The sequence below is a fragment of the Grampus griseus genome, assembly GCF_964374135.1.
Source record: "Grampus griseus genome assembly, chromosome: 14".
Lineage (NCBI taxonomy): Eukaryota > Metazoa > Chordata > Mammalia > Artiodactyla > Delphinidae > Grampus > Grampus griseus.
The window spans coordinates 77,567,698-77,711,876 of record NC_139008.1 but is presented as its reverse complement, the minus strand read 5'-3'; positions in this window follow the sequence as shown (position 1 = coordinate 77,711,876).

The window sequence follows — 144,179 nt, the reverse complement described above, 5'->3', positions numbered from 1 at the left end:
TGACAGGTATTAAGAATATTCATGTTCTTTGACCCTCACCAAATCCCTCTTCTGTAATTCTATACTAAGGAAATAAGCACAAATAGTGAAAATGCACAAAGATGTTCACAATCTAATTACTTAGAGTGGTGAGGAGTCAGAAACTACCTAAACGCCCAATGACCAGGGAATGGTTCAGTTAATTAGGTGAGGATTCCTAAAAGAAGGTTAGAGACGATCCCTCCGGCAAAAGATCAGTGTAATACTCAGGATTAGGTACCTCTTTGAGTGGCCGAAAAACCCAAAATAACAGGGGCTTACATGAAAGAGAAACTTGTTCCTCTCTTACATAAAAGAAGCGTGGAGGCGTTAGTCCAGGACTAGTAGGGTGGCTTTATACATTCGTCAGGGACAGGCGTTCCTATTCTCTTGTGGTTCCACAATGGCCCAAGATAACCACTCAGTTCTGGCTTCATACCTGCATCCGAGCCAGCAAGGAAGATGGGACAAAAGAGCAGGCAGACTCTCGCCAAGGGCACTACTCGGAAGTTATATCCCATTGGCCAGAGCTTGTCACATGGACACACCTAGCTGCAAGAGAGGCTGGGGAATGTAGTTTTTTTCTGGGTGGTCACATGCCCAGCTAAAATTTAGGATTTCTATTACTAAAAAAGAGGGAGAGGTCAGAGAATTGGAGAGAAGCAGGGGGGTCTGCCACAACAGCAACAATTAAAATAATGTCCGGGAGGATTTTGTAATAACATGAAAGAAACATTGTACAGTTTGGGAAAGCAAGATTTGAAATTGTGTGTCCAGTGTGATTACAACTGTGTAACAAAATTTCAAAACAGAGAAAGCTACTCGAAGGACAAAACTGCTAGAAAGTTAGCCTTTGTGGGGATAAGAAATGTCCTTTTTTCTTTTTATTCTGTATTTTCCAAATGTTGATAATTGAGCAAACTTTATTTCCCAAAAGAAAGAATCCCTGTGCAGATTATAGAGTCTACTTGAGCTATAATTCATGCCACACAAGCTCTTTCTTCGAATGTGCCAAGGCAGCCAGATGGGGAAAGAAGAAATGAAATGATCTCTAGTCACAGACAACATGATTATGAATGGAGAGAAATCCAAGGAACCCACAAAATGCAACTAGAAGAAGAGGGACCTGGGACTTATCACAGATTCAAGTCATAGCTGTGCTGAAATGCCAGCTCCGTGACCTTGGACAAACCACCAACCTCCCCGTTTCTGCATCTGGGCAGGGGAAGGAAGAACAGTATCTGCCTCTGGACGTGATGAGGGCTGAGAGGAAGTGGCTCCCGCAAAGCACAAGCAGCAGAGGGATCTGCACGGAGTAAGCTCTCCAGAGGTTCTCAGCAGTGATTCTGTCCCCCTGGGGGACATCTGGCAATGTCTGGAGACCTTTACAACTGGGGGAGGGAAGAAGCTACTGCTATCTAGTGGGTAGAGGCCAGGGATGCTGCTATCGTTCTACAATGCACAGGACAGACTCCCTCTGCAAAGAATACCCAGCCCCAAATGTCAATGGTTCTGAATGAGAAACCCTGCTCTCAACACGCATCAGCTGTTACCATCATCGAGCTTGTTTCCTGGCTTTTGCTGTCATGAACTGCACAGTAGTGGTCGGTGGGCTCACATGCCTGTGGACACGTGTGTTTCTGCAGGATGTGTCTCTGGGCATAGAGTCGCTACAGCAGCCCTGCTCTGCACTTTCATATACTGTAGCCTCCCGAATGCCCCTGAGAGGTCTTCTTCATCTTATCTCAGGCTCTAGACTAGGAGGTTGGAATGTGTCTGCACCCAGGGGAGCTGGGAGAAGGGGCAGGATGGCCGCCGGCCCCCAGGGCAGTGATGACGCAGCTGTGACTGCTGATACGGCACCACCCGCACGATATCTCCCCAGTGCTTCCTACCCCGTGGGCACTCTGCTTCGCTCATTCCATCCACCTGAAACCCCCCGAGGTAGGCGCTGCCATCAGCTCCACATCAGAGATGAGGAAACAAGCTGAGAGGCAGAACAGGAGGCAGATCAGCTGGCCCCAAAGCCGGCACGCTCTCCCTAGACCTTGCTGCTCTGGCCTAGGGGTCCTTGGCCTGATCGTACATCAGAATCACTTGGGGATTAAAAACCCCCAGATCCCCATGTGCCCCTGCTGGCCCGGTCAGGTCAAGCTTGGTTGTGGAATCAAACACATCTTAACTTGAATCTTGGCTGCCCCACTTGCTGGCTAGGTGACCTGGGGTCCGTGACTTTACCTCTCTGAGCCTCAGCTTTGTCCTCTGAAAAAAGGGTAGTGTTAGCTACTCCCTCAGAGGGTGGCCGTGAGGATTCAGTGAAATGTTCTATGTCACAGGCTGAGCATGGGGCTTGGTACACAGCAAGCACATGTTAAGTGTTAGTTTTTATTTTTGGAGCAGGGCTTAGGCACGTGTGTGTGTGTGTGTGTGTGTGTGTGTGTGTGTGTGTGTGTGTGTGTGTGTGTGTGTGTGTGTGTGTGTGTGTGTGTGTGTGTGTTTAAGCTCTTTAATTAATTCTGTTGTGCCTGGCTAGTTATCTATCCATTCATCCATCATCCATCCAATCATCTATCCGTCCATTTATTCAACACATTTATTTAACACAAACTGTGTGCCTGGCGGAACTTTTGTCCCTGAGGACACAGAAGTGATCAAGATAAAAAGCCTCCCCTCACAGAACTGACAATATCAGTGTTGGGAGAATAGACTAGGTAATAAATGAATAAATATGTAAAGTCATATGTAAACAGCATGGGATGGAGCTCCTCTTAAAGATGGACTGAGGGGCTTCCCTGGTGGCGCAGTGGCTGAGAGTCCGCCTGCCGATGCAGGGGACACGGGTTCGTGTCCCGGTCTGGGAAGATCCCACATGCCGTGGAGCAGCTGGGCCCGTGAGCCATGGCCGCTGAGCCTGCGCGTCCGGAGCCTGTGCTCCGCAATGGGAGAGGCCACAACAGTGAGAGGACCGCATACCGCAAAAAAAAAAAAAAAAAAAAAAAGATGGACTGAGAAGCTGACATCTTCTGCTTGTCCTTCCAGACCCCCTCTCTACCCTGCACTGTCTCAGGGCAGATCTGTGTGGACAGCACCAACCTTGGGAGCCCACGCCTCCCCAAGGCAGACACGAGAAAACTCACTTTCTTAGCCTCTCTTGCAGCTTGGGTGCGGGCATGACACCTGTGTTTGGGAAACAGCAAGGAGGTCTTGGAGGTAGATGTGGGAATTGAGGTTCAGAGAGGGCAAGGGGCTTGTCCGAAACCAAGCAGTGGGGGGGTGTGGGGAAGGCAGAATTTGAATCCAGGAATACTGGATCCCTCAACTTGAGCCCTTCACTGGTTTATGGCCCTCACTGCGGGAGGGTTGCATTGCATTGAAAGGAAGGTAAGGAAAAGTGTCCCACACTGAGGCCCACCTCAGTGTTTATCAATCACATACTGTAACCCAGGCCTGGGCTCTGCACTTTCATAAGCACGGGCTCACAAAAGCCCTACAAAGCAGGATGAGCAAATCTGGGTTCAGAGAGGTCAAGCAGCTTGCTTCAGGTCACACAGAAAAGGAATCGGGATACAAACCCACTGTTTATCTCCAAACCCTTTGCTCTTTGGATTACAACCCCCTTGCAAGAAGAAGTCCCATCGAAGATGTAGCACCTTGTGTCTGACTCTCTGCCCACACTCTGAGCACCCTGGGGTCAGGGTCCGCATCGAAAACTTCTTGCTACTTCCAGATGAAACCCAGGGCGCTATATATGGTAAGCCCTCAATAAATACCACGTCAACACCGCAAGAAAGCACAGCCAACTTACAGGGTTTTGCTTGAGAATTACAGAGGCTCAGAGGCCATTCCTCCTCACACTTTTTCCTCCTACATGTCCCTCCCATGAAAACTCTAGCTGACTCATTCTTTGACCTCATTTAGTTCTTCTAAAATGGTGGCTTTGCGAGGTGGGGGATGAAAAGCAATATTTCCCACATTCTCAGCCTGGACTGTAGTACTTAACTGTAGGGCCTTCCATCTATCCATTTACCGATCTGTCAACAGTCCACCCACACACACTTCCATCCACCTGGCCTATTCACTCTATCCAACCTTCCGTTTATTCCTCCACTGATCCATAAATTCAAGCATTACCCATCCATCCATCCTCTCACCCACCAATCCATCCACCCACACTTCTATCCACCTGCCCTATCCACTCTATCCAACCTTCCATTCACTTCTCCATTGACCCATGAATTCAAACATCATTCATCCGTCCATCCATCCATCCATCCAACCATCCATCTGTCCAACATATACATACCAAGTATCCCCTTGGTGCCAAGCCCTGCGCTAGACTCAGAGACAACTAAGACTTGGTACTTGTACAATGGCAGCGACAGATACGACGGATGGTATAGGAAGGGCTCGTTCATTCATTTTTTCCACATATGTTCTATGCTGCCTCTTAGGTGTCAAGCAGTGTTAGACCCTGGAGAACAAAGATAAAGGACACGAGGTCTTGGGCTCCCATCCTAGTGATAGAGACAGAAGTAAATATGAACCAAGGCAGGAAGTGCTCGTTCAATAGTCATTTTGTTCATTCAGCACGTGTTCGCTGATGCCTCCCACATGCCGGACCTGGGCTCTGGGGACACCAAGATATAAAAGACTTGGCTTTAACCACTTGGAATACAGTCCAATGGAGGAAACAGTCCAATAGGGAATTTCAGCAGAGTGATCAGCAGACATGAGTTGCAATCAGGGTGAGAGCAGGGGTCCATGGAGGCAAGGAAGGTGGCCAAGGGAGATTTCTGGAGGAGGTGGGGCTTGGTCTGAGCCCTAAGGATGGGAGGGGCTCTGCTCAGTCAGCCCCCCTCCCCAGGATCCCCACGGGGACCCCAGGGCACTCCTTCCCACCCAGGCAGCCCTTTTGAGGCTAGGACTCAAACCCTGTCTCAGGACAAGGCCCTGGGAAGCTGGCTGGCCGAACCTTGGAGACTGTCCCACAGTGACCAAGGTCTATTGGTGACATTGAGGTTGTTTGTACAAATGTGCTCCATTTTCTAAGCAGTCTCGCTCACAGAAAAAGCAAAACAATTCTGCCGGCATGGCGTATGGTGGGGTGTGGACGGGGTAGCTGAGAATGTCTACCACGTATGGTGCCCTGGGGAATGGTGACACGGGTGCCAGTGGGGGGGAGAGTGGGAAGGACAGAAGCAAGGCTGGAGATAGATGGTGGCTGGTGGCTTGCAGGCCTTAGGAAGGACTCAGGGTTTGATCTGAACGGTAATGGGGAGACGTTGAGCTGGATTCAAATGGACTAAAACATAAGATTCAAAACTTCCAGGTAGCTAGTGATTAAACCATTTGCATATTCATTCATTCCACCAATATTTGAGCACCTACTCTGTTCCAAGCACTGGAGAAACAAAGGTGAACATGACAAACCCAGACTCTGCCTTCCTGGGGCCAGAGGGGACACAGACCCTGAATCAAAAAATCACACAATGAAATAGCGATAAGCACCACCAGGGAAGGCTTCTCCAAGGTGAAGCAAAAGCAGCTGGTTTAGTACTGTTTTCGGCCAATATACATTGAGCACCTACTGTGTCAGACACTGTGCTGAGTGCAGGGGTGTGGGATGAGCAAGATAGACCGAGTTCCTGCCCGCAAGGAGCTGACATTCCAGTGGAGGAGACACACCAATAAATGGACAGCAACAGCATGGTGAGGTAAATGAAGCTGGGGTACGTAGAGGGAGCCGGGAGGGCTTCCTGGAGGAAGGGGGTGAGCCGGAGTTAGGTAGGGATTGTACACGGGGTGGGGGAGGGGCAGGTTGGGAGTCTCCAGTGACCTGCTGGGCTTAGGAGGCGGTGGGGTGTGGCGAGAGATGTGGTAGCCTTGGGAGAAGGTCAAGATCCATTGGAAGGAGACCTAAGGCTGTGGACGCAGGAAGGCAGAGGGTATCTGCGGGGCTCCCTCTGTCTCTCCATCTCTGTCTCTCTTTGTCTCCTTCTCTCTCTCTCTCTCTCTTTGTCTCTTCATCTCTGTCCGTACCTCCTCTTTGTCTCTCTCATGATCTGTCTCTGTCTTTATCTGTCGGTACCTGACAGTCTCTCTGATTCTCTCACTGTCTCTCTAGGCCTCTCAGCTTCTCTTTCTCTGACTCTCTCTTGTCTGCTCTGGTCATCTTCATGAGATGTCAGTAAGAGACAAGGATACTGGGAAAAAAACCCCGAAGGGTGGGCAGGAAGTGAGGCCAGGGGCACAAGGACAGCTGAGCACAGGGACGGGCGGTGACTGAATGTTCTGTTTTGGAAAGACTGCTCTGGTCAGGGGCGAAGGTGGCTGACCACGAAACTTGATAACCTGGCCAAACTCGGGTTCTAGCCAGCCCTGTGGCCAGCAGCCCCATGACCCCGTGGATGCCGCACAGAATTTTCCCAGAGGGAGGGAGAGACGGGGAAAATGGCCCACGGGCAGTTTCTCCTCTGGTGAGCGGGACCAACAGGGAGGGGTGGAAATAAGGGAACAGTGAATTCTCAAGCGAGATCTCAGTGTGGTCTAGAATAGGAAAGCCCTGCTTATTGCTATATCCTTTTCAAAGGTTTAACAATTTATTAAGCACTTACTGTGTTCCAGGCACTGTGCTAACCCTCTCAAGTGGAGCCTTGCGGTGTAAGACCAAGGACTGTGGAGCCAGACTGCCTGAGCTTGAATCCGGGCTTTACAAATCACTAGCTCTGTGACCTTGTGTAAATTACTTAAGCTCTTTCTTCGTGTGTAAAATGGGAAGAAAGCAGCACCTGTCTCATCCATCAGAGGTCAAGATTAATATTGTTTAATACTTGTAAAATGCTTGGAATAGTGCATGGCACATAATAAGTGCTCAAGAAAAATCTAAGCTGTTATGATTTCAGCCTTGCGATGGACAATGTAAAGCTAAGGGGGCAGAGTGAGTCATGTCTGAATCCCTGCTTCATCCCTTCCCAGCTCTGTGATCCTGGTTCAGTCTCATAACATAACTGGGTGTCAGTTTTCTTACCTGTTCAGGGAAGATGATCTTAGTACTCACCTCACCAGGGGGTGGAGAGCTTCTATGTGTGTGTAAAGTAGATGGAAAGCATTCACCTCACAGGTGAAGCAAGTGTCCAAAACATTTCCTTTTCTTTTTTTCCATATGTACAGTAGGTTCAGTGTCTCCCAGAATATCTCTGATATTCTGGGTCCTGTGCTCTTCCTGTCCAAAAGACAGTGGCAGTTGGTTAGAGTTGGAGCAAGGCCCCTTGGTGCCCAACATGAGTCCTGACAACAGCCTTCTGATGCAGGCATTATCAACCCATTTCACAGAGTTGGAAACTGAGGTCTGGAGAGGTAAACAGGCTGCCCAAGGCAAAAGGTTCACAAGCACCTGCTCCTCTGAGCTGCTCTTGATCTGAACTCCTGTGACAACCCCACCATTTCCTATGCCATCAGAGGCATAGGACCTTGACCTCTCTCATGCTCAGCACCATGGTCCTGCCTCAGTATCCCCTGAGCCTGGCCCAGCGCTGGCCTCAGAAATGTTGGTTGTATCAGACAGAATCCACAGGCCCAAAGAGCTGCACTGTCCCTGAATTACCTCTCCTCATCCTCAGCCTGCTTCCTCATCCTCTGCCAGCCAGCCGGAAGGAAATTCAACATGGCCACCACACCCCTAAATACTCCCCTTACTACCAGGGCAAGAAGCAGGTGACAAGCACAGGCAGTGCGAAGGAGGGGATAGAATGGGGTCTGGAGGCCCAGAGCCCTGAGTTCTCATGCCTTGGCTGTGTGACTTTGGACATGGCACTTCCTCTCCATGCTGAGCCTCAGTTTCCTCATCTATAGAATGGGCACAATCATCATACTATCCACCTCTTCCGTTGATGCGAAGAATAGAGGGAACATGGGTACAGTGCTAGGCATGGGGCAGACGCTCAGAAAATGACAACTGTCCCTGCTATGTGGGAGGGGCGGCTGAAGCCCTCTCCCCCCACTCCAGTCCTTCAAGCCCAGTTTGGCTCTTCATGGTCAATGGTGAGCGCCTCATGAGACAGTATGGTAGTTAAGAGCATGAGCCCTGGGGTCAGCTGCCTGGGCTCAAATCCTGCCTCTGCCACTTGTTAGCTGTGTGATCCCAGACTTAAGTGACTTAATCTCTCTGGGCCTTAGTTTCCTCATCCGTGAAGTAGATGTCATAATAGCCCCCACCCCTTTGAAGTGTTGTGACGATCAAATGAACTCACAAATGTAAAGGCTAGGGTCCTGCCAGGCACATGAAGAGCGCTCCCAGAAGTGTTTGCTGCTCTTCACGGATCGAGCGGGAGAGGGGACCTGGGCGCCTCTGCACAATTTACAAGAAACTCAGGGCCAGGGATGGAATGGGGAAGCTGGGGAAGAATCCCGATCGGAACTGGGGAGAATTTCAGAAAGCAAGGCGACCATATTGAGGAAAGGGCTTTGCACAGGCCCCACGTGGCCCCGGGAAAGGCTGCTGCACATCTGTCCTCTCCTGGGAGCCCCGCAGAGTGCTCGGGCGTCTCCATAACAGGGAAGCTTCATCCTTCCAGTCACTCGGCCTGAAAAATTGGAGTCATCCCTGATTTCTTGATTTCTGCCACATCTGGCCCAGCAGTGTGTCCTGTCCACCTTTAGAACAGATCTAGAATATGAGGCCATGGACTTCCCCCCACGTCCCCACCTCTGATGGCCGCCCCTGGGCCTGGTCACCATCATCTTTTGCCTGGACCATTGCAGTCTACTTCTCTCTGGTTGTCACCCTTCCCCCCAGGCCCTGCCAGTCCCTTCTCCACACATAGTCAGGGGGATTCTTTCAGAACCGAGGTCAGACGATGCTGACCTGCTCAGGACCCTCAGTGGCTCCCAGCTACCCCAGATAAAAGCCTGAGTCCTTCCTACAATGTGCAAGGCTCTGCACTATCTGCCCCCCCCCCACTGCCTCCCATGCTGCCCCGGCCACAGTGGCTTCCTCATCATCCTCACACATGCCAGGCACGATCCAGCCTCAGGGCCTTTGCACTCACTGTTTCCTCTGCCGGGAATGCTCTTCCTTCACATAGCCCCATTGCCCAATCCTTCATCTCTTTCAAGTCTGTCCTCAAATATTTGCTCAGCGAGGCCTCCTCCGGCCCTGCTCCCATGTTTAGATCTGTACCTCTCTGTGGTGCTCCGTCTCCCTTCCCTGGTTTATTTTTCTTCTTAGAACTTATTGCTAGGGAGACACATCTGAAATAAAATATATTTAATTTACCTACTAACGTGTATCCCCCTGTCCACCCCTACCCCCAAAATGTCAGCAGGGGGAGCAGGTTTGCCTGCTGAGGTCCGGACACTGTTCCAGGGACTCGGGACCCAGCAGAACGAAACACTGAGCCCCTGACTTCTTCTTCTTCCTTTTTTTCTTTTTAATAAATTTATTTATTTATTTTTGGCCGCATTGGATCTTCGTTGCTGTGCGCAGGCTTTCTCTAGTTGCGGTGAGCAGGGTCTACTCTTCGTTGTGGTACGTGGGCTTCTCCTTGCGGTACGTGGGCTTCTCATTGCGGTGGCTTCTCTTGTTGCGGAGCACAGGCTCTAGGCGCGCGGGTTTCCGTAGTTGTGGCACACAGAGCCCCTGACTTGTTGACACTTCAGCCTCATGGATCTGAATGCCAGCACTGCCATGAACTGAGCAGGAGACTTTGAACCAGTGAGTACACAGCTTCTCGGCTTCACTTTCCCCATCTGTGAATGGGACGACGATCCCTCCCTCCCAAGGCCATTGTGAGGCTCAGCGAGCAAATGTCTCGGAAGCGCCTGGCACCCAGTGGGCCCTCAATCAGAGCTCGGTTCTCCCCTGTCCAGCCCCCGGGCTGGCTGTCCCCCAGTGGACTGTGCTGGGAGCGTTATTTTTAACTGTGGTTCCAGCAGGCTAGGCAGCAGCTCTGAAGGCCGCGGGAAGACCACAGGGCTAGCAACATGCCGGCTCTTGACGCCAGGAGACCGCGGCGTGGAAACATCAGGGGAGGACGCCCTCTGTTCACAGTCTGCCCGGTAACCCTTTATGCGAAATTATGTCATGTCACCCGATGCTGTTTATAAACTTAGCGCTGACCTTTCCCAAGCAGGGTGCTGGGAGAAGGGGCTATATATCCCCATCTCCCCACTGTTCCACCTCCTCGAGGAGCTGTTGGCGGCCCCTCCCGTTCGCCCACATTTACACAGAGCAAAGTTGGGGGGCTGGCCTCTGGCCAGATTTTGCCCGTTTATTTCAACACCTCCGAGTGGTCACAGCTGACCAGCCCTGGATATTTTTAAACCCTGGCCTGGGCCAACCTCTTTGTCACATTATGGTCGGGGCTTGGACTGAGTGCGTGCCCAACAGGGGAGCTGAGGGTTTGGGATTCATTTGACAACAAACATAACCAAATTCCAGGACCTATGTGCCTACTGTGTGCCAGGCCCTGTAGCAGGAATGGAAGCCTCAGGGGGCCTAACTCACAGAGCCTGTCCTCCAGGTGGCCTCAGTCTTGCGGGGACACTGTGACAAGTGCTAGAATGGAGGGTAAGATAGAAATTACAACTCGACTATCTACAGGGCCAGCAGGTTGTGGAAATGAATGAAGCGGGCCTGGTGGGAGGTGACGGTGAGGGGTGGGGACTGCGGTGAGCTGGCAAGCTCCTGCCGGGTCTGAAGGGGGCGGCCGCCCCTCAGCTCTGACCTCTGTTGTCATGCGGGAATCAGGCCTGGGGCGCCCAGAGCTTCAGAATTTTCAAGGGAAGCTGCAAATCCACGTTTATGTGGAGTTTCATGCAAAAATCTCATGACTTTTAAAGGCTGGCAACGAATTAAAAAAAAAATGTTAAAAACATTCCGGGGGGGCTTCCCAGGTGGCTCAGTGGTTGAGAGTCCGCCTGCCGATGCAGGGTACATGGGTTCGTGCCCCGGTCTGGGAAGATCCCACATGCCGCGGAGCGGCTGGGCCCGTGAGCCATGGCTGCTGAGCCTGTGCGTCTGGAGCCTGTGCTCCGCAACGGGAGAGGCCACAACAGTGAGAGGACTGCATACCGCAAAGAAACAAAACAAAACAAAACAAAAAACATTCCGAGAGCCAAATGAAACCCATTTGTAGGCTGGACTCAGCCCACAGAGTCAAGTTGATCAAGGCAAACAGTTTGTGCTTTCTGATGCAAACAGATGCATTATAAAATGTTCACCACATACAGGCTGAGCCCTTCTACTATTCTAGACCCCAGGGAAAGAGCAGGAAACAAGATGCACAATGTCCCTGTCCTCATGTTGCTTATGTTCATTCAGTGGTGTGCTGGAGCTGCTGGCACTGCTGGCTGGCGAATTCTGCAAGCTGGTTTCTCCACAGCCATCACAAAAAATTTTAAATTATTTGAACTTACAATTAAATAAACTATAATACAAATAAAAGTAACAACTACTCAAAACTCATCACTTTCTAATTAATGCACTGTTTCATATTTCTTGAGGTTATTGACATCTATTGTATGAGATTGCATCATACACCACTCTGTGGTGGAAATAGTATCTGATGGCATGACACTGAATACGTCTTCTCAACTCCACGTTCAGTGAAGTCATGCTGGGAGCTTGAAATCAGCCACCATGGGAGTGTTTATGCCCCAGATATTGGCAAATGTAAACATCAGAGCTCCCCGCTCGCTGAGAGCCTGTCAAACATTCAGCAGCAAACTAGATTAAAACAAATATGCGGATAATACGTAATATGTCAGATAGCAACAACTACTATGAAGGAAAATAAAGTAGGTCGAGGGATAGGTGGTGATGGAGGGGAGTATTTTATATGGGCAGGTCATGGAAGTCTTCTCTGAGGAGATGATATTTGAGCAGAGACTGAATGGAGTGACAGAATGAAACAGACAGATATCTTTGGTTCGGGCAAAGGGAAGAGCAATTCTCTGCCTAGAGACAGGAACAAGCTTTCTAGTTCAGGAACAGGGAGAAGGCAAGTGCGGCAGGAACAGAGTGAGGGAGGGAAACGGGGTAGGGATGAGGTTGGGGAGGTAGGCAAAGGTCAGATCATACAAGGTCTTATAGGCCATGGTGACGGAAGGGATTTTTATTCTAAGAGGGAAGGGGCGTTTTAGAGGGTTTTGAGCAGGGGTGTGACCTGACTTAATTTATCTTTTGCAAAGGCACCTCCTACCGTGATGGAGTAAAGCTGGGAAGCCAGGAGACTAGGGAGGAGACCACTGTCCCAGTCCAAGCAGGTGAGGATGGTGGCCGCCAGCACCATGGTGGTGGCTACAAAGGTGGCACAAGAGTATGGATTCAGGATGTATTTGGCCGCTGAGTTGACAGGACTTCTGATGGATGGGATGTGTCGGGGCGAAGCAACAGGGTATCCAATATGGCTTCTAGGTATTGTCCTGAATATCTGGTTGAGAGGTGGCACCGTTTACTGAGAAGACTAGTGGGAAGGGCTGGGGTTTTAGGAGGGGAAATGGGAGATTCTGAGGTTCTTCTTTGTGACATTTGAGGGGTGTGTGTGAGACCCATGTGGAGGTATCCACTCGCCAGTTGGACATCAGAATCTTTCCAGTTGGAGTACAAGGTAGTTCCGGAAGCAGTGTCTCTCTGTTGCTGTGGCAACTCCCAGCCAGGGGGACAATACTGCTGGGGGGTTGGGACGGGGGTTTCTGGGAAGGCCTCACAGTGAAGGAGTTGTGAAGGATAGGGAGAAGCATCTGGCAGGTGGAGAATGGAGGACCCGCATCCCAGGGGGAGGGCACAGCAGGGGCAAAGGCCTGGAAGCAGGAAAAGCGTAGCCTTTTTGGAGGATGGTGTGGGAGGGGCCCAGGTGTGGGAGAGAGGCTAGAAAGGCAGAAGGGCAGATCTCTCAAAGGGCTGCTTCTTTCAGCCGAAGGAGGCTGGAGTGCACCCTCAGGGCACAGGGTGAAGCGTGTAAGCAGGTTCAGGCCACAAAGAGCACCTTAGGAAGGAAACACTGCACCCACTCTGGCCTGAGGTTGTACAGGTCAGGTGGAGGATCCCCTGCCCTGCCCTCCCCTCCCCACTGGGCCCCCCAGCACCCTGCCCTCAGCGTACACAGCAAAACGCCCCTCTAAGTCAGCCTGGAACATTTGCCAACCAGCCAGTTTCTTGGAGATATTTTGCCGACTAACCAGGAAAACAAAATAACCCTGAGGTGAGGGAGGAAGGTCAAAGGAATATTCTGGAACCTTTGGTTTCTGGATTCCCATCAGGTGGAAGAGCCAGGAGGTCACTTCCCCGGACTGAGGGATGACTGAAGTGAACATGGCACGGCAGGGACTTGGGTGTTTACAGGAACTTTTGTAACCAATCTCAGGTATAGGCGTGGGGGAAATGGGGGTCTGGGTTCAAAGGCAGGTTTTTCTGCCACATATTTGCAGTGTGATCTTAGCCAGGTCTTATCTTTCTGAGTCTCTGTTTCCTTATCTGTACAAAGGGATAATAGTGGCACCTGTAATAGTGTCACTCACCAGTCTCCTGGAATTGCTGGGGGATGAAATGAGATAAAACAGATCAATAATTTAGCCCAGTGCCTAGCTCATGCCAAACTCCCAGTCAATGTCAGCTGTCAATCATTATTTGCAAAGTTATTAGTTATTGAGCACTTTCTGTATGCCAGGCTTTGAGCGGTTCACACTACCTCATTTAAGCCTCATTCCCTCCCTGTGATTGAGGATTATTATCGACTCCGTATTACAGACAGGGAAACTAAGCCCCAGAGAGCTGACCCGGCTTTCCCAAGGTAAGTTGTCTTAGGGGACACAGCTGGGATTTGAACCTGCATCTGACCTCATAATCCATTGCTATATTCATTCTGTATTCATTCTGGGTTCTGCCTTCTGTGAATCGAATCAGGCTCCAGAATTCTGGTAAACAATATTCCACGTGACCCCCAGTATCCCTCCACTCCAGTAGGGACCCCTGCCTTTCCTGGAGCCAGCCAGCTCAGGCTGCACCCTGGGCCTGGGGTGTGGGCAGGACATGGATGATGGCTGCCCCACGGCAGTGCAGAGCATGCAGGAGCAGAGCCATCCTAGGCCAGCTGCAGCCTGAGTCCAGCTGGGCACCCATGTCCCATCAATAAACGTGCCCCAAAATAGCTCTCGGGGCCTGGCCAGGGCAAGAGGTCCAGGACGTCCTGTTCCCACCGGCTCTGGCCAGAGAGTGACTGTGTACTTGGCCTTCCCCATTTGGAGGCTGCTGGAAGGGAGGGCAGAGCTCATCCTGCCTGTGGACTCATGGGAATTAGCAGCCCCTGAGCACCAACACCCACAACTTGGGACACTGTGATGCTTCCCAAATGCACTGCTGGAGGAACAGCATCAGTGGCTTTTATCTTAGCAGACAGTCTCCCGGGGAGGTTAAGAACTTGGTTGCTGGAGTCTGACTGGTGTGGGTTCAAATTCTGACTTAGCCATTTCCTAGCTGTGTGACTTTGGGCAAGTGACTTCCCCTCCCTGAGCCTTGGTTTTCTCACCTGGAAACTGGGGATAACATTTCATAGGGTTGTTGCTGTGTTTCAGTGAGTTTGTGTGTACACGGAACGGGTTGTAGACTTGGCAGGTTTTATTTATTTCCTGTTCCTCTCCCTCCCTCGCCCCTGCAATGTGAGCTCCACCAGGCAGGAATCTTTATGGTTTACTGAGGAACTCCAAGGCCCATGGGAGGTGCTCACAGCTATTTGTTGAATAAATGGATGAATGAATGAATGAATGGGAACGCCAGGCACATAGCAAGTGCTCAGAAACACTTAGCAATTCTGTCTTAATGTGCCTTTGAAAAAGAGAAGCTCAAGGATCAACTGTGACTCTCGATCGGGATCGGTCAAGACGTGGAGAAAGTTAAAGTGAATCAAGGGGAAAAAGACAAATGTGACACACAAAAGGACCGGAGGGAACTGGAGGGGGCAAAGCCGGGCACGGGGGCTGAGACTGCCGGAAGCTGTGAACCATGGGGACGGTGGACGCTGGTCTGGAGTTCCAAGTCTGGGAGTCCAGGATGCTAGGAACACCGGCCTCTTGGTGTGATATCCTGGGGAGCAGCAGCTCCTCACTTGTCACCTCCTGGGTCACCCCCCACAAATGTGAATTGGGGGCCCTAGGGCTTCTACGTCTGAGAAGCTGAATGCAAGGGGAAGAAGTGAGGAGGTTGGGCCGCTCACGCGCCTAACCAGCCTATGGCAGCAACACCGATGCACGCTCCTGCAGCCTGCCTGATGCAGGCTTGCCAGGCTGAACGCTAGGGACAGCCCTAGGAGATGGGTACTACTGTATCATTACTCCTGTCTTACAGATGAGAACACTGAGGCCCAGAGAGGCGGTGTGGGCTGCCCAAGGTCACAAGGAGACTGAGTGGTCAAGCCCCTCCCTGCAGCACTTCGGCCACGTGTGACCACGCACGGTTCCCTGAGCACACGGGCTCCTCTTTCCAGGGCCCCTCCTGAGCTGTCCCTCATTGGAGCATTCTGCCCAGTCTTTTTGCTGGGCCTGCGTCACACTTCCCGGGTCCCTCCTTGGGGGCAGCCTCCCCTGACCTCCTCCCACCCCCAGCTCCTGCTGTCTCTTGCTGAGCTGTGACAGTTGTATATTCATCTGTCCTCAGGATCTTGGGGGCAGCTGCGGGCTCTGCATTTTCTCTGGGACACGGCACCCAGCACAGAGTGGGCACTGCTAGAAATTGTGGAATGAACACACCCTTGGGTATGGCTGTGAACCAGGAGCTGTGACCCTCAGAGCCCTGAGTCCAGGATTGCACCTGGGACAGGTGGCGGATGGAGGGGACACCGAGACCACCAAGTCTCGAGCCACACTCTGGGGCCTTTACTGCTACTCCCTGGTCTGTTCATATACATAGGCAGCCCTGTCCAGTGGTCAGCGCCTAGGCCCCAGGGCCCAACCGTGTAGGTTCAAGTACCGGTGTAGCTACCACCCTTCCAAGGGACCCTGGGCAAGTGATTAACCCCCTTGGCCTCAATTTCCCCACCTAAACAAATGGGGAAAATGATAGGGTTGTTGCGAGCATTAAATGAATTGAATATATGGTTAATGCTTAGAATCGTGTCTGGTACCTGCCAAATGCTTTACGAGTACTAGCGGTATTATTATTATCAGGCAAGGTGGGTTATGCTGGGCCATAAGTAAGAAGTTTGGACTTTATGTCTGAGGGATGGGTATCAGTGGGCAGATTTTTAAACCTGTTCTGAGCTGGTTTCGATGACACTGAGATGTGATGCTAGAAGATCTGGCATCAGGAGCTGCCGGGCTGTGCTCCGTGCTTCACCACGTGGTTGACCGAACTCTCACAAACACGCAAGAGGGAGCGCCCTTGTTACCCCTTTTCAGGTGGGGAAACCCCGACTCAGCAATATAAGTCACCTGCCCAAGGGCACACGGCCAATTAAGTAGCCAAACCAGGATTCAAACTCGGTTATAAGTTTCCTGTTGCTACTATAACAAAGGATGTCAAATTTAGTGGCTTAAAACAACATAAATTTGTTATCTTACGGTTCTGGAGGTCGGAAGTCCAAAACAGGTCTCCCAAGGCTAAAAATCAAACATAGGCTCGCATTCCTTCTGAGGCTCCAGTTCATGCCTTTTCCAGCTTCTAGATGCCACTCACATCCCTGGCTCACTTCACTCCGACCTCTGCTTCCATCAAAACCTCCCCTTCTCTGACTGATTGTCCTGCCTCCCTCTTATAAGGACCCTTGCAATTACGTTGAGCCTCCTGGATAACCCAGGTTCATCTTGAGATTCTTTATCACAACCACCAAGTCCCTTTTGTCATGTAAGGTGACATAATTACAGGTTCTGAGGATTAGGACATGGGCATCTTTGGGGGAGCCATCATTCTACCTGCCACAGACCCGGGATCCAAGCCCAACCCAGCCTCTCTGGCTTCCCCTGCGAGCACCCCAGGCCGCGGGACCAAGAATGAGAGGATGCCCAGCGTGGTGGCGGGGAGCGTGGGGAGCCCAGGTCTCTCGTGGCAAGTTTGGGGTCTTTATGTGAGGAAGCCCCAGGGAGGGAGGGCAGGCCCAGAGATGAGTGAGGTGGGCGGGGCTCGGACCCGGGGACCAGAGGGGCCCAGAACACTAAACCAGCTGACCAGAGGAGACGGGGGCCTGGGTGGCCCGAGCTGGCCATTTTCCAAAGGAAGTTGGAAATCCTGGTTTTTATGTGAAATCTCCAGTTTTTAAATGTTGGCAAATGATTCAAAATTATGAGAAAAAACCTGCTACACACACACACATGCCTGCACCTACACTGTGTGTGAAGTCACACAGAACACCTCTGAGGCCAGATGAGGCCCACAGGCTGTGAGTTCCTGACTGCCGGCCTGCCTGGGAGAGAGGGGAAAGCGAGTCCTTGCTGAGGGCAGCGGGGGCTGAAGCGTCCATGGAGGAGCCTGAAAGAGCCTGAAGAGCTTCCCCCGGCTCCGCCAGGTGGGGGAGGCCGGGCAGGGAGTGCTCAAGAAGGGGACAGTGGGCTTCGAGGCGGTCAAGAAGCAGAGCGAGGCCACAATGAGGCCAGATCAGTTCAATCCCAGTCCCAGCTGGGACTCCAGGTGGGCAGGCTGCTGTGCGGCCTTGGACAAGTTACCTGGCCTCTCTGTGCCTTCCTTTTCTCTTGTGGAGGTTGACTCCACTCCACAGGGTGTCCAGTTCCACACATTCCTTGAACAAATCCCTGATATGTGTCAGGCTCTGTTCTGGCCCTGGGGGCTCAGCACTGCACGAAGCAGGGCGAGCCCCTGCTTCCAAAGGCCATGGTCGAGCTGCTGGCGTGGGACTGGGCCTGGGCTTAATTACCAAGAACTCGAGAGCGGTCAGTTCCTCTTCCCCTGCCGACCTTTGCTTTTGCCACCTTATCCCTAACGTAGCTGTGGCTTGTGACTTCCACTTATTCACTGAGCACCAATTGAATATCATGTATTCTAGCCTCAACATCTGGAGACGGATGTTATTATGGCCCCTATTTTACAGGTGGAGAAACTGAGGTCAGGACACACAGGTTACATAGCTAGGAAGGGGCTGTCTTGGGAAGGAACCCCTGACCCCAGAGACTACTCTCTAGCCCCTCCGCCTTAACTTTTAGCTACTTTTCAGTCCCTAGGGAAGCTTAAAGCCATCAGCCAGGGCATCCTTGGAGGTAACATGGAGGAAATGTCCTCCCTTTGTGCTAAACTCTGTCCGGAATTACCTCTTCCCAACTTCAAACAGGCCCCAGTTCCTGACCTTGTTGACTGCATGGCCCTTGGCGCCTTGAGAGATTTCAAACAGCTGATCTTCTTTCATCTTTCTGGGCTCGAGGTCTGAGCATTTTTCCGTCTCTCTGCCTGAGGCTGCCCTGGGACTCCCTAAGCCATTTTACCATAAACGTCCAGTTATTGGACCTACTACGTGCCAGGTACTTGATAGGCATGACCTCATTTAACCCTTAACAATTTAATCCTTAACAATTTAACCCTTAACAAGGCAGTGCCAGGGCAGTTGCGGAAACCGAAGCTAGATGGGGTGAAGTCACTTGCCCCAAGTCACACAACCCTGAACGGGGACGGCTTCAAAGCCACACCGTGAAGCCCTGTGCCACGTGGCTGCTCTCCACAAACCGCTGAGTGGGAAGACTTTTCTGCTCTTCACCAAAACCTTCACCCTCCTTCCACCCAGGTCATTCTCAATGCCTGAAAGCTTCATTTCCCATTAGTCCCAATGGGAGGGCTCCTTCCTGGGATCAGGGGCTGGGTGGCTAATGTGTTGCAAGGCTCCCTTCCCAGCCCCTTCTCTCATCTCTTGTGTGGGGTTACCCGGTGGGGAAGTCTTCCCATCTTTCTCCCGCTAGAGTCTCCAGTTGCTGGGAAAAGCAAGAAGGGGATGAAAGGTGGATGCTGTGGGCAGGGTGCAGGGACAGGCTTTAGGGTTCCAGATTCCAAACGCCCAGGGAAAGTACGGTCAGAAGGGTGGAGCTGCCCAAATCAAAGTGGCTGGTTCTTACCAGCTCCAGAGCTCTTCGGGCAGCGTGGAATCAAGGGAGGCCAGGGCTATCTGTTTACTTTTTTTCCTCCTTTTTGGCTAAAGGAGATCAGAGCAAATCTGCTCTGCCCAGCTCCTCCTTCCTTTCTTTCTCTTTTCCTAGTCTCCCTTCTTCGAACCCTGAGAACTAAAATCCCTAAATTTGAGAGGGAGGGTTTGTTATCACCACCTCATTATCCCTGGTGTGACCCTGCGCTGAGCCCTAGGTCGAGCCCTTTATGGGAACAACGGCATAGATTCCCGCAAATGATGAGTGACAGCTCTTATTACTCCCCTGGCAGAGGAGGAAACTTAGGCACGGAGAGAGAAAGTCACTCTTCAGTGGTCACTCAAGATTCTGACTCCCCGGTTGAGGTTCTCAAGCCACATCCTTCCTCCAAATCTGTATTTCCACCAAGAAAAATGAGTATAAAGGGGGCCAGCAGCAGAAAACCAGCCTCAAATGTTCCCTGAGTCTCTCTGCTGGGCCCAGTCCTGAGTTCAGGGGTTACAAACTCCAGTGACTTCAGTGCCCAGGCAAGACACACAGATGATTGAAGGCAGCCGGGTGGGAGGCAGCAGGGAGTGGTGGAGACTGCGGTGAACTGGAAAGCCCCAGAGTTTCAACTCAGTACCAGCCCATGGCTGCCTTGGGAAAATAAGGCCCAGTATTGACAGGGTTTTCAGGCAAGCCAGAATTCTAGACATTTTATGTGAAATCTCTGTATTTTTCTTTGACATGGTGGAAGATGAGAGTCTATTTTTATTTTAGTGATAAATAGAATAAATTGATAGTGTGCTATGCCGGCATCCTGGATTCAATATTCCATTTTCTCAGTGAGTTGAAATACCACCTTTGTCATAGTCCTTCCCACTGTTCTTCCGTTCTTCTATTTCATACTTTTCCTTGTAAACTCCAAGATGATTTTATCCAATTAAAAAACATCCTGTGGGTCACTACTTGAAATTACATTAAATTTATATATGTTGGCAGAATTGTCATTTGAAGGGTGTGAAGTCTTCCCGCCTATTTATTCTCATCTTATTTCATGCCCTTTGGGAAGATATTTTAGTTTTCTTCCAAAGTCTCTTGATTTTTAAGTGATGGGGAAATTCCAAGATGTTGGAACTGCATGGGCTAAGTAACACCTCCCGTGGGCTGCATCTGGCCTGGGGCCCCCTGTTACCCCCTGAGATTCTGGGCGGCCTCACCCCGGGGGGTTGGGGGGCGCTGAACATGCTGTCATTCAAAGATAACCGTGTCCCAGGCAGAGAGATCTCCGGAGCCAGGGACCTCGGGGCAGGCTGGGCTGAGAAACTCTGGGATGTTCAGCGCTTGACCCACCCTGTGGAAAGGCAGGGCACCCACTTCCTTCACACTCAGCCAGAGAAGCCCGCAGAAGCGACCCTTTCCTGCCAGGGCTCCAGCCAGCTCATTTTTGACCAGCACTTAAAACAGCAATTAAAAGTAATCCACACAGTTGGTTTTTTTTAACAAAAGTTAAAAAAAAATAATAAGAAGAAAACGCAATCAGTTGTTCAAGGAATATCTGTTGAGGGCCACTAATGGGCACTGCTCAGAGAGCTGTGGCTGGGATTCCAGCTTCATGGATATTATGTTCTAGTGGGAAATACAGGCCATAAACCCAGAAACAGATGAAAAATCAAGGTACATTCCAGTGATGATCAGTGCATGAAGAGATGAAAGTGATGGGAGGCTGGAGGACTCCCATAGACAGAGGCTTGGCGAAAGCCTTATAGCGGAGGTGCCGATATACTAAGACCTGAGTGATGGAAAAGAGACAGCAATGGTGCCTCCTTGGTGATCCTGACACCCAGGAAAACCACTGTGACACTTGGGCATATGCCCTGCCAAACTTTTTTGCCTAATTCTATTTTTATATTGATGCGGTTTTTTAAAAATTTTAAATTTCTGTTGTACATGTTTGCATTTTCCAAAACCCAAAAGTGGCCACATAGTGTTTTAAAACCACCGTCTTTTCCTACTCGAAGTCTCAGTTTCCCCACCTGTGAACCAGAGTTGATCTTAGTAGCTACGCCACGTGAGGGTGAAACAGGCGGGTGTGAAGATTACCCAAGAAAATGGCCTATGGCATATGATTGATCCAAAGATCAGTCATTATTGGTATTTAAAAAAAAATTTTTTTTTTCTACTTTTTGGCTGTGCCTCACGGCATGCGGGATCTTATTTCCCTGACCAGGGATCGAACCCGTGCCCCCTGCAATGGAAGCACAGCGCCTCAACCACTGAACTGCCAGGGAAGTCCCCCATTCTTGGTATCTTTAAAAAATCACTTTGCAATATAGCAGCGCTGAGAGGTGGAGATTATCGTCTCCATATTGCAGGGGAGATTTCAAGGCTGAGATGGGAGCCAGCTAGGGAGAGGTCAGGACATCATTCCCCGGCCCCCAGCCTCTGCACCGTGAAACCTCAACCAGATAGCACCCTTTCCTCCCTGGAGAGGAAGTTAAGGCTGAAACCAGGGGCTTCTTTTCGGTTGTTTTTCTCCTCTCTGTGATGTTGTTCATTTTTGTGAACATTGCACTTATCTGATGTCACAGGTTTGGGGAACACAAACCGCAGACACAAATACGCCGTGTTATTCTTTGAAGGATTGTATGGCGAGATAAGGGAGCTTGGTGCTGGGGGGATACAGCGTGCAAGGAGGCACGGCTTGTTTTTGTAGAACTAGGAGCGTCAGGGTTTGTTCTTGGGTTCAGAGTCGTCAGCATGTTTGGTGGGAGCTCAGTCACTGGTCACTGTCTCCCAGGTCACACTGGGTGTGCTAAGACTCACCCTTCCCCAGTGCTGCCAGAACAGCCAGGCAACAGGCGTGGGGGAAACCCAGAGACATCACCAGCACCACAGCATCAGCATCTCCTGATGATGCTGCCGAAAAGGCTGGCGGCCCAGTGGTGCCTGAGGCTGAAGCATGCTGGGCCCTTCCATCTTCTGGTAGATTCTGAGTTAACCCGAAAATCCTGTTTGGTTTTCCTGTGCTTTTTGAGAATGTCACTCAAACAACTGAATTCCCTCTCTGACCTAAGTGTCATGAGGCCTGCAAAAACCCTGCTTCCTGCTTCTGCCCTGACCCCCATGCAGACTATTATCCACATGCAGTCGATGGGATCCTGTGAAAACCCAAGTCAGGTCACATCCCTCCTCTGCTCAGAATCCTCCTGTGGCTCCCACTTCACTCAGGGTCAAAGCCAAGTCCTTATTGTGGCCTGCAAGGTTCTGCCTGCCCAATCTTGCCCTCTCCTCCTCCACCCTCACTCCTTCATCTCTCCCACTCACTGCACTGGCCTCCACCATGCCCCTTTGGGCCTCAGGGCCTTTGCACTTACTGCTCCCTTACTTCCTTCACTACAATACATTCTTATCAGAGAGGCTGACCCCCACAAAAATGATGTCTCTTTCCCAAAATACCTATCCCTTACCCAGCTTTATTTTTCTTCCTAGCTCCTCGTCACTACCTGACATGTCAGATACTTATTCTTTTGTTTACTGTCAATTGGACCTAAGTTTCCGGGGACTTTTGTGTTTCTCTGGTACCTAGAAACTTCCTGACACATTGAGTAAGCTCAATTTCTTCTTTTGTGTAAATAAATGCAAGAATCTTGGGGTCAACTACTTCAGACCAAAGGGTTCAGGATAATAAGAATCATAAAGGATTTTAAAGCGGGGACTTCTGTGATCAATTGGTTTGGGAATGATCACTGAAGCTTCGAAAGAGGTCACATGCTCTAACTGTGGGGTGCGCACATCATGGGGGCTGCTGGATAGTGTTGTGTGGAATACAGACTATATCAGTGCCTCCCTCATCTCAGGGATTAAATCAGATGATATGTGTATGATGCTTAGCCCCATGCTTGGAATGTGGTGCTCAGCATTGGAAGTGCCAGCTATAGCAGAAGGGGAGCATGGAGACAGGATTAGCTGACATCCAGGTTCCTGGAGCGAGTGACTGCATGGATGGGCATGCACGAAACTGAAAATAAAGGAGGAAGTTTGGGGTATGGTTGAGGCCAAGGGTACCAGGGTCAGAGTGGGAAAAAGAGTTGAGGGTTTGTGAGATGTCTCAGTGAACATGTCCAGTTGACAGGTGGACTCAGGAGAGAGACCAAGCCTGGAGTTACAAATTTGGGAATTACCAGTGCAAAGATGGTAAGTGAAGACCCAAGGATGGCCCTAAGTCAGAGATCATGTACAGAGGAGTAAAGGTGTGGATGGAACCCTTAGGGACTCCCAGTGTCCCTCTTCTGCTCAGGGCTTTGTCCTGAGACCTGACTTAGCTCTTCAGGCTGGGGAGGGGTCCCCCTCCTTGAGTACATGGACTGATACCCCCTCAAATAAAAGTGAGTTCTCAGCCAGGCAGAAGAGTTGACAATGGCTATGGCTGGGCAATTGACAAGGTCCACCTCACCTCTACTGTCTAGAAATGTTTTATCCATCCTCTTCTCTCCTCAACTCACCACAATGTCATTACCACTCTCACTACATGTATTGGTCATCTACAGCTACAATAATGCTACGTAACAAACCACCCCAAACCTTTCACTCTCTTGAATGTGGAGGGAGAGAAGGAAGAGACAAGAAAACCATAGATGAGACTGAAAAAGAGAAGTCAATGAAGTAGGATAACCAGAAGATAGAGGTGATATCAGAGCCAAGGAATTCTTCACCATTCCCTGGAACCATGCCTCCTGATATGTGACCTCATGGTTCCTCTCACAAAAGGGGTGGAGCATATTTCCTCCCCCGTGACTTGAGTTCAGCCACTTCAGTGACTTGGTTTCACCAACAGCATGAGATGAAAGTGACAATGTGTCCGTTGGAGACTAGGCTTTAAGAGACCTTGCATGTTTCCACCTGGGTTTTATGCCTCTGTCATCACTGTAACCAGACACACCTGGTAAAGTCGATGGGTCCCAGAAGATGAGAGGCATGTGAGGCAGAGCAGAGTCACACCAGCCAGGACTGCCTAGCTCAGCTGACTTCCAGTTGAACAGCAGGCAGGTGGATGGGTCCAGCCAAGATCAGCAGAGCCATCCAGCCAAGCCCACACCAGGTCAGCTGACCTGCAACAACTCCATATTCAAGAGAATAAAAGGTTTGGGGGTGTTTGTTATGCAGAATTATCACAGCTGTAGATGACTGACACATGCTGTGAGAATGGAAGTGAGATTGCAGTGAGTTGAGGAGAGAAGAGGATGGGATTTTTAAAATTCTGGTTAATATAGATGTGGCAGACATTGTTGACTGTTCAACCACAGCCATTGTCAACACTTCTGGTTGGCTGAGAGAACCCTCTTTTGTTTGAGGGGGTATCGGCCTATGTACTCAAGGAAGGGGTCGTCCTCCCAGTCTCAGAAGATAAATCAAGTCTCAGGACAGAAGCCAATGGTAGAGCAGAAAAAGAGAAAACAACACTTGTCCTGTATAATGTCTTTGAGTCTTTGCATTAACATCCCTTGAACGACTTGTGCCAGATACTCCTCGGTGCCTGCCCAATACCCACTCTTCCTTTTATCCTTGTTTACAGAACCCTGATTTTATTGGGATGGCAATAGGCCAGCTGAAAGCACTCAGTCTCCTAAAGTCCCTGACAGCTAACAGTGGCCATGTGAACCAGGTATGAGCAATAAAAATTTAGCAAAGTTTGCCAAGTGGGGCCCCTGGGAAAGCTTTTTGAAAAGAGACAAATGTAGTGGGCATTCTGCTTGCCCCTACCCTCATCTTCCTGCCTATAATGTGGATTTAGTAACAGGAGACAATAGAAACTTGCCAGTGGTAAGGTTTTGTGTTACTTGCAGCTGAATGCATGACTGAGAGATCCACCCCAATGCCTCTGGATTTCTAAACACATGAGAAAATACATTTCCTTAATGATTAAGCCATTTTGCCTTGCGTTTTCTGTCCTTGTTGCTGAATGCATCCTAGAGAGTCCTGCATTTTGCAGCGAGTTGACTTCTGGTAAACTGAGATATGCCTGATCTTGGATTTGAGTGATATGGGGGTGGAGGGCAGGGGTCACTCTCACTCCTTCTGGAAAATCAGATGGTGAGAGAGAGGCATTCTGATTTCCTGTGCATCCTTCTGCCAGGACCAAAAGGTCTAAGGACTCAGGGTTTACTTCCACTTTAGATATCTGTGAAGAGTTCTTACTAGTTGAGTTGTTTATTTGCTTGTTTGTTTTTGAAGGAGGAAACCAAGGTTCAAATTTACCACCTAAGGCACTCAGCCAGAGCTAGGTCTGGCCTGGGATCATCTTTTTTTCTCCTTTCTGGGCCCCTGTCTTCTCATCAGCAGAATGAGATTACTCAAGGGCAAAGCTTTTCAAACATTTCATTTCAAAGTAGGCAAAACCGTTTATAACTGAACTCTTAACTTGTCCAACCTATAAAAAAGATAAAAGAGAAACTGCTCAGAGTGAGGAGGGTCAGGAGGCCTGCAGCCTCCTCCCCAGGCCCCATGGCCCACTGGCACCTCACTGCAACCCTGGGTTTGCGGGAGGCTTTTAGGAAACACCAGCCTAGATTATCCCAAGGCCTTTGGGAATATCTCTGAGACCAAGAGGGGAATCTCTGATCTTTCAAACTTTGCTAAAATGTTTCGCAGACGACAGGCACGCAGGCACGCACACAGCAAAACGAAACCAAAACCAAAAGCTCTCTAACAGTGCAAAAGGAGCAGAAAGTCACCTCCCTCTCGTCTCTGACTTGCCATTCTTCCTGGAAAATACAGGGCCTTGTCTCCCAGAGAGACGGTCTGTGCGTCTCGCAGTATATATATGTACACATATTGCCCCGTCTTACCTCGCAAAACACACACACACACACACATTGTAGCATCCTATAATCACTGTTTTGCATCTTGTTTTTCTCGGTTAATGTTACATCTTGGCAGTTTCTCCAAATCAGTACTCAGAGGTCTGCTTCATTCATTTCAGTGGCTACATGATATTGAAATACTATTTAATTTATTTGGCTAAAAAGGCCCTTTTTCTTGACTAAGAGGTACAAGCTACTATGTATAGAATAAATAAGATACACGGATAGATTGTACAGCCAGGGAATATAGCAAATATTCTACAATAACTTTAAATGGAGTATAATGTATAGAAATATTGAGTCACTATGTTGTACACCTGAAATAATATAATATTGTAAGTCAACTGTATTTTACTTTTTAAAAAACAAGAAAAGAAAAAAATAAAGAAAATGGGATACTAAAAACAACAAAAAGAAGGTTCCTATTCTTGGATACTCAGGTTGCTTCCAGTGTTTTACTGTGTCAAAGAATCCTGCAGTGAAGGTCTTTGGTTCTTTATGTATGCATCTTGGTACACATGTGCTAACTTAGATGCTTGATTTGTTCTCTCTCTTTTTGTCCCTGTCTCTGTTTTTGTCTCTCTCTCTTTCTGCTTTTTTGCTTTATTTATTTATTTTTTGCTTATTTGCATTTTTCAACTTTTACTCTATGAGCATGTCTCATTTGTGGAATAATTAAAAGGATATGTTTACAGGCCCAGGCCTCTAGCTTCAGCCAAGTTAGATAAACAACCCCTCGCACAAGCGCAATTGAGAAAGAAAAAAAAGAAAAATTCGGCCTCGGCTGCTGAGGCCTCTTTGGCTGGGAGGTTGTGTATCTGGAGAGCTGTGTACCAAGGCCCAGCCCTGCCTGCTGCAACACGTTCTGGAGTACAGGGTCTGGGTTCTGGTTTAGGCTGTGTCATTAACTTGCCCGGTGACTCCAGGTAAGTCACTAAGCCCGGCTGAGCCATCAGAAGAGCATTCACTATGTGCCAGGCTCTCAGCTAAGTGTGATATAGTGTCTGGGGAGGCTGGTATTATTATCCCAACATCTCAGATGAAGGAAAGAAACTCAGGGAGATGAAGCGCTTGCCAGTCTCCTCTAGATCAGTCAAGGAACCACCATCCACCCAGCCCAGGAGTCGGTCCTGATTCCTCCCCTCCTCCCCTGCAAATATCAGCTTACCTTCCAGTACCCTTGGCTCTACCTTAAAAATATGTGCCTGTCTCTCACTGAATCCTCACCACGCAGCCTTCCAGGCCCTCTGTCATCTACCTGCCACCCACCTTTCTAATTTCATCTCCCACCCCCACTTTTCCCCGTCTTTCTCTGCCCCATCACACCTGGCTCACTCCCAACCTCGGAGCCTTTGCACTTGCTCCTCTACCTGGAGTCTTTTCCTTCCCAGTAGCGCCAGGACTAGGTTGAGGCAAGCGAGGTGCCCAGGGCGAAAACATTAAGGAGGCAACCTCCTGATTTGCCAACCTGCCCCTGAATGAACCTGAGACTGAGCCCCGCTCACATTCTGAACCCTGGGTCACTCGCTTACCTCACCCTCACCTGGCACTGCTTCCCAGACTTGGTTCTTCTCATCATTTGGGTCTTGGCTTAAATGACTCCCTCCTCAGAGAGACGCCCCCAGACCATCTTAGTTAAGGGTGTTCCCATCACTATCTAGCCCACCCCATTGTCTCATTTTCATTTATTTTCATTGCTCTTATCGTACAATTATTTGTTTTGTGCCTATCTCTACCCACTAGGTTATAAGCTCTGTGAGGGAGGGGACTCATTCTCCGATACTACCTAGTATATTCTCTGCTATATCCCCAGCACCCAGCACACAGACAGCATTCAATTTATAACATACTCAGTAAATAACCGTGGGGCGAATGAATGAATGAATGCATGCATGAGCTGGTTAGAGGCAGAGTCACGATTCAACCCAGGTTTACCTGGCTCCAAAGTCAGTCCTCCCATCCACGACTGATAAACAAGGGCCAGGGCACACTTGACTGTGGCTTGTGTCACAGCCTGTCCTGATAGGAAGCCTGAGACCCAAGGACAGGCTGCCTGAGGAAAGTTCTAGGTGGGGAGGAGCTTGGCCACAATCACGGGGGCTGCTGTCAGCCTCAGGCCTTCGCGAGGCCAGCTGTGCCCCACCCCCCTCGTTCTAGTTTTTATTTTTAGAGGCAAGTTTTTGGGCACAGAGAAAGCTCCTTAGGAAAAGTCCAGCAAGAGGATGAGGGAGGAGGTTTTGAAACCCGGTGGGAAAGTAGGTCAGGCCGGGTTGCTGGCTGGCATCCAGACGATAAGGCCTCTGTGGAAGTTTAATAACGTGAGCGACCGTATCCATGACATAATTCATAACTGAGAGGAAATAGCGATTAAGGGGCAATTGTGCAATGTGGGACAAGCCTCCTTCACAGCTCATAAAAGCAGGAGCAGAGAGAGGTGACTCTGTCATTCTGGGGCCACTGGGGGCCGGGCAGGCAGCCCACGGAGACTGGGGGCTAAGTCTCTACATTGGGGGGTTTACACCCATCTTTCCTCTCACCCTCAGGCTGCAGGGAACTGGGAGAACATGGAAGGCAGAGACTCCCTTCAGCAAGCCCTACTATGTGCCTGGCTGGGCTCGGGGCTGGGGTGAGAGCCATACACATGGCATTTTGCCGCAGTTGAGATTTGGATGCAGCTGCACTGTTGTGATGCTGCCTTGTCAAAATGGAAAATTGCTTTGATTATCAAGTGAACTGTGCAACAGACACCCTGACACTTATTCCATCTCCCCCTCCCCCCACTCCAATTACTATCGATTTTCAGTTTCCCCTTTATTCATTCTCTATTGTTTGATCTTTCCAGGAGCGCTGTTTGCTTTTATAATCAGTTACACACACACACACACACACACTCATACACACACACACACACACACACACACATTAAATCCGCATCGTCACCTTTTCTCTTTCTTGAATAAGCCAAGCATGTGCTCACCCCAGGGCCTTTGCACTTGCTGTGCCCTCTGCCTGGAATGCTCCTCCCCTAGATAACCCCATAACTCACCCCTCACCTCCTTCAGGTCTTCACTCAAATGTTACCTTCCCTTTGAAGTCTTAGCTGACCAACCTTTTCAAAGCAGCAAACCCATCTGTTGTTCTCTATCTACCTCTCCTATTTTATTTTTATCTACAGCACCTATCACCAATTAACCCTCTCCATCTGCTGTTCATTTTTTTATTGCCTGCTTGGTCCCACTAGTATGTTAGTGCCACCGGCAAAGGGACTGTTGTCCATCTTGTTCTTGGCTGCATCTCCAGTGTCGGGAACTGCGCCTGGAACGCTGTAGTTGCTCAGGAAATATTGGGGTTGAATGAATGAGTAAATGTTTGCTACTATTATTGACTGATAAAAAGGCTGACCATTTGCTGGTTTGGTTTGGGGGCTGCCTCAGAATGCCCCCAGCTCAAGCCTTTCTTGGATGCTACTGTTGGGATCAGAAGTTGGCGTCATCAAGGCTGGTTCGGCTGGCCCGAATATTGGCAGCTGGCAGCTGCTCTGATTGGTCAGTGCTCAGTTTGAAGACCACACCTCCTCCTTCCTCCCTGGGAACTCCTTGGCTACTTTAAGATTCTAAATGCATCAACCCACTGACCCCACCCATTCATGAACATTCTCATGCAAGGGAGCCAAGCTCTGTATGCAAAAGTGGTTCCTTGCAAAACTTCACAATAGTGAAATAATGCGTGCACGCGTGCGCACACACACACACACATGCAACAGTCTCAGGGATACACACGCTCCCGCGCACAAACTCAGACACACACTGACCTCGAGATCCAGACCCAGGGACACACACACGCATACAATTAAACACACACACTCATTTTGTCATTCACACATCCAGACGCATGCTCACATGCCCAAACATGTTTGCACACTGAGCAACAAACACAGCTCCCCACCCGGCACCCTCACACACAGCACACAGATAACTACTCACTCACACCCCCACACACGCAGTCACACACATGTGCACACACATACGCACACACATTCACCTTCTTAAAGCCATGCATTCACTCGCTCACACACCCTTACACAGTCACCCACACACACCCACACACAGTGGATCCCCCCAGACATCCCCAGCCACGCCTCCCGGGACACACACCTCCCACCCTTCCCGCAGGCCAACGGCCCCAAGAGCCGGTCCTTGGCTGTGTTTAGAGGACTAGGGACAGACCACATGCCCTGACCCCAGCCCACCCTGGATCTCTCCACTCTGACCCTGGGCCACCCTGAAGCCGCTCAGCGGAAGCACACAGGGCCAGGGCCAGCTCCGTAAGCAGCGGGTGTGTGATGCCCACATCAGCCTGACTGCGCCGCCTCAGGGCACGTCTGCCCGGCTCATCTGTGCCCCGGGCACCCGCCCACTTCCTCCCCATCAGAGGGCAGGCCGGCCTGCTTACATCAGGCGGTTTCTGGGCCTGCGTGGCACCTAGAACAGAGGAAGGAAGTGATCTGTCCCAGCCGCGGGGGGCTGGCGGCTCCGTGACCCAGGTCCCCTGAGGCTGGGCTGCCCGTTCCTCCACCCGCAGGGCACCGTGACCCTGGTTGGGGTCACAATTCAGGGTACTGGGCTCTCTGAATTAGCCGCCGAGGTTGCAAGCACCTTTCTTCCCATCCCTGAAAATAAGGACAACAATGACTGATATTCACGGAGCACTTGCTGTGTGCCCAGCACTGTCCTAACTCACTGTGGACTATCTCTTTAAACCCTCAGAACACCAGCCCTATTGATAGGTGTTATCATCATCTTAGTTTTACAGATAAAGAAACTGAGGCACAGAGGAGTTAGGGGACTAGCCCAAGGAGCAGGAATTGCCCCCCACCGTGGTCTGGCTCCAGACCTCAGCCATCCCACCCTCTCCCAGCTTCTCTGTGCTGTTTGTTTGTTTTCGTGGGCCTCCACTATCCAAGGCCTCTGCACCTCACATCTCTGAATCCCAGCAACAATCTCAGGAGCAGGACACCAGTATTAGCCCCATTTAACAGAAAGGGAAACGGAGGTTTAAATGACCCGCCTGAGGCAGACAGCAAGGAAGAGGCAGGTTTGTACCTGGGTCCAAGGGCTCTTTCTGCAGTGCCAGGCCATCCCCTCATGCGCCAGAGGACTTTGACAGCACCAGGGGCAGGGAAAATGGGGGCTTTGGGGAGTCTTAGTGGCCATACAACAGAGAAACAATAATACGTTTATGACAATGACAACAAAATTTTTCTACCTTTTAAAATAAGTGGGAAATAATGAACACACAATAAAATACACAGATGTTTATGGTTTCCATTTGATGAGATCTGACAGATGCACTCAAGAATCACCCACCTAGGGAACGTGAATTGGTTCAGCCACTGTGGAGAACAGTACGGAGGTTCCTTAAAAATCTACAAATAGAACTACCACATGACCCAGCAATCCCACTACTGGGCATATACCCTGAGAAAACCATAATTCAAAAAGAGTCATGCACCAAAATGTTCATTGCAGCTCTATTTACAATAGCCCGGAGATGGAAACAACCCAAGTGTCCATCAACAGATGAATGGATAAAGAAGATGTTGCACATATATACAATGGAATATTACTCAGCCATAAAAAGAAACGAAATTGAGCTATGTGTAATGAGGTGGATGGACCTAGGGTCTGTCATACAGAGTGAAGTAAGTCAGAAAGAGAAAGACAAATACCGTATGCTAACACATATATATGGACTTTAAGGAAAAAAATGTCATGAAGAACCTAGGGGTAAGACAGGAATAAAGACACAGACCTACTAGAGAATGGACTTGAGGATATGGGGAAGGGAAAGTGGAAGCTGGGACAAAGTGAGAGAGAGGCATGGACATATATACGCTACCAAACTAGATTGCTAGTGGGAAGCAGCCACATAGCACAGGGAGATCAGCTCGGTGCTTTGTGACCACCTAGAGGAGTGGGATAGGGAGGCTGGGAGGGAGGGAGATGCAAGAGGGAAGAGATATGGGAACATATGTATATGTATAACTGATTCACTTTGTTATAAAGCAGAAACTAACACACCATTGTAAAGCAATTATACTCCAATAAAGATGTAAAAAAAAGAATCACCCACCTAAAACATGATACAAACATTTCTACGACCAAGTTCCCTCATGCTCCTTTGCAAACAAGCCTCCACTACTTCAGCCCCAGGTAACCACTGGTCTCTGCTTTGTCACCACAGGTCACCGTGTTTCACATCATAGGTTAGTCTTGTCTCACCTAGAGTTTCATATAGAGGGAATCACACAGTATGTGCTGTCTTGCCTCTGGCTTCTTACATTCAGCGTAACACCTGCATGATCCACTGTGCTTTTGCAAGCATCAGTAGTGGGTTCTTTTTACGGCTGAGAAGTGTTCCACTGTGAGAATGTTCCACAGCTTGTTTATCCAGCCTCCAGGGGATGGGGTCTGAGTTTCTGGCTGTTGTGAACGTCTGCACACACTGAGCACCGACTTTGAGCCAATCACAGTTCTAACCTAGTGTCCTGCGCAGGCACCACATCTGTTAATCCCCACCCCAGGTCGTTATCACTGTCCCCACTTCGGGGCAGGAGGAAATGCAGGCTCAGGGCGAGAAACCCAAAGACACAGAGCTCACACTGGCCGAGGCAGGCGAGCAGCACTGAGCAAGGGACAGATGGACACACGGTCATGGCGGGAGGCCCCGGCCCTGGGAGTGCACGCTTTCTTTTTTTTTTTTTCTTTTTTGCGGTACGCGGGCCTCTCACTGTTGTGGCCTCTCCCATTGCGGAGCACAGGCTCCGGACGCGCAGGCCCAGCGGCCATGGCTCACGGGCCCAGCCGCTCCGCGGCATGTGGGATCTTCCCGGACCGGGGCACGAACCCGCGTCCCCTGCAGCGGCAGGCGGACTCTCAACCACTGCGCCACCAGGGAAGCCCCGAAGTGCATGCTTAATGGAAACCGAGCTGGAGCCACAACAGTGATGACAGTGGCCTGCATTTATGAGGCACCTACTAAATTCCTGGGCCTGTTCTAAATACTTTGCATGAATTAACCCATTCAGTCTTCCCAACAATCTCTGTTATCCTCTTTCACAATTGGGGAAATAGGCACAAGGAGGATGCGTCCTATCTCCAGGGCCACACAGCTAGCGAGGAGTGGAGCTGAATTTGGACTCAGGTGGCCTAGTACTACGTGCTTCTCTTAACGACAAGTCTACACCATCTCGTCAGCCCTCCTCCTGCGAACCTGGGGCCTCTAGTCGGGCAGGCTCAGGTCCCGTCTTGCCTGGAGGCATTTCCACTCATGGTCATCTTCCTGCTCAACTGGGAACCTCCCCCAGTCTGGTCAGTTTAGGATCCAAGGGCCTGGTGCTGGGAATGCGGACAACAGGAGGGAAGGGTCAAGCGCAGGACTGTAAGGTCAGCCCTTGAATCCCGGCTATGCCGTTTGCTGGCTCAGTCACCTAACTTCTCTGAGCTTCCATTTCCGTATCTATAAAATCGCAGATGATGACGATGATAGTGACCTCATGAGGATTCAGTGAGATGGGTGTGGAATTACTAGCACAGACATTTACCTTCACTTTGCTACCTGCCCGGGGCCTCTCAATGCTTAAGCCAGGCTCACAGCAACCTTGCAAAGCAGATGTTCAATTCCCATTTTACAGACGAAGAAAGCCAGTCTCTAAATACCATCTCCACGCTAAACATCTCCAAACATACATCTCCTGCCAGCATCTTTCACCTGAACTCAGGCTTGAATACCCAGCTGCGACGGCACATGCCTGACTGAACTCAGCCTCCCGGCAGGAAACTGAACTTCTTCACCTCCCTGCGTGACCCCACCCCTCCTGTAGTCATCTTCACTTCAGAAAATGCCACCTCTGTCTTTCCAGGGACTCAGGCCCAAAACCTTAGTGTCCTCACCAGCTCCTCTCTTTCTCCAACCTCTGCTGCCCCACTTCGCAACCATCAGCCTTCAGAAGCCCTCTGGATCTGATCACTTCCCCCTGCTTCCACAGCCCCATCCCGGCGTGAGTCACCAAGCACTTGCTTGGATTATTGCAGCGTCCTCTGAACTATCTCCCCCATTCCGCCATTTCTCCCTACCCGATGGAAGTCAGATCACGTCTCTCCTATGCTCAACACCCTGCCGTGGCTCCCACGTTAACCAGAGTAAAAGACAAGGCCCTGGCAGTGGCCTATAGGCCCTGCTCAGTCGACCCCTGCCTTGCCTCTCTGACCACTCCCCTCCAGCCACACTGGCCTGCTCCCTGCTCGTGGAACACACCAAGCACTCTGCAGCCCTAGGGCCTTTGTACTTGCTGTTCCCTCTGCTTTGGACTCTCTTCCCAGAGATAACCATGCGGGTCCTTTCTCACCTCCTTCAGGTCTTTGCTCAGATGTCAATGTATTCAGGGCCTTCCTTGGCCACCCGTTTAAATGAACAAGCCCCCCTTCATCAGCACACCTTGGTCCCCTTCTGTCCATGGCACCCATCACCAACTGACAGGTGGAATTTTATTAACATTCTTATCATTATTAATTTAGAATATCTCTACCCACTGTGCCCCACAAGGGCAGGACTGTTTCTGGGGTGTCCACTGCAGCATCCTCGGCACCTCTGGGTCTGGTGTAGAGTGCTTGCTCAATAAATGTTTACTGAATGCACGAATGGGGGTCAGGAGTGGTTCTCTGACTTCCCCAGGCCACCAAGTTAGGACATGTTGGAGCTAGGATTTGAACCCAGGGGTCTGAGTCCCAAGCTGTGTCCTTAACCTCCCAGGGCCTGGTTCCAGGTCAGCACCCCAGAGATGGTGGCTGTCACTGTGATGACTTTTAAGGCAATATGCCCATCCTTCCCCACCCACAAGAGAAGGCTGGGGGTGGGGGTGGGCAAAAGGGAGAGGTCAGGTCGGCTGTGGCCTCCCACCAGTAGGAGGTGACTCATCAACCTCGTGATGACAGATGACATTCCATCCCTTCCCTGGGGATCTTTGGCCCCAGATAAAGGGAGCACCCTGCTTCTGGGAAGAGGAGGACAAACAAATGGGAGAGCTGGCCAGGCCACTGCCTAGGGGGTTGCATGTCTGAGCTAGAGGGCCACAGTGTTCAGCCGTGAAGGGGGGACAGCCCAGACTGACCCCTGAGCCTCCCTTCTGGGGTCAGAGACACAGCCTGAGTTCTCTTATCAGGAAAATGGAGCTTTCTCTGTGAAGTCAACACCCCAGCCACCCCCTCGGGCAGTCAGGGGAAAGCCTCTTGGTGTACCTCCATTTCCTCTTGGCATTTTTTCCTACTTCAGAAGAACTTGAGCCAGTTGGCAAACACATTTTGAAAAGGAACATCAAGGGGCCGCAGACTCTAGCCAGATGGGCAATATTTGATTTATATTTTAATTTTAAAAACTTCTAACTTAATAATACTTACAGATAGTTCTGTTGCAAAAGACTCAAGCCACACACTCCCTACGGTGAGTTAATGGTATCTCTAGGATTGGGTTTGGCTGCAAGTAACAAGTAACAGACTCCAGTGGCTTTGCCAGCTAGAGGTTCCATTTTTCTTGTGTAAAAAGAAGGCCAGAGGTGGACTCGTTCAGGGACGTCACCAATGACCAGCTTCCTTGAATCCCACTTTGGTAGGTGACTTTCAAACTCATGGCTCAAGAGGGCTGCTTCACTGCCTGGCATCTATGCTCAGCCCAGGAGAAGGGCAGAGAAGGGGCAAGACATGGGCCGAGTCCCCCTCTTAGAGCAAAAACATGGTGGCTTTCTCAGAGCCCTACCTGGTAGATTTGTATTTACATCTCACTGACCAGAATTGGGTCACGTGGCCACCCTACTGCAGCCGTGTGCCTGCAAGGTGGGCTGGGTATGTGATAACTTTGCGTTGGCCCATTGCTGTCCCATTCAAAATTGGGGTCTTATTAGTGAGAAGAAAGGGGTGATGGATGATGGATGCTGAATGATGGTCCCTGCCTCAGATTTGTTTTGTGTGATCTGAATAGAAACAGATTATAAATGTGATTTCTCGGCTTGCTTTTTTTTTGCCACCTAAAATTATGCATTTAGAGATTCACCTTATCATTATTTCAACCTGCTGCATAGAACTCCACGGGATGGATGTACCACAGATTACTTACCTCATCCCAGGTTCATGGATATTTAGCTTCCCCTAAAAATGTTCACTATTTGAAACAATGCCTCAGTGAACCTCCTCATGAAGCACACTCTCCATGCCCGCTGTGCACTTCTACAAAGTGTAACTGGAACTGCAGGTAGACGGTGCGTCCGTTTAAAATGTCAGGAAGTGTTTCCAAATCAACACGAGGGCTTTGCCAGTTTACATTCCCTCCCACCCTGTACGAGAGGAACGGTCTCACTCACAGTCACCAGACAGGATATTATCACTTAAATTTTTTTTCCCGTGTGATGGGGAAATAATTATTATTTATGTTATAATTTGCATTTCCTTGATTAGTATTGAGGTGAATCCCCTTATCATTTATGTATTGGCTATTTATATTTTCTGATGTGTTAATTTGCCTTTTTAAATTATTTGGCATTGTCTCTCACTGATTTGGTTTTGTTTTTTCCTTTCTGATTGGTATGAGTCCTTTTCCATTTGGGCTACAAATCTTTTTTTTTAATTTTCTTATTTTTTAATTAAAAAAATTTTTTTTAGCCGCACCGCGCAGCATGCGGGATCTTAGTTCCCTGACCAGGGATTGAACCTGCGCACCCTGCAGTGGAAGCGCAGTCTTAACCACTGGACCGCCAGAGAAGTCCCCAAATCTTTTTTTTTAAAAATCAACTTTATTGAGGTATAATTTATGTACCATAAACTGCATCCAATTAAGGCGAGGTTTTTCAATCCCGTTTCTATTGACATTTTGGGTCAGATAATTCTTTGTTTGGGGCCTTCCTGTGCATTGCAAGATGTTTAGCAGCACTCTTGGCCTCTACCTCTAGACGCCAGCTGCACATTTTCCCAGTCATGATAACCACAAAAGTGTCAGGACATTTCCAAATGTCTCCTGGGGGCAAAATGATCCCCAGTTGAGAGCCTCCAACTTAAAGTGTACAGTTGATGAGCTCTGATAGATGTGTACACCCAAGAACCTATTAATACCTTCAAGATTTTTGTGTTTAGGTTGTAAATATTTCCCCCAGTCTGAGGCTTGGCTTCAGATCCATCACCTGCCCCCTTCTATTGGAGTGACCTCAATAGACTCATTTCTTTACTCTGAAACTCAGTTTCCCCAACTGTGAAGTGGGGATAATAATTCTGACCTGGCAGTGATGTTATGAGTCTTGAAGGCAATAGTGAATGTGGTTGGCATGTAGTAGGTGCTCAATAAAAGTCCCACTGCCCTTCCTCACTTTGTATGTACTCATTTAGTCAACAAATACTTACTGAGCACCTCCTATGTGCCAGGTCCTGTGTTAGTCTCTGGACACAGTGGAGAACAAGACAGACAACGGTCCATGTGCTCAGCTGGAGGAGACAGAGAAGAAGCGAGCAAACGAATGAATGAACAAGAACAATGTGCCTACGATGATGCTGATCAGTGCTGGGAAGTCAATCAGATGGCGCAATGTGGTACACACCCGGGTGGGTGGTTGCTCTTTGGGAGAACAAGGAGGTGACATCTAAGTGGAGATGAAGCAGAAGGAGAAGCTGGGGCAGCAGAGAAGGGAGATCCAGGCAGAGGGAACAGCAAGTACGAAGGTGACGAAGCTGGAGCCAGTTGGATACCTCTGAGGAACAGCACGGAGCAAAAGTGGCTAGGACAGAGTGACCAGGGGAGGGACAGAGGTGAGACTCAAGGTCAGGGAGGTAAGGAGATGGGGGCGGACCACGCGGAGCCTTGGCCAACATGGACAGGAGTCCTACTGTAGTCTAACGTGCAGTGAGAAGTCAGTGGACAGGTTTTAGCTGGGGAGAGACAGGATTCCTCCACTCACCAAACATGGAGGTCTCACTCTGTACCGTACCCTGCAGATGGTACATTGGCTTATAGTTTGCCCACTTCTCCAGGCCTCTGCCTGCTGGTACCCTATAAATAACACTGATCTTAACAACACTAATAACCAACTTTTCTCTACAGGACCCAACGCCTCAAAGCCCCTTCACATCTCTTTCCCCACTTGAGTCTTATACCAACCCTGAGAAGCCAACATGGGCTGCGGATGTGCATTTCACAGATAGGGAAGCTGAGGTGCAACCGCACAGCTGGAAAGCATCAAGCTGGGACTCGAACCCAGCATTCTCTGAGCTAAGCCTGCTTCTCTCGATCCCAGGTCACAGCACTTAGGGTGGAGGGTCAGGGGAGCGTCTTCTCTCTTCCTTCCTAAGATACCCCTTGATTCTGGGACTCAAATCTGCAGTGTTCCTATCAGGCCTATCCCACAGCAAGGCTCCTGGGCTGCCCACGGGGAGGGGAGCCCCATCCCCAGCCCTCTCTCAGGAGAGTAGGGAAGGCAGGTGCTCAGGGCTGGGCCCAAGTCCAGATAAAGTTGGGGCAGGGCAGGAAGTACAGTGGGCCCAGGGCCAGGTGGGACTAGGATTCAGGGCCTGTCCCACCTGTGGGCACTCATGGGGCCTCCTCCCTCTGGCTGAGGACTCTGCCCTGTTTCTGGACCAGTCCCTGGGGCTCCTTAGCTCCCACATCAGGTGGGGGTCTTGCAGCTGCCGACCCAGTACTGGTCGGGATACTGCTGGGCCAGGCCAGCCTCACTGCCCCCAGCCACCTAAACCAGGCGGTGAGCCCCAGGATCTTCTGTGTAATAGGCACCCAGGAAACGTGTGTGAATCTGAACGAGGGCCTGCCTCAGTTTCTCCAGCTCGCACTTTAGCCTCTGCTGTTCATTCTCATTTGCCACGTGCCAGGCACACTGCTAGTTGCCGGGGATGCAACAGTGACGACCATACATGGTCCCTGTCCTCAAAGAGCTTACAGTCTGGCTGGGCCGATGGATGAGGAGCCAGATAACACTGTGCTCAGCGCTGAGGGTGAGGGTGGCAAGGACGACCAGTGTTGACCACCCTCCATCATCTTTTTCCTCATAATGAGAGAATTTGGGTGTGCTATCAGGGCACACACTGCCAAAAGAGTGATTACATTTCCCAGCCTCTTTTGCAGTTAGGTGTGATCATATGACCAAGTTTTGGCCAATGGGATGTGAGTAGAAACCACTTCTGGGTCATGCCCTCAAAAGGAATAACACTTTCTCTCTTCCTGCTGACTGGAATGTAGGTGTGATGAAGGAGCTAAAGCAGCCATTTTGGACTTCACTGGAAGCTGTGGAATGAAGATAGTAGAGCAACTAGACAGAAGGAACCAGGGTTTCTAGAATGAACTTGCAGAACTAAACCAGCTCACCAAACTTGGACCTTCCACCTCTGTGCTGGAATTTAAATTTTGTCCCATTGAGCCACTGTGGCTCTCTGTTATAGCAGCTCAGAGGTAGCCTGACTTATACAGAGGGGTAAACACATGTTGTTGGGGAAGCCTCAGAGGTGTTTAACCCAGCCTGACAGGGGTAGGTCTGGAGGGCTTACTGGAGGAGACAACTTTTAGATGGAGGCTTGACAATGAGAAGATGGATTTTTCTAGACAAAGTTTCCAGGGAGGTGCATAGCATATGGGTAAATCTGGAGGCAAGAGAGAACATGGAGCTTTCAGGACACGTAAAGGAGCTGAGGGTGGCTGCATCACAGGGAACGATGGGGACAGGTGAAAGTGGGGCTGGATGGGTGGCAGGATTTACTCGAAGGGCCTGGAAAAGCCATGTGAAGCCCTTTGAATTTTGCCCTGAGGGTAAAGGGGAGCCACTGGAGGCTTGAGGCAGGAGGGTGAGGTGATTAGATTTGCTTCTTAGAAAGATCTCTATGGCTACGGGGTGGGAAATGGATTTATTCATTTATTTTTTTAAAAAACACAGGTTGTGCTACGTGCCAGGCACTGAGGATTATCAGTGAACAAAACAGATTTGGTTCCTATCCTTATGGAATTTGCAACCTGGTGGGGTGAGACATGAGTCAAATAACCATGTAAATAAACACGAAGCGTGATAAGGCCAACGCAGGGAGGTATGCATGGCTGTGAGGGAATATAAAGTGGGGGAGTCAGAAGAGCTTCCCAGGGAAAGGTGCTGGAGGAACAGTGGTGGGAAAGGTTCCAGGCCAAGGGAACAGCACAGGCATATGAGCCCAGACGGCCGCAGGGAGAACAAGGAGGGTCAAACAAAGGTGTTGGTAAAGATGGAGAAATACAGGCATAGATGGTGAGGGAAAGCAGGGAATCTCCAGGGCCAGCCAGCTTCTGGCTTGAGCAAGGTGGGCAACAACAGAGAAGGAATGAGGATGGGGAGGGAATTGGAAGTGAAGACCCTGAGTTCAAATATGGTATGTAGGATGTGAGGTTCCTGTGAGCCTTCCAAGTGGAGATGGTGAGTGGGTGGTTGGATACAGGGGTCTGGTTGCAGAGGGGCTCCCTGGCCAATTGTAGCTGTGGTCGTCCCATGCATGGACTCCCAGGCCAGAGCTCACCAAATCCTGGCTTCGGGGGCACATATTGTATCTCAGGAACTACGCCCATGGTAGATGTGGTACTTTCCCACTCACGTCTTCTCAGCTAGCAGGGTCCAGTTTTGTTGGATGTACATCTACCCAGGTGCTCAGGGACAGTTGCCCTCCTCACCTCAGAGTGAGTTATTATGGGTCTAAACCAACGATGGTCATTGTCACTTCCCTTTTCAGTGACTCGTTTGAAATTGGGCATGTGATGCAATCTTGGTCAATGGGAAGTCTTCAGGGGGCTTCTGGGAACATCTGTCTCCCTCATAAAAGGGGACACATGGAAGAAGATGCCTTTCCTCTTCTTTACTTGATGTTATCATGTCTGTGTGTGATGCCTGGGGCTGCAGCAGCCATCTTGAAACCATGAGGAAAATCATCAATAAATTGCTGAGAATGGCAGAGCAGGAAGATGGAAAGGATGTGAGTTTTTATTTACATCTTCATGCCTTCAAATTAAACAACCATTATTAGATGAAATTATGAACTCCCCTTCCATTGTTTTGCCATCTTCATTTACCTTCTAGTCCTTGTGGCTGAACACAATCTAAGAAAGTGCTACATATGTATTGTTTTATTTAATCTTCTCAATTTTCCTCTGAGGTTGGTATTACTATCATAGCCATTTTATAAGTGAAGAAACAGGTTCATGGCAGGTAAGTGACTTTCCCAAGGTCACAAAGATAGTAAGTTATAGAGCTGGGATTTGAGTCAAGCCTGGTGTGATTCGAGAGTGCAACTGGGCTAAAGCCACACTCTCCATTTAAAAGTCTTTCTCTTAACACGTTTTTAGTAGGAAACCATAGCCCTGTTCTTATTTTTCCCTAGAAAACTGTTATTACGGTTGGTGGGAAATTCAGAGTGGGCTGCGTTTCTTTGCACACAGTTAATGTCTTTGATTATATGTTTCTGGCTTCTTCATTCTGAGAAAGGCTTCCATTGGTTGTACAATATAATCAAATCATTTCTTATGTAAACAGCCATCTGGCACAGAGTCAGCGACAGTTCCATCAGCGGGAAGGTGAAAATGAAACTGTGTTCCCAGCTCCGGAAAGCAATCTGCTGTTCAGCAGGAAAAGATCAAGGGTTAATGACACGGCGTTGGGCAAAGGCTGCCGCTGTGGCTCTGAGCATTATCAGGAGGTGGGAACAAAGAATGGTTGTTAAATGGGTTTGTTAGAAAAGTTATTTCCTAATGTAATTCATGAAACGCTTGTCAGAACATTAAGCACATCCTTCGAAAGCACAAGAGAACTTAAAAAAAAAAAAGAAGAAGAATATAGACAGAAAGAAAAGAGGCTTCTGAAGTCAATTATGGAACTCTTAGAAAGGGTTAATATCCTTAATATACAGAGTTCCTGCAAAACAATAGGAAAAGGAAGACACCTTATTATAAAATTGACTATTCACAAGTGAAGAATTACAAAAGACAGGTATATGTGTAAAGCAGGATCCACTCTGCCAGTAATCAAGGAAATGCAAATAAAAGCTACAATGATTTATCATTTTCCACCTATCAGATTGGCATAGCGTGGCAATGCACACCACAATGTTCAATGGGTAGGGATTTTAAAGTATTGCAGAAATCTAACTTTGGGGCACTTATCCTAAGGATGTAATAAGCCAAGCACTCTCTAGGGACAAGGGTGTTCACTGCAGCATTGTTTATCATAGTGAAAAATTGGGGGAAAACCCAGAAATGCCAAACTACAAAGGATTCATTAAGTAAACAATAAAATACTGTATTTAAATTAAATTGTATTAAATAATATTGAAAATTGTATTAAATACTAATTTAAAATGGCAATATAGAGAGATGCCATGACATATTGTAGAGAAAAAATTTTTCACACGCATGATCTAACTTGTACTAAGTTGTATGTGCACATGCACGAATATTAAAGAGTGTATGCTGGGCTTCCCTGGTGGCGCAGTGGTTGAGAGTCCGCCTGCTGATGCAGGGGACGCGGGTACGTGCCCCGGTCCGGGAGGATCCCACATGCCGCAGAGCGGCTGGGCCCGTGAGCCATGGCCGCTGAGCCTGCGCGTCTGGAGCCTGTGCTCCGCAACGGGAGAGGCCACAACAGTGAGAGGCCCGCGTACCGCAAATAAAAAAAAAAAAAAAAAAAAGAGTGGATGCTAAAGGATGTTTACCAAAATGGCGGCAGTGTTTATTTCTAGATGGTAAAATTTTCAGTAGTAATTTTTCCTTTCATTTAAGTCAGTTTCTCAATCTTGGCACTACTGACATATTGGGCCAGATAATTTTTTGTTTCCGGGGACTGTCCTGGGCATTGCAGGATGTTTAGCACCATCCCTGGCCTCTACCCACCAGATGCCAGTAGCACCCCTGACCCCCCGAGTCATAACAACCAAAAATGTATCCAGACATTGTCCCATGTCTCCTGGGGGACAAAACCGCAGTCGTTTGAGAAGCACTGTTTTAAATACTTTTCTGCATTATTAAAATATTTTAACAACAAGCATGTATTGTTATCATAATCAGAAAAAAAGAAACACATTAAAAAATATTTAGTAAAGTCATTTGCAGCTTTGTGAATTGGCTGGGGGTTCAGTCAATGGAATTCAATCAGAGAGCAGAAAAATCTGTTATCTTCTTGCCTTTGATACAGGGTTCTGGTGAAATATCTAGACATTTGGCAATGTTTTCCCTGGATTGGTCTTTGCTCAAAGAACAACTTTTTTCCTCCAGATCAGATGTTAATATAATTAAGTTCCGGAATGGATGTTTTGACTCTCTTGCCACCTCACTCTTCTCTTGGTGACTGCTCCAATTTGGGGGGCTACCACACTTCTCTATTATAGCCCTCCTTTTGAGGGGAGCTGACTGTCCTCCTGACTCCAATCCCAAGCTAATTTTCAGAATCTCACCCTCTGGTCATGGCCACTGGCTCAAGGACGGACATGTAACCACTTTGGTCCATTGAGTCTCTAGAGGTAACTCAACACTGTGGGCTACTGGAAAAGATGCATTCCAAGTACTCTTAGAAGCCACTCAAAGAGACCTTCTGAGTCTGAATAGGTTGAGGCCTGGAATGGCTGTACCCATTTTAACACCACGAAGAAAACCAGCTAGAGGAAAATGTCAGCACACAGAAGTGGCAGAACCAGGTGAAACACAGAGGAAAAGATTGGAGCCCTGATCAAACCAAGCCTGAAGCTCACACTTCTGCTAGGCTTTTTGTTCATGGGAGCCAATAAATCCCTTTACAGTTAATCTCCTAAATTTCTATTACCTACAGCCCCAAACTAACTGATACAACCCCCTTTGATGACAGAAATCTCTCCCAAACTCCACTTCCACGTCATGTCAGCAAATATGTGTTAGACACGTACTGGATGCCAGGTCCAATGCCCGATCCTGGAAAAGCAAAGATGACATAATCCCTTCCCTGACAAACGTGCAGCCTGGTTGGGTGTGGAGGGGGTTGGAGAAAGAACAACAAATAGGCAATGTGATCTGTGCTGTGATGACAGGGACACAGGGACACAGTCCAGGCGTGGGGTGGGGAGAGGAAATCCTGACTGAGCCAGTCTTGAAGGGAGAGTGGGAGAGGGAACAGGATGTTTGGACAGGGGGAGCAGCATGTTTGCCAGCCTGGAGTTTGAGAGATTATTGTGGGCTCAGGGCAGGGAACCACCTGAAGGAAGGGAAGAACTGTTGGGGGAGGGGAAGCATGACCCCAGGGCACCCCACATAAAGGGGGCCCAGGTAGCGGCAGGGTCCCCAGAGAGAGCCCCGCAGCTTTGGGGCCTGGACCCTTGCCTCCCGCAGCCCTTGGTGCAATCCAGCTGTTGGCAGAGAAAGTAGGGGACTGGGGAGGGGGCACTTGTCAGAGTCCAACTTTTCCATTCCAAGGCTGGAAAAACTAAGGTATCAGTACAGATGACACTTTATGACAGATGTTCTTTCAACCACATTCATTCCATACAAGCTCTAGTATGTCAGAGGGCAACAATCAACCTGGGCCATGGCCCAGGCAGAGACAGGTAATCACCTAATGATTCTGAAAAATATAAACTGTTGTCAGCCATGCTCTGGAATCCTCTGTTGTGGTGTCTGACATTTCAAGGAAGTCAGGGAAGCCTTCCTGAAGGAGGTAGCACTTGAGCTGAGAGCTGAAGAGTAATAACAAGTTAGTTCCCTTGGCAAAGCCAAGGAAGAAGGGGTTTGGGGAGGAGGAAATAGCTTGTGGAAAGGCCCTGTGGCAGGAAGGCATGTGTGAGGATGAAGGGCTGATATGAACAAGTCCTTTCCTTTACACTGTGCTTTTTACGAGTCCTGGCAGCAAGCATGTGTTATTATCATGCAGTAAGGTAGGTCTTGTTATTACCATTTTATAGATGAGGAAACAGGCATAGACAAGCAAAGTGACCTTTCCAAGGACACACAGACAGGAAGCAGTGGAAATGGGAATTGAACTCATGTACTTAATCCTACTCGGCAGTTCTCAAAGTGTGGTCCAAGGATCCTTGGGGGTCCCCAAGACCCTTTCACAGGGTTCACAAGATTATTTGCCTTTTTCACTCTCATTCTTATAGGAGTGTAAAGAGTGTGAAAAGCTCATCATAGGTATTTAGATTCCACAGTGCAACTATACTTTAAGGAACGACCACTGCCAAGTTTGGGTGTAGCATTAAAGAACATGCACAATATTACAATATTCCCTCCTTTCCAAAGAGGTGCCTTTCTAAAGCTGTGATTTTTTTTTTTGGATACTTCAACCAAAACAAAAAATCACAACAGATGGAATGCAGAAGCAGATATGAGATCCAGATGTCTTCTATTACACTAGCCATTTGAGAGAGTTGCAAAAATGTAAACAGTGCCACTAATGCCACTTTTCTCAGTACATTTCTTTGCTTTGAAATCTATAGTTACTTATTAGAAAAACCTGTTAATTATATTAACAGGTACTGGAATTACTAAGTGAATAAAATAAATATTTTATAAACTTAGTTTTCATTTCTAATATGAATACTGATTGATATAATCCACATAAACAAAAGCTCCTTGGGCTTTTCAATAATTTTTAAAAATTGTTTTAAAATCCTGAGACCAAATGTTTGGGAATGCTGCCTTCACTGATAATTCTTTCCTCTTCTCCTCCACCCCCCAGCCCCTCACCCTGATCCCTGGTTTTCTTCCTGTCTCCCCTGTTCCCCTCCCCCATGGAGGGCAGCCCTGGGCCAGTCTGTGCTCAGTGCCTCTGGGAAGGGGTGGGACGCCAAATACTGGGATCCCAGGAGGTTTCCTAGCCTTGGAGTTTCAAAACCAAGGGGAGCAGGAAGAACTCATATTTGTGAAAAAACATCTTATAGAAAGCAAGTCACTCCTTCCAGAACCAGGGCCAGGGTTCCAGGGTGGGGATAGACAGAGGAGTGGTAGGGGTGGCCCCATGCCTGGGGTTGAGCCCAAAGAAGCCAGACTTCAGGTAGGAATGGCTTCTCCAGGATTCTGGAAAGGCATCCTTCATCCAGTCCTTGGGAGTGGCCAGGAAACAGCCAAAGGACCCCAGGACACAGGCGTTGGGGAACAGACAGGCACAGCACCATATGGCCTCACTGGTAAGAAAGAGCCCGTTCCAGATGCGTGTCCCTGCTCTCACTCTTGTCCCCAACACTTCGGCCTCACTAACAGCTGGGAACCCAGAGTGGGGAAGTGGCCTGGGGAGAGGTGGGAATCAACCATCAGCTGGCTTCCACCAGCCTGCCAGAATGATGGCACAAGATGGAACTTAAGTTCAGCTACAAAAAACCAAAATCCATACAGCTCCAGTCTGTGAACTGGGACTCATACCCACTACATATAAAAGCCCTGCTTATGTGGGATGTGCCTTCCTAGCCAGGCCTCTTTCTTTGGGCATCAGAGAGGTGGAGTCACTTGCTCAAGGCTGCACAGCAGGAAGGGCCAGTGGGATTTGCACTCAGGCCTGGCTCCAGTCCCCATGCCCTTGACCACCAAGCTATGCTGCTAAGGGAGACTGTTCATTCCCAAGGCCTGGGCAGCCCCTGCCACAGAGTGGGGCTCAGAGTCTGAGGCTGGGCCTGGGCTTACAGCCCCTGGGATTGGAGGTTTGGACTCCAAGGGCCCTCGGCGGGGCAGAGGGCTGGTCGTCAGTGCAGGGCGTGAGGGGCTGGGCCAGGTCCTCTTGCGCAGGCCTTGCCCCAGGTGCCCCTCTGCCTGCTGAGTACCCGGGAGGGGTGGGTGAGGCTGGCAAGACAGGTTCTTCAAGGTTCTCTGCCTGAGCTGGTGGCTTCCTGCACCCTCATGCTCCTCCTGGAGCGGAGGATGCATAGATGCTCCGGGAACAGGCCCGGAGAGGCCAAGAAATTGGCCAGGAGTCACACAGTGGGGTGTGGGCGAGCCACGGCCACACCTGAGAGAGCCTGGAGGGGAAGCAGAGGCCTGGGGGGCAGAGGTGGGTCCCTGCACCAGCCGCCCCCCGTGGAAGGCTCTGGTGGGGGGATGCAGGGATGAGGTGCCAGATGGGTCCCTGACCTCAGCTACTTGGTCACTGTCCTTGACACTCCCTGCCTCATCCCCCGCCATATCCAAACCATCAAAACTGTCAGTTTTATGCCCTAAACATCTCTCCAATCAGACCATGTCTCCTCACCTCCACGACGACCCCCCGGCCAGGCCACCATCCTCTCCCGCCTAAATTGCGGCAGTCACTTCCTCTCTGCTCTCCCTGCTTCCACCCTTGCCTGCTGACGGTCTCCTCTTCATGTGCAGCCAGAGGGACCCTGGTAGAACCTGAGTCATATTCTGTCCTTCCCCTGCCTACAACCTGCCATGGCTCTCAACTCACTCAGGAAAAATACAAACTCCTGCCCGTGGCCACAGGCTCCTGTCTTATCACCACTGCCCACCACCACTGCCCCTCCAATCTGTGGCCCCGGGCAGATGAAACAATTTGCAATTTCTTAATACCCCACGGTTTGTCCAGAATCATGTCTGATTCTTTTCAGTATCTCTGTCACCTTCACATTATGTGGACTTGTTTTTTGAGTGATTAAACAACTGTCAGGATGCGTGAGGACAGAGAGGCAGAGAAGGGGTAAGGCAGTGTGAAATGTGGACTGAACCCCTACTCCATGAACAGACAGACACTGTGCCTGTCCTCGTGGAGCAGATGTCCTGGTGCGGTTGGAGGCTGGGTCGGACAAGCTACCTGACAATTACAAGATGGTATCATCAGGTCACTGACGGTGGATTGTGGGAGCACCTAGAAGACTCCTGACCCCACCTGGGGCTGGGAAGGCTGCTCATGGGTGGCATCAAAAGGGACCTGAAGTACGGAGAGGAATGAAAGGACGAGGGCAGAGGGCTGGGAGTGAGTGTTCCTGAAAGAAAGAAGGGCATGAACAAACGCCGGGCCCATTGCTGCCCACCCAGGGCGACTTTGCTCTCCCTGGAGAATTTGGCAGCGTCTGGAGATATTTTTTGGTTGTCCCAACTGGAGAGGGGTATGCGGCAGAGGCCAGGAGTGCTGCTGAACACCCTACAGCGCACCCGCCCCCAACCAAGAATGTTCCCACCTGAGGTTGAGGCCAACCCTCGGGGGAACTAGAAGTTGAGTCTGGCTGGAGCGAAGATGCAAGAAAAGCTCAGTAAAAGGGAGAATGGAAAGAGGTTCGGGCAGCAGCGGCCTCGTCCAGGGGAGGACCTTGCTCAGATTCAGGGTTCAGAAAGCCACCTCTGGCCAGTGTGGACTGGACTCTAGGGGTCCCAGGGTGGCATGTGGGAAGGACAGGCTGTACTGCCTTAGATTCCACCAAGATGCCTCTGCGCGTGGAGAACGGATCATATGGGCGAGGGCAGAAGCAGGGAGGCCAGTGGGGAGACTGCTGCAGTGGTCCAGGTGAGCAGTGGTGAGTGCTGGGCCCAGGTGGAGGCAGGGAGATGCAATAAGTTATTTAGGAGGTGTGGTGCCAGGGTTGATGGGGGATGAGAGGCAGAGTGACAGGGAGCTGCTCAGAAGCTTCTAGCTTGGTAGCGCACCTGGACACGAGTACCCCTGGGTGTTTCTTTTCACATCATGGCTCCTGAGGGCTGAGAAGAGGGTGTTGCTGGGAAAAGTCCCAAGTTCCAAAGCCATTTCTCAGAAGCATGAGTTTCTTCTGTCTGACTAGCCCGGGTTCAAATTTGGGTAGGTCCTTCGGTGCTCAGCGCCTCAGGGCCCTCACCAGCCAAGTGGGCATAACAGAGGCTTCCTCAGAAGGTTGCCGTGACTTTTAAAATAAGATAATACGTGAACAATCCATGGCACAGAGTTCCAGCGTTCAATGATTGCCTGTTAACGTTCTTATCGCTAGAGGAGTAGTAGTATTGTCTGGGCACAGAAAATAATTCACTTTAGTTCCCCTCCCCAGCCAGAAGGGCTGGTTTTGGCTTCAGATCACCTGTGGACATCAGAGCCGACGCAGGCCCACGAATAGAAGCCAGGGTGAAGCTCCCAGGAGGATTAACCACAGGGATGTTCCTGTCAGAATCAACAGTTTGCGAAAAAGTGTGGTTTGTGGGGCGCTGGAGTGGAAAGGAGAGGGTTTCGGGGCTGAAGGAGCTGAACACTGACCCCGCTCCCTCAATCAGATGCTGTGGGGCCTTGGGCAGGTTCCTGAGCCTCTTGGAGCCTCAGTCTCCCCATCCATCAAATGGGAACTTTCTAACTTCCTGCACAGGTTGCTGGGAGGTGAAATTGCACCCTCTCTGTTCTGCTCTTGAGATACAAGAGTGACAACCTTCTGGGGACAGCAAACTGGCCCCTTTGAGAGCTGAGGGCTACTTGGTGCCAGGCACTTGCCACTATTGTCTCACAGGCTGTCACAATGACCATCAGTTGTCCTCCCCACTGCAGAAGAGGATGCAGAAGCTTGGCCTCACAGCGCTGAGAATATGCCAAGTTTGGCACCCTCCCGGCCAAGGTGTCCCTTCAGTCTTTAAAGACAGTCACTGGGCCCTATCATCCCAAGCCAGGAACTGGGGCCAGATGGCGGCAAATCCATGGGCATCTGTTGCACGATCAAGCGATGGGGAGAAACGCTGTTTGTAATTAAACAAAGGAACTGGGACAGCAGGGGGATGGGGAGGCTGCCCCTCCAGCAGCCTGGAAGATTCTGGCTGGGGTGTGGGCCACGAAGCCTGCAGAGGTCCTGGTCCCTGGGTGCCGCCTCCATACATTCCCTGGCCCCACCTCTGCCAGCTGCCTGCCTTGGGTCTGGACCTTCCTCTCTTTGTGCCTTGGCTTCCCAGCCGGCAGCAAGAGCAGGGCTTGACCAGCTCTGTCCCATCAGTGCCCACCCCAGGGCCTTTGCACTGTGGTTCTCTCTGCCTGGAGGGTGCTTCCCACACCTAGATCTTCCTGGGAAGGCCCCTTCTCCTCCTTCAGGACACAGCTCAGATGCTTCTTCTTCCTAGACCCCTCTCGACCACCTGGTCACTGTCCCGTCACCTTGTTCTATTTTTTCCATAGCACTCACCATCCGAAATCATCCTGTTTACCTCTGTGTTGACTCATCTGTTGCCCATCCCCACACTGGAATGTCATCAGCTCCTAGGAGACAGGGAGTTTGTCGAATTCAATGCTGTATCCACAGTGCCTAGCTCAGTGTCTAGCACACAGTAGGTGCTCTATAAGTTAAATAAACAAAGGCCCCTGGGTCACTTTGTTCCCTTTCATCTCACTCTCTTTGTTCCACAGCTGGGGAGCCATTATACAGATGAGAAAAACTGAGGCAGGCGAAAGGGAACACGCCTTGTCAGGGATAGTCTCCACAAATAAAGCACCTACTACACAACAGCCACTGAGCCATAGCTCATAATCTAAAGTTCTGGGGCTCTAAGGGCAGGCTGCATGGGTTCAAATCTCAGCTCTGCCACTCTCTGGCTGGGTGGGCTTCGATGAATGACTGTGCTTCTCTGTGCCTTAGTTTCCTCATCTATAAACATTAGATGGTTATACTTAACTTTCAGGGTTATCACTGAGAGGGTCAGATGAGTTAATACATAAAAAGTGTTGAGGTACCAATAAATGTCAGATATAGTGTTCCATAAGATATTTGTTGAATTAAGGTGGTGTGATAATGGCCCCATTTCACAGACGGGAAAACTGAGGCACAGGGTGGTGAAACTAATTAAGCAATGGAACTGGGTATCAAGTCCCCGTCTATCCAACTCTAAAGGCCACCTTCAGGCAAAGGAGGTAGTGCTGGGGGAAAACCTAGGTCTCAAGACTCCCACGTGGTGGAAAGCCAATGACTAGAGCCTGAAGTCTCTCCCCAGGGGAAGGCAGGCACTGGAGATGACTCCATCACGGCCCCCTTGGGGGACGGCTGTGCCTGGCCAGCCCCCATTTCCTGATGAGAAGCCCCACTCCACCATTCTCAGTCCACAGGGTTTGAGTGGAGTTGACCTCATCCATGGCCTGAAGGATGGTCACATAGCCCTGGTCACAGAGCCTGGCCATGGCCACAGGGTTTGGTTCAGAGATGGCCACACAACCCCACCTAAATGAGAACTGGTCCTGGGACTTCTACAGGAATAGTTGAGAAAGAGAACTCACTTTTCTGGGTTACTGGCCTGATAAGGTAACAGCAGTAGTCGTAGTAGCAGTAATAGTAGCAGTAGTAATAAAATAATAACCAATATCATAGAGCATTGGGTATATTAAGTGCTGTTTAGTGCTTCACAAACAGCAGTTCATCTTCCAGAGAGACGTGGAAACTGATGATAGCATTCAAGCACCTGGATGCAGCTACTTCTGAAGCAAGGTCGCCCCTGACGTTTTTTTACATGACCCAATAAATTCTCTTTTGCTTAGACCAGTTGGAGTCGGGTTTCTGTCCCTGACTAATCCACCTGCCTTCCAGACATTATCTAAGCTTCTATCTCTCCATCATTACTGTAGCTGCAACGGCACGCCTATTAACTGTTTTACGCCTGTCTCTGACTCACAGGTTTCCACTGTAGATCTTGGGCCCTCCTGCCCATACAGAGGCCGCAGGTCTGCCCCCTTTCCCATGTGCCCCAAGCAGGAGACTGGGTGTGTGGGTGATACACATATCCTTGTTCCAGGAAGGAGCTCTGTGGGGTTTGCTTGGCCCCAAAACAGACCTCATTATTAGTGTAATGACTGTTAATAAATAGTCCTAGCTCCTGTGCCAGGCCAGCTGCTTTGCACGCATGGTGATCTCATCCAGCCCTCCTGACATCCCTGTGAGGCAGCCATTGTGATCCCCATTTTAAAGATGAGGAAAATGAGGGTCCGAGAAGCAAGGCCTGACTCACAGCTCCTGAGCCGCAGAGCCCACGCTCCCAGCTCCATGTCCCTTCCAGGACGTGAGGCTCACTGCCCTGGGTGTTAGAACTCAAGGTCGACTTGGTTTATAATACATGTGTTGAGTCTATATGTATGGAAAATGCATATATGTAGGTGTTATATAGGTTTGGAATCTGTATCTGTGTAGAATGTGGGTGTGTAATATGTGTAGGCTCTACACATGTGTACAGTATACACGTAGAACTATGTGAATGTGGAATATGTGTATATGTGTAGACCCTATATATTTGTAGAATACATGTATGTGTGTATATAATGTATGAAAGGGTCTATATGCATGTGGAATATATGTGTAATGATATACGTGTAAAATATGTATGCGGAATATATGTATGTGTGTATATATGTATAAAATCTTTATGTATGTAGAATATATGAATATATGCATATAATAGATGGAAAGGGTCTATATGTATGTAGAATATATGTGTGTATATATGTATAAAATCTATATGAATGTAGAATATATGTATATGTGTAAAATCTATGAGTATGTAGAATATATAAATATGTGCATATAATACAGGTGTGAAATCTGTATGTATGTAGTGTGTATATATATGTGTGTGTAGAATCTATATGTATGGAGAGTGTGAGAGTGTGTGCGTGTACATGTGCTTGGAACCTCCTTGGTTCGCCTGTCCTGTGTCTCTGGGCAGCAAGTAGGTTGTGCAGTGAAAGAAAACAGTGATCACCTCTTCCCAGTCCTATCTGTACTATCCTGGGCCACTGTCACCTCCCCTCTGGACCACAGCAGTCGCCTCTTCCCTGGCTTCCCTGCTTCTGCCCCTTCCCCCAACCCACAGTCCATTCTCTGGGCTTGGGCCAGAGGCGTGCTGTTAGAACCTAGACCAGATCAGGCTCCCACCTCAGAGTAAAACCAAAGTCCTCACCAGAGCCCACAAGGCCCTGCCTGGTCTGGCCCCTTTGTGACTTCCTTGATCTCATCAATCTCCCTCCTTCAGCCCCAGCCACAGTGACCTCGATCACACCAGGTTTCCTCCTGCTTCAGGGCCTTTGCACGTGCAGTTCCTCTACCTCAAATATGACTTCTTTCAAGTTTCAGCCAACATGCCACCTCCTCAGAGAAGCCTTCCCTGACTACCCCATCTAAAACACCACCCTGATTCTCTCCAGCTTCTCACCCTGCTTTGAGGTCCTGAAGCTTCTCCCCGTGTGGCATTCTGAGCTGGGTATATGGCTTATCTCTCATTGCCTGTCTCTCCCACTAGACCTGTGCCTCTACACACCTCACTGAGCATACTAAGTACTCAGCCTGTGGTCCATGAGTGAAGGAATACTAGCCAGTCACAAACCCTGCCAGCATTCAGGTCACCCTTCGCCTGGTCGAACCTCTTCTTGGGCCACATAAGATTTTCACATCTGGTCTCTCCCCACCGCTGTCTTCTCTCCACCACCCCCTCCTTGACCTTGAGACCCCCTGTCTGGCCCCCAGAAAAGGCTCCAACTTCCTCCTGGGGGCTCTCGGGGTCCTTCCTGACTCCACGGCCTGACGGTGGAGGGGTTTCATCCCTCCAGATCCACGCGGTTGGAGAGCGATAGCTCAGCAGGCCTCCCAGCCCAACCTCCTCTTCTAGGATCACTGCCATCTTTCTTGTGCTCACAAGGCTTCTCTTTTCACTTTACCCACAGGGCTGAGGCAGGGGGGAGGAAGGGAGCAGGAAAGCAGCCCCCGCCCCACCACGCGCATGAACTGGATTCCAGAAACTTCACAGATAGACACAGCGCAAGACGCTGGGTTTGGTCCGCCGGACTCCGGAGCTGGTCTGAGCCCCGGGCTCAGCCAACTCTATTTCCTTCTCGTTTGGGGCTAGAGGTTAACAAACAGAACTTTTCTCTGCTTGCATTTAATTGTTTATTTTTAAAAGGAGCAAAAAGGGAAGTGTCCGGAGCAACCCCTACTCCAGGGCGGTTCTCTACGGGCCGCAGAGCCCCAGGGGGAAATTCTGTCCTCTGGGGCAGTCCCACGCGCTCTGCAGGAACCTGGCGTTCCAGGTACTGAATATCCGGGTAGCTGAGGATGACCTCCTCAACCAGGCAGCGGAAGAGTGTGGCCTGCGGTTGACTCTGACCAGCCCAAGGAGTTCTGTTAGGCAAACACTTTTAAATTTTAACAGCTTTATTAAGATGTAATTCACATACCATACAATTCACCCACTTAAAGTGTACAATTCTATGGTCCTGAGTACGTTCACAGAGTGCCACAACCATCGCCGCCATCCATTCTACACCCCCAAATACCCCGGACCCATTAGCAGTCACTTCCCATTTCCCCTGCCCCCAAACCCTGGCAACTACTGATCCACTTTCTGTTTCTATAGATTTGCCTATTCTGGACATTAAATATAAATGGAGTCATACAGTATATGGCCTTTTGTGTCCGACTTCTTTCACTTAGCATAAGGTTTTCAAGGTTCATCCACACTGTAGTATGAATCAGTACTTGACTCCTTCTTCATGCTAAGTAGTATTCCATTGTATGACCAAACCACATTCTTTGATCTATTTCTCAGTTGATGGACATTTGGGTCGTTTCCACTTTTTGGCTACTATGAAGAATGTTGTCATGGACATTCACATGCAAGTTTTTGTATGGACACATGTTTCCAGTTCTCTTGGGGATATACCCAGGAGTGGAATTCCTGGGTCATATGGTTAACTCTGTGTTTAACCTTTCGGGGAAGCACCAGACTGTTTCTCAAGGTGTCTGCACCGTTTTTACAATCCCTCCCGCAGAGTAGGAGGGTTCCAACAGCTCCATATCCTTGCCAACACTTGCTACCATCCGTCTTTATCATCATAGCCATCCTAGAAGGTGTGCGGGTACCAGGCCAATGCTTTCTCTTAATTAGTCAGAAACATTTAAAATGGAGAGAGTTGATATAAAGATCTGGACTTCTGACTTGTCTTGAGGACAACGGCTTTCTGGCATTACTGGGATGTGTTCACCATAGAAGCTGACTCACGGTTGTCCCTCCGGGTCACCACAGTCCTCACCCAGCCACCTCCCTTGTTGAAAGGACTGTGGCTCCTCTGCCATTTAGGTCTGTAATGCTCGTCTGAGTCCAGTTGAGATTTGCAAACACAATGAACCTTCGCCATACAGCCCTTCTGGAATCATCTTCCCTCAAGCCAACTAGGAGGTGAACTGCAAATGAGTTTTAACTCGTAGTATCCCACACTGATGTGTTGTATCAGCATGATGGTCCTGGAAGGATTCACTGTCCCTACTTCCAGATGAGGAAGCTGAGGCTTCCAGAGGAGAGGGACGTGACCTACCCTGAGTCACATGCTGGTGAGGCCCTGGGCTGGGGGCTGGGGTCTGACCGGGGTCTCCCGTGATATCACAAGGTCTTTCAAGGTCCTTGGGTCTTTCTCCTCACATCCTAACGTCCTAACCCTGCAGGGAGAGACTCCAGGTCAAGATCTCTTTCTTGAAAGCACTATATTCGAGCAGAAAAGCCTAGAAAGGCCAGTCTTTCCACCGCAGAGTTTCATACAGTCCTGATCTGTGCAGGCAGCCTTGAGTTCATGTGTTCAAATCCTCAACTGACTGACTGACTGTATTCACTGGACCTGTGGGCTCCAGAGGGCAGGAACCTGACCTGTTTGTCCACTACCATGCCCCCTATGAAAAGCATCAGCTGATACATGGTACCTACTATGGAGATATCTGATTGACGAATGAATAAACCGATGATACATTTTAAAATAGAAATTCCAATTTTTTTCTTCCTAACTTTTTCTTCTACAAAGGTGCTTTGTTAAACGTCTAACGAAACATGGTTGAAGTTCCATACCAGAGTGCTTGGATTCACACCGTGGCTCCTTCACCTATTAGCATGTTACTCAACCTCTCTGGGCCTCGTTTCCCTCATTTAGGAAATGGGGATAAGCAAGGTATCTACTCCAAAGTTAGTCCACGTAACTGCTCGGGACACTGTTAGAATCGGTAGCTATAATCATTATCATCATCATCATCACCATCATCATTTCTGTTTCCATCTGTGAAATGGGCCAGGGGCTCCCAGGACCAGGGTGAATGGAGGTGTTATCTTGGGATGACTCAGATTCCGAGCTGCAACGTGAAGGGTTCACAGGAAGGGACACAGTGTCCCCTGAGAAATAACAAGGAACCAACGGGTTGATGAGTATGAGGGGAAGTGAATAAATGGTGGTTAGCACGAGCTGGAAGATGCATGCTTGCCTGAGTTGCTTAATCCATCCGGTGACAGGGATGCTCTCTGACTCCCTGGGGGAGCCAGGTACGGGTCCTGGGGCCAGGAAGGTGCTCAGGGCACAGTGTGGAGGTATTGGGGGGTCTGGCCGGCGAGGCAGGAGGCCCCAGGCCTGAATGCTGGAGGTGTTGGAGAGCGTGGGAGGATCCCCACGACTTCTGGCTCTGGAGGCCCCAAGCAGTGGTGATGCTGCAGGGTCTTCGGAGGGAGGAGTGAAGGCTGCCTTGGCCGTTTCTGCCTTAATGCCAGGGTGTTCCTCAATCTCTCACCTTCTTGAGATCCCTCTCCTTTCACTTTTAAGAAGAAAAACACTTTTCTCTCAAGATGGGGACGGTGGTAGCTGCCCTACACCTCGAGAGATTCTCAGGGGCTCACACTTCTCCTTGAAGTTTCTTTACCTACTTTGGTTGAATCCTTTCTTTCCACCCCAGTCTCACCTCTTGAGGCTGCCAGTCTCGTTCTGCACCTGCCATCCACATCGGGTCAGCCCAAGCTCCTTCATCCCTCACTCCAAGTAATAATAACAATGGCAAGAATGGTGATAGCCCACATTTTTTGAGCACTTACCATGTGCCTGGCACTGTGCCTGTTACTTTACCAGAAATAACTCGTTTCATCCATCCTTATAACACCCTGTGTAATAGGTGGCCCTATTACTACCCCAGTTCGCAGATGGGGAAACCGAGGCCCAGAGAGGCAAAGTCTGAACTCCATGGAGGAACTGGCAGGTGGTCTCTTGGAAGTCCTCCTGCCTGAGCCCTGAGTACCTCTCCAGGCCACAGAATATGTCTGGCAGCCAGATGAGGACGCGGGCATCGGATGTCTCTGGCAATAAGAGTGAGCCCCTCTGTGTTGTTCAGGAGGCAGGCAGAAAACGTCAAGGGCAGTTTAGAAGCACAACTTATCTGTGGGATCTGGCACATTGATCCAGTGCTCTTGGCCACGAGGAATAAAACTTCAATCTAAGGAGGCTTTGAAAACAAGGAAATTATTATCTCGTAGATCGGAAGTTTGGAAGTGATGGGGAATCAGGGATTGGTTAATTCAGCAGTTTAATAATATCAACAAGGACCCAGGTCCTGGGACTTGGGTTTTGCCCTCCAACTGGCTCTCCTCATTGCCTCAAGATGGCTGCAGACTTCATGACCTCTCCCCAGCAACGCTAGAGGGAAAAGAGCCTGCCCCTTTTTTGCCTCTAAGAACTTTCATATATAATTTTTTAAATGTTGGTATCATTGGGAACTCCACATAATGTTGTTTCATAAATGCCTTTTTAAAAATTGTAGTGAGAGCATTTAACACGAGGCCTATCCTTTTAACAAATTTTTAAGTGTACCACACATTACTGTTAAGACACCCTGTTGTAGAGCAGATCCTGAGAACTTAATTCACAACTGAAACTCTATATCCATTGAATTGCAACTCCTCGTTTCCCCCTCCCTCCAGACCGCGGTCAACCACCATTCTACTCTCTGCTTTTATGAGTTTCACTACTTTAAATACTTGATATAAGTGGAATCATACAGAATTTGTCCTTCTGTGACTAGCTTGTTTCACTTAGCATAACAATCCAGCAATCCCGCTTCTGGGTATTTATCCAAAAGAATTGAAATGAGGATCTCAGAGAGGTATCTGCACTCCCTCATTCTTTGCAGCATCATTCACAATAGCCAAGATGTGAAAACAACCTAAGTGTCCATTGACAGATGAATGGATAAAGAAAATGTGGTGTATACATTCCATGGAATATTATTAAACCTTAAAAAGGAAGGGAATCCTGTATTATGCTAAGTGAAATGAGCCTCTGTCTCTTTTGAAGAGCTAGGCAACCTTTCCCAGAATCTCCCAGTGGATTTCCCAGCATGTATCATTGACCAGAATTGAGTCCCATGCCCTTCCCTGAGTCCATGAGATGGGGGGGTACCTGGGCAAAATGAGCAAAATGGGTCTTTTAGGAAGGAGGAAGTGGGAGGAGTGGCTGAAATGAGGACTAGCTCGTTACAGGTACCAGCACGTCCACCCTGCGCTATCTGAACTCTCGGAACTGCCTCTGTTTCTGTGCTTTTTTGATCTCATACTGCCCCTTCCTCATAAATTCCGTAAGCTTACCGTGTTCCTCCAATAAATTCCCTTCCTGCTTAACTTAGCCAGATCTGACCCTCACTGAGACACTTGAATTTCGTAAATGATCGTGGGCACTGTTATCACCACATTACCATTGCTGGTATTTATTCAGCGCTTGCTACGTGTGAAGTCCTATGCAAAGCTCTTTGCTTCCACCAGGGGTTCTCAATCAGGGGCGATTTGCCCTGCACAGGACATTTGGCAATGTCTGAAGACATCTGTGGTTGGCACGACTCGGGGTAGGGAGTACCACTAGTGGGTAGAGAAGGTAAAGGATGCTCCTAAACTATCCTGCAACGCATAGGGTGGCCTCAGCAGCAAAGAATGAGCTGGCCCCAAGTGCCAGTAGTAAGAAGGCTAAGAAACCCTATCCTAACCAACTCTGGAGGGAGGACTCCTGATCACGGCACTTCAGAGAGAAGTCTGGTCCCGAACGCCCGTCATGCCCACGTTGAGAACCCTTGCCTTACACTACTAAGTAGAGAATGGCTGAGAAGCATTGCTGTGTGCCAAGGGCCTGTGTGCTGAGAAGCTGTAAGGCCAGAGGTCCAGCCCTGGCCCCTCAAAAGCGGGAGCCCATTTTACTTCTTTGGGTTATCCTGTTTGCCCGCTGCCTGGTTCCAAAAGTTGCTTGAGGCACAGCTAGAGCCTGGGATCGTTATCCAGAAGAGAGAAAAGAGACAAACGCTATATCAGCTCCATGGATAAATATTCAAAGCAGTTCTTCAATGAGGGAATTTCACTTGGGGTCTTGAAGGGTGAAGGGATGGGCAGTGAGATGGCAAGAGATTTATTCAGAAGAAAGCTCTTGTACTTCTCAGGAATCTTTATAGCTGCAAGCAATGGAAATCCAACCCAAAATTCATTTTAAAAGAGAGAACGAGAAAGAAAAACATATTGACTTATATAACGGAGAAGTTCAGGGCTATGTTAGCTTCAGATACAGCTGGATCCAGGAGCACCCATGATGTTGTTAGGACTCAGGCTGTCCCCAACTCTCTGCTCTGCCTTGCCCTGTGTTGGCTGTATTTTCAGGCAGTCTTTACTGTCATGGTGGCACAGTGGCCACGGCTGCTCCAGGCTGAGATCTCACTAGCTCCCACCTCAAGGCAACAACATCCTCTCTTCTGCTCCACAGAACTGAGTTCTCTTGGCTTTGACTGGATCGTGTGCCCACCCCTGAACCAATCAACGTAGCCAGGGGTCTGGGAAGCTTTGATTGGCCAGGCCTGGGCCATGAGTCTGTCTACCCCTGGGGATGGGGCCAGCTCACCTGATGGGGTGGTGCACCCCAGGGGGAAAATCAGAGTGTGTTCTCCAGAAGAAGGGGGAACGGGCACTGAGTGGGCCCATACCACTGGGAATGCAGTATCCTCAACAGTTCACCCACCGAATCTGACAAGGACCTGCTTTGAGCCTGGCATCGAGCCCAGAAATAAATCTGGCACTTTTCTGCCCATGGGAGGAGGGAAAGATATAAATAAGTGTAATTCAAAGCACTGTGTGAAAAGTTCTGGGAGAAAGAAACAAACAAAAGGCTACAGACATTAGAGGCAAGGCGTGTACACTCATCCCTGTGGTGGGAAAGGGCACTCAGCTGGCAGGGACAGCTTAGGTAAGGCTGAGGATGTGGGAAGGGACAGGGTGTGTTTGAGGAGCCAGAGGTCAGCTGCTGGTTGGCCATACGAGGGACGAGGCTGCAAAAGTCAGGGTAGATGGTGCAGGCCTGGGATAACCCAGCTGAGGCTTTTGGACTTTATCCGGGGGCAGCAGGGAGCCATTGATGGTTCTAGAGCAGAGCAGAGACAGGATCTAGAGTTGTGCTTTCTGAAGACGAACAGGTGTGGAAGAGGAAGGGCTAGAGCATGGAAAGGCTGGGAGGAAAATTGGATGGCTGTCGAATTGTCCTGGGGCAGGTACTGGGCACTGGAACCAGGACAAAGGCCTTGGGGAGGTGGCAGGCCGTGGCTTTCCTTATTCATCTGCCCACAGAACCCCTCAACTCGGCGCACCCTAAACTGAGCACAGCATCTGCTCCCACATCCCTATTACAGAAAGTGGTCCCACCAGCCTCCCAGTTACTTGGACCAGAAACCCTGGAGCTGTCCTGGACTCCTCTCTGTCCTCTGTGAGCCCCACAGCCCCCAGTAGGCAACGCTGTTGGCTCCAGCTTTCAAAATACACCCTGAATGCCACTTCTCACCAACTCTGTGCTCATCACCCTGGGTCAGGTCACTCCTCCTGGCCCCCATCCTCACCCTCACTCCCTCCCCACCCACCCCCACCCCCGCCCCACTGTATTCTCCTTATAGCAGCCAGAGGGATCCTTTAAAAAGACAAAGCCCCTTTTGTAACATGAACTCAAAAGGCACTTCCTGCACCATCCCCGCTCAGAGCCCTCCCGTGGGACTTCATCGCATTAGAAGGAAATCCAAAATTCCCTGGCCTGGAGTCCCTGCACCATCTGACCCCATGACCCCTTGGTCCTCCCCTCCCCGACTCTCCCCTTGCTCACTCCGCACCAGCCACACCGCTCTCCTCCCTATTCTGCAAACAGGCCAAGATATTCCCTACCCTAGGCCCTTTCACCGTCCCCCAGGGATGGGGCACATACGAGGGTGCCTAATAAATGTGTGTGTGTGGCAGGGCGTGAATGGAGGACAGAGAGACGGAGGCCTGAACCCCGACGGTGGTGTGAGGAGAGGGTTGGGGCCCGTGGGCAGACACCAAGGTATCCAGTTAGGCTGAGCAGCGCCCCAGCTGGTCCCCGAGGAAGGGACCGTGAACACCCCGGCCAGCTCCACAGCCCACTTCTGCTGATCAGCCCCGCGCCCGCCGCATGCCCCAGGCCAGGGCTGGGAGTCAGGAGAAGGGAGGAAGGAAGGGAGAGGACAGAGGAGCCTTGTTCTTTGACCGGCCCAGTCCCCCTCTCCAGCTCCTGGCCCTCCTCGAGATGCAGGGACACAGGGTGCAGGGGAGCCAGAGCTGATGACCAGGTGGCAGGGGGCTGGACACAATGACCTTGCGAAGTCACCTCGCCACCCAATTGGTCTCTGAGGTCTCCTGTCATTCTTTCTTAGAAAGACTGAAAGATCATGAAGCCGTCTCCTCGACAAGCACGTGGACTTGAGAAATATTTGCCCAACGGCTCCTTGGGCCATCAGCGCCATCGGTGGGACATTTTTAGCAGAGCTGCCAAGTGGACTTTACCCGCCCCACCCCAAACCAAAGGGTTCTGCTTGATGCTACCGACAGGGGGACAGGGATCCTGGGAAATGGGGTGGGTGGGACCCCAATATTTGGCAATGTCCTGAGGCCTCGGAGATCGTTAAAGTTGATGCATGTGCCAGGTGGGGAACTGAGTCACTGACTCCTCGCGGGGGCGGGAAACCACCAGCGCACAGTGCCTGCCGGAGCCAACCTGTCCTTGAACCATGGAGACTAAAGACAGGAGATGTTGGGCCCAGTGAGGGCTCAGCAGATCCAGATGTGCAGGACAAAGGGCAGAAAAGGGAATGGGACCCCAATTCCTGGGTGAACTGCCCGGGCTTCTATGCTTCCAGACGCTCATCTCCAAGCCCATTCCCAAGTTAATAGTAACAGTTGACAGCTCACGTTCCTAGTCCAGTATTTTATACCCATCATTCAGTTTCATTCACTCGACAAAAATTTACTGAGCGCCAACACCATTCTAGATATTAATAATGACCAAAACACCCAAAACTTCCTGCTTTCCTGGAAATGACACCCTAGTGCCACAACAGATTAATGTAACATGTCGTGTGTTAGAAGGTGGTAAGAGTCTTGGAGAAAAATTAAGGAGAGGGGGAATCCTGTTATGGGGAGGGTAATCGGTGGAATCACAATTTAAAGGTCAGTATTGTCATTATCCCCATTTTGCAGATGAGGAAATGGGGCACAGAGAGGCTATGTGACATGCCCAAGGTCACACAGCTGTTAAGTGTCAGAGATAGGATTTGAACCCAAGCCCTGTGGCTGTAGAGTCCTGGTTCCTGAGAAGATGAGGATGCCAAGTCCTCTGTCTTTAGCACAGGCACCTCCATATCCTTGGGAAAGGAAGGGACTTGAGGGAATGGTAGCCAAGGTGGGAAGGATGAGAGTTAGCTCTGGCATTGGACCAGTTCCCAAACTTCCAGCTTTGGAAGGCATTTCTCCTCCCTGGGCCTCAGTTTCCACTTCTGCAAAATGGGAAGCTGCAATTCCTGCCTGGAGTGGGGGCACCCTGGGGTGCCCCCCAACAGCTTTCCTGATTGCCCTGCAGTCTATTCTCTACCAGAGGCATTTCCATAAAAGACCTCGTCACTCCCCAGTGCAAGCACGCCATGGCTCCGGCTCACTCAGAACGATGTTCCAACTCCACGCCCCGCCCCCACAGGTGGCCCTGGTATCTTCTCCCGTTGCTCCCTCTCTGTTGCTCCCTCTGCTGCAGCCTCCCTGACCTCCAGCTGCTTCTGCCCATCCCCCGGCTTGGTCCTGCATCCGGCTGTTCGCCTGCATCCCCTCTACTTGGAACCCCTTTCCTCACATATGCGCAACAAGTGGAACTTGGCCCTCACCCTAAAGCCAGAGCTCTGCTGTCCCCTTGGTGTCAAGATGCTCCACAGACAGACCCAGAGGGAGACGGAGACACTGACACATACAGATGAGGGCAGCCTCACTCGACACACTGGAGCACAAGCCAGGTACACGGAGCCGGAGACACGTTCTGGAGGCAGATTCACAAACAGCTGCAGATATGCCCAGGAAGGCACGCTTGGACCGACACAGCAGACGCAGAAAGCCATAAGCCTGCTCGGACACACCGCCACAGTGTGCAAGGCGTGCGTGGGCACACTCAGCAATTGTGTCAGTCAGACACCCATGCCTCTCTGTACACACACATGCGCACACACGCACACACGCACGCACACACACACACACACACACGCTCCAGCATCACACACACAGGCGCGTGCACACACTTCCCTCAGGCGCCCGGAACGGCCCTGAGCCAAGCCTCCTGGGATGGGGACCGCCCGCAGCCAGCCAAGGCAGGAAGGTGTCTTGGAGAACAATGCGTCCCCTCTTCTACCACCCGCGCAGTCAAAAGGAGCCATTGTTAGGCCGGTGCGCACCACAGGGCAGACTCTCAACAGTCTCTCCTGGCGGCTGTGCCTGCGTGTGGGAGGGGAAGGCTGGCTGCTCCCCAGGCCCACCTGCTCCCGTCCACCCACCCGGGACCCCACCTCCTCCAGAGCCTCCTGCCTGGTCCTGCAGACCTCGAGGGGCCTAACCCCCTGGCCTACCTCCCCTTTGGGGCTGATTAACTCTCCTGAAGAGGAAGTCAGGGTTACAAGGGGCAGGGCTTGGTGGTCAAAATGTGGAATGTAGATCAAACACACATGCTGTGTGACTCTGGGAGAGTCGCTTCACCTCTCTGAGCTTCCGTTACCTCATCCATAAAATGGGATAATGCCACCTGCTACCTCACAGTGTTGGGAGGATAGTAAACTGAGTCAGAACATACAAAATGCCAAGGCAATGGTTGCAGCCTGAGATCTGCGAGGCCTTGGGCTCCAGTGCCAGGCCTTGGGCAATTGATGTCCCCCTCCGAACCTCAGGCTTTTCACCACGGAAGTGGGAATAATCATTGTCCCTCCCTTCGAGCTGGTGTCCACTCCAGCTCCAGGTGGGTCGGCACACAGTAGGCACCCAATCAATGCTGGCTGTGACCTATTATCTTACATGGATGGGGGCTTGTTTACTCATTGATCCCGTCCTTTCATTTGTTTGACCAATATTTTATGTGTACCTACTATGTGCCATGACTGGTGCTGAGCACCTCAGCCTGAAGTTGTTCTGTCCCACTAGGCCATGGTGGGCCCCTGAGAGATGTTTGTTGACTGACTGAATGAAAGAAGGCAATTCACTGACCATCGTGCCCTCCAGGCACCCCAAGGACACCAGCTCAGAGTGGTCAGGTGGCCTAGGTCATCCTCTTTAGGGGCTTGTGACATCCAGCCAGGGTCCCTCGTCTGGAAAATGGGAACAGGACCACTGATCCCAGCTCCATAAGCAAGGCTGTGGTGACAAGCAGCACAGAAAGAGGGAAGGTGCTGCTCCGTAAGCAACCACGATTTGGGGCCACCCCGCCAGGTGCACCCCAATTTTTTCAGGACCTGCTCCTTCTCATCCTTAGGTCTCTGGTCAAATGGAACCTCCCCCAGGCAGCCATACCCACCTCCTGACCCCCACTGCCGCACTCCGATTAGTTTCACCAGAAAACTCCCAGCACCGCCTGACTTCAGATGATGCATTTATTGGCTCATCTGGTTTACTATCTCCCACTGAACCAGGGTTTCTCAATCTTGGCACTCCGGACACTTGGGGCCAGATCATTCTTTGCTGTGAAGCGCTCTCCTGTGCACGCCACGACTGGTTTAGCAGCACCCCTGGCCTCTACCCACTGGATGACAGTAGTATCCCCTCCCTCCACCCACATTTGTTATGACACCACAGATGCCTCAAACACTGCCAAGTGTCCGTGGGGGACAAAATAGTGCCCAGCTGAGAAGTGCTGTCTGAGATAATGAGCTCAAGGAGTGCAGGGATTTTCATCTGTTTGGTTTCCTGCTGTTCGCCCCAGTGTATACAGTAAACATTCAATACATACTTACTGAGTGAATCTTGAACAGATAAATCGCATGGACATGTGCTCTTCTCTTTCCCGGAATGTCTTTCCACCCCTTTGTCTGATGAATTCCTACTCATACTTCAAAGCCCTGGTAGGCAATGTGTTTGAGAAAAGTGGGCTGAGCAGGGACTGGAGTGAAGAAGAGAACACCTACTACTATGTGCTGCCCTAAAAGGGGCCCCTTGACCCACTCTGGCCTTCCTATGCCCTGCAGGAAAGTGGGCCCAGCACAGCCAGAGAGTCCCATTTTTCAAGAGAAGCCAGAGAAATGGATTTTATGTGACATCTCCTGGTATTTCTAATGTTGGTAACTGAGTCACATTTTAAAAAATTACATCAAGGGCCAAACCAAACATATTCCTGGGCTGGATGTGGCCTGTGGGTGGCAGCAAGGTCTGCGCTGGGGGCTTTAGTGGTCACCTTTAGGGTCACCTTTGGGTACGATAAAGTGTTAGAAGACAGTCCTTCCTTGTGTCTCACTTGCATTCCCTTTGCTGTAGCAGTGTGGGAGGGGACCCTCATACAGCTGAGGCAGCTCTGATAGGCAGAGGCGAAAGCCCCAGCACTAGACAGGATCCACAGGCAATTGCTCCGCCCACCCTAGACAGGCTGTAGGCCCAGCTCAACCCAGAGTCTGGGGTGGAGGTGCAGGTGGACGGTCACATCCCGGGGACTGTGACAGGCCAGTCTGTGGCTCTTAAATTTCCACATGCCCGGCCCTGTGTTGAGGCTGTTCACCCCCAGATTCCTTGGCCTCCCTAAGAAATAAAGACAGGGCAATGAAGGCGGGGCTGGGTCTCATGGAGGCCTTGGCTTGTAGTCTCTTGGGCAGGCTTGGAGGGAGCCAGAGGCAGACTTCTCTGGAAAGTCCCTCTGCTTTGGGAACTGGCTGGGTGCCGGGGAGAGAGGACTCCCGGGGTCTCCTAGTCTCTGAGGCTCCAGCCGCATCCAACAGCTCCTCCATCATCTGCCCTTCCTGGGACAGAACTTTCTAGAAACAGAAAATTGGAAAAGCCCCTCTCTGCAAACCCTGGGCCCCCTTGATGGGAACTATGGGACTGCAGGGCAAGGGCGTGAACCCCAGTCCCAGGGCCCCATGTCCCTTGAAGCCACAGCCAGCTTCCCCTCTGCCCACAGCCCTTTCAAGGGTCTAAAGAGCCCTGCCTGCCATTTCCCTCAGCCAGACCGTAAAGCAGCCAGGCCTGGGTCATATCAGACACTGTCACCACCATCCAAGAGGCTGAGAGTCCCGTGGACCAGACCTCAGAGCCTCACCCTGCTGAGTGAGCTTGGGCTCCCCAGTCTTGGTTCTGCATCTATAAAAGGCATCCTTTTGTTATAGGAAGTCAAGCATGTGGCACATGGTTGGTGCTGGGAAGGAAAAAAAGGAAGTAACATTTAGTGAACAAGGACTCTGCTGGTCTGAACAATCTACACATATCACTCTTCACCCTCGCCACATAACGCTGCACGTGTGCAGTCAACAAACATTTGGTGATCAACTGCTACGAGCCAGGCTCTGAGGATTTAATAGAGAATAACACAGAACTGAACTCTGCCCCCTTGGAGCTTATAGTCTGGAGGATGGGGAGTAATAAGCTCCCCAAATCATGTCAAGTAGTGGGGAAAAATTAATGCAGGCTGAAGGAATAAAGAGTAATGGGCAGCAACTTAAAAGAAGAGGTCAGAGCTGCCTCCTGGGGCATTTCAACCGAGAGCCGAATAGGGTGAAGGAGGGTATCTGGAGGAAGGATGCTGCAGGCAGAGGAAACAGCAAGTGCAAAGGCCCTGGGGCAGGGGTGTATTTAGCATGTTGGTAGAACAACAAGTTGCCCAGTGTGGTTGGAGGGGAGGGAACAAGAGAGAATAGGCGGAGATGAGGTTGAGATGGGGAGCAGAGGGGTGATTATGTAGGGCCTAGTGGGTCACGGGAGGACTTTGGTATTTCCGCCAAGTGAGGTGGGAGCCATGTGAGGATTCTGAGCAGAGGAGGGTCATGACCTGACTTCCTATTATTATCTCCATGTCAGAGATGAGGAAACTGAGGCTCAGAGAGGTGAAATCACTGGCCCAAGATCACACGGCCAGCGAATGGTCCAGGTGGAATTTGAACCCACAACCGTGTGACTCCCAGGGTCTTTCCATTTCCGACTGCCCCTGGTTCTGGTGCGAGTCAGGAGGCCAGACCAGGCGGGGAGAGAAGGCCCTTCTTAGAGCTGCTCATTACAGCCTCCTGCCTCTGCCTGACGCCACATCTCCTCCTCACTCAAGCCCTCTTCCTCGCCCAAGCCATCCCCCAACTACCCGGGCCCTGGGTGAGCTCCTAACGGGTAAGACCATCCCCTCCCCGGGGCAGACTGGCTTTTCAGTGATGGACAAAAGGGGCCATGCAAAGGACCCCAGCACTCATGGAGGGTGACCAGCAAGGACCTGGAGCTTCTGGGGCCACATGTGCAGAGTGGCCAGGGCAAGTCCCTGGCCTCCAAAGTCATGCTTGCTTCAAGGACAATCACTTTCTTTTTCTTGTAAAAAGAAGAGAAATTGTCAGCACTTCAGTTTCACTCTGAGCTTGTCGATGTCTTTCCAGTAACTGAAGGGCAAGGGGCTGGGCCACTGCCCGGAGGCGGCCTATGGACGCCTTTGGGGGCTGTGGTTGATGCCACCTGGCCCCCCTTGCATCACCCCTCTCTCCACACCCCTCCCGCCTCCTCCAATAATTGTGGTATTTGGTTTCCTTTCAACAACAAATGTAAAACTCTGCTGGAGGTAATGCAGAAGGGAATCTGTGTGCATCTCTGAACTGGGGTTGAATGGAGGTATTCTTAGGCGCCTGCTTGCAAGGGTGGTGAACTTCTGGTGCTAAAAGCAGAACTGCTTTTCAGTAAATGTTGTTACTCAAAAGGAAGTTGTCACCGCCACTGCCACCTCCAGCCTTTTCCAACTGCCACGTTGTCTGCCAGGCCCGAGGCGGGAGGGGGGGTCTCTGCAAGTCTCCCCACAACCCCACCAAGCCCCCAGGGGAACCTCTGGCCATCTCAGCTGACCCTGGGCGCCAAAGCTGACATTCAAATGCCCACAGACGGCCTTGGCACCATATCTCAAGGTACCAACTCTTAGCTTACTCAGCATTTACATCTCCAAGCTTGAGTACTCTCGGCTGTGCTGAGCTAGAGCTGAGGGTGGGGGGGGGAAACAAGGAAGAGCTGTCAGTTGACTGTTTTTTCAAGAATTGTTGTCCATCTTGGCAAGTCATCCCTCTTAATCTTTGTTTCCTCTTCTCTAAAGTGGGGAGGGGATGATGATACCCCAGGGTAAAGCGCTAAGCATAGTAGTTGGCCATAGTGGGTGCGGAATAAATGGTAAGGTTATTATTAATAGTCAAAATGACACTGAATTTAAATCAGACTAGGGCTCAGCTCTACCATCTACTAGTTGCATGACCTTGGACAAGTCCATTCACCTCTCTGAGCCTCAGCTTTCTCCTGTATAAAGTAGAAATAATAATAATACCTATTGTGCAAGATTGTTGGGAGAATTTGATGCGCTGGAGCATGTAAGTCATCATGCACACAGTAGGTATGCAGTAAGCATTACTTCCATTCCCTCTCTTTGCTGCCTCAGAGAGGCTAGCCCCTGGACTGTTGTTCCCCTGGAGCAGCCCAGCCCACAAGAACCAGCTGTGTCCTTCCTTCATTGAGAAAGGTCCTTGAAAGTGTGCACCAGAGTCCAGAGGGCAGATGAGAACTAACCAGACCAACCTTAGTGCAGCTGTTCAGTACACACCCCTGTGAGAAAGGAGTCAAAACAAACCTCAGGATGGCGGGTCACCATCCCAACCGAGAGAGCTAGCAGAGGATGCCCTGAGGTCCATTTCCCCCACCTGCTGCAGCCCTGATAAGTGACAAATAATTTACAGAGCAGCACCTGCACCGGAGCCCTGTGCTCTCTGTGATTCACGAATCATCTCTTGGAGTCCCTGCACCAACCCCCGAGGCAGGGCCTCTCGTTACTCAGCCACTTGCAGGGGTGGAAACCGAGGCTCAAGTAGGCGAGAGGTCTGGTCGACTGAGATTTGAACCCAGCCTGTGCTACTGCAAACCACACTTAACCGCCACACTACATCCGCTGTTCGAGATTCTGGTAGTGCCTCCATGTTACCAAAGGCACAATTATATTCAGAAGTGTCAGGGTAGAAAAAAATTGTATTGGTATTCTTTGTCAAATTTCTTACATTGAGATTAGTGTAGATTCAGGGGCAGTTGTAAGAAATAAAGAGAGATTCCCATGTACCCTCTCCTCAGTTTCCCCAATGATAACATCTTTAAAACTATACCACAAACAACATGCTGGCAGTGACACAGCCAAGACGCAGAACATCTCCATCACCATAAGGACCCATCAGGTTGTTCTTTCATAGCCCCACCCATCTCCCACCTCCAACTCTGTCCTTTCCCAGGGCAACCACTAATCTATTCCCCATTTCTATAACTGTGTGAGTTCAAGAATACTATATAAATGGAATCACGTGGTATGTAACCCTCTGGGGCTGACTTTTTTTACTCAGCATTAATTCCCTAAAGGTTCATCCAAACTGTTGCATGTATCAATATTTTGTTCCTTTTTATGCTGAGTAGAATTCCAAGGTATGGATGCACCCGTTTATTTAACTATTCACTATTGAAGGGCATCTGGGTTGCTTCCATGTTTTGCCTATTATGAATCAAACTGCTATGAACACGTGTATACGTGTTTTTGTGTGAATCTGTTTTCATTTCTATGTCCAGGAGCACAGTTGCTGGGTCATATGGTAGTTTTTAAGAAATTGCCTAACTGTTTTCCAGAACACTGTACCATTTTACATTCCCACCAGGAATGCATGAGTGATCCAGTTTCTCCAATCTTCGCCAGCAGTTAGTGTTCTCATCATTTTTCATTTTAGTCATTTGGATGGTGTGTAGTAATACCTCACTGTGGTCTTAATTTGCATTTCCCTAATGGCTAATGACGTTAAACATCTTTTCATGTGTTTATTTGCATCTGTGTATCCTCTTCTATAAAATGTCTGTTGCCTTTTGTCATTTTCTAACTGGATTTCTTTTTCATTGCTGCGTTTTGAGAGTTCTTGACACATTCTAGATACTAGTCCTTTGTCAGATATATGGTTTTCAAATATTTTCTCCCAATCTGTAGTTTGTCTTTTCATCCTCTTAACAGGGTCTTTCACAGAGCAAAAAATTTTAATTTCGATGAGGTACAATTTATCAATTTTTTCCTTTTTTGAATCGTGCTTTTGGTATTCAGGTCTAACAGTTCTTTGCCTAGCCCTAGATCCTGAAGATTGATTTTCTCCTACTTTAAGAAAATAATAACTGTTTTATAGTTTCATGTTTTATGTTCAAGTCCATGATCCATTTAGTTTTGTTATAAGGTGTGAGGTTTGGATCAAGGTCAAGGATCTTTTCTTTTTTTTCTTTTTTGCCTAAGGATGTCCAGTTGCTCCAGCACTATTTATTAGAAAGGTTATCCTGGGAATTCTCTAGCAGTCCAGTGGTTAGGTCTCCACGTGTTCACTGCCAAGGGCCCAGGTTCGATCCCTGGTCGGGGGAACTAAGATCTCACAAGCTGCGTGGCACGGCCAAAAAATGTTACCCTTCCATTGAATTGCTTTTGCACTTTTGTCAAAAATCAGCTGGACAGGACTTCCCTGGTGGCACAGTGGTTAAGAATCCGCCTGCCAATGCAGGGGACACGGGTTCGATCCCTGGTCCAGGAAGATCCCACATGCCACGGAGCAACTAAGCCTGTGCGCCACAACTACTGAAGCCCGCTCGCCTAGAGCCCGTGCCACCGCAATGAGAAGCACGCACTCTGCAACGAAGAGTAGCCCCTGCTCGCCGCAACTAGAGAAAGCCCGTGTGCAGCAGTGATGACCCAACACAGCCAAAAAATAAATAAATAATTAAAAAAATATCAGCTGGACATATTTGTATGGGTCTATTTCTGAGTCCTCTCTTTTATTCTATTGATTGTAGTCTATCCCTCTGCCAATACTAGACTCTCTTGATTACTGTAGTTGTGTAGGAAACTTTACTATTGGGTAGAATGATTCCTCCCACTTTGTAGAAAATTATATATCATATTTTAATTCCTTGATAAATGGGTGGCAAAGCTCTGTTCCTCAATTTACTCGTTTAAAAAGAGACTACTGAGGCAGAGATGACCAAGGGTCCACCAAAGATTTATATTCTTCCTGTAAAGTGTAGAGTTATAGATAAGTAGCTGCCCAGCCAGGGAACTATATTTCCCAACTGCCTTTGCATCTGGGTAGAACCATGTGACTAGTTCTGGCCAATGGAACGTGGAGGAAAATATATATGTATGTCACTCCGGGCTGATGGGTACCTTCTCCACCATTTCCTCTCTCTGGCTGGATGTTGATCCCCAGGGTGACTTTGAACATGTCAGAAGCCCCAGCAGTCGGGATACCTAAGTGACTATCTGAATCAGAGCTCCTCCTCCCTGTGACCATCCCAGCGAACAAAAACATGTGCATTTATAAATGAAATACTATAACGCTGTTAAATTTTAAAAGTTAAAATAAAACTTATAAAAATGCCTATCCATGTACAATCTACAACCATTTCACACACCCCTGGCATATTCACAGTTTGGGATATATATATCCTAACCCTGTGTTAGAAGTTAGTCCACATTCCTTCTACAGCTAGAAAAACAGAGGCCCAGAGAGGGAAGGGATTTGCCCAAGGTCACAGAGCAAACCCAGGGCTGAGCCCAAGTAATTCCACTAGTTAGGTATAACTGATTTCCATGAACCTTTGATTCCTTCTTTTAAAGGACAGACAAGTCTGAGCATGTGTCATCCGAGACTCCAAGTGAACGATTATAAAAACAAATCATAATTAATAACTCCTTATGAAGCAGGTCAGAGAGCTTCCAGGGCAGGGTGGTGCCTCTGAGGGCTGGTTTTGGGGAGAAGTAATTTTAAGACTTCCCGCCTTTCATCGGGGAGGGGGAGGGGGAAGCAATTCAAAATAAGCCTGATAACATGGCCCACGCAGCTCTGACCCATGGAATGAAGCTCTCGCCTCCAGAAGCTGCTCAGCCTTTACGATGTGGGATTTGTCTGTGTGTTGAGGTTAAAGAAGAAAAAAAACAAGACCACGAGGGACTTATGGGGGAAAAACAACATCAACAACAATAATTTCTTGCGGAACCAAGTGGATCAATTCCTTGCAGTTGCTGAACAAGTGGGTCAAAAGGCATCAGAAAGAGCAACTTTGGAGGAGGCAGGAGGGGAGTGGGCAAGGGCTCTGGTGTCAGGCTTGCAGACCCCGGTACAAGCCTGGGCTGCCGCTGAACAGCTGTGAGTCCTCAGCCATTGACTTCACCACTCTGTGCCTCAGTTTTCCCATCTATGAAATGGGGATTATAAAAGTACCTACCACCTACGGCTATTTGTGACTAAAGCGAGGCAATGCATTCGAAGTTCCTAGCACGGTGCCTCTCACACAATAGGCCCTCAACTCATGCATGCCCTCATTCCATCATTACTGGATAAATGACCCTTTGGGGACATAGAGCTGAGATAATCACACTCCTGTGTTCCACGGTTCTCCACCGAGGCTTCACATTTTAAAAATATTGGTTCCTAGAACCCACCCCAGAGATCCTGCTGAGGTGGTTTTGGGGGTAGGGTGGATACAGGTTACCAGGTGATTCTAGTGGGCAGGTTTAAGAACCCGCACCTGTGGGACAGCACAGTCTCGTGGATCTGAGTAAATGCACATCATACAGGGATAAACCATCGGTCTGCTTTTTTCCCTCTTTTCACTCCGTGCTATGTTTGTTTTCCAGCTCTAACCATATGGCTGCATATATATCTAGTTCATTGCTTCTAATGTCTAATTTCTGCATCCTCCCCATTTCTCGTGTCCCCTCTTCCAGCACAGACTCCAGGTTGCCCCCCACACCCTCCACCTTCACGTCTGACATTGTGATGAACTCTCTCCGTGAATACCCCCGAAGTGGGGGGAATTTCTCTGAGGCCTCCTATTATCATTAAAGTTTAACCCAGTATCTCCAATGACTGAATCTGAATCTCTGGGGTGGGGCCTCAGCCCCCGAAGTTTTCTAAATGCTCTCCAGGTGATTCTGAGACCCACTGGCTTAACCAACCTCTCCATAATCAAGATACCAGGAAACTTCAGGGGAAAGAAGAAATGTCAGTGAACTAAAAATGTAATTTCAATCCCTCTGCCAGTACATTTACTGAGGGCCCAATAATAGCCAGGTCCTGGGGATGCAGATATGGTGACAAGCGTTAGCTTCAGAGCGGCCAGGAGAGTGGAACTCAGGACTTCGTGACACCAAGCAGCATGTTCTACATCCCAAGATGAAGCCCCTGCCTCAAGTTGTTCCCTCCCTAGTGAGGCAGGCAGAGGTATAAAAGGGTAATCACAATCCACTGTGATAAATGCAAATATTAAAAGTGCACGCAAGGAATGGTGTGAAGTGATTGGCTGATTTAAGAGGGTCAGGGAAGTCTTCCCTGGGAGAATGAAGGATGGGTTTTAAAGGATGAATAGGAGTCTGCTGGGAAAAGATCAGGAACCAATAAACATTTGTCACAAATGCTGTTGGTGCCCACTCACATCCCCTAGATGCTCGCTCCTGCTCATTGCAAATACCTACGTTTACTCTCTCTACTTGAGAGCTTTGGTCTGGCTGTGGGCATGTGCATAGCCAGAAGTTCCAGAAAGTTGATGCCCCTGGAATTAGCCCTCAGCTGACCACTGATGGGGTTGGAAAATACATGGCTGATTTCCTCTCTCCTGGGTTGGAATAACTCTGGGGTCCATGTTCTACACTGGTTCCCTGGGTGAGTTTGAGATCCAGTTACACACAGTGGTGACTGGCTTGATAACCACGTGTTTTATTTGCTTCCTTCCCTGTCTCACTCATCCACCCTGCTATGAGCACCTCCTGGTATCTCTTCCCAAATATACTCCTTGCACTTGAATCCTGTCTCAGGGTCTGTTTCTGGAAAAACTCAGACCGAGACAACATCCTCAACGGAGGAGGCAGCATGGGCAAAGGCAGAGGCAGGAAACCACGTGGTATGTGCAGACAGTTCCCAATAGCTCGATGCACAGGGTGGAATTTGAAGAAGAGGTTGAAGGTAGAGAGCAGCCATGTGGGCCTCAACTGCCACACCAAGGTCCCGGACTTCTTCCCACGTTCTCTGCTCAGGCTGTGGGACCTGGGCTCCAGAGAAGGCAGGGAAATGAGCTGATTATTCACATTCCTCAAGGATGTTCTGGTGAGGTTGTCAGGCTTGAGGGTGCCAGATTCTCCAGTCACTGCTTCCATGATCCACTGGCCTTGGAGTTCATTTGAATAACATCCAATGGCCAAAGGCAGGAGGAGACTGGTCAAAGGCCACTGTCTTTGATTGGCAGAGACAGTCCAGCTGGGTAATGACTGCCCATCTAGTTCGGCTTTCAACTGGGCGTGTTAACTAGTCTCTCTGGGCCTCAGGTTCCTGCTCTGTGCAATGGGGATTACGAAGGCACCACTCTCATGAGGCCACTGTAGCACTAAGTGAGGTTCCCTTCTCTTGGCCCTCTGCCCTGTGGGGACATCTCTAGGGGACAAGAAGAAACACTGTCCCAAGCTGTCTATAGAGAGCCCAGAGCTAACTTCATCTTGTAACTCCCCCACCCACCTCTAAAAATCAACCTCTCCAGAAGACTCTGAGGTTCATCCACGTAGGAATCATCTCTGTGCTTTGACCACCGTGACCCCCATCACACCCCCATTATGCCCAGCTCCAGTACGGACCACAGGAGCTCATGGGCCCAGCTTGACAGGTTAAGCCTCAAAATTAAGTTGCGGCAAAGTTAAGTTGCTGACTTGCCAACAAATTCCCACCCTGGGCTGTAGAGGGGCCAGGCAGGGGAGGCAGAAGAAAGGCTTTTGTTTGCCCAGCCTCAGAGGAGGATGAGAAACAGCAACTCCTGCCTGATCCTGTGAAAGCCCCCAGAGCTGCCTGCTCAGGCCTGGAGCCAAAGGAGGCAAGTCAGAAGAGCTAAGTGTGAGACCCAGAGCGCAGGGTTGAGAAGTGATTTTGGGAGAATTGTCCGCCCATCTACCCAAACATTCTTCCATCCACCACCCACCTATCTATCTATCCATCACTTACCCATCCATCCATCCACCCACCAATCCATATATCCATCATCCATCGATCTACCTGCCCATCCATTCCACAAGCACATATTGAGCATTATGGGAGCCCAGGCCCTGGGTTAGGCACTGGGGAAACAGCTGTGAATAAAGTCCCTGTCCTCAAGGGGCTGATCTCCTAGGCAGAGAGATGGACAATAAACAATAATATAAGTATTTAATGTAATGACGGAGGGTAAAAAATACTTGGCAGAAAAATAAATCAAAATAGGAAGAGTGAGTGCAGAACTACTGCCAATGCAGTGGCCAAGGAAGGCAAAGAAGAAGTGATAGACCAGATCTGGTAGGGGACAGCAAGTGCAAAGCCCCTGAGGCAGGATTGAGATTGGAATATTGGAGCAACAGCCTAGAGGCCAGTCAAGCCATCACTAAAAGAGGGAAGGAAGGTGGAAGGGAAGAAGCGGGTAAAGCTGAAAGGGCCCTGGGAGCGGGGAGACCCAGCTCCAGCTCTGGCTCTGTATAGTCAGGGGATGGTTCCTTTTTCTCTCCAAACCTTGGAATTTCTATCTATATAATGAAAGCCTAGATGGGATTGTCCTTTCCCATCTGGGGCTTTGTCATTTAAAAAAAGATGGCCTTGCTCTTGCCTTGAGAGCTGGAGGAACAGAGTCTAGACTGTAAGGGTGAAGAAGGCAGGCCCTGGAGTCAGGGTATTTAATCCCTCTGAGCCTCAGTGTTCCCAGCCATAAAATGGGAATAATAATACCCCCCAGCCAGGCCTCTTACCAGGAGTTGCTGGGATGGTTCAGGGAAAGCATCTATTTGGGGCACCTTCCCTCGCCCCTGTTATATTATAATTAGGTAAGACAGTGATGGTAGATTTTGCTGACCCTCCAACTCAGAGGCAAAGAGTATGAAGCCCTCAGATGACTGCGGTGCTGCTGGCCTTGGCTGGCAGGGCGAGGCTGACACAAGCCTAGGGGCTGGGTCTCCAGTGCTCCGTTCTAATCATAGAGGGATTGCTGGAGAGGAGTGTGGATAAAGCCCTTCAAGCAGCTCAGAGGCCTCCACCCTAGACAGGCAGCTCAGCCCTGGCACAAAACTCATCTTGGGACAGGCAGCAGAGGCTCCCACCTGGCTCCACTGTGTCCAGTGCTGTGCCCTTAAGCTACCCTGTTCCCTCTCTAGGCCTCACTTTCCAAAAGCACTGCTTGGGTTCTCATCCCACTTCATCTGATCCATTCCTACCTCAGAACCTTTGTACTTGCTGACCTGGCCACCTGGTGTGCTCCTTCTAAAGCCAGCTCCTTCTCCTTCAGGGCTCAGCTCAAATGTCACCTCAGAGAGGCCTTCTCTGACCATCAATCCAACACAGCCCCACGTCCCCATTTATTCTTTGTCTCTACACTGGTTCACTTTTCTTCAGAATACTCCTTAGCACTCTCTGAAATTACCTGCTAAGTTCTTTGTTTGCTTCTTTACTGCCTGATTCCTCCACTATGATGTCAGCTCCACAAGGATAGAGGCTGCCCATCTTATCCACTGTATCTCCTGCAACGAGCACATAGCAGGTGCTGAGTCAATAATTGATGAATGAATAATGGGAACTTAATGATTCCTTTATTTTTTGAAAAAAGTTTTCCCACTTAAAAATTAACTTTAATTACATAATTAACATTATTATACTCTTTAAAATTTTCTTTACTGTTACAGCTTATGGTTAAATTCCCTTTGACCTCCAACCTGGACACTCCCTGAGGTGGTCATGTAACAGGTTTGGCCATATCCTCCCAGACTTATTCTTGTGCACGTACACACGTAGAAATGCATAACACTGCTGTTGATATTGTGTGTGTGCATGCATGCGTGCATGTGTGTGTGCGTGTTTATGTAAATGGTGGATTAGATTGGGCTCCAAGTTGCAAACAACGTAAACAACTCTGAGTAATTGAAAGGTTAAATTTTATGTGTCAGCTTAGCTGGGTTATTGTGCCCAGTTGTTTGGTCAAACATTAGTCTCAGTGTTGCTGTGAAGGTGTTCTGTAGATGTGATTAACATCTACACTCAGTTGACCTTAAGTAAAGGAAAGTATCCTCGATAATGTGGGTGGGCCAGTCAGTTAAAGGCCTTGAGAGTGAAAACTGAGGTTTCCTGGAGAAGAAGGAATTCTGCCTCCAAACTGTAACATAGAAATCCTACCTGAGTTTGCGGCCTGCCAGCCTGCCCTACAAACTTCAGACTTGCCAGCCTCCACCATTGCATGAGCTAATCCCTAAAACTAGAAGATAGGTAGATAGATAGATAGATAATCTATCGGTTTTGTTTCCCTGCAGAACCCTGCCTGATACTGTAATTTAAACAGAAACAGAGTCTATTAAAAGTACTTTAGGGACAAAAGGACAATCAATCCATTGACAAAAAGGGCAAAGTGTTGAGCAGGCATTTCACAAAAGGAGATGCCAAACGACAAGTAAACACACAAAGGGGCTTAACATCATTGATCATCAGGTCATGTGACCACCCCCAGCCGCAAGGGGGGCTGCGAAGCGCGAACATCTAGCAGGTTCAACATCAATGGTGGAGGTGGGCAGGCTCTGCCTCAAAAGATAGGGGGTCCTTAGACCACTGCAAGGTGTTTAACCCTTCCTCAACTGATGGATATTTAGGTTGCTTCCAGTAACCATCTTGGCACATGCTCCTTGTGCCTGATATTTCTCTAAGGGAGACGCCAAACAATGGAATTGCTGAGTTCTAGAAAATATGAATATACAGTTTTACTGGATACTGTAAAACTGTCTTCCTGAGAGGCTGTTCCAATTCACACTTAGACCAGCAGAATAAGAGTGTGGCCATTTCCCCACAGTCTCCTGTATACATTACATTATCAATCTTTTATTTTTGACAGACGGAGGAGTCGAAAATGTTATCTAATTTTTTTTTTCTTTAGTTTGTATTTGCCTGATTACCAGCAAGGTTGGACATCTTGCTGTATGTGGTTCTCTTTCCGTAAATTGCCTGTTCCCATCTACTACCCTGTTATTCTAGTGGGCTGGTTTTTTTTTTCTTATTGTTCTGCAGGGATTCTTTAGATATTAGGGAAATAAATCATTTGTCTACATTTATGGTGCAAATATTTTTACCCAGGTTGTCATTTGTCTTTTAATTCGGAAGTGAACACATGCTGTTTCCCCAGGCTCACAACTTTTCTGAGTCTGGGAAATCAACACTGAGGCCAAGGGGGTGGGGATAAAGAGGAAAGGGGATCTTTCTGGCCTTACCCCATTTTGTTCCCACTAGCCCTGAGGACATTTTGTAATACCTCTACCAGTCCTCCTTTCATTTCCTTGTTCCTGTCACCAATAGGAAATAGTATTAGAGCTGCAGCCATAGAATTACTTAACTTTTACTTTACAACTTTTTTTTCAAGCCAGAAGTTTACAGAACTTGGTATAGAGAAGAGTAACTCCCAGGGCTCTTAGCACTCTCAGGGTTCCTGGTGGGAAGTCATGAGTGTCACTGAGCACCTCTCATGAGTGTCATTCATTTATTGACTATGTGAATAAAGGAATTAGATTAATGCAAGGAATTTGCAAATTCCTTCAGAAGCTGCCACTAGCAGGCAAAGGGGTAAACGATGTATAGGGCACGTGTGAGCAAAAGGTCTGGAGGTGCAACTGAGCAATGGTTGAAAGTATCCTTGAAAATCCTTTGTTGTTCATGAAAAGGCAAGAGAACATTGTTTGGTGAATACAGATACATTTAAAATGCACAAAGTCAGCACTACAGCCCTTGGGCCAAACCTGGCCCTCCACATGTTTTTGTAAATAAAGTTTTATTGGCACACAGCCACACCCATTAGTTTCATATTGTCTGCAGCTGCTTTCCAGCTACCAGAGCAGAGCTGAATAGTTGCAACAGAGACCACATGGCCCACAAAGCCTAAAACATTTATTATCTGATATCTTTATAGGAAAAGTTTACTGACCCCTGAACCAAGTAGTTAAAAAGACATTACAAGTTATAATTTCAAAGTATTTTTAGATATAGAAAACAGAAAAATGAAAAACTGATTTTAAAAAGTGTTTGGTCAATCGTGTATGGCTGGATCTTTCGAAGTTAAATGCGTAGAAGGTACAGTCTGCTGCATAACGTGGTTAAGAGTAGGACTTTGGGTCCAGATATTTATTTATTTTAATTCTGCTGCTTCCTACCTGAGTAATCTTTGCATATTACTTTAGCCCTCTCAACCTCAATTTTCTCATCTGTAAAATGGGAGTGATGATAGTACCGACCTCATGGGGTGGTGTATTTAGTGAGATTCTTAGAACAGTGCCTTAGAATATAGTGAGTGCTATATAATTATTTGCTATTATTGTCATCATTGTTATATGCAGACAGATTGATGTCCTGATGATGCTACTTCCCAGATCTATGGCCTTGAGCACATGGCTTCCCTTCCCCAAACCTCAGTCTCCACATCCATAAATGGGATCATAATTGTTTCCATCACATGAAGTTGCTGTAAGGGCTGTGCTTAGCACAGCATCTGGCATTCCACACATGGTAGATGTTATTGCCACTGTTCCCATTATTCTGACTTCCTTTCTGACCCCAAAGCCTCCACACTGTCTGGACCTCAGCCCTTCTCCTGCTGTGCAAGGCAGGTCATGACCCTGGACCCGCCGTGTACCAGCACTGACTGTTTCTACCCAGCGGTTGTTTATTTAACTGTCCTCTTAAGTAACTCTCCAGCCATCAAAGGGCTGTTTACAAACCCCACAATTAGCTTTCCTGGAACAGCAAATAAACAGAAACCTAATTAGGTATGCTTCTCCTGGCTCAAGGCACAGTGATCTGAAGGCTTGGACACAGCTGTCATCAGTTAAATAAACATCTGTGGGATGTATGGATGAACGGATGTATAGATGGGTGGATGGATGAATGGATGAATGTATAGAAGAATGTATGGGTGGCGGATAGATAGATAATGTTTAAGACAATGCATAGATAGATGAATAGACGGACAGACAGACAGAAGGTGAAAGGGATAGAAAAAATGGATAGAAGGATAGGTGGATGGAAGTGTGGATGGATGGATGGCGGGTGAATGGAAGGGACAGACAGAAGAATGGAAGGATAGATGGATAGATGTTTGGATGGTAGATGAGTGGGTAGATGACTAGGTGGATGGATGGATAGAAGGAGGCGTGGGTGGATGGATAACTGAATGGAAGGATGGATGGGTGGATGGACAGATGAATGAATGGATGGGTGGAGGTTAGTGGAATGCTGCAGGGAGAGGGTAATGTGAGCTCAAGTTCCAGCTCTTTCTGACATCTGGGCCCTGCCCTGTTCGTCACTGAGATGCTAGGTCACCACTCAGTGGAAGGGACTCTGGCCTCGTGGCGTCAGAACAACCCTGGGTTTAAATCCAGCTTCTGCCATATCCTAACTCTGTGACCTTGAGCAAATCCCGTTACTCTCTGGGCCTTATTCTCTTCCTCTATAAAATGGATGCTAGTAACTGTCCCCAATTCACAGGGTTGCTGGGAGGTTAACGGGTTAAGTGTCCAGGCCATGGTCCCTGTTCTGTACATGGAAATTCCCTTTCCGCCACTGTTGGTGGATTGCCCAGACCCTGTGTTCTGAGGATTCACCTTGATGGAGGGACCAGAGACCAGCCTGTACCCTGAAGAGAGGGGCTGGTTCCCACTGTGGGGGAGGGGTGCTGACACAGAACCCAGAACTTGGATCTCCTCCCTGCCCAGCTCCCTCAGCGGTCTCCACTTGGTTCTCCAGGTCTGGGAGATGAGAACGGTGGCGTGACATCCAGACTGCCTAGATTCAAATCCCTCTTCTCCCATTTACCAGCTGGTAACCTTGGGCAAGTTACTAACCACTCTGTGCCTTGGGAAAATGAAAGTCCCTACCTCATAAGATTATTGTGAGGGTTGAATGAATTAATACAATGAAGTGTTTAGGACAGTGCCTGGCACATGGTAAGCACGGCTAGTTACTATTATTACTGTATAACAGTTATTATTATTACTATTATTATTATGATCACCTCTCCCCTTTGCCCCTTTGCCCTTCTGGCCAGAGGAATCTCTGACGTTTCCCCCCAGAAGATGGCCCTCAGGCTGGGCTTGAAGGAACAGAAGGCTCTAGACAGAAGGGCACCGCCAGCCAAGGCACAGCTTGGGCAAAGGCGCAGAGGGGAAAGCTCCCCGGGAGCAAAGCTGGAGCGCCTTTGGCCGGAGGGAGGCGTGACTCCCAGTGGCGGAGGCTGGGGGGTGGGGGTGGGGCCGAGGTGAGTCAGTTCTTGGCCCAGCCAGGCCCTAGCAGCGCTGTTTCCCATCAAGGGGATGGGCGGGGCTGCGGCTCCCTCTGGCCAGGCGTGAGGGTCTGAGTCAGCCCGAGTCAGGTAAGCGGAGAAGGACGTGGGACTTTCCCACCTGCACCCTGGAAGCCTGTGTGAGCCGGGTAGGGTGCCTCCCCCAGAGGGCGGGCGGGCAAAGGCCTCTGCACCAGGTACAGTTGGGTGCCGCCTGCTTCCACGGCTGATCCCAGGCCCCAAGTCCAGAGGGAGGCCTGGGAGCCTCTCCTCTCCCGAGATGTGGGGTGGGGCCCAGGATCCCAGCCAAGGGCCTTTCCTAGGGGAGAAAAAGAGTTTTGGAGACCAGGGAAGTCCGGGAAGCCAGGGAAAACCTCCCTGAACAGGGAATATTTGAACCAAGGTCTGAAGGAGGGGTGGAAGTGAGCAGTGGGTGATATCTGGGGAAGAGTGTCCTCGGTAAAGGGAATAGCGGGTGCAAAGGTCCAGAGGTGGAGGCCTGGAGTTTTAGAGCAACAGGGAGGAGAGTGTCATGGCTGGAGCCAAGAGGGGAACAGTAGAGGGAGATGAGGACAGAGAAGTGATGGCGGAAGTGAGGGGGGGTGGTAGATCATTCAGGGCCTTGTGGGCCATGGGGAGGACTTCAGTGTTTACTCTGAGTGAGGTGGGAGCCCTGAGAAAGTTCTGAGGAGGGGAGGGACAGGATCTGACTTAGGTTCTAATGAGGTCCTCTGGCTGGGTGTAGAGAATGGATTGTGGGTGGGGAGTAGAGGACAGAAGCCAGGTGGCCTGCAATGGTCCAGGTGAGTGATGAAGGGGGCTGGACAGGGTGGGGACACTGAAGGTGGAGAGAAGAAGCAGCATTCTAGGAATTCCTCTGGGTGTCAGTCAACACGCCCTTCTTGGGGACTTACTACGTGAGCCCTGTGTGGGAACTGTGGATACAGAGATCACAAAGACTGAGCCCTTGCTTACAGTCCAGCAAACAAGAGGCAAATAAATGAAGATGATGTGATTGGTGCTCAAAACCAGGTGTGAATCAAGGGTACCCACTCTGCACCTGGCCCTGTCTGCTGGCTTTCTATGTAGTAACTCAACCTTGTGACATTAGAATGATCATGAACCCCCATTTATACAGATGAGGAAACTGAGGCCCTCTTGGGGAGGTTAAACAACATGTCCAAAGTTAAGAGACTCCTCCCCACTAATAAGATTCGCACCAAGGTCTGAAAAGCTGCAGGACTGGGCCCACCTGACCGCTCTGGGTCCCCGATGGGCCTGTGTAATCAGGGAGGGCTTCCTACAGAGCTGATACTAGGCCTAGGTTCCCAGGGATGGGCAGGATTCCGTCAGTGAGCAGAGGGGGCATTCCAGACCTGGGCAAGGCATGAGCCAAGGCCTGGAGGTGAGACCGGTTCTTTTAGCCAGTGTCTCCTGAACCTCGCTTAAAAGTCATCTTTAAAGCCATTCATACTTTTTATTAAGTTAATTAATTTTTTTGTTTGCTTGGTTGGTTTTTTAAAAATCATTTACTGAGGTGAAATTCACGTAACATCAAATTAACCATTTTAAAGTGAATAATTCAGTGACATTTGGTATTCACAATGGTATTTGCAATGTTGTGCAAACCACCACCTCTAACTAGTTGCAAAACATTTCATTACCCTGAAAGGAGACCCCTGTACCCATTAAGCAGTTGCTTCCCACTCCCTATTCCTCCACCCCAGTCCGCGGCAACCACCAATCTGCTTTCTGTCTCTATGGAGTTATCTATTCCAGATATTTCATAGGGAATCGTACAAAAGGTGACCTTTGTGTCTGAATTCTTTCACTTAGCATAATGTTTTGGAGGTTCATTCTCATTGTAGCATGTGTCAGTAAAATAATTTTTAAAGGAAAATTTATACTGTTACCAGAAAGAGAAAACAAGTAATCGTTTCTACAGATAGAAAGTAACCTTAAAAGCAACGATCACAAAAAAATATTATTAAAGTCTAGCTGGATTCTGTGGCCAGCTGAGAGCTCTGGGCTGAGGTCTGCTCAGCTTAATAACGCATAATGATGGATGAGCAAGCTTTGGACAGATGTTAAAGGCCTGCCTACACCCACGTGTGGCTTTCTCCGTGGGTTAATCAGAAGAATCAGAGAGAACTGCAAAGGGAGCAACGTCCTGGAGGCTTTTGAGATTCCCAGGGTAGACACGGGGAGCATGTGGTCCATGAGGGTGAATTTTCCCAGTGCCTTGGCAGGTGGACCAGAGGGAAAGGCCAAAGATGGGAGCCTGCTGGGAAGCCACTGCCCCAGCCCAGGCCCAATCCAGAGAATTCCACGCTCACTGATGTCTCCCCTTTTCCCAAACCCTTTCACATCCATTAGGCAGGACAGGTGACTCCTGGGCTAATTTCTGGGCTCTATTCTATTCCCTTAATTAATGTATCCGCGCACTTCTATGCCAATACCATACAGCTTTATTTTTTATACCTCTGCCATAGATTCTATCTAATGTCTGGACGAACAAATCTTCCCTCTTAGTTCTTCTTTTGCAGAATTGTCTTGGCTGTTTTCGCACATTTACTTTTTCACCTGACTTTAGAACTTATCCCCCCACCTTTTTTTTAAAGTCTTCATTGAATTTGTTACAATATTGCTTCTGTTTCATGTTTTGTTTTGTTTTGTTTTGTTTTTTTGGCCATGAGGCATGTGGGATCTTAGCTCCCCGACCAGGGATCAAACCCATACCCCCTGCATTAGAAGGCGAAGTCTTAACCACTGGACTGCCAGGGAAGTCCCTAGAACCTACCCTTTTAACAGACAGGCCTAGAGATGTTAAGTGACAGACCCCAAGTCAAAAGGGCTTCAAGCGTCATGGCCCATTTCCAAGATTCCCAGGAATCCAGGGCAGTGTTGGGGTTGGTATGCTGGGAGGAGGGGGTGGTCTCTGCATCCCCATCCTCGTGGGTCACCAAGGAGATGCGTCTGCTTGTTAAAGGCTTTGAATGCCCTTAAAACTAGCAGAGTTTGCCACATTCACGTATCCCCTGTACACGATTTACTCTTTTTCTTTAAGACAACTCACTTTTTAAAAAAATTTTTTGTTTTATATTGGAGCATAGTTGATCAACAATTTTGCGTTAGTTTCAGGTGTACAGCAAAGTGATTCAGTTATACATATACATGTATCTATTCTTTTTCAAATTCTTTCCCCATTTAAGTTATTACAGAATATTGAGCAGTGTTCCCTGTGCTATACAGTAGGTCCTTGTTGGTTATCTATTTTAAATATAGCAGTGTTAAGTCAACTCACTTTTTAAATTTTTATTTAAACTTCATTTTAAAGGAAACATTTTATCTCTGCTTTAAATGAGAAACCAGTATCAAGTATGAGGCATTTGCTCTCGGTGCCTCGCCCATCTCTCTTCCTGCTTACTTTCCATGAACACAGACCAAATTCCAGCTGCCAGCACCTGCCCCTTTACCTGCGGGCTCTGCCCACCTGCAGGAGGCTAGAGGGCTGGGAATTAACACTCCAGGGAGCTGCCTCCTACTAAGGACTGGCAGAAGCAGATGTATACGTTCCTCAGCTCCCTGGCCACGCCCCCCCACCCCCATTGGATAGCCCTGAGGTTATCTGCACCTTCTATACCGTTTCTCAGAGCTCCACAGCAGGCTGAGCTGCAGGTGCCCACAGTGGTTACTTGCTTGATAATACTCTGCATTGGAGGCCCTCCCTTCCTAGTCCCACTTCCCCACACCCCTACCAGTGTTTTCTGGGATCACCTCCCAAATAAACTACTTGCCTTTGAATTATTTTCTTAGGGATCTGCTTCTAGGGGAATTCAACCTAAGGCACTTGCTGTAAATTGAAGATATTCAGCAAATTATACAAAGAAGTGGAACAAAGTCAGATATAACTGCTGCTGATGGCTTGGCACTGGGGTCTGCTCTGTGTTTCTTAAAACAAATGAACAGGTAGTAGGAAGATGATAAAGACACACAGGCCTCAAGGGGAGCCTTGCCTTCCCCATGGCAGAACCAGGAGGACAGAAAGGGAGCTGAAATGACTCTCATGGTGAGCTGATGGGATTCCATGCAGGGTCCCTGGAGCCCACATAGCTATCTCCAGCCCCTTCCACGGCCCATAGTGGGTGAGGTCCTGGGGAACAACTTCCAAGGATGGTGGAACAGCCCCCTAGGTTGGGCAGCTGGCAGGACACAAGCCTGGGGGACCTGGTAGGCAGCAATGAGCACTGGGCCAGCCACAGAGGCCAGATGGGAGCCGGAAAGAAGACATGTGGTCCCACCTTGAAGGAGCCCAGAGAGCCATTAGCCTGATACATGGACTGAGGGGCTTAACTTTGCTTTGAATGCATCTTGAGAAAGGAGACATCATTCATTCATTCAGCAGATGTTTACTGAGCACCTACTATGCACTGGGCACTGTGCCAGGCACAGGGAAGACAGAGAAGGACAGATCAAAATCCCTCACAGTACTGACGCTCCAATGGGGGACACAGACAAGTGAACACACAAATAAACTCTGAAATGAGGGTCCTTGGTGCTACAAAGAAAATAAACAGAATTGTAGGATAAAAAGTATAAACCAGGGAGGCTTTTGATAGTATGGCCTGGGAGGGCCTCTGGGGAGGGAGTAGTTTAAACTCAGAACTGAATGTGGAGAAGGAGCCAATCACACAAAGAGCTGGAAAAAGAGGGTCCCAGATAGAGGGAACAGCAAGTGCAAAGGCCCCAGGGGGTGGGAATGAGCTTGGTTTGTTGGAGGAACAGAAGCCGGCTGCTGTGCTGGAGTGGCGTATCAGGAGGGAGGGGGCAGGGCCAGGGTGAAGTGGTCAGTGGGGTCAAGTCAGAGCAAAAAGAGGCCTGGCAAGCATTTGTGGGATCAATGAGTACCAGGGAAGGCATCCATGGGCATTGGATGGGGAGCAAAAAGGGGAGCTGAAGGCATTGGATTTGGGAGGCTTTTTCTCTTGGTGTCTTTGTTAATGGGAGGGGAGGCCAAGGAGAATGACCTTGGTTTGCATAGTGCCAGCCCAGACTGCAGCAGGGAGGGGCTTCAGGCCACTGCACCTGGGTGGAGCTGGCTGATTTCAACCAATCAAATCAGCAATCCCATCTTTGGCATCTCATAATAGCGTCTATTTCATGAGATGATTTTTTTTTTTTTTTGTGGTTCGCAGGCCTCTCACTGCTGTGGCCCCTCCTGCCGCGGAGCACAGGTTCCATACGTGCAGGCTCAGCGGCCATGGCTCACGGGCCCAGCTGCTCCGCGGCATGTGGGATCCTCCCGGACCGGGGCATGAACCCGTGTCCCCTGCATCGGCAGGCGGGCTCTCAACCACTGCACCACCAGGGAAGCCCCCATGAGATGCTGTTTATTGAGAACCTAAGCACCAGGCTCTATGCAACCCCCTCAGAGGCTGCCAGACACATCCCCTTCCCAGGAAGATGCTCACAGAAACAGAAAATTGTAATATGGTGTGGTGAGTGCTCCAGGGAACGCTGGACAGAGGAAGGGTCATTCAAGCTGGCTTTTGAAGGATAAAGAGGAGCTCGCTGGAGAGAAACCATCACCAAAAGGGCAGAAACTCTTCCTCTGCTCATCTCTGTGTCCCAGCACCTAACACAGAGCTTGGCACATAGTAGGTGCTCAATCCATATTTGTTGATGGAATGAATTGGAGCTGCCCACACTTCGGTCATTCAAGTACCTGCCTTCATAATTTTTGTGCAGTCTGCTTTCCACTATTTCTACTATTGCTTAATATTTTTCTTCAAGTTGACTTACCTTTTTATCTAAATAAATTTATTTTAAAAGGAAACATTTGATATGATCACTAGATTTGAAAAAAAAACAAAGAATACTTGCCACAAATCAAAGATAACCAGAAGAACCATCACAATGAAAATAAAACAATGTTATTAAATCTGCCTGTTAAGAGAACAAAAAGACAGGCCACAGGCTGGGAGAAAGTATTTGCAAATCACATATCTACAAAGGACTGACTCGTATCCAGAATATATAAACAACTCTCCAAACCCATTAATAAGAAAACAATCTGATTTTTTAAATGGACAAAAAGTTTGAACAGACACTACACCAAAGAGACTACAGAGATGGCAAATAAGCACATAAAAAGATGCTCAACATCATTAGTCATTAGGGAAAGTCAAATTAACACCACAATGACATACCAGTGTGTACACCTATTAGAATGACTAAAATTTTTAGAAACTGACAATACCAAGTGCTGACAAGGATGGGAAGCAACTGAAACTTTGATGCACTGCTGGTGGGAATGTAAAATGTACAGACACTTTGGAAAACAGTTCAGCAGTTTCTGATTAGGTCAAACATATGGTTGCCGTATGACCCAGCAATTCTACTCCTAGAAATTTCCCCAACAGAAATAAAAATTTATGCTCGGGCTTCCCTGGTGGCACAGTGGTTGAGAGTCCGCCTGCCGATGCAGGGGACACAGGTTCGTGCCCCGGTCCGGGAAGATCCCACATGCTGCGGAGCGGCTGGGCCCGTGAGCTGTGGCCGCTTAGCCTGCGAGTCCGGAGCCTGTGCTCCGCAATGGGAGAGGCCACAACAGTGAGAGGCCCGTGTACCGCAAAAAAAAAAAAAAAAAAAAAAAAATTTATGCTCACATAAAAACCTGTTTGCAAATGTTTATAATGGCTTTACTTACAATCACTAAATCTGGAAGCAGCCCACATATCTCTCAGCTGGTAAGTAGGTAAACAACCAGTGGTACATCCATACAAGAGAATATTAGTCAGCAATAACAAGGAACAATGCACTGATAACACACAACCGAAAGAATGCATCTCAAACGCATGATGCCGAGCGTAAAATAGGCAGACTGAAAAGGCAAGGCACTGCAGGATTCCACTTATAAGACATTCTGGAAAAGGCAGATTTATAGAAAAAGATCAAAGTTCAAAAACAAGTGATATTGATCCACGGTGACAGAAGTCAGGATAGTAATGCCCATAGGAGGGGAAGTAACAGAGGAGAGAAAAGAGCTCTGGGGGTACTGATGTTCTGTCTGATCATTTGGGTGCTAATTATACAGCTGTGAAAATTCAAGCTGAGCGCTTCTTTGTGTATGCCATAGCTCAATACAAAGTTTTTAAAAAGTCTAGCTGGATAAAACTGTGTGCCAAAGGTATGGAACCTGAGACCTGCTCTCTCTTTTTCACAAAGGGAGATTAGCAAGTATTTCGTGTTAGAAACAGGTTAGCATCAAACAGAGACTCTCCATGATGTAAAGGAAGGACTGTAAAAAGATCTGCAAAGGGAGTAACTCTCATGATGTGACCGAATGTGAACGGATGCTCTATGCACCCTATAAAATAAAGCTGGGGGGCCCCAATGGTGCCCAATACCAATTAGAGAGCATTCGAGTATCTGAGACAGCATGCTGGCAGGGCACAGCGGGCATAAGGAGGGAGGTGTGATGGCTCAACTCTGAAAGCAGAAGAGCCCATATTTAGATGGAGCAGTTAAGGAGTAGCTGGATTTGATTTTGCCTTTTTCATCTCTGTGTTCCTTGGCACCCGACACAAGCCTGGCACATGGTTAGTCTTCGCTAGCTAGTCCCCCCTCCAAGCTTTCACATTGGTTGTTCCCTTTGCTAGAGATACTCCCTTCTCCCACCTTGACCACCTGACAAACTCCTAAACTCACCTCAGGGATGACTCTCCTTCTTTTCCCTGTTACCCGAATATCCCTTGGCATTGCTGTTTCGGGGTCACCATGCATGCTGTGTCCTCTGCCTGGAATCTCTTCCCTTCTCCCTCCCCTGGGTCAGTCAGCACCTTTTGTGTGCAAGTGATGGAAAACCAGCCCAAACCACTTTCAGCCAAAAACGGAAAATGTGGTGGCTCATGAAACTAAAACACCCAAGAGTGTCTAATTTCAGGTATGGCTGGATCCACAGGTTCAAACCCTGTCCAGCTCTATGTTGATCTCTCTCAGGCAGGTTTTTCTCTTATGATGTCCCCTGATGCTCCAGGCTTTCACTTGCTCACTCTCAATCCAATGGAAAAACTGTAACTCTTTTCACAAATAATTCCCAGCAACCAAAGTCCCAGAATCGAGTTTCATTGGGCAGGCTTAGTTACACGTGCATCCCTAGACCAATCACTGGAGCCAGACTTGGTCATATGTCCACCCCTGGAGGCAGTGTCCTAGACACCCCACCCAAACCTCATGGACGGAGATGGCGGAAGAGGAGGTTCTCCAGTAGGAAACTGGGGGGCTATTACCCCAATACAGGAGAAAACAGGAGATGGATACTGATCCCACCTTCTCTTGGCAAACTCTAGCTCATCCCAGCATGCTGTGTGACCTCAGGCCAACCCCTTCCCCTCTCTGGGCCTCATGTTCCTCCTCTGAAAAATGGGCAGGAGGCTGTTTGAATTCCAACATTCCAGAACTCTAGGACAGCTTCCAGGCCTGGCAGCTGCTCCCTAAATCCCAGGAATGTTCCGGTACTTCTGGGGACGGAAGTGGAGTGTCAGCCAGAGCCCTCCCTGGCCCCCCGGCCTGGGAACATGCTTAGAAGATGACAATTGGGCTCCCTTCAGCCGAAATTCCACTCCCGTGGGGGCCTTGCCAAGGAAAACAAGCCCAAGAACTGGGCATTGAAGGTGAGCATATTTGACAAGTTTTAAGATGACAAACTATTTACACAGGTGTGGGAACCATCCCCTTGCACCCTGCTTTCTTTTCTTTCTCTTCCTCCCCTTTCCAAATTCTTTCCCCCAAGGGCGCTGACAGACATGCCAAGGGAGGGGGTGGCTGGTCGTGGGGATCTGCCTGGAGTGAGTCCATAAACCTGAGGCAACAGGGGAGGGCATGGAGCAGCAGGAAAGAGGGTGTCTGCACCGTGGGGGCTCATCTCCCCTCACCTCCCTTCTTGCTCTCAACTCCCATTACCTGGGGAGATATGAGGCTGAGGTCCTCGCAATTTCAAAGCTACCTGAGTCCTTCAAGAGAATGGTGCTCAGTCCATCCTCAGTTGACAAGGGGGCGTGAGGGAAAGCAAGGGGCACACAGCCAGTTAGTAGCTGACCCTGGAGCTAGCAAGCAAAGAGGTGGAGAAAACAAAAATCATTTCTTAAGCACGTACTGTGTACCTGATACTGAGCTGAGCTCTGAGAATATACTGTGAATGAAACAGATAAAAATCCCTGCCCTGGTGGAGCTGACAAGGAAACAAACAAGGTAAAAGATGAGTTACCTTCACAAATACCTTAAGAAAATAAAACAGAGTGAGGGGCTGGGGCAGGGCAGGGCGGTGGGGAGACTCTAGGTTTAGGAGGTAACATTTGAGCTACGAAAGCTGAGAAGGAGCCTGCTAGGGAGAGATCTGAAGGAAGGGCATTCCAGGCAGATGGCACTGCACATGCAAAGGCCCTGAGGTAGGAAGTGGCTTGGGTGTTCAAAGAACATTGAGGAGGCCAGTGTGGCCAGAGCCAGGGGAGGGAATGGAGCTTGATCAGAGGTCTGATCTGTGCTTTCTGCTCAGTACAAACCCAGGAGGTGGGTATGATCATCCCCACTTTACTGAGGAGGAAACTGAGGCCCAGAGGAGGGCAGTGACTTGCCCAGGGTCACAAAGCAGAGTCAGATCCCAGCCCCTTCCATCTGGTCCCAAGCCCATGCTCCTTGCTTCTGAGAGGTGAGAGGGTAGGAACAAGGAGTGCCCAAGACCTGCCACGTCTCTCGCCTGAAGCTCAGCCCCCAGGGGAAGGGGCGTCTGGGGGCAAGCCCTCTGCTTCCTATGGGAAGAAAGTGGAGACTGATTTAGTTGCTGAGTCATGGGGCTACAACAGGCTGCCAGGCTGCAATGGGCCCTGCCTCAGTTTACTCACCTGTAAAAAAAAATGGGCTTAATAACACATCTGGGACTTCCCTGGTGGCGCAGTGGTTAAGGATCTGCCTGCCAATGCAGGGGACATGGGTTCGAGCCCGGGTCCAGAAAGATCCCACATGCTGCGGAGCAACTAAGCCCGTGCGCCACAACTACTGAGCCTGCGCTCTAGAGCCCGCGAGCCACAACTACTGAGCCCGCATGCCACAACTACTGAAGCCCGCGCGCCTAGAACCCATGCTCCGCAACAAGAGAAGCCACCGCAATGAGAAGCCTGAGCACTGCAATGAAGAGTAGCCCCTGCTCACCGCAACTAGAGAAAGCCTGTGCTCAGCAACGAAGACCCAACGCAGCCAAATAAATAAATACATTAAAAAAAAAGATTGATCCTTAAAAAAATAATAATAATACATCTGCCTCCAGTACCGACTTCAGAGGGCTGCTGTGAGGGTTAATTTCTCCCTGGCAACTCTGGGAGCCTTGATGAAAGGTGGCGGGAAGTGGGAAGTGGGCGCTATTAACCCAGGCAGGTAATTACTCCCAGCCTGAGGGAGGAGGAAGAGGGGTTGCACCTGGTCTGATTCAACCTCAGGCCAGTTTCCTTTGCAGATGTGTAGGAGCCTAACATGTCATGAGCATCTGGCTTTGACGGCCATCCTGGCCCCAAGTTCCCCAGCACCAGGCAAAGCTAGGGCTGTGAGCAGTCACGAGCCACACAAGCCAGGGCTGAAATCACAACTCTGCCCCTTCCCTGGCAGGGAGACCAGGGCAACGCTCCTCCCCTGTCAGGGCCTCGGTTTCTTCGTCTGCACAATGGGGCTAAGAACCTGGCCTATCCCACAGGGGCTGTGGTTGTTTCTCACAGGTACGCAGACACTGTAATTTGACCATTTCATCTCTCCAGCTGCACGTCAGGCCCCAGCCTCCCATGCCATCAGCCATCCTGACCTCCATGACCTGATGGGAAGTGGTAAAGGATTCTTCTAGAAGTAAATAAACGATTTTTAAAACACTCTTCGGAATATTGCTTAGGCCTCATGCTGACCGCACCTCTTGGGCCCCAGAACAAAGCTCCAACTACCCTCTGCCCCTGGAAGCCCATCCCTCCCCCCCAGGATGGGGGAGGGGAAGCAGGAACAGATATGAAGCCAAGCCCCCTCTTCCTCCTTTTACCTATTTATTTTTTTATTATTTTCTTAAATTGAGGTAATACTGACATAAGTTTCATATGTACAACATTATATTTCTACATCTGTATACCCTACAGTGTGCTCACCACTAAGAATTTATTTTCCATCTGTCACCCTATAGTTTATCCTCTTCATCCATTTCACACCCTCTCCACCTCCCCTTCCGCTCTGGTAAACACTACTCTGTCCTCTGTATCTATCGATTCATGTTGGTTTGGTTTGTTCATTTCTTTTGTTTTTGTTTGTTTGTAAGTTTTCTATATGCCACATATGAGTGAAATCATATGGTATTTGTCTTTCTCTGTCTGATTTACTTCACTGAACATAATACCCTCAACGTCCACTCATGTTGTCGCAAATGGCAAGATTTCATCTTTTCTTCTGGCTGAGTAGGATTTCACTGTATACATCCCTCCATGAGGCAGCATCATGCCCATCTCACGGGAGGGCACACTGAGGCTGTGAGATGTAAATGCCAAAGCCCTGAGCTAGGAAGAAGCCGACCTGACCCAGGCCCTCTGCTTTCCCATGAGGCAATCGGAGTTCCAGCTGAAGCCTCAGTATGGGCGCCTGGCCCTACATGGTGACCCCAGAGATGAGGTTCTTCATGTGAGTGAGCTGCTCCTGGGCCTGGGGCCCCCAGGGAGGAAGAAGCCAGGCCCTTGTCAAGTGCCTGCCCCTGCAGGTATGGGTCAGGCCCCAGGCAGCACCACTTTCAGGAAGAGCCAGGGTTCAGAGAGCTGGTCCAGTGGGCCTGTGCCCACCCCACCAAGCTCACCTTGTGCCCTCTCCCCCTCACTCCCTCCACTGCAGTCACATTGGCCTAGGTGATCCCCAGACAGGCCTTCATTCCCACCAGTGAGGCTTTGCACCTGCAGTCCCCTCTGCCCGAAGCACTGTCCCCTCCACACCTTGGCACACTGGCTTCTTCTCTTTGTCACCTCTTCAGAGGAGCCCTCCCAGGCTTCCTCCATCACACCTCCTGCTTTATTCCCTTCAGAGTCCTGATCAGTCTCTGAAATGACCTCAAATTTCTGATTCCCTCACTACAATATAGACTCCATGAGAACAGAGGGTTTTTTTTTTTTTTCTGTTTTATTCACTGCTGTATTTCCAGGACTCAGTAGAATACAATGGTGCTCAACAAATATTTGTTGATGTAATAAGGAAGTTTTTGAAAATAAGAATAATTTGTGTCATGAGGAGAGGGGTGGGTGGATGTTCGTGGGGGTCGGGGGGTGGGGGGGATGTCTCCCAAAGGACTGAATTGAATAATTTCTCCAGGGTCTTAAACAGTCCTCAGGAGCTTTGACATCACAACAACAATAACAGTGTTTGTCAGGCACTAACTGTGCTCGGCACCAGGCACAGATCATCTCACTTAATCCCGCACTGGCCCCATGAGGTCAGTCCTATGATTATCCCCATTCTCCAGATAAGGAAACTGTAGTTTAGAGAAGTGAAGGGACGCGTTCAAGGTTGTCACCAGCCACCACCACACCCGACCTCCTGCCCTCCGGAGCCTCCAGGTCTCCTAGAGACAACCCCACCCCTTGATTCCCAGTGCAGCCTAGAGAGGTCCTGTGTCCTGCCTGACGCCCCCCAGCTGGTCAGCGGCCCAGAGGGATGATCCCTGGCTCCCCGGCAGCCACTCGGCCCATCGGGAGGGAAGGCAGGCTTGGCGGCTGTCCTGTCCTGGGGACACCGGGCAGCCAGGAGTTTCTCTCCCCGGACTTACTGTACATGATTCATCGCCAGCCCCAGTTGTGAAATCTGGGAATCTTGTGGGCAAGGCCAGGCCCAGGGGATGGCTGTCTGGGAAAGGGAGGCCGGGAAGGGGTTAAGGGGGGCAGTCCCCCCCCGCCCGGGGGCACGGGGCCAGGCCAGCAGAAAGCACACCGTTAACACTGGGCTGGCTACCGCCTGCGGCCTGTCTCTGACATCACAGCTGCGTCAGCCCAGCCTGCCCCAGCCCCCCACTTCCTTCCCTCCCTCAGCTGCATCTCCAGCCACCTCTCCAGCTTCACTGTCCTCTCCTGAGAAGCAGGCAGCACCCAACCTTCCCTCCCGGGAGGGAGGGCGTGGGCAGGGAGAGGGAGATGACAGACATTACCCTGCATACAGGAGGCACTTCATAAGTGACAGCTGTGATGGGTTTGAGCCAAACCATAATCCCATAATGAGCTAGACAAGGCAGGAAAGAAGGTCTCATACCCATTGTAGAGAGGAGACCGAGGGTCCGAGAAGAGTAGGGACTCGCCCAAGGTCACCCAGCTGCCCAGTCATAATGACTTGAAATGTTAATATAATCATGCTGCTCTTCCTCTGCTTTTTACTAGAAGCATGTGTATCTCTCATCACCCATCGGGGTGCGGTGAATGTCCAGAGGCTAGGAATTTTCTTCCTTATCTCATTTGTTTTGTTAAATTCAATTAAACCAAATGGGCATTTGTTTGGATAGAGAGATGATAAAAGGGTTTCATAGGAACTATTCACAGATCAGTGATGACTTATGGTATTGTATTAAATGAATTCTACACTTGAAATCTTAAAAAAAAGTTACCGAGTACAGATTCTGCTCTAGACACCATTTACACATATTAGACTCACTTACACTTAAACCTTATGGAAACTCCATGAGGGCAGCAGTGCTACTACTCATCTCACGGAGAAGAAAACTAAGGCACAGGGAGTCCCCACAGCTGGTAAACAGCAGTAATGATAATAATAACAACAAAAACAACAACTGGCATTGATAAGGCGCTTACTCCATGGGCTGAGTGTAATATTTACATCATCTCACTGGCTTCTATTATCACTCTAGGAGATAAATACTATTATTCTCCCCATTTCACAGATGAGGAAACTGAGGAGTTAACTCACCTAGAAAACATAGCTGCTAAGCCGCAGAGTTGGGATTTAAATCCAGGCCTTCTGTCCCTACCCAGGCACAGAACTGGGGCTGGACGCACAGTGGGTGCTTAGGTAACTCAAGGACGACCAAGTTGGAAATGCCTGGGACTGCCAAGGGATCCGTCCCCCAAGATATCCCTGGCATCAGCTCAGGGCCACCCTGTGTGGACCTGGCGCAGCTGGAAAAAGATGTGCGTTCACATCTTCTCCCAGGATGCCATCACTCCCACAGTTGTAACAGCCCCCTAACCCACAGACACCACTGTCTGAACCACCTGTGAGGAGGTTCATTATTCTCCCCATTTTACAGAGCAGAGAAAACAAGGCCCAGAGAGGGCATGTGACTTGCTCAAACTACACAGCAGGCATGAGCGGGCCACAGACCTACTTTTACCTCCTGAACCTGCCCTTAGCTGGCAGAGGCCTGGGGTGTATTTGAGGAGTGAGATAAGGTCTGGCCCTCCTCGGCCACTCCCTGGGAAGAGAACTTCCTCTCTCCCTCTTGCTTTTCTAACTCCTAGCTCAAGTGGGACTGAGCCACACAGAAGCTGCATCACAAAGCGAGGACAAGAAGGACATTCCTGGCAGAGGGAACAGCACAGGAAAAGGAGGCGCAGCTCATAGAACAGTGGGGTAAGAATGTCTAGTAAGGCTGAGGTGGAGAGAGTGAGGGGCTGAGGTAGGAGCGATGAGGCTAGGTCAGGTAACGGGAGCCTTGCATGCCATACTACGGAGTTTGGACTTTCTCCAGGGGCAGTGGGGAGCCACAAAGACTTTAGAGCAGGGGAGGAACATGACCACTAAACAGAGGACCGACTATTGCAGTACACGCCTCCCCTGTTTTTCCTGCTTTTGTCCTGGCTTCTACAGTCCATTTTCCACATGCAGCCAGAGGAATCCTGTGAAAACCCAAGTCAGACCTTGTCCCTCCTCTGCACAGAACCCTCCATGGCTCCCACCTCATGTGGAGAAACAACGATGCACAGGGTCCTGCAAGTCCTGTCCCCACCCGCTCCCTGCCCTCACCACCCCGCTCCCTCTGCTCCAGACACACTGGCCTCTTCCCTGCTGCACCCCACCTCAGGGCCTTTGCACTGAGTGGCTGTTCCCATTGTCTGGAAACCTCTTCCTCCTGATGGTTCCCTCCGTCACCTCTTAGAGATTGTTACCTGCTTAGCGAGGCTGTCACCCACCTATTTAAACCCCCAGCACACCCCGTCTCCTTTTCCCGCTTTATTTCTCTCTGTAGCACTGGTCCTTTCAAATATAATATACAACGTATTTATCTTGTTTACTGTCTGCTCACCCCACAAAAGTGTGAACTCCACAGGGGCAGAGACCTCTGACTGTCTCATGTCCTGCTGTGTCCCCAGCGCCTGACACACAGGAAATGATCAGTAAATATTTGTTGAATGAATGAATCCTCTGTTCCCTCAGAATAATTTTCTGAGGGTTTAGCTGGAACAGAGCTTATGACCTTTGCTCTGGGGTCCAGATACAGAAGTGACTTGCCCAGGGTCACTCAGCTCACAGGTGGACAGTTGATCTGGCGCCAAAGTCTGTGATTTTTTTTCTTCTCCATTCTAGGCCGCCCCTCTGGGATTTAGGTCCCACATCAACCACATTACCACTTCTGGGGGCTGCTCTCCTTGGCTTCACCTTAAGCTGGAGTCTCACAGAGATGAAGTGACTTGGCCAAGGCCACAGAGCATCTAAGGGTGTGAATTCAGGTCTTTCTGCCTCTGTGTTTTGAGCATTTTCCACTAAAACAGCTCTGTCTCTCTCCCCTCCTCCTTTCCTCTTTTCAGCCAATGTGTTTGCAGCTGAAATATCAGGCCTGCTGCGTGCAGCCTTGACATCCACCACATCGCGGGCCTAGCCCCGCCTGCCACCCTGGCCCGGCTGCGAGCACAGCGCCTGGTCCCACATGCCTCAGGGATGAGCTACGGAGAGTGTGACCAGGCCCAGCTGACACATCTCAGAGCAGATGTGGGTTGGCCTCCCACGGGTCCAGCCGCCGAGCCAAGTCTCAGCCCACCACCCATCCCCCAGGGCGGGATGCCGGGCCTTGTGGAGCACGGGAAGAGGAGAGCAGTGACCCTGGAGAGTTCACATTAGGCAGAGATTAAGGGGCTCAAGGCTTGAACCAGGGCCAAGGCCTTGGTGGTCACAGAGGGAAAAGAGACAGTTTTTCAGGGCTGAAAACTCAGTGCCACCAGGGGCCAGGCAGGGATTTTAAATGAGTGAAGAGGGCCAGAGTAAGATGATAAATAGTTATTATTCCTTGGCCCCAGTTTCAGAGAGACAAGAGGGAGTGGTGGGGACTGGGGCATATGCCCTGTCTAAAGCTGAGTGTGGGCCCTTGAGAATGGGGACCCAATGCAATCAGATCTTCAGATCCTCTGATTTTCCAGTGGGTGCCAGAAACACAGGTTTTTATCTAATATCTACAGATTTTTTAATGTTGGCTCCATTCATTTACAAATTCAGTTTGGACCGAATTTGGCCAACCCAAGGGCCAGATTCAGTCCCTTGGGCCTCCAGTTTGCAACCTCTACTTGGCCAAAGAGAACAGCCAGAGAAGGAACAGATCATAGCCTGATCCTGAGTCAGGATCTGAGGGTCGGGACGGTGGCCAGAACCCAGTGCCAGCAGCTCCGAGGGACTGTGGAAAAGGTTCCTGTCATCTGGTCCCCCTCCTTCATCTCACGGGGTTGAGCCTCCCCGCCCGCCCGCCTGCTCCAGCTGGCTGTGGGGTGGAAGGGGGCCTGGGTGGGAACTGAGGTCTCCTTTCCCACATGGGACACAGCTGTGGATGTGTTTTCCAGGCAGATCCCAATTTCTCTCTCCTGTCCAACATGGCCCTGCAACCCCAGGAAGTACGTGACCCTGTGCCCCAGGTCACGCCCCCCCAAAGCCATGCCCTCAGCAGCCTGTTCACATGCCTGCCTCACCCGCCATGTTCCAAGCCACATGCTTCCACAGCTATCACTTTGAATCTTCACCACATCCTTTTATGACCAATTTTCAGATGAGGAAATTGAGGCTCAGGGAGGGAAAATGACTGGCCCAGGGCCCTACCATGAGTATGCAGAGGAGCTGGACTCAAGCTCAGGCCTCACACGCTGGATAACGGGGGGCCTCACCCCATCTCTTCCTGCTAGAACCCAGCCCATCCTCCAAGGCTCAGCCCCAGTGCTTCCTCCTGGTTTATTTAACAAGCAACCAGGTCCTAGACCAGGTGCTGGGTATTCAGAAATGAACAGACAGGGTTTGTCTCAGGTTCCCCCATAGTGTTTGTTGAATGAATATTTTACTCACTCTCTGGGAATCTCATTTTCCCAAGTCATGGGCCCTGTCCACATCCAATCTGTTTGTCTCAGCCCTGGCACCTCGTTTCTCTGACCACATGTCTGCATGCTTCCCAGATGTCTGCCCCTGCACGGGCCCCCAGGCATCCTTCAAATCAATGCACCCAAAGTGAACTCGGCAATTTCCCCCTAAACTGCTCCTCTGCCCCGGTTTTCCTCCTCGTAGAAGTCCCCACCATCTGCCCAATGGCCAAAGCCAGAAGCCCAAGCATTGTCCATTATACCTCCCCCTCCACACCCTCAACCCAACTGGTCACCAAGGCCAGGGAGGCTTGTCCTCAATGTCCTTCAACTCTGTCTGTTGCTCACATCTTCCTTGGGTGACTACATTCTCCTCCTCACTGTTTGCCCTGCATGGGAACTTCCTCTTTCCCAAATCCAACTTCCCACAGCAGCTGGGTGACATTTACTATTTCCTGCAGCTCTCAGATGTAGCTCCCCGTTACCTTCAGAAGGCAGTTCAAACACCTTGGCCAGCCTTAAAACCCCTGCTCGGTCCAGTGACCTCGCCCCTGTTCCTACACATTCCAGGTAACCTGAACTCCTCTCACTCTTCTAATGTGCTATGTTTTCTCTCATCTCTGAGCCTTTGCAAGGCTGCTCCTTCTGTCTGGAGTGTTCTTCCCTCCCTACCCCCATCTCTTGTCTGACTACTCTACGAACACCCTGCAGGACTCAATTTAGGTGTCATGGGCTTCATAAAGCTTCCCTGACCTCCTAACCCTGGTTTAGGTATCCACTGGGGTCCTACCACCTGCTCTGTGTGAGTCAGATTACAGCCACAGGAACCAGAAACCCCTCCAGTTATTTTATACAGAAAGGATGGAATACAGGGGATAGGGCACTCACAAAATTGCTAGAAAGGCAGGATGGGCTCCAGAATAACAGAGCAGAACTTGCCTGCCAAGGGAGCTGCCACCTCAGCCAGTCAGGATGGTGGGGAACCAGAAGGCCACCACAGGGACTGTTGGCTTTCAGAACACACACCACAGCAGTGATCCAGAGATTAGGAGGCCACTACCACCACTTCTGGACCCCTGAAACTGGTAACCAGGCATGATACGTTGCTACAAAAAAAATGTGGTCATGACCACGTTCATCGGCAGAAAGAGAGCGAAGGCAAAAACCGGATGGCCTCTACTTTCTGAATCTCATGGGAGAGCATGTGATTGGCAGAACTTAAGCAGCATACAGAACCCCATCTGCAGAGGAGACTGGGAAATGTGGCTTGTAGCTTTCCAGTCTCTGCATCCTCTAGCCAGAAGAAGATATTAGCGTAAATGGATGCTGAGTACCAGTGGGTACTGAGTAACGTAAATGGATGCTGAGTACCAAAGGTGAGGTCTCAGGATTCCCCACCACAGCCCCAATCAGCCTGTGTTTACTTATCTGTATTTCCTACCAGACTGTGAGAACTTTAAGGGACACAGCATTGCCTTAGATACCTCTGGTTTGCCAGCATTTATTGAGCACTTACTATGCCTTGGGCACTAGGCTATGTGCTTTACAAACTTGTTTACATATTTGCACCCAGTAGGGTAGAGATTATTACTATCCCTATTTTATACATGAAGAGGAGGCCCAGAGAGATGAAGTAATTTTCCTAAGGTCACCCAGCCAGTAAGTATTAGAGATGAGATTTAAAAATGAAATCTGTTTGACTTTACACTTTAAACACTTGCCATGGGACTTCCCTGGTGGTGCAGTGGTTAAGAATCTACCTGCCAATGCAGGGGACACGGACAGGTTCGATCCCTGGTCCAGGGAGATCCCACGTGCCGCGGAGCAACTAAGCCCATGCGCAACAACTACTGAGCCTGAGCTTTAGAGCCCACGAGCCACAACTACTGAGCCTGTGTGCCACAACTACTGAAGTCCGCGCGCCTAAAGCCCATGCTCCACAAGAGAAGCCACCACAACGAGAAGCACGCACACCGCAACAAAGAGTAGCTCCTGCTCGCCGCGACTAGAGAAAGCCCAGCCCACGCGCAGCAACGAAGACCCAACGCAGCCATAAATAAATAAATAAAATAATAATAAGCAGTTGCCACTATGAGAGGCAGTTTTGTCTTCTCACAAGGATCTTCTCCCAAGCCTTCAGAAAAGTCACAGTAATGCTGTGCAATGAACAAATGAATCCACAAGTGACCCCTCCATTGGAATAATGCCTGACCCCATCTCAGCCACCTTCATTCCTCTGGGCCTGGGTTCCTCTCCATGGACAGGCCTTGAGAAATAGAAAGAAACTAACTGTGCTGTGCTGGAACTCTTCACCTAGGGTTGTAGATGGCTGCTAGGCTTAACGGCCACCACTGTCTTAAAACTGGTTACATTTTGTATCTGTGAGGAGTTTTCTGGAGATATGGGTCATAGCTTTCATTAAATTCTCAAGCTCCAAAAACTTGACAGACTGTTACCCCAGGGAGGGATGCAGCGATCTTGCTGCCATCCTGACCTCAGTTCAGACCTTATGACATTGCACGCATTCACTTGTGCATCCATCCATTCACCTACCTATCCATCCACTCCCCATCCACCCATTCATCCATTTTTACTCCCACCCATCCACTCATCCATCCACTCATCCATCTACCCATCCATCCATTCATCCATCCATCCACCCACTGACCCATCCATCCACCTACTTTCTCATTTATCCATCCATCCATGCAATCATTTATCAATCTGCCCATCCATTCATTCATTAAATCACTATCTATCAATCCATCTATTCATTTATCCTTTTATGTGTTTATTCATCTAGCCATCTATTAATTTGTCCATCATTTCATTTATTATTTATTTACTCATTTAATTATATGTTTATCTATTCATTCATCCGTCAGTAATTCACAGTATTCAACCATGAAATCATCTATACCACACATCTCATAATTTATCATCCATTATCCATTTATTTATTCAACCATCCATCCATCATCCATCTATGCATTTATCCATTAATTTCTTTATTCATCCATCCATCTATCCATCCTTCCATTAAGTCAGTTCATCATTTCACTCATTGATTCATCTATTCTTTCATTTATCTATCTCTTCATCCTTTCATCCATCCACAAACAGCTCCCTCATCCATCCACCCATGTACCCAGCCATAAATCATCCCGTCGACCATCCACCCATCCATCAAAACATCACTCATCCTTCCACACATTAAATTCTCCATCCACTCACTCTGCTCCCTGTACCAAAACCAAGAGGTGAATCAGAACTGGTCCCTCCCTTGAGAAGATCACAGTCTAGTGACAGGAACAGATAGTTAAAACTCAAGGTGGAGAATATTAGGAGGTTAAAGTGAGCTCCAGGCAGGTGCCTTCACAGGAGGGGACTTGGGTCCATCTGGGGATTCAGAGAAAGTTCCTTGGAAAAGGTGGCATCTAAACCAGGATTCATAAAGACAGGAAATCAGTGAACAAGCTCCCTTAGATATCTCAGAGGGTGACTTACAGAACACCCACCCACCTAGATGCTCACTGAGCTTGTTAGGACTTTAAAGGCTCTGAGAAGTCCTGCAACAAATGTTAACATTGTTAACCACAGTAATTCTCAAATTCATTGGACCATAGAACCCTTTTCCCTACTTTACTCTTATTAATATCCCAGAGAACCTGTGTCCCTTAGAACCTCATTTGGGAAATGCTAGTCTGGTCCAAACTCCTTGTTTCCACAAACAAGGTTTCAAAAAACAGTCTCTGTCCTCAAAATTTTCCATCACGAGATAAGATGAAATGCACAATATATGCCTAGGACTTTATTTTTTTCATCCCTAAAGCTGAGCACAGTGCCTGGCACACAGTAGGTGTTCAATAAGCATTTGTGAAAAGAATGTTGTTATTGAAAGAGTTGCTCCAAAATGACCCCTGGTTCTTATGCTGTCCCCATTCCCAGTGACCCCTTTATGACCTCAGCCAGCTCCACAACTCCCAGACTCAGTTTTTCAGTCTGAGAAATGGCCAGTAAAATCATCTCCGTAGAACTGATGCAGGAAGCACGTGCTTACGCTCAGTTTTCGTTACAGGCGCTGTCTCGGGATGTAGCTCTGACCACCCCGCCACTTTCTCACACTGGCAAGTTGAGTTTCCAGCCAGGAATGAGACCTTTGGGCCTTGCTGATCCTTCACGGCTGAGGCTGGAACATACATGGAAACCGCCTGAGTAATCCTATGGCGACCCTGCCCAGCCTGATGGGGCATGAACTGGAAATTCCCTATAACATTGCTAATTAAATGATTCCTCCTGCCTTCTTCTCCTTTTACCCTGGCCTCCCGCTCTCCCTTACTCAGCTCCCTAAGCGCCTCCAGAAACCTCTGCAAAGGAGTCAGACTGGTTTGGGGAGGGCTGAGCAGCTACCTCCCCTTCCAAACGCCCACCTGCCCGCCCACTGCCTGGAGCCCAGGCCATGCGACCTGCCGGGAACTGTGTGCTGTGCAGCTCTAGAACACAGAGCCTGATACCCACATCAGATAAAGGGGCCACTAAGTGCCTCCTCGACCCAAGCCCAACCCTTGTGCAATTCAGATCTTTGTCCCATAGAGACAGTCACAGGGATGAGCAGATGTGCTTATCTGATGGGGCCACAAGGCCTCCAGTTCATTCCAGGGGCTGTTTTCTCAGTCAGTCTTTGGACTCTTCTCTTCCATGCAACTGTGCACGCTCTTCCCCTACTTGGGCACGTCCTCATCCTCCTTCCAGTCGTTCAACATTTATTAGGCACTTCCTGTGTGCCCAGCCCTGTGCTGGGTGCTGGGGACATAAACAAGACAAAGTCCTTGCCCCGTGGAATTCACAGTCTGATGGGGAGGGGGGCAGATACCTAAACAAATAATGGTCACGATAACATGGTTGAATCTCAAATCATTATGCTGAGGGAAAGGAGCCTAACAAAGAAGAATACAGTATATGATTCCACTTACAGAAAATGCTGGAGAACACAGACTAATCTACAGCAACAGAAAGCTGATTGGCAGTTACCTGGCCATGGGAGTGGCGGGGGGTTGGGGGGTCGCGAGGAGGATGGATGACAAAAGGACATAAGGAAACCTTTGTGGGTGGTAGATATGTTTACCATCTTGGTTGTGATGGTGGCTTCATGAGTGCAAACACATGTCAAAACTCATCTACGTGGACCCTGGAAGATGTGCCATTTATTGCATGTCTGTTAAACCTCAATAAAGCTGCTTAAAAAGATAGTTTGTGAGGCAGTGTGACCAGTGCAGCAATGGGGAGACTCAGGAGGGGCATGGGAGAAGGGCTGGGAGGGTAGTCAGGGAAGGCTTCTTGAAGAAGGGGACTGTGGGGCAAAGTTTTGAAGATGAAAGTGAGTCCCATCAAGAAAGAAGAAAAGAGAGTGGTATTAAGTTCCAGATGGCCTGAGTTCAAATCCTGACTCCCCTGCTTACAGGCTATGTGGCTTTTGGCAAGAGATTCGACTCATCAGACTCAGTTTTCTCATCTGTAAAATCGATCCCACAACAGTATTTATCTCATAGGGCTGGTGGGAGATGTAAATTACGGAAAGCACTTGGCCTGGCATCCATTGGTCACAGCTTCTACAAAAGCCCTGAGGCAGGAAGGGACAGTGACCTGAATGACAGTGAGGAAGTCCAAGTGGCTTCATCGAGAGAGGGAGGGAGAGGCCTCAGGGGCCAGGGCCGCAGGATGTCTAGGCCATGGTGAGGGTTGGAGCTGTCTCCTGAGGACTGGGGAGCCAAGGAAGGGATGGAAGCAAGGGAGTTTCATCATCAAGCCTATCCTCTTATCAAAGTCACTCTGATTATTAAAAAAAAAAAAAATTACAGTTGGAAAACTGAGGCTTAAACAGAGAAAGATTCCGCCAAGTTCCTGTGGAATCATAGTGCTCAAAGGGAAGTGGTCTCTCATTCATCCAAACTCCTATAAGCAGATGAAGAACTGTTATCTGGGTCTTCTTGTATGCCTCCAGTGATGGGAAGCTCACTACCTAAACTGTTGTGCAGTTCTTAGTTCTTAAGTTCTTGTGCAGTTCTTAGCTCAACTAAGAGAGGCCTCCAAAATTGGCCCTGGCTTTTCCCTCTGGTGCTTCCCAGACACCAGCTCCTCTGGCCAGAGTCACACTGAGAGGAGCCCAGTAGACAGGAGAGGAAGTGGGAAGAGATAGGAGTTATGACAGAGACTTCCTGGGTGCTGTCACCAGCTCCCTGCCACAAGGTCCTAGGACGTACCCTTTCCTTCTCTGGGCCTCAGTTTCTGTAAATGGAGATGCTCATTGCTCCACAGTCTCCTTCCAGCTCTTAGAAATAGATTTGGCCCTGCACAGGTGCCTGGAGGGGGCTGGGGCAGGCACAGGGGGTTCACCAGTCCCGCCCATCCACTCCCATCTGGGGAGCCAGGGTCAACCTCGAGGCAGGCAGGCCAAGCAGGCCTGTCTGGGGATAAAGGCAGGTGCCCCAGGGTGCAGCCAGCTTAATAACATATTCCGGATCCAGGGGGTTTGAACCCAGGAGAATAGGTCCAGACACAAATTGAGCAGCCCCTGTTCCTGTCTGTAGCTCTGAAAGCTGACGGTTCCCACATCCACACCCACAAGTGGGCTTGGCCCCCACTCTCTTCAAACCCATTCACCCTGAGGGTGCCCCCTTCTGTGTGCTTACTGTATGCCAAGCTTCTCACTGTACTCAGAATAAGATCCACACTCCTGACACTGGCCCTGCCCACACCTGACCTCTCCTCCTACCCCCTCTCCTCAATCAATTCTGTACCCAGGGCCTTCCTGATGCTCCACAAACATGCCAAGCTGGTGCTGCCTCAGGGCCTTTGCACTGGCTGTTCCTCCTGCCCAGAACTCTCTTCCTCCAGATCTTGCCATGGCGGCTCATCCTCAGGCCTCAGCTCCAAGGTCACCTTCTCTGACAGTCCTTCCCTGACCCCATCCTGTTGCTCACCCTCATCATCCTGCCTTATTTTCCTCCACCAAAGGCTTCATTGGGATGTCTTATCCCCCCGGTGTGGCGTCTGCCTCTCTGGATTTGAAGCCTTAGATGGCAGAGCCTACAACTGGCCCAGTGCTAGGTCTGATGTCACCAGGCCCAGGCTGGGCACAGCCTGGCACCCACCTCTCAGTGTAGGTTAAATGAACAAGTGAAATAGATGTTGGAGATTTTGAGCCCACTCTGGGGGCTGTCAATGCTTCATTTACATAGACCCTTCTCACCTTCACATGGGCTGCAAGGATGCCTATACCAGATTCACTGTGTCCCTGTACACACCTGCACATGTGTGCGTGCATACACACACACACACACCCCACCACCACCACCACCACCACCACCACAAGCACCCCAGCACCCCCTGCCTCCATACCAGCCCTTGGCACCCAAACTTCTCAACTTTCCTTCCTTTCTCCAGGCTCCAGCTGGCCCCGCGCCAGCTCTTCTCCCCCGACCTGCCTGCCTGCCCTGGCCACCAGATTCATAAAGGATGAGGAAGGGCCTGGGGTGGGCTGGCTGGGTGCCATGGGAACACAGCCCCTGGGGCCCTCGCCTCCCCCTGAGCTGCCAGACACCTGCATAATGAGTGTCATTACTGGGGACCCACCGGGCAGGCCCTGGCTTGACCCAGCCACCCAGGCTGTGAACAATGCTGGGGATGGGGTTTGGGGAACATGGCGGGGTGAGGGGTGGTGGGGAGTGCCTCTGTTCCTCCCGGCCCCAAAGCTGAGCCCTGGATTTCTGGATCAGTAAAGACAGCCTCCCATCTCCCACACAGACTCCCAAACCTCAGGTTCCTATCATAGCCCATGCTCAGCTCAGGAGACAAAGGAGGAAAAACACTCACTGAGTAACTACTGTATGCCCACTTGGTGCTGGTATTGTCACTTCCCACCGCAGACACCATCTCATCCATTCACCCATCATCTGACTGCTTACTGTCAATCTCCCCCACTTGAGTACAAAACATGGAGAACATTTATGGAGCGCCTACTATGTACCTGTGCTAAACACATGTATTAACGCGTATGTTCTTAAACAGCCCTATGAGGTGGGTGCTATAATTATTCCGTTTACAGATAAGGCTCAGAGAGGTAAGGCAGCTCGCCCAAAGCCGTGCGGTTGCTAAGTGGTGGGCCGTCTGGCTCAGAGTACATGTTCTTAATTGCTTGCTACTCCACAGCACCTCTTCCATCAGAGCAGGAGGTTCTGTCAATGCTGTGTTGCCCTCAGTGCCCAGTCTAGTGCCTGGCACGTAGTAGGTGCTCAAAAAACAGTGAATGAGTGACTGAAAGAATAATCTCACTGAGTTCCGACGGTATCCTTCCAGGTGCTATTTATAGATGAGAAAACCAAGGCTCAGAGAGGTAAAGTGACTTGCCGCAGGCCACACAGTGAAGACACCCCAGAACTGAGATTTGAACCTCACGTGTCTTTTGTAAAAGTCGGGATGGGAGCTCATGTCCCTCTGCCCTCCTGCCCCCTTGTGGCCCTGACCCCTCTCTAGGCTGCCCCCACCTCTGGACCATGGGGCCCAGGAGGGAGAATGTGTGTCTGCCTTGGTGTCCCTAGGGTCCAGCCTGGGCCTGGCACATAGAAGGCCTTCAGATTGAAATCGCAGCTTCTCCCCTTGGCTCCAAGGCCTTCCAGGATCAGGATCCTGACAACATCACCCCGTCACCTCTCCCCTCTCCTAACTCCTGAGCAATGATGAATTTCCCAAACACAGCCTACTCTCCCTTACCTCTGGGCTTCCCTACACGCTGTTCCCTCTACCAGGAGCACTATTCCAGAAACTCTGCCCCAACCTCAGCTTAGAGGGCACCTCCTCTGCCAGGAAGCTCACAGCTCTTAGGGCTTTGCAAGTGCTCCCACTCTGCTGACCCATGGGCCATCTACTCCTCAGCCCATGTTCTGACTTCCCTCTTCTTAGGGCGAGGAGCCCTGAAATGGCTGTCCAACCACCTCGGTTTCATCCACACCTTGCCACTGACCTTCTGAGTGAACTCGACCTAGGCCCTTGTTAGTTCATCTGTCAGATGGGTAGAAAATTTGAAGTGAAAGTGGTAAGTGAAGGCTTGCTGTCCATCAAATTGGGTCATGTCAGTCCCTTCCCCACACAAATCCCACCAGTGGCACTCAACACACAACTCCCTGCGTGATCTGACCCCCGCCAAGCTCTCCAACATCACCTCCTTTCCCTTCCTTCACTCCCCTCCAGCCACCTGGCCTCCTTGCCTTTCCTGGAACATTCCAAGCCCCAACCCACCCCAGGGCCTTTGCCCTTGCTGTTACCCCTGTTGGAAATCTCTTCCCCCAGGGTCTGCTCCTTCTCCTCCTTCAGATGTCTCTCCAGGTCACCTCTTCAGAGAGGCCCTGTCTGACCCATGCAGCTCCCAAACACCTCTGTTTATTTCTGCCATGGAGCTTCTCCCCAGCTGAAATCATCTATTCCTGTGTTCGCTCACTGATCTGTCTCCTCCACCAGAATGCATACAGAGATCGTGTTCACTGCTGGGTCTCCTGGAATCTGGTAGACAGTAGGTGCTCAAGCAACAGTTGTGGAATGAAAAGAAGATGATCAAAGTGCTGCCCCGCACCTGCCTAACCCCCAGCCCCCAGCCCAAAGTTCAGGGGCTGGGAACCAGGAGGCCCCATTCCTGCAGCGGGCAGGCACCCCTCGGAGCCCCAGAGCCTGTCTGGTTCCCAGCCTCATAAAAACTACCGCCCTCACTTTGCCCTTGGGCAGCAAAGGGTGAAGGAGGAGGATGTGAGGTCCAGAGGCTGACCCCAACCTGGCTTTGGAGAAGATACAGACTTGAAAGTCCAAGCAGCGCTTTCTGTGCAGCCAGGTGCTGTTTGAGCACCACACCACAGCCCTCACGGCTGCTCTGCAGGGCCAGGACCATCGCAATCGCCTTCTACCAGTGAGGAAACTGAGGTACATCGGGGTGCGGCCACGTGCCCCAGGCCAAGCCGCCAGAAAAAGGCACAGTCGGGATTCCAATGCAGCTCTGCGCGGTGCCAAAGCCTGCCTGTGCTCCCACCCAGGGTGGTCAGGGCATAGATGTTACGTGAGCGCTAGCAATATGCCCGGCACATCTGGTTCAGAGCACAGGTCCTAGAGGCAGAGCACTGAGACCTTAGGCAGGGTACTCAGCCTCTCTATGCCTCGGTTTCCCCTGCTGTGGAACAGATCCCACCACCCCTCCTTGGTCAGGCTGTTGAGGGAATGAAAGGAAATCGCATGAGGTCCAATAGAGCTGCTTGGATTCCTTGCTGCCCTGCACTGCTGCATGCCCTTGGTCCTCCCTCTGAGCCTCAGTTTCCCCATCTGGCATATGCTACTCCATAGGGTTGTGTGTGAGACTAGGATGAGCTAGTTGCCCAGTGCCTCGCACACAGTAAGTGCCCAATAAGTGCTCACTGTTATTTACTCCAGGCCTCTGGGCCTCACTTTTCCCATCTATAACCCCAGAGGGCAGTCTGATCACCCAAGACCTCTTCTAGGTCACTCACTGGGGCAAAGGGCTAGGGGTCCTAAGGTGGCCCTGGCAGGGGGGAGGAGGGCCTGGGGATGGCGGGGTGGGGGCAGCAGAGTGGCCGGGATCAGGAGGCTACAGGAGGCTGGAGTGATTCACTGGCCAGCCAGGCTGGAGGGCTGGGCTGCGGCCCCCCACGCACCCCTCTGGGCCCTGCCTTGAGCCCAAAAGTGCTGTGTCATGCTCTGTCATGTGGCTCCGGGTCATTAATATCCGAGTTCTGGGAAGCTTGGGCCGAGTTCCCGGAAGGGGTCAGCCAGTTCAGTAAACAGATTGGCTGGTTGGTCGTCACCGCCGAGCCGGACGGGCCTGCAGCTCGGGAGGCAGGAGGTGGGGACTGGTGGCCAAAGGGGGCACAGGAGACGCCACCATCCCTATGCAGGGTTGGCACCTCCCAGGGCAACTTCGCCCAGGCTCTGCTGATGAAAGGCAAACCTGAGGCTCAGAGAGGGCGAGGCACTTGCCAGAGGTCACACAGCGAGTCCAGGGTTCAAACCCAGAATTCTGGGCTCACTGTCTAGTGCTCTCAGCATCTCTCTGACTAATGAGCAGAAGGCTCTGCATCCTCTTCCCCCACAAATCCTTTCCCAGACTCTAAAGCCAGTCTGTTGGATGAAGAGAGAAACTAGTAGAAGGCAACTTGGGAAGGAAGCAGGTTTGGAAGGCTGTCCCCCGTGGTAGGTCCTCTAAAAATAATAACACCTTCTAGCATTTCTTGAGCACATACTATGTGCCCTTAGACACATAAGTGCTACTTGGGCACTGCTCTAAGTGCCTTACATTAATTCACTCATTTAATATGCAGCCACCTTTACAACAAATAATCACAGCCATCATTTTTAAAGCACCTACTAACTGCCAGGCACTGAACTGGGTGATGGATATGCACCACCTCTGATCCTCATGTGGACCCCATGAGGTGGACATCGTCCTCACCCCACTTCATCAGATGAGGAAATAGAGTCCTGGAAAGACAAGCAGCTGTGTCATTTGGTGGAAGGAAAGTGGGCTCCAGAGTCAACTGGACCCAAGGATTCAAACCTTGGCTTTGCCCCTTCTAGCTGTATGACCTCGTGCAAGTGACTCCATTTTTCAGAGCCTCAGCTTACCCCTCTGATAAATGGGATGATTATGGTACTCGGATCACAGGGAACCAGACCTGGTGGGAGCATGTGTTATTACAGAGCAGTGGTAGGGCATGGACTTCGGGCTTGGACAGGTCTGGTTCCCGATCCTACTCTGCTGCTTCCTGGTTGCGTGACCTTAGGCATGTTGCTTAACCTCTCTTGGCCTCCATGTCCTCTGTAAAATGGGGATCATAATAACACCTCCCTCATACAACTGACAGGAGCAATGAATGAGCTGACACCCCAGAAGCCCTCCATGCAGGGCTGGGCATTCCACAGGCACTCAACACAGGTGACTTGTTCTTATATTTCACCTAAGATGACTCTGCTGGGATGAGGGGAAAGGGTGTTAGGCTGTGGACAGAAGGACAAGACACCCACAAGCTGCCCTTCTGCACCCACAAGCAATGTGCACAGAGGTCAGCTCCCCATTCTTCTTCACACGGTGTTTTCTCAGGCCTAGCTGTGCCCCTGACCTTTGCTTTTGGTTCTCACAGTGCTCTCCACCACTACTAGCCAAGCCCCAAACCCCTTAGTCCAAACTGTCACCTCATTATTCCCACCTTCACACTTCTGCAAGTACGGAGTCCTCCACCTGGCAGGCCCTCATTACCCTAACCCATCTGCCTGGTTTATATTTCACCCATCCTCTGCCTCTCGGATTCAAAACCACCTCCTCCAGGGAGCCTGCCCTGATCCTCCCCTTGAAAGCGAACTCTCCCAGGCTCTCTCTAAACCTCACTTACCCCTTTCTATCATTACACATCAGCTATTTTTGCACATGTCACCTCAAATTTTGGCTGCTGTGAGGTGGAAAATTTGCAAGGGAGATTTGGAAAAAAAAAATTGTCTTGCCTCTAAAACACTTAAAGAAACCTGCTAAATAGAAATTAATAACTCCTTTCACTAATCCACTCAAACTTCACCATTAATTATTAAATTTCTAATTTAGTATTTACAAAACTTTTCATGGCATTTGAACATAATCTGCAAACGAGAATGTTCCTTGTTGGGCAAACACTCCCTGATATACACGGGGATTGCCAAGAACCCAAAACCGGTGGTAAAATAAATGAGCTGCTCGTTGCCAAACAATTTCGGAAGTGAAATTATTAATATTATTCAAATCCTTTTGTGATTTTTCCAGCTTTCAGTCTTGCCTGTTCGTTTATCTCCCAGCACCACCCCACCCCCCATCACGTCTCCTCCTCTTCTTCCCTGGTTCCATCTCTTATCTCCCTCGACCTCAAAAACCGTCTTCACGTCCCCACCTCCACACCCTTGTTCATACTCCCCCACCTCCTGGAATGCCCTCCCCTCTTTTTTTTTGTGGGAATCTGACCCTTCTTCAGAGCTGAGTCCAAGCTCCTCCCCCTCCCCCGCGCCCTGTCCCGCCCTAACCCAGGAGAATCCACCCTTCTCTGGAGCCGCTATACTTCTGACTCCCCATCTGCAAACTGAGAGGGCTACAGGGGACCAGAGGTGTCAAACTCATGGCCCTCAGGCCAAATCTGGCCTGTATATTTATAGATTGGCCCCAACACTTAAAAATCAATCCAGATTTACAGTTTCTCATGAAAACCTGGAAGCCCGGGCCTTCCACGTGGTAACATTGGGCTGAAGCTGAGGAATGCCCATGCTTTAGATGGGCCTCTGCCCCTCTCACCAGCCACTTCACCGTGTGTGCTGTTCTCCTGGCCCTGCTGTTTTCCAGGCACCTGAGTTTGCAACCCTTACACTGGAGAGGAAGTCCTGAGGCTTCCTTCCATCTCAGAGCCCCTTCTTGAAACATCTTAGGTGGAAACTCCTGATCTGGTTGAAGTGAGGGACCCCTTACTCACTTGTCCCTGCTCTCACCCCTAGAAAAGACACGCCCAGCCTGCCATCAAGGTACATCCTCTGGACACTTACATTTTTGAAGCACAGTTTGAAACACTCAGCATCACCTAAGGTCAGTGGGCCCCATCCCAGACCTACTGAATTGGCATCCAGAAAAAGAAACCTCCTCATGTAGCCCCGCAAACCAAACCCCACTCAGTAAAAGACAGAACCTTTACCCACCACTGCTTGGGCCAATAAATCCTGCTGACTTCACCTTCAAAATAGATCCAGAATCCAACCACGTCTCCCAGCCCCACTCCCTCTCCCCTCCTGGAGTCCCTACAGTCCGCTCTCCCCATTCCCAGCCAGAAGGATCCTGTTAGACCAGTAGTTCCCAATTCAGGGGTGACTGAATTGTTGTGCCCCAGGGTTCATTTGACAATGTCTGGAGATATGTATTTTTTTAATATTTATTAATTTATTTTTGGCTATGTCGGGTTTTACTTGCAGCGTGCAGGCTTCTCTCTAGCAGTCGCATGGGCTCTGTAGTTGCGGTGCACAGGCTTAGTTGCCCCGCAGCCTGTGGGATCTTAGTTCTCTGGATCCCCTGCATTGGAAGGTGGATTCTTAACCACTGGACCACCAGGAAAGTCCCTGGAGATACTTTTGCTGTCAGAACCGGGTAGGAGAGAGGGGTGCTACTGGCATCCAGTGGAAAGGGGCCAGAGGTGCTGCTCAAACCCCTACAATGCACAGGAAGCTCCCACAACAGAGAATCATCCAGCCCAAATGTCGACAGGGCCCATAGTCAGAAACCCTGTGTTCAAACCTGAGTCAGACCCTGTCCCTCCTGTGCTCAGAACCCTCCAGAGGCTCCCACCTCACTTACAGTCATATTCAAACTCCTCCTCCTGCCGCCCACAGGGCCCTGGGTGATCTAGACCCTGTTGGCCCCTTGGATCTTGTCTCCCCGCAACCCTCCCACGGGCTCACTCAGCCAGACTGCTCTCCTTATCTTTCCCCAACAATGCAAGATTTTTCCTACCTCAGGGCATTTGCATCTGCTGTTCCCAACAACTGGAACACTCTGCCCCAGACATCTGTAGGGCCAGCACCTCACTTCCCTCCAGCCACCTGTCCCTTCCATGACAGCCCATATGACACTGCAGCCCCCCTACTCCTTGCCCCCCCTTGCCATTTATTTCACTATCTGACATACTCCATTTCATTTGTTTCTTGACTGTCTCCCCAGCTCAAACATAAGTGCCATGAAGGCAGAGAGTTTGTCCATCTTGTTTGTCCATTTTGTTCACTGCTGTCCCCCCAGTGCTTGGCACGTAATAGATGCTCAATAAATATTTACTGAGTGAGCATGTGACTTGGTCTACCAGGTCTCCATACATTAGAATTCTAGAATTGCAGGGGCTTAGTCGACTGAGAGCCAGTGATGCCTTTGTCCTGGCGGGAACAATTCTATAGTCTGGGACCCCGTGATCTCAAGCATCCACCGAGCTTCCATTCTAGGCCGGAGCACTACCGCAGGGTCACCTAGGTCCTGGTTTAGAGAGAGAAAGACCAAAGGGCAAGAGAGAAGGGGAGGCAGGGGCTGGGCCAGGCTAGGAGGATGGGGCCACACGTGGTGGTGATGAGGGATGGACCCCAGCTTAGGAGGGGTCCCTGGGCTGCCCAGCACTGCAGACGCTGGTGCCCCTCACAGAACAAGAGCTGCGCCTGGGAGTGGGGAGAAGGGCACTCCTGGAGACCTCGGGCAGGAGCTCAGAAGATAAAGGTAGACACTCTGTTCTAGGAAAAAGCCACATAAAGTGAATTCACTGAGAACCATGGACAAAACCTCAGAAAAAAGATCAACTTTAGAGAAATTTGCCTAGGACCTGTCTTGCAAAGTGAAAAAAGAAAAGTGAAAATAAATTGATTTTCTCTTTGACCTAATACAATAATATAATTATGCAAAGTCTTAGGATGATCAAAGTTAAGGGAGTGTTGATATATTCAAATATATTTAAACAAAATTGCGTGACAGCACAGTGTAATGACCTTTTCGTTGCATGTGACCAACGTGACATAATCATGGAAAGAGTTATTCAGGCTGCACTATGGCCACCACCGGGCCCTGGTCACTGCCCCCATAACTGGCCTGCCCACTGAAGCCTCTGGAAAAGTAGAGGATGTTGTGGCCCCGCCCACCCCAGAATGGACTCCTGAGTACCCCCCAATCACTTCCAACTTCTGATTCATAAAACAGGCCCAGGTGCACCCGAATGGTGGGCACTGGTCACATGGCTATAACCAAGCTTCTTTCTTTAGTCTATTTATTTATTTATTTATTTATTTTTGGCTGCGTTGGGTCTTTGTTGCTGTGCGCGAGCTTACTCTAGTTGTGACGAGCAGGGGCTACTCTTCCTTGCGGTGCACGGGATTCTCATTGCAGTGGGTTCTCTTGTTGCGGAGCACGGGCTCTAGGTGTGTGGGCTTCAGTAGTTGTGGCTCGCGGGCTCTAGAGCGCAGGCTCAGTAGTTGTGGCACACGGGCTTAGTTGCTCCGCGGCATGTGGGATCTTCCCAGACCAGGGCTTGAACCCGTGTCCCCTGCACTGGAAGGCGGATTCTTAACCACTGCGCCACCAGGGAAGCCCAGGGAAGCCCTATAACCAAGCTTCTGAGGAGCAGCCCTCAGCCCCTCCTTACCCCTGGCTGGAGTCCTGCCTTCCTTCCCTCCCACAAAGCCCCCACTCCTCAACCCCTCACTGGCTCCTGCAGCCCATTCCACACCCCAGGAGGGGCCAGCCCAACACCTCCGGTTTCTGAATAACTAAAGAATGATTGTGCCCCATTTTAGAAACAAATAACAAACCAGTAAACATATTTTTATGATTTTTAACAATTAAGGAGCTAATTTTCCCATTACAAAGGTGGTCTCAAATAAACAAGACAAACGCACCATGGAGAAAATAACATAAAAACAGAAGTAGGTTGGGTACCCCCTAGGCGCCAGATTCAGGGAATACAAAAGTGGATGAGGCTGGTGACCTCTTCAGCTCACCGTCTGTGAGAGAAATGACTAAGAGGCTGGTCCCCAGCACTGCGGTAACCAGGGGCGCCCAAGGGGCTGTGGGACAGCAGAGAATGATGAGGTAAGGAAGAGGGGAGAGTGCTCCGGGAAGAGGGAACTGCTCAGGCAAAGGTGTGGAAGGAGAAAGAACTCCAGCCACAGCTTCTAGAACCTTCCAAACCAGAAGTGTACACCAAGTTGGGTTTTGTGTGTTGTTTTTAATTGATTCGTTGGCCAACATTTAAAAATCAGGACTTTTCACACATGACCTCGGATTTCTGGCTTCTCTTAATAAATTGAAAGACGTGGGCCGCGTGCTGGCTGAGAAGCAGCTGTCCCCTGAGAAGCGCCTGTTCTCCGCAGTTCACTGCCGTCACCATCCAGCCCACCTCACTCATCATGTAGCCTCTTGGCCTCAAAGTGTCTAAGTTTTCAACTCCCTGTTCTAAAGCTTGCCAAGGAGGATGCTGAGGAATTGCGCCCAGAGAACTTAAACAACTCTCCCAAGGTCACACAGCACTCAGAACAAGGCTACAGCCTGAGGACTCGGGACACCCAGTCCTGAGCAGGACACTAAACACCTCCCCCCAGAAGCCCCACGGACCCCACCTCAGTCCTCCGGGAGCTGCTGACCCTGGCCCTGAGCCCCGGAGAACCAGGAGGCCGGGCCGGGGAAGGCCCCCGTCCTGTTTAGATTTTGTGGTCTCGTGAGTAACCGAGTGGAAAAAAACAAGCTTGAAAAGATAACAATTACAACGAAATTAAATCAAATCAGGCCTGTGACTCATTTATGGAGCCGTAAAAACAGAAAACAAAAACAAGCTGGTTCTGGAGGAGGGAGACCGGAATGATGAGGGGAGAAGTTGGGGAAGGAAAAAAAAAATAAAGCAGCAGCAGCAACAATCTCCTGGGCCTGTCAGTTACCCCAACGAAGAGGTAACAATGCCAGGCCCCTGAACTGGGCGAGGGCCCAGGGGCTCGGGAGCTTGGGAGACCCTGGGGAGGGGCCAGAAACCCTTGATGTGAGTGGGATGGCTGGTCTTGTCCTCCCAGACACCCCCGTGAGCTGGATATCATTGACGTGCCATTCTACAGACAAGGAAACTGAGGCTCAGAGGGACCAAGTGACAAGCCTCAGGTCACCCAGCCAGGAAGTGGGAGGATGAGATCCAAGCCTGGGCCCAAAGCCTGTATGGGGTTCAGTCTTGCCGTCCGGAAAACAGCCTCCTGAGCAGGGTCCTGGAAGCTGCCCTGGACGTTTCAGGAGCCCCGAAGGCTCGCCACCGAACACGGCAGTTCCTCTCTAGCCTCACTGTCCCCATTTACGCAATAATGGGGTCACATCAGGCAATGAAGAAGGAAGGCCCAGGAGCTCGGTGGGTCTGACCCAGGGGAGCTTCAAAGCCTTGCTCTGCCCATTTCCCAGAAGCCTCTGCCCCCGGGGATATAAGAGGAGCCAGAGGCAGAGCCTGAGGGAGGCCGCCCCACAGGCCTGCGATTCCCCAGAGGTCACCCTGACCCAGGGACAAGACTGCGCAGGCAGCAGCGAGCTGGGCCAGGGATCTGGGCCGGGCAGAGAAAGCAGGAGCGCCGGGAGAGTGAGGACAGGATTTGAGGGGGCCGGGAGGGAAGGGGCACTGGAAAGCATCTGCCAAAAATAACACCATTCACCACATTAGGACGTCGGGTATCAAGCGCTTACTATGGGGAGGGCACGTTGCTGAGCACTTTACATCCATTCATTCATCCATCCATTCTACAAGTCCTTATTGTGCATTTTCTTGTGCCAGGTGCCATGTTGAGGGCTGGGAACATAATGATGATCAAGAGAGACAAAAGTGGAGCTGCCATCCTGAATGGGGTAGACAGACAAGCAAAACCCAGGATGCGCCGGGAGGTGTGGTGAGAGCTACGGAGACAAATGAAGTGAGGGAGAGGGTGTCAGGAGTCAGCGAAGGCTGAGCTGGGACATTTAAGCAGAGACCTGCAGGCGTGAGAGCAAGCCATCCTCGGGAATGGTGTTCCAGGCAGAGGGAACAACAAGGGCAAAGGCCCCGAGGTACGAGCATGCCTGGCATGTCTGAGGAACAGCAAGCGGGCCAGTGTGGCAGGGGCAGAGTAAATCCTCCCAACAGCCAGGAGGGCGGGTACCTCTCTTATCTCCTCTTACAGAAGAGGAAATTGAGGCTCAGAGAGGGGAAGTGACTTGCCCAGAGTCACATAGTCAGGAAATGGCAGCACAGGGAGCAGAGCACAAGTCGGGCTGTGTGGGGAGGTGGGAGTCTGTGCCACAGGCTGCAGGGTCCAAGGGTGACTCCCAGACAGCATGTGTCACCTGCCTTGGTCATAGCCGTGGAAGTTGTGATTGAGCAACCAGAGCCCTGCAGGGAGCCTCAGCCTGCCTCCCAGGCCCACTGGGTCTAAGGGGCACTGGGTAGCCAAGAATCCAGGGAGCTCGTTTGAGCTAAGTTATGAGTGACTGCTAGCAGTTCCCGGCTTATCCCTGTCCCTGAGGATTTAACCAGGTCATAGAAGCACTGCAGCCTGTTTCCCCACTTGTCAAATAATGAATCCACTTAGGTGGTCTCCAATAGCAGTTGTAGGTTCTTGGGTCCAGAGAGAGGCATGGTTTCTTGAGGTCACACAGCCAAGGGAGCAACAGAGTCAGGGTGACCCCGGCCTACTGACTGCTGGCCCAGAGCTCTTTTTCCTCCTGCCCGGCTGATGCTTTATCCTGGAGCTCAGCTGCCGGGGTCTCTCTGCCCTACTATCTTCACCAATCTCCCCCTCATCCACCACCCTGCACCCTTCACACTGTTCATACTTCCAGGCCTTTGCACATGCCGTCCTCTTGTTGGGAGTTCCTTTCTCTTCTTTCCCCTGTGCCACCTCCTCTACCCATAAAGGAATAACAAAGCAGGATCAGAGTATAGAGAGAGACAGTTTAGGAGGTGGAGAATGTTTAAACTGGTGAGGGTGGGGCTCAGAGAAGGCTGCTCTGAGGGGTGACATCTGAGCTGCCACCTGAAGGGGGTGAGTCATGGGAATACATGGTAGATGAGGGTTCCAGGCAGAATGAACAGCACGTGCAAGGGCCCTGAGGTAGAGTGATCTATAGTTTATTAGAGGAACAGCAAGGAGGCCATCAGGCTCGAAGGAAGTAAGCACGGGGGAAAGTGGAAGAGACGAGGTCATCAGAGAGGTATAGGGTTTGCTGGGGTCGGGGGGTCACACAGGGCCTTGTCGGCCATGAGGAGGACCTTGACTTTGACTCTGAGTGAGGTGGGAGCCATGAGGGGTCTCTGAGGAGGGGAGGGACAGGATCTGACTTAGGTCCTAAGGGGACCTCTCTGGCTATGTGTGGAGAACAGACCATAGGGGATGAGGTCCTCAGATGGGCAATGCTGGTGGCATGGACCATGGCGGGGGCACTGGAGTTGGGGCGATGCAGGCTGATTCTGGATGCATTTCGAAGGAGGAGTTGACAGGATGTGGTGAGCAATCGGATACCAGGGTAAGTGAGAACAAAGGGTAGAAGACAACTCCCAGGTTTGGGGGAGTACCTGGAGAATGGAGGAGCAGTTAACTGAGACGGGGTAGTTTGGGGGTAGATCAGGAGTCGGCCATGGCTGGGCTGAGTCTGGGGCTCCCATCAGCCACCCCGGTAGCAATTAGGAGGGCAAGTGGAGACTCGTGTCTGGAGTCAGGGAAAGTGTCCAGGTTGAAGAGATGCATTTGGAAATCACCAGCGTTTAGAGAGGACAAGAACTGTGTCTTTGGCACCTGTGTCCCCCTCTTCCCCTCACTCCAGCACCAGGCTGGCCTTGGGGAATCCTCAGGGAGCATCCAGGGACCCTCAAATAAATCCCTGAGCACATGTCCTGAGTGCCCACTATGGTCAAGGCCATGCCAAGCACTTCCTCTCACTGACTCATTTCATTCTCACAACTTCTGACAGGGTAGGTACCACCAGAGCCCATTTACAGAGTCGAGGGTGAAGGAATTTGACCAAGGTGTCACCTAGCATTGGGAAAATAAATTACTGAATTAATTCATTCTAGAAGGCTGCTCTAGTACAGGCACGGTAGGCAGTGGGCAAAGTCATCAGGGGAGAGTTACTGCCATTCTCAGCAGCTGCTGATCATGATGCAGGGCACTGGGACAGGCGGAAGCCAGAGGTTCCTGAGTTACCTCCCCCAGGCAGTGGGAAGGACTGCCTCTTGGTGATTCTGGGTCCCCTGGAAAAAGGCTGAGGGCAAACCTGGAGCTCCCCAAGGTCAGCAGGAGGGAAGCTGGGAAAGGAGCTTGGGAGAGATGAGGGAGGTACAGTCAAGGACCAGATTGAGGCCTCAAGCCAGGGGAGAGACACTAAGACTTTAGGGCAGACTTAGGTGACAGTGAGATTCCCCCAACCACTTATATGGAGCTCTAGGAAGCCTCTCTGTCATCCGTAAGTGCTCTTCCTCTGATGCCTCACTCTCCACCATTCACTGCAGCTGTAAAGGCCAGCTGGCCAATGGCTGCGATTTCCAAAACTCCCCATCCCACCCCACCCCCTGCCATAACCTGGATGGAGCCTAAAAAAAAAAAGCTGAGGCTCATAGCAGGAATGTGACATTGATTAAGCACCCTGTGTGTCAGACCTCTCACCAAAGGTTACCAGCAAGAGAGGGGCTGAGGCAAAATTCAAACTCAGATCTACCTGACCTCCAAAGAGTATTCTTTCCACTGTGGGGTTCGATTTGCCCACTCGACATCCATGCGAATGGGAACAAGAATTGGGAGGGTCCCTAAGGGGCAGGGGAGGAAGAATAAGACCCAGATACTGTTTATCCGAGATCCAACCTTGTGAGAGTCACTGGACAAAGACTTTAGTTTCTAAACTGTAAAATCAGAGTTATGATCCCTTTTTCCTCCCAGGACTGTGATGGGTTAATCCAGGGATTAGCAAACTTTTTCTGTAAAGAACCAGACAGTAAATATTTTCACCTTTGGGGGTAGTACGGTCTCTCTCACTACTCAACAGGTAGTTGCAGGGTGCAGGCAGTTATAGATAAGTAAATGAAAGGGCACGCTGTGTGCCAATAAAACTTTATTTACAAAAACAAGCTGTGGGCCAGATTTAGCCCGAGGGCCATAGTTTGACAACCCTTGGGATAATGAATGCAAATCAGAGCACCTAGCACATAGTAGGCACTCAATAATATTTGATGAATGAGTGAAATGAGTCTGAATCTCACTTTCTCCACTTCTTATAAGGAAATCATTACAATTAGCTGTTTATTGACTGCCTCCCTTGTTACTTGGGGCTTCAGGAAGCCAGGAATGGACCTTGTATCATTCCGCCTATAAAACCTTATGAGAGGACTTCCCTGGTGGCACAGTAGTTAAGAATCTGCCTGCCAATGCAGGGGACACAGGTTCAAACCCTGGTGTGGGAAGATCCCACATGCTGCGGAGCAACTAAGCCCGTGCACCACAACTACTGAGCCTGTGCTCTAGACCCTGCGAGCCACAACTACTGAGCCCACGTCCCACAACTACTGAGCCCACGCACCTAGAGCCCGTGCTCTGCAACAAGAGAAGCCACCGCAATGAGAAGCTCATGCAGCGCAACGAAGACTAGCCCCAGCTCATCGCAACTAGAGAAAGCCTGCACGCAGCAACAAAGACCCAACGCAGACTAAAATAAATTAAAAAAAAAACAAAACTCTATGAAATAGGTGTGTCAATAGTCTCATTTTACAGAAACTGAGGTTAAGTGACCAATGCCATAGAGCTGAGCTATGACAAAGCTGAAATTCCAATCCAAGTCTTCTGAAACTGAGCCTGGGGCTCTCTATACTCTGAAATTTGGAGACTGAAACCAAGACCCTGGGGCCCACGCTGGGCCTGGAACAGGGTCTGGCTCTAGGTCCTCAGCTCAGTCCTCCCCACACCAGGAGTCTGCTACCCGCACTCCCTCCTGGGCAGTGGGTCAAATACACAAGGGAGGGAGAGAGACAGAGAGAGAGAAACACACAGAGAGAGACAGGACAAAGACAGAGACAGAGGAATCCAGGGAGATGAAAAGAGAAACAGAGAGACACAAAGAGAGATGGAACTCGAGAGGGGTGACACACCTCCCATCCCTTCCTCCCTCCCTGGGACCCCCTCCCAGCCCCACCATGCTCCCATTACCACTAACTCTTTCCAGGGAAAAAATGATCCATCCCATACACAGTCCTGGGTTGGAATCCTGGCTCAGACAATGACCGCTGTGTGACATTAGACAATGACTCCCCCTCTCTGAGCCTCATTCTCCCCATCTGTGAAATGAAGATGATGCTGACTTGGACAGCTTCACTGGCTACTAGATCAGATAGAGCAGGGCTGTCTGGTACCAACAAGCACCTGAGGATCCTAGGTACCCCCCTCCCTGGGCCAGGGAAGGTAGGTGAGGACACACTTTCAGAGCTCAGGGCCTGTGTTCCCCAGTGTGTCACTATTTACTCATTAATTCTTTCAACAAACATTTATTTATTGAGCACCTGCTGTTTGCCAGATACTGTGCTGGACTGCAGGGGATGCAGCAGTGAAAAGGCAAACAAAAGTCCCTGCCCTGGTGGAGCTGACGTTCTAGATGGGAAGGCAGCTGAGCAACCAACATGCAAATTAATACAAAAGTACCAGGTGGGGGCTTCCCTGGTGGCGCAGTGGTTGAGAGTCCGCCTGCCGATGCAGGAGACACGGATTCGTGCCCCGGTCCGGGAAGATCCCACATGCCGCAGAGCGGCTGGGCCCGTGAGCCATGGCCGCTGAGCCTGTGCATCCGGAGCCTGTGCTCCGCAACGGGAGAGGCCACAACAGTGAGAGGCCCGCGTACCGCAAAAAAAAAAAAAAAACTACCAGGTGGTAAGGAGGGCAACGGGAGAAATTGCCATGGGGAGAAAATGCCCCCTGAGGGTGGGGGGCTAAATATTGAGTTACTTCCTGGGTGCAAGGCACTTTCATCAATTTTATCACACTGAATGTCCTCAGCAATCCCAGGAGATAGGTACTCTTATTGTGCTCGTTTCCCAGATAAAGAAATGGGCTCAGAGAGGTGGAGTGACCCCTCATCCACCACCCTGCACCCTTCACACTGTTCATACTTCCAGGCCTTTGCACATGCCGTCCCCTTGTTGGGAGTTTCTTTCTCTTCTTTCCCCTGTGCCATCTCCTCTACCCAAGGTCACACAGCTATAGAGGGGCAGAACCAGAGTTCAAATAGGCCCTAAAGTCCTGGGGACAATCAGAGGGGTTTAATCCAAGGGGGGATGAGTCAGTACCACCCCTGCAAGATACCAGGGTAGGAGCTTGAATGGGGGACAGTCAGACAGAGGACAAAACTTGCCTCAGAGGCCTCAGCAGCCAATAGGTTAGAGACCCAGGAATCTGGGTCCTTGGGCTCCCTGACGGGCTCCAGCTCCAGCTCCCGCCACCACCAGGCCCCAGATAGGGTGACAGCCACACCCAGGCTCAGCCTCTGGCCCGCGCCGCCTGCTGGGAACACACAGTCCTCAGGACTAGGAGGCTCAAAATAGAAAGCTCAGAACCTGGGCTGGAGCCTGGAATGCCCGGGCAGGCAGGCCGGGACTCCTGGACCAGCCCAAGTACTGCCCAGCCTGGGGCTGGCGGGATGGCAGAATAATCAAGATCTACTGCTAGGGTCTGGATCCCGTCTGTTATTCTCCTGAAGCAGTTTCCAAGATGCTGGCTCCAAGATCTGATGAACCTGGGTTCCTCTCCTGGCTTAATCTTGGACTAGCTGTATGGCCTTGGGCTGGTCACCTACCCCGAGAGACCTTAGTGTCCTTATCTGCCAACAATTCATAGAGCTGTTCAATGAATGTTTGTCAAGCACCAGTTATGTTCCAGGCACTGTGCTGGACACTGGAGATCCAACAGAGAACCAAAAAGACAAAAATCCCTGCACTTGTGGATAAGAAAAATCTACAGTGTGCCAGAAGGTGATGAGCACCCCAGGGGAACATAAAGCAGGGATGGGGACATGGAATACTAGGTGGGGAGGGGAGGTGGAGGGGGGCCTGTGGACACTTGGGAGAAAAGTGTTCCAGACAGAGGGACAGCCAGTGCAAAGGCCCTGAGGCAGCACGAGCTAGGGTCATTTCAGAGACACGGGGGAAGCCAATATGTCTGGAAGGGTGAGTGAGGAGGGGGGGAGGGAGAGGAGGTCCCTCTGATACAGGGCCTCGTGAGCCAAGGGAAGAACTTGAGGTTGACTCTCAGAGTGGGATCCCACTCAGCAGGGGAGTAATGTGGGCTGATCCATAGTTTTAGGGGACCCCTCTGGCTAGTGTGGAGAGGGAATTTCTGGAGGGACGGAATGGAGGCCTCTTATGCCAGTGTGCATGAGAGGTGATGGTAGCAGCTGGAGAGAGAAGGAAGGACTTGGAGACCCCTCTGGACCTCAGGAGACCCAGCAGGAAGCTGGCAGACTGGAGGCCCAAACTGGGAGGCTGACTGGTTTGTCTAGCCTACGACCCCCACCCCCAGCCTGTGCTGATCTGCCGCAGCCCTAGGGCTGGGAAATGTGCCTGGAATGTCAGCCTGGGCCGGATAGTGCCCGTGGGACCTGCTGGGAGGCCAGGCGAGCACCCTGGCCACAGCCCTGCCCACACATGGAATCTCTCAAGCCCACTGACCAGGATAAGTGGTAACTGCAGGCCCTGGAGCAGAGGGGGAGGGGACTGCAAACCAGAGCCTCCCCCACAGCCAACCCCACTCCTATTTACTGAGCACCTATTATGTGCCAAGCCCTCACCACACACCATCCCATCCCACACACCTCATTTCTGTGCTGCTGGGACCTTCACGTGACACGTCCTTCAGATGAGGAAAACTGACTTGCCTACAGTCCCATAGGACAAAACAAGACAGGCAGGGGCTGAGATCTGCACCAAGGACCCCCAAACTTAGCATGCACTGGGGCTGCACTGGCAACAAACTGCTCCAGAGACCAAGGTGGGTCAGGAGCAAGAGCACTGGACTGTGAGTCCCCTAGGGCTTTCTCTGGGCCTCAGCCCCTCATCTGTCAAAAAATCATTCATTCACTCATTCATTCACAAGTGTTTACTGGGCACGTGCTCTGTACAGGCACTGTGCTGGGGGCTGGGTGTACAGCAATGAACAACACAGACAAAAGTCCCCCCTTGAGTGTTGGTGACATTCCAGTGGAAGCAAACAGACAAGAAATGGGATAAGCAAGCAGGGAAATCTTCTAGGATAAGCACTAAGTCCTAGGAAGAAAATAAAAGAGCATGAGGTGATAGAAATGAGGGGCTAGCCAGGGAGGGCCTCTCCGAGGGATGACTTTGGAGCTGAGGCCTGACTGCAGAAGAGGAGTTGCCACAGTGACAGCTGAGGGAAGAAGGGGAAGAGGGTTCTCTATTCCAGAGGAAAGAGCAAGTGCAAAGGCCCTGAGGCAGCAGCATAATTGGTGTGTTTGTGGTACAAGGAGGAGGTCAGTGTGGTTACAGCTGAGCAGAAAATTGGGGAGAGCAGGTGGGCTGGGGTGGGGGGGAGGGAGCAAAGTTAGAGAGGGCTGGGAGGTGGCAGGGGGTGGGGTGATCCCCCAGAGCCTTGTGGGTTGCTGTAAGGACTTTGGCATCTGCTCTGAGAGCAGTGGGAGCCATGGAGCGTTCTGAGCAGAGGAGGGACAGGATCTGTTTGGGGTTCTAAGGGAATCCCTCTGGCATAAGAGGCAAGAGTGGAGGCAGGAAGACCAACGAGGAGGCAGCTGCAAAGGTCCCAGCGGTAGAAGGCAGTGCTGGACCAGGGTGGGGCACTGGAGATGGACCCTTGGACATTTGGACAAGCTCGCTGGTGTACTAGCCATGGGGGCAGGAGAGGGAAACCCGGGTCTGGAGCCTGGGCAGCCAGGTGGCTGTGGTTGCCATCACGAAGGACCCCAGGTTTGCGGTGGAGGGAAGGGGCCCCTTCTGGGCATGAGGACCCACCCAGGGTAAAAGGGGGCACCTAGTCCCCCACATCCCTGCCTCAAGCACAGAATCAGTGAAGAGACCCCATGGACAGGTAGCCCTGGGATCTGTGACTCCCGGGATGAGAGCTGTCTCCCTGATGAGAGCCCTGCAGATACAGCTCCCTTAACCAGCCCAACCTCTCACCCCACAGTAAGTGAACTCACTGTTCTTTGCTGTGCTCTAAGCATCCCACTAGGCTCCCTGGAATCCCAGGAGGCAGCACGGAGGGGATGGAATAGGTTGCCTGTCTTTCCCACCCATCCACCTCCCCTGCCAGCCAACCAAGGCTGAGATGGACTCACGGCCAGACCTTCCTCCACACCTCTGTCCAGGCTGTTCCCTTTTCCCTCTTTCCCGGCCTACTCATCCCACCCCAGAAGCCTTCAGAGATGGTACCTAGCATCACCTGTGGGCCCTGCAGCTGGAAACTCGGCTCTGGTCCCCATGACCTCACACTCCCCTGTCCATATCGTCATCACTTGGTTCTCCGGTCCTAAGTTGCTGCTTCATAGATGGAGTAACTGAGGTTCTGAGAGAGGGGGCAGGTTCCCAAGGTCACAGGCAAGGTCAGCGGCAGTGCCAGGATTCAAACTCACGTCTGTCTGATTCATGACTCTTAACCTCAGAGAGGTAAAGCTGCCGGCTTAAGTGGGCAAAACTGACCCAAGACAAGGATTTGGGTGCAAGCCGTTTATTTGGGAGGTGATCCCAGAAGCATCAGTAGGGAGTGAGGAAGTGAGACAAGGAAGGGGGGTGAGCAGGTTGCTTCTGTGGGCTCAGCCCCCGGGAAGCTGTGGCAGAAGGAGCAGGACATCCCCCGAGCGAGGACGCCGGGGTATTTACCCACCGGTTCCCCCCTCCGTTGGTGAGGGCCTCAACACTTCCAGCCTGCACTCCTGCAGCCAGAGGAAGCCCTCAGGCAGAGAGACTGAGGACGGTGACCACAAGTGTGACCTCCCAGGTGGGCACTGTGAGTACCTGGGGCTGTGGGACTGTAGCCATCCCAGAAGTGTCTTCTGGTCCTCCTTCTTCCCCACGCTGCCTACCCTGGCACTGCCCCAGACCTTCTGACCCACAAACATAAGGTTGAGAAACCAGAGCTGGTACAGGTGGGAAAACTGAGGCCCACAGAGGCCACCCACATGCCATGGGCTGCCCAGGTGGAGAGAGGCCAAATGCCCCTCCCTTCTGGATCTCTCGACTTCCAGAACACTGCTGGCCCCAGGATACAGACAACGACCTTCAGTGGGACGCAGCTGAGCTGCATGACCATGGGCAAGTCCCTCCACCTCTCAGAGCCTCGGTTTCCTCATCTGAAGAAGGGGGTCATTAATATAAAAAGCTACCTCACAAGGTTTTTGTGAGGATTCAACGGGACACTAGATATAAAGGGTTTAAAACAACACATGCAAGTAGTAGTAGGTGCTTATATAAATATTTGTGTTCCAGTGAGATGGTGCCTGTGTCACAGGCGTTCAGTAAATGCAAGCCATTATTATTATAGCTGTCATGGTCGTTTGGGACCCTCTGCATAAGGACCCAAGCCCAGGCCTGCTCTGTTGGGACAAGATGTTGGCTGTGTGGCCTCCCCAAATTTCCCGGGTCCCCCAGCCTCTTTCTCAAGGCTGCCTGAACTTTGGGGAAACACAGGAGGAGGAGGAAGGGGCGGGGGCTAGCCCAGGCCTGCTAGCGGTAACTGCGGGCAGTGACCCTGCCTGAGAGGCCCCCACTCACCCGTCCACCCATCCGCCAGAGCCGCCTGCCCATTCCACGCAGGGCACGCCTCATCTTGCACAAGACAGGAAGTGGGAGGCCCGGGGTGGCGGCGGGTGACGCCAGGACCCCGTGTCCACCCGGCTGCAGAGAGGATGGGCAAGGAAGGCCCCAGCCAGGTTTCCTGTGTGCTGAGTACACTGAGCAGAAAGGAGAAGTGGGGTCCAGGGTCACAGGGAGATCTGGGCAGCATCTTCCCCTCCCCAGCCCAAATGTTCTGCCTGCCCTCCCTGACTCAGGGGCCGTGAGTTCAAATCTCAGCCTTGCCATCTCCCAGGTGCATGACTTTGGACAACGCAGCTCTCAGCACCTCTGTTTCCGGTCACTTCTGGGGAGCAGGGAAGCCTCCCAGCCTCTCTGGGGCATTGTCGTCATCCGCCCCATTTCAGAGATGAGGAAAGCAAGTCCACAGGGTGTTTTCAAATAGCATCGATTATACTCGAAGATTTAGGGGCACAATGGGAGAGGGCAAGCCTGAGGACCTACTACATGCTGAAGACACAAAGATGAGGCCAACATGACCCCTATCCTCTGTCCTGGACCCACAATAGGGATTCCTAATCAATTACGACTCTCCCTCCTAGGAGCCCAGATGCAGCCTCAGAACCCTCCTCAATACAGCTCTCCAGCCACTGCCAATCCAAGCGCCTGAGGCCTGAGTAAGTAAGGAGAGTATGTCTGCTGCCCCATTTCAGCAACAGTCTGGATCAGAGGAAAACTTTCCCAAGATAGAGGCTACCCTCTGGCAAACTATCTTCAAGTATTTCTCTACGATCAAGGATCCTGGAACATATCTACCTCTGTCGGCCCAGACCCTTGGGGCCCTCCCTGCAACAGCATACTGGGAGGACCACAGGCAAAGTCTGGGCTCTGGGGGAGACATTAACAGAGTAACTGGGGCTGGGCTTGCACTTGGAGAGGAGGGTTGGGGTCGAGGGCCGGGCAGGGAGGGGACCAGGAGGAGGAAAAGGCCAGATCGACAGCCTGCTGTGGACTCTACCAGCCGTGCTAGGGAAAGTCCAGTGACCCAGAGCCCTGGGGTGGATTGTGTAAAAAGGAAAAATGAAACCGAATGCAGAGCCCTGGGCCTCCCGCCAGCCCTGGCCATCTAGCCCTGTATTCACTGTCATTACCTTGGTCCAAACACCATCAACACTCGCCTGGACATCTGCAGTTGTTTCCAACCTGGTCTCCCTGCTTCACCTTTGTCCCCTATACAACCTTTCCACATGGCAGCTGGAGAGGTCAAAAATATAACCCCAACCAAGTCACTCCCCTGCTTCAACCCTCCAGTGACTGCCCATCACATTTAGGATAAAATCCAGATGCCTGACTCTGGCCTTCAAGTCCTGGATGTCTGGCCCCTTCCCCTTTCAACACCATCTCCCACTTCTCTCCCCATCACTCATGCTGCCCAGAAATACCCAGGAATACTTTCTACTCCTTAAATAAGTCAACCTGATTCCTACCTCCAGGCCTTCACCCTTGCCGTTCCCTCCACCTATAACACTGTTCCTCCATATTTTCTCTTGGTGGCTGTATCTCATTAATCAGGTCTCAATAAATGCCACCTCCTCCCAGAGCCCCCCCCACCTCCCTGGGCCACCTTGATATCTCCCCTGTCACCCTCCACTGCACCCTTCTGCTTATGTCTTTGTAGCACCTATCCATGTCTGGAAGTGTCTACTTATTTGTTTACTTATTTGTCCATCTCCCTCACCAGAATGCCAGCTTCATGAGGGCAAGCATTGCGCCCACCCTGGTCACTGCTGTGTCCCCAGCACCTGGCACACAGTAGGTGCTCAATAGATATTTGTTGAAATAGACTGAGAGGAAACAGCATAAATCACCTAGGGGGGTCCTCACTGGGATCTTCCGAGTCCCTATGCGCTGTCCCTCCATGGGAATGACAGGTTGGTCCCCCTCAAGTGCCATCCGCCAGAGAGTGTACAGCGCTGGGGAAAATTCTGATTTCAGTGGGAAGATGATTGATTAGTGATGTCTGCCGCAGACCAGGCACGGTGGGGCATCTCTAGGCACTTATGTGCGGTCTGTTCTTTGCTATGTTGGCAACACCCAGGAACACCCAGGACAAGGCCTGGAACACAGTGCTCAAAAAATATCTGTTGAATGTCAAATTCATGGGTTCTTTGTCTGATCGGCTACTTTTTTCAGGAAGAAAAACATCTTTAGCTCCTCTAACTCACAACCATTGGCCAGCCATTCAGCAAGGCCCCAATGTGTGCTAAACCTGAGAATAGTCTGGGGAGAGGTTCTGATCCTCTCTTTATAGAGGAGGAAGCCAAGGTGACAAGATTTGATTGAGGTCACCAGGCTGGGTTTAGCTGACCCCAAAGTTCTCCAAGAACCCAGTCTTGCAGCCTGTGGGAGGAGACAGCGAACTCACCCAGGCTCCTGCCCTCCCCCAGGGCATCCCTAGCCCCCTCCCTAGGGTACAGAGGATGAGGAGAGGCAGCCTCTGCTTCCCTTTTGAGACATGTCACAGGGCTGTGGTTAAACGGAAGCAGGGCCCCTGCCCATCCAGGCGTGGATCTCTAAGGGCCCCACCCTCCCCATTCCCAGCCCAGACTCTTCCCAGCTGACCATTGGGTGTCTGTTCCCTGTTCCTCTTTTCTCTGGGCAGGAGGAAGTGGGTGGGGCCATGAAAAGATCCAGAGACTCAGTTTCCTCATCTGGCAAGTGGGCTCAATTCCTGGCACTGTCAGGAGTTGGTCGGTGGTGGAGATTCAAGGAAAAAATTCATGAAAGATGCTGAGCCAGGGTATGACAAGTAGTCAGGTGGGAAGGCAGAGGTGAGCAGAGGTGTCTCTTGACACTGTCTCCCTGCTCAGACCCTCCCAAGGCCCCCCACTGCCCTCAGTGTAAGAGCAGGCTGCTCTCCCCATGGAGCCTGTCCAGCCCAGCCCTCAGCCTTCCTCACTCCCCACTCCCCTCCTATCTTATGGCTCCAGCTACATGCTCTTTTAGATTCACTTATTCACTCTGCTCTCTCCCACCACAGGGCCTTTGCACATGCTGTGCCCACTTGCTGAAACATTTGTTCCTCCCTTTCTCATCTATTTGGCCTCTGCTTACTCTCCAGTTCTCAGTTCTCAGTTCAGTTCTCTTCCAGCTTCCTGACTGTCCCAATCATGTCAACCCTCCTGCCCCATTACAGGCCCGCAAATCACCTCATACTTGTCAGTCACAAATGGACAGTTCTGAGGATGATTTAGTTAATGTCCATCTCCCACAATGGGCTATGAGCTCCCTGTGGGCAGGGATCATTGTCTCCCCAACGCCTGGCACAGAGTAGGCACTTCATTAATATTTGTTGAATGAATAGCAAATGTAGAATGAATGGAGCAACGTTGATTCTACATGAATGAATGGCAAGTCACACCCTCCAGATGCCCTCTACCACATCCTGCTCTGGACTTGGGCCCAGCCCCACCTCTGCTCTGCCCCGACCCCCTCCTCCAAGATGGTTGTTTCAGCCACCCCCGACCTGTTCCCCAAAGCACTGCCTCCCTCACCTCTCAGAGCCTTCCTTTCCTCGATAGAAACCAAAGGGATGGACCTCAATCGTGGGCTTTCTGACTGGCTTCCCCTGAGCCTGGTATTCTAAGGATGGGCCTTGGGATCACCCTGGAGCAGAGGTCAAGGCCAGGAGGTCTCCCACCCCTGACATCAATCAGAACAGACCTCCTGCCTTTACTTATGTTGTATTCAGGGCAGCCACAAGTTAGGCACTTTAAGGGGAATTCAACTACACACGCTCAGCAAAAAATAAAAAGTCTTGGAGAGAGAAGAACTGATTGCCTGGTAGATACGCTGGGAGGGGAGATGTGGGTTAGCAGTGCACCCATAGTCTGAGTCTGCTCAGACGCAGCCCTCTTCCCACACTGCAGCCCCCAAACACAAGACAGGCCTCCCCCTGGGTGGGACCCGATGCTGGGAAGACAGCAGGCTGAATTTATGGAGACCGTACATCCACCCCGGTTGGGGAGGGTTGTGTCCTTCCTGTGGAATCCCCAAGGGGAACTTGGCCATGGTTGATTTCTACCTGACGGGCCAGATTTAGAGTTTGCCCTGGGGTGATATGGGCAACCGCCATGGGATCTTCCTTTGAACAGTGGGTACCGCAGCTCAGAAAAAAAGAAAAAAAACGATCAGACAAGAAGTTTCCAAAGGGAGCACTGAGGGTGGACTGAAAATTCCTAAATTCCTTTCCTGCCAAGTGTCACCTCCCAGGCTCCCAAAGGCTCCGTGACGCTGCGATGAGGGTCTGGGCTCTGTTGCCCTTTGCTTTGGGCAAGATGGAGGCTCAGAGGTCCTCTCCCCACCTCCTGGGACCCTCCCCCACCTGCCCCACACACAGGTCCAGGCAGCGCCCCTGGGTTGAAAGGGACCCATCAGCTCTCAGCCGGTGGTTACCTTGGCACCCAGACAATGTCCCCACGGGCTGCATCCCTGGGAGGAGCTGCCAATACTGTCACCAAACACAGTGTTTTGTGTACCTGCTGTGTGCCAGGCCCCATGTGAATAAGACACAGTTCCCACTTGCTAGAGCTCACCTTCAGGGTGGGGTCAGGGTGGGCACAAAACACTGAACAAATGACCAAATAAATGGAGAGAGAGAGAGAGAGAGAGGATGACAAATGCTCAACAGAAAAATAAATCAGGGTCAGGAACAGAGAAGGATAGAGGGGCTACTGCGGGGGGTGGCCTGGGAGGTTCCTCTCAGGAGCCTGAGGAGAGGAACAGGTCACAGAAAGATCCAGAACGGTGTTCCAATGCTCCAGAGTGAACTACAAGGGCAAAGGCGGGAAAAGGATGGAAAAAGCTTGGCGTGTTAAGGAGGCGTGAAAGTCAATGTAGCCAGAGGGGAGGTGGGAGGGGAGGGGGTGCAGGGGCCGTCCTACAGGGCTTGTGGGGCAGGGAGGGAGGTGGGAGCCCTGGGAGGGCTGTGAGCAGGGTGTGGGTGAGCTGACTGAAGTTCTAACAGGATCCCTCTGGGAGGTGGCTGCAGGGCGGGGGGAATGAGGAGGATGGACCAGGTGATGGCAGAGCAGGGGAGAGACGGTCAGAGTCTGGATACAGTCAGAAGGCAGAGCCGATGGGATTTACTGATGGATTGGATGTGGGGTTAGAGAGGGTGGAGTTGAGAATAACTCCAGGGTCGGAGGCCTGATCCCCTGGATTGATGGCAGTGCCACTTTCTGAGCCAGGGAAGACACAGGAGGTTAAGTGACATCCATGTCTCTGAGTTGGGAAACTGAGCAAGACAGAGACCCGGGAGGAGGAAGAAGCTGGGCTCAGGCAGACCGTGTGGCCTGGGTCACCAGTGGTCACACTGACAGGGACTGGGGAGCCCTTGTAAAGGAAGAGGGATGCTGTGTGACTGAGCTCACCGGGCCTGGGGTTAGATGAAGGCAGGAGAGGGCTCCACCCCACCTCAAGGGCCATTTGTGAGGCCTGAGAAAGAACGGGTAGGGAGGACAGAGGAGAACCAGAGAGACCAGCCTCTGGTTCTGGCAAGACAGTGCTCAAGGTGTGGGGAGTGGCCCAGGGGGACAAGTGAGAGAAGTCCCAGCAAACCCAAGCCCACCTGTGCAGCCTAGATGTGGGATGTCAGTGAGACTGGAACTGGTGGCTGGCCCAGATGAGCCCCCATCACCTTCAGAGCCCAAACTTCTCTGGGACAGATGGAGAGGCTGTGTCCTGATTGGTCCAAGTCAGCCATGGGAATTCCTTTCTGGTTTAAAGGTAAACATATGACTCCACTGTCACATGGGACTCCAGGGGAAGTCTACTGGGACATTTAGAAAATATTTTCCTATTTGATAAAGAAGTGAGATTCTAGATGAGAAAGAACCCTTTCCTGCCCAGCCCCCCTTCCCTTCCTGGTTAGGATGTGGTCATGTGGGATGTGATGTCTGGTACCACAGCAGCCACTGGGGCCCATGAGGAAAAGAGAAGGAAAGAGAAGTCCACCTAGAGCCCAGCTAACTGATCCTGGAACAGCCCCACATCCAGACTCCTGTTATAAGATTTAATTACATGTCTTTACTCTTCCAGGCATGGAAGAAGGCCTAATTGGGAAAAGAGAAAAATGGGAAGGAACTCTGAGATGGGAGAAAATGGAGAGGGGGAGGGGTGAGAAGGTCTTAAAAGAGTCTTTTAGAGGATTTCATTTGGGGCAGCAAGTTCCTGGGAGAAAAAAAGTAGCCTTGCAGATGCTTAAACCCTCACCTAGGATGACACTTAAAACCTCATTCTAGAACTCTAGGATGCCATGGGTAGACACATCTAATGCTACAGATGGGAAAACTGAGGCCCAGGGAACTTAGCGGCTGCCCAAGGCCACACAGCAGAGAAACACTGGCTCATGCAGCCAGCCATGCTGATTGTCTCCCACGCGTGTCCTCATCTGCCAATAGAGATGAGAAAAGCAGGCGTCCATTTGTGGTGTCACGAGTCTCAAAAATCCTTGAGCACTCAGCAATGTGGCTGCGACATAGTGAACTCTCAAAAGCATCCAGGCACAGGGCCTGGGTACGTGGCAGTCTCCATAAGTGTGAGTTACTATTTCCGCAAACAGTAGGTGCTCTATGAAGGGTGCTCTCATTCATTGAGCACCTACTCTATACTAGGCACATTTCTAATCCAGAGCACCTGTTAATTTGCTTAATCCCCACAACAGGCCGAGGCCTCATTCACCCCCCAACTTGTAGCTTCCCTGGCCCCATGCTCAGTGAACTGCCCTCAGTGAGCCCTAACTCCCAGCACGTCCCCACTGACCCCACTGAGTTCCCTCCAGCTCTGCTTGCATGCCTCCTGGGACAGGCAGCTCACTCTCTGAGGGCCCCACTTTCCAGAGTTCCTTGTCCCCGTGTGGGCCCAGGCAAGAGTTGAGGGCCTCTCTAGGCCTCACTTTCCACACTTGTAAAAGGGCATTAATCACAGTCCCACCTCCTAGGCTGGTTGTGAAGACCCAGGAAGGGCCTTGGCACAGAGCCTGGCCTATAGTTCGTGCTCAGTCAACAGGAAGTATCACCATCAGCCATTATTGTTGCACGGGGCTGGCCCTGCCTCCTGTGTCCTGTCTCCTGCTGGAGCCCTGGGTCTGCCCAGGTTTGGGTGCTGAGGTGCCTGGAGTGACCCCAGGCCCTGACCAGGAGCTAGAGGAAGGGGAGGGAGTCTCCTGGGCCCGCCTGCTGCCTCTCCCTGCAGCCCTGGCTCCAGCTGACGCCCCACCCAGGGCCACCACCATGCCTGAGGACCCACTGCTCCTGTCTGGCTCAGCTCCAGGGCCCTAGCCCTGCCCAGGCTCCCACTTCCCTCTAGGATCCCCCACCAGCCCCAGGGCTGGGACCTCCCTACAGGGCCCAAATGAGGGTGCCAGATGTGGCAGCACCTCTGCCGTGGGAGCATGAGTTCAAATCCCAGCTCTGCCATTTCCCAGCTTGGGACCTTAGGCACTCCGCCTCTCTCAGCCTCAGTTTCCTCCTTTGTTCAGTGGGGTGACAGGACCTTACTGCACTGCAGTGAGGAGTCTGTGACTTTGAGGATGGCAGGGTGCCCAGCATGTAGTGAGCCTCAGGGAACATTAGTCCCCCTTCCTCTGCTCCCCGCAAGCCTAGAAGACAGAGCCAGGAAGAGTAAATGCAGGGGTGAGGAGGGGGTGACTGGCCCTGAAGCTGGGGGGTGGGGACAGTGAGCAGAGCCCTGGATGAGGAGTCCAAGGCCAGGGTCCTGGCTCCAACCCTGCAGTGTGACCGTGGACAGATGTGGACATTTCTGGGTCCCAGAATGAGGGAAAGAAAAGGCTGAGATCCTCTCTCCCCAGGGAGCAAAGGAGAGGGGCGGAGCCAAACTTTCCTTTCATTTTTTAAATTTTCAGCACAAAGGGCTTGAATGAAAACCAGCTGCAGAGACAGAGAATCCTATTGTGAAGGCACCCGAGACTCCCAGACAGGCGGAAGAGGCAGCTCCTGGGTGTTGGGCTCGGTAAACAGAGGCTGGGGTATTGGCCAGAAATACTAACAGGCAGGCAACAGCTACCCCTCCCTCAGAGTACTATCCTGGGAGGCTGGGGCCCTCCCTCGGACATCTCCGGCTCGGCCGCCATCTCTGCTTCCGGACATGGGCCAGCCCTTTTGCCTCTCAGAGCCTCTGTTTCCTCATTTGCAAAATGGGTACAGTAACAGCACTTCCCTTCTAGGTAGCGGTAGGTGTGTTGTAACAGACTCAGGACAGGCTCCTCAGTCAAAGAGCCTTGGTTAAATCCTGGCTCTGCCACTCACTGGCTGTGTGACTTGGGGTATCCCAACTCTTGCCTCAGTTCCCCCATCTGTGTGTGAGATGGAAACAAGAACAGCACTAACCTGCTGGGAAGATGAACTGAAACAACTCAGCATGGAGCCCAGAGCATAATAAATAATAACAATTATTATTATTATTTTCTTATTATTATTATTCTCTCATGAGCTCAACATGCTAAGGCCCCATCCTCAGAAAGCCTTCCTTCCTCTGAGTACCAGTTCATCTCAACAATTCCATCACATATTTCTGGAGTGCCTATTTTGTGCCGATCTTGGCAAAGCCAACATTCCAGAAGAAAGATGTTAAATGCAGGACTTGTGTGTGAAGGACTTGGCTCGTAATAGGTGCTCAGTGATGCCGTTCACCCAGCACCTGGCCCCCATGGCTGCTCTGTGCTGGGTTCTTGCTGAGTTCCGGGGATGCAGCCCTCATGGGGGTCCCAGTCAGAGGGTCCAGGTTGGAGTGGGAAATTGGCATGTGGAAGAGGCAACATTCTTTGATAGAGGAAGCCCCGGTGGCTTCAGGAGCCAGAGGAGGTCAGGGTGGGCTTCCTGGAGGAAGTGGTTATGAATAAAAATAACATCTATTAAGTGTTATCTTATGTGGCACATAATGTGGAAGAGCTGGGCACTGTTCTCTTTACAGTAGCACTCTGAGGAAGGTTTTCTTCTCACACACCCATTCTACAGGTAAGAGCCTGAGACCAGAGAGGTCCAGTGGCCTGCCAGAAGTCACACAGCAAAGATGTGATAAAGCTGAAATTCAAACCCCACAGTCTAACTCAGTCACAGCACTGTTCCCTAGACAGTCTCTCCAGCCTCCAGACCTTTGATCTGGCTCTTCCTTCTGCCCAGACCCCACTCTTACCATCTCCCCCTAGCAGAAATCACCCCAAATACAGCCTCCACTCACTCCCTGCAGGCCCCCTGAAGGCCTTTACACATCGAAAAGAGGTGATGGGTGAGGGACAGGAAGTTCCTGGTACAAACTCCCTAAAGACAGAGCCTGGCCCTTATTCATTCTGGTAAAAAGGAAGGAAGAGAATGGGCATTTTCTGAGTCCTCCCTGTGTGCTCACTCAATTTCACAACGACTCAGTGAGGTCAGGTTATCCACACTTTCCAGAAGAGAAAACAGAGGCGAGGAAGTGAGGAGACCTCTGTGATTCCAGACGCTGCACCACCTCACCCACACTCTACTGAAGGGATGATGGGAACGGCCTCAGGGTGGGGGTGGGGACTCCAGTGTCTCTGAGCCTCAGTTTGCCTATTTATGACACGGGACCTGCCTCTCAGGGCTGCAGAGAGAAGTGAGGCACAAACAGACTTGTTCACCTGGGGCCCGACCAGCGGGAAACACTCACAGGCTGGCCGTGATTATTACTGCTCTCATTATTACCATCACAGCAACACGCCCCCTCAGGCCTGGAACCCCCCATACCTGCAGTCCTTCCTGTAATGAAACCCTCCTGCCAAGGCCTCAGCCAGGGGCCCTGATGGCTCATTTAATTATAATCTTTGGGAAAAAGCAAACACCCCCACGAGATACTCGGGGAGCCGACTGTGTGGCTGCAACCCATCAAGGGTAACCTGATGCCCCTTGGCCGACCAGCCCCCAGGTCTTTGTCTGAGTCCTGGCCAGATTACTCTCCTATTTGTCTAGCCCCAAACCCTGGCTGGCATGAACACAATGCTCTGCATTGTCCTGGGACCAGGCCCCCCAGGCCCCGAGGGCTGGGCCTCATCCTTCCTCCACCTGGGGATCCGGCCCCCAAGAGGTGTCTCAGGGGAAATCAGAAACCCAGAAGGGCCCAGTGGGCGGCCTCCTGTGTGCCCGGTCCCAGGCTTCCTGCATGTCACTTCACCAAACCTTCACAACTTCCCTGCATGGAGGGGCTCACACTGTGCCCATTTTCCAGATAGAGAAATTGAGCCCTGGAGAGTCAAATTGTCCCTCAAGTTGATGCAGATGGAAGTGGCAGAGCCCAAGTCAGGCTGAATCAGGACCCTTTCCCAAGAGGGAGCCTGGGTATCCTGGACCCTCAGCTGGAGGCTTCTGGGGGCATTACATCCCGTCAGTAGGAAGCTCTCCTGGGAACTCCACAGAGTAGAGATGGAAGAAACCTGAACCATGGGGCAGAGGATGTCATGGCTAAGGGCTAGGATTTTCCCAACAACTGCTCCAAGTTCAAGGCCAGCTCCAGGCCCTGCCTTGCACAAAACCTTTTTCCTCTCGGAAACTTGCTTTGCTGAGCTATAAAACAAGGTGGGGAGAGGATTCAGGCTATCAGCTGTGTGAAACACTTAGCAGGTTACGTGCTCGATTAACAGGTACTTAAAAACCAGAGCTTGAAAATGACAAAGGTGACCAGCAGGTACATAGCAGCTGCAAAAAGGGAACTAAGACAGTGTGAGGACCACCCCCCCAGCCCAAACCACATCATCCACATCCCAGGGGCCAGAACTGAAATCAGAGCAACACCAGGGGCTACCACAGACTCAAGCCGACCACTGGCCGGGAGGGGGGTGTAAATTGACGCATGTGCCCTCTTTTGTTCCCTCCAGATCGACGCCTTCCCCACCTTAATCTGTGCCAGGGAAGCTGACCTGCATGACTGCCACCAACCTGGCTCTCAACTTCCTATGGGGTTCGCTGAATGGAGGAACCACCAGAGACCCAGAGAGGAGGGCGAGAGGGGAGTGGGGACAGCTCCCTCCCTGCTGGGTGTCCTTCCTAAAGGTCTCACCTCCTGCCAGGGGCCCTCTCTGTGTGGCCCATCCCTGCAAACATCAGCTCCCCGCTGAGGCCAGCCCCACTATGTACCTTTCCCTACTAGTTCCCTTAACCCTGCCCACACCCTGGAAAAGAGTCTCTTTATTAAACCCTCCCCGGGGTGCTCCATTTGAGAGGGGTCTGCTTCCTGCCAGACCCTGACTGTTACAGATCTGAAGGAAATATGGCACAATGCTAAGATCTGACAAAGCCAGGTGATGGGGACCTGGGGCTCTTATACTATCTCTCATGATGTTCTGGGCGGTTGAAATATTTTCTAAAGAAAGAACAAGACAGCAGAGAGAAAGCAAGCTCAGCAGCCAGGAGGCCCAGCCCATCCGGGATACTGGGTGTGTGCCCTGAGGTCAGTGGAGGTCACAGGGTCCACACTCACCCACTTCTCTCTCCTTCTGGGTCCCTTCCCACTTTCCCCTTGGCTTGTACCTCCCTTCAGGAAATGGGAACCACATGGGGGATCACTGCTGAGGGGCCCCCAATCAGGACCACTGCACCCCTCAAAAGGAGCTGCAGGTCCCAGCCAGAGAATGGGCAGCACTGAGGGAATCCGGCTCCTAAGGGACCTTGCAATTGGTGGCAGGGCAGGGGCAGAGGGACACACTCTGGCAAACAGACTCCTGGGGGTACCCTCTTCTCTTCAGTTTCTCATCTCACCAGGCCCCTGTCCAACCTTTTTGTAGAGAATACTTTGGGTTTCTTTTTTTTTTATTGGTTTTTTTTTTTTTTTAATACCAACATACACAATGACTCAATGTGTAACTTGTCACACATGCCTAAATGGAATTATTTTGTGTGCACTGTTTTGGTTTGGCGTCTGGCCTTCTTTTTTTTTTTTTTTTCTTGCTTTTCCTTCTCTGCAAAAGCCTTCTCGCTCCCCATGTTGACAGTTGAGAATGGGTTCCTGCATATTTCTCTGTAAGCATGAAAATCTCATGCAGACTCTGCTTGGACTAGGGATTTCTTTATCTGTCATTTATCTTACAAATCAGGATCACATTGTACACTCTTTTCAGCATCTTGCTTTTCTCATTCAAGAATACCCCCACAAAACAAGAACTTGTGCTCCGGTATTCATAGCGGCGTTGTTCATAATTGCCAAAAGGTTGAAAACACCTAAATGTCCATCAACAGATGAATGGATAAACACAATGTGTGCATCCACACAATAGAACATTATTCAGCCATGAAAAGGAATGAAGTACTGACACCTCGAAAAAATTATGCTAATTGAAAAGCCAGATACAAAAGGTCATGTATTATATGATTCCATTTATATAATTTCCAGAATAGATAAACCCATAGAGACAGAAAGCAGATTAGTCGTTGCCAGGGACTGGAAGCTGGGATAAGGAGTGACTTGTTTAATGGGTAGGGGTCTCCTGTGGGGGTGATGAAAATATTTTGGAACGACACAGAAGTGATGGTTGCACAACACAGTGAAAGTACTAAATGTCACTGAATTGTACACTTTAAAATCGTTAACTAAGAATGATTCATTAAAATGATTACTTTTACGTTTTGTGAATTTCATCTTAATTTTTTTAACTATAAAAAATATGAATGTATACAGTCCTCCCTTTTAGAACAAAGGTAGAATACTATATACACTGTATTTTCTTTGAATTTCTTTCAGTTAAAAATAAACCCTAGGGGAAACAAAAAAAATTTTTTTAAACCCTAGAGGAAAAAAAAACAAACCTGTGCAATTAAGAATGTTAAAAACAAACAGAAAAGATTAACCACACAAGGCACCTAGGAAAACTGTGAGCCATTCTTTTTAATGGCTACGTAATAGTCCATGGTGTGGCCAGACCAGAACGGACTCACCCATTTCTCCAAAATGATGAAAAATGAGTTTTCATTTTGGTTCTTCATTTTCCTCCTTTTTTTTTACACATAGGATTTTAGTTCATCCTTACTCCAATTCTAAGTTTTCTCTCATTTTTCAGCTGAGAAAATTGAGGCCCAGAAAGGAGAAAGCCAGGAAGTGACTGAGCCAGAACTCCAAACCAGGCCTGTCTGACCCCAAAGCCACACAGCCCTGGGCCCACTCCTTGCTGGGGATACAGCAGGGAACAATACTGGCCAAGGGACCTGCCCTGGGGGAGCTGGCATTCTAGTGGAAGAGACAGGCAAGAAACAAGATGAATCAGTAACCTGTGTGGCCTATTTCCAGGTGTCAAGGTTATGGGGAGAAATAAAGGAAGGAAGGGGAGAAGGGGTGGTAGGGACGCCAAAATTTAAATTGGGCAGTCAGGGAAGGCCTGGCTGGGAAGGCGACATTTGGGCAAAGACCTGAAGGAGGCGAGAGAGGGAGCGAGCCTTGCAGTTTTCATCCATTTGGGGGAACAGTGTTCAGACCAGCTGGAACTGCAAGTGCAAAGACCTTGAGGCAGGGAGCTACGAGGAGCTGGGTGTTGCTGGTGTGTGAAGGGAAAGAGGCAAGATCAGGGCACAGAGGGCTTGTAGCCCAACTGACGAGGCCAGACTTTATTATGAGAGTAATAGGGAGTCATGGACGAGCTTGTAGCAAGGCCGATTGGAGGTTAGATTTGGGTTGTGAAAAGCTCCCTCTGGCTTCTCTGGGTGGGGCAGGGGGAACAGGAAAGCATGTGAATGGTGGCTCAGGCAGGGAAGGGTTGTCATGGAGATGAAGATGGAGAAAAGCTGTCTGGTGCTGAATGACTGGTCCAGCAGCTGGGGAGAGGCCCTGCCCACCTCCCCTCTACATATGTACCCTTGAATTTAATCTCCCTTGGAGGAAGCCAGCTCCCAATCTCGCCAGAGAAAGTGCCAAGAGAGGAAGGAGAACTTCGCTGACTCATGGGCCTGGGCCTCCCAACTTCCCTCCGAGTGCGGAGGGCGGGGGGGATTTAAGCTCAAATGATGGGATGGGGAGCCCTGTGGGGGCTGAGAGCAAATAAAGTAATTACAACTGTGCTAAGTGACGGAAAGTAGTTAACAGGGTGACCTGGTTTGTGGGGTGTCATCAGGGAGGGCTTCCTGGAGGAGGTGGTGTTTGAGCCAGCATCAGAACAAGGAGTAGGTGTTTAACTAGGCCAAGGATAAAAGGAAGAGCACCCCAAGCAGATGAAACTGCCAAGGCCCTGAGACTGGAGGCAGCCTAGTGAGTTCAATTTTCTGAAAGGAGGCCTGGCTGGGCAGAAAGTGCCCTGCGTGCTGAGCCCAGGACAGACAGTGGCCTAAGCCACGGAACATGCCCAGCCTGGTCCCACACGTGGTCAGCTCCTGGCAAAGGACTGCTTCTGATGCTGTGGAGGTTGCATTGGTGAAGAACCCCGACCCAGAAACTTCTCTGAGCATCACCACAAGCCAATAAAATACTAAGCAGATTTGGAAGAGAAATAAAGGAAGTCCCAGAAATGGTTATTCTCTTTGTAGAGACAAGGAAAACAGGGCCCAGAGAGCGGAGAGGTTATGGACTTTGACAAGTCACACCACGAGACGGCTGCTGAGAGCTTCCACGCCCAGCACCAGCCTCCCTGTCTCCCTCCCTGCTCCTCGCAGGACCACAGGACAGACCAACTTTGTCACACTTGGAGGGGGCCCCTCGGTGGAGCAGATGGCAGCTGGAAAGGCAGAAAAGCAATCTACAGCAGGAGCTGGCCTGCTGCCCACGGAGGCTAGGGGAAGGGGATGACAGAGAAGAGAGAGAGGGATACAGAAAGAGAGACAGACTGACAAAGGACAGAGATAAACAGAGAGAGAAATAGAGAGGAGAGAGAAAGAGGAGGGAAGAGGGAGAGGAGAGAAGAGGCAGATAGAAGAGAGAGACAGATACAGAGGAAGAGAGAGATGAAAACCCACAGAGAGACAAAGAGAGGGGAGAGACAGTGAGAGGGAGGGGAGCGGGACAGAGACAGACAGACACTGAGACAGACAAAGAGGAAGACACAGAGACAGAAGGAGACAGACAGAGAGAGAGAGACCAAGAGAGAAGCAAACAGAGCCAGGCCAACCGGCGGGGGTGGGGGGAGTAGATGGACCCCAGAGCCTCTGAGTCTTGAACTCTCCACTGCTGGAATTTTAAGAACCTTGCAAAGATCCCAAGGTCTGATTTTAAAGCACTAATGCTCATTCATTCGCCAAATACACACTGAGCACCTACTGTATGCTGCACGCCTGCACTGTCCCAGGCACTGGGGTGCAGCCCGCCCTTCCTGGAGCTGACACCCTGAGGGGACACAGGTATCTTCAAGTGAGCAGACCCTTGGATGTGCTTCTCCAAACAGAGATAAAGGGCTTGGAGGGTGGAGTCAGGGAGCCGTGACCAGGTGTCACAAGAGGTCCCACTGTTGAAGGGCAGGGCAGGCTGCTGGGGGCCAGCTGACCCCCGGAGAGAGAGGGAGAAACAAATGTGTGTATGCGGAGGGTACAGCAGTCAGAGAACCAGAGCGGGAGTCCTTCATGGAGCAGCAAGGAGGCCAGTGCGCTGGAGTCCATGGGGCAAGGTGGGGATGGGGGTTGCGGGGAGGCGAGCTCAGAGTGGTGATGGGGTCCACTCACACCAGGCCTCATAGGACCTCGTAGAGCTTCTGAGCAAGGTGGGACCCTAGGAGGGCTCTGAGCAGGGGAGGGACATGGTCTGACTTAGTTCCAAGGGGATCCTCTGGCTGCATGCAGAGAACCAGCTGAGGGGCCCAGGGCAGAAGCAGGGTACCCAGGGAGGGGGTGACCGCAATGGTCAGGTCAGGAGATGAGGGCGTGCACTGGGCAGAGTCCGGGGAGGTGGGGAGATGGGAAGCAGCCCAGAAGCCCTGCCCTGAAGACAGTGAGAGGACCACAGGTGAGACCAGGGCACTATCTTGAGACTCATCCTCAAGCACTCTGCGAACCCCACCGCCGACTTTTCTGACACAACGAACGGCTCCTCCCCCCAACCTCCACCCATATCACAAACTCCAGAGAACTCAAACATTCTCAATGTCCCTGAAACAAGACCTCCCAAATTTGGGTCCTTCCTTCTGCTGAAGACTTTGAAGATGGAAGAGAAGAGGAGAGGGTGAGGATTGGGGAGCAGAAGGAAGAGGCACCTGCCATTGTCACAGACATACATACACCCACCCCCCACGCTCCCCCTCCAGAAACCCTCAGAATGATGGTGCAGGGACTTTCCTGGCGGTCCAGTGGTTAAGACTCTGCGCTTCCACTTCAGGAGGCTTGGCTTCAATCCCTGGTTGGAGAACTAAGATTCCCCATGGCAGGCAGCATGACCAAAAAGGAAAAAAAAAAAAAGAATGATGGGGCAGAAGAAAGGCTCTCCACTGGAGGTGTTAGCTAAGCCTCTGGTGGCAATCATTTTGAGATATGTAAGTATATTCAATCAACACATGGTTCACCTTAAATTTACACAGTGTTATGTCAATTATATCTCAATGAAGCTAGGAAAAGAAAAGAAGAAGAAAGGCATGCCACAGTGGGATAAGGGCTCAAGGGTCCATTGCCTCTTTAGGAAACTTTAGAAATAAGTGATTCATTCCTACCAGAAATGAGAAGAAGAATTGATAATAATAGCAGTCACTGTTCCTGCACACCAACATGCCAAGGGCTTCCCAGATATTATTTCTATTTTTATAAATTATTGTGTATTTGGATTACTAAGAGACTCATTATTCAAACTCATTATTAAAACTGAGACTCATTATTAAAAAGGAAAAAAAATGAGCAAGGAGGAGGGGAAGGAAAAGAGGAAGAGAAGGAGGAGAGGAATTCTAACATTACGGAAATATCTAACTCACTTTCCTTCAGTCATACTGGCTTCTCACTGCCCCTCAAACACCCCAGGCCTATGCCTGCCCCAGG